Source organism: Acanthochromis polyacanthus, chromosome 4 (assembly GCF_021347895.1).
Source record: "Acanthochromis polyacanthus isolate Apoly-LR-REF ecotype Palm Island chromosome 4, KAUST_Apoly_ChrSc, whole genome shotgun sequence".
Lineage (NCBI taxonomy): Eukaryota > Metazoa > Chordata > Actinopteri > Pomacentridae > Acanthochromis > Acanthochromis polyacanthus.
Window position 1 is genome coordinate 28,431,737 of NC_067116.1, and position 122,848 is coordinate 28,554,584.

At 39.2% G+C, this 122,848-nt stretch overlaps 3 protein-coding genes across 5 annotated transcripts; 2 read left to right on the forward strand and 1 right to left on the reverse strand.

Moving 5' to 3' along the window:
• Positions 1-4,027: 4,027 nt before the first annotated feature.
• Positions 4,028-29,991, forward strand: podn (podocan). 3 transcript variants are annotated; one of them, XM_022217696.2, is made up of 12 exons: positions 4,029-6,895; positions 7,402-7,465; positions 11,694-11,987; positions 12,091-12,184; positions 14,224-14,288; positions 17,155-17,264; positions 17,352-17,508; positions 17,682-17,797; positions 19,588-19,801; positions 20,000-20,443; positions 21,123-21,271; positions 23,416-29,991. In XM_022217696.2, exons 3-12 carry the CDS (start codon positions 11,712-11,714, stop codon positions 23,570-23,572), a joined length of 1,782 nt encoding a protein of 593 aa, XP_022073388.1. In that variant the 5' UTR covers positions 4,029-6,895; positions 7,402-7,465; positions 11,694-11,711; the 3' UTR covers positions 23,573-29,991. The 3 variants fall into 3 exon arrangements, with proteins under 3 accessions (XP_051802949.1, XP_022073388.1, XP_022073315.1); XM_022217623.2 differs by having other exon boundaries at positions 4,029-6,597; XM_051946989.1 differs by lacking the exon at positions 7,402-7,465 and having other exon boundaries at positions 4,028-6,597.
• Positions 29,992-30,129: 138 nt separating this feature from the next.
• Positions 30,130-80,578, reverse strand: slc1a7b (solute carrier family 1 member 7b). The gene is made up of 11 exons (XM_051947662.1): positions 80,438-80,578; positions 58,090-58,166; positions 49,417-49,632; positions 43,869-43,911; positions 43,527-43,758; positions 43,297-43,396; positions 41,235-41,468; positions 40,165-40,359; positions 33,723-33,857; positions 33,527-33,626; positions 30,130-32,489 (listed from the first exon to the last, which is right to left on the reverse strand). The coding sequence occupies exons 1-11, from the start codon at positions 80,576-80,578 to the stop codon at positions 32,229-32,231; spliced, it is 1,734 nt and encodes a 577-aa protein (XP_051803622.1). The 3' UTR covers positions 30,130-32,228.
• A 21,387-nt stretch (positions 80,579-101,965) lies between these two features.
• On the forward strand, positions 101,966-115,732 carry LOC110967676 (protein shisa-like-2A). The gene is made up of 3 exons (XM_022217392.2): positions 101,966-102,335; positions 108,858-108,994; positions 114,421-115,732. Exons 1-3 carry the CDS (start codon positions 102,154-102,156, stop codon positions 114,606-114,608), a joined length of 507 nt encoding a protein of 168 aa, XP_022073084.1. The 5' UTR covers positions 101,966-102,153; the 3' UTR covers positions 114,609-115,732.
• The last annotated feature ends 7,116 nt before the right edge of the window (positions 115,733-122,848 follow it).

Below are 122,848 nucleotides of genomic sequence, written 5' to 3' on the forward strand. Positions count from 1 at the left end.
TTTATTCAGTGTAAAAGAACACACATTAAAGTCTCCTGTGCAGTTCAGGGGTCCCGTTTGAGGTTGTTTGCATGGCTCTCTGTTCAGAGGCGACAGCACTTGGCTCGGCTTTTGCTCCCCTTTTTGGAGAAACACTGCAGCGACCTGGTTCCAGACTGCCACGCTGTAGTTTTTCCTTTGTACACGGAGGAGTATGGCTAAAAGACAAATCTGTTAAGTAGCTCTGACCCAGATTCCACTGCAGCTTTGGCTTGGCTCTTGTAGTTTTCTGGGTCTTACTATGTAGTCACACTGGGGTTATTTCATTGGTCAGTAGTGGCTGCTGTTAGTGTATGGGATTTCATCAGTGTAATGTGTTTTGATTTTGCAGTGGAACATCCGAATTTGATGAGAAATGCTGGAATTATTGGCATCGAAACTGTTACTCTAAACAAAACTAGAATGTTTTTTCCCGTGCAGTCATAATCACTGGGGAAAAAGTTAAACTTTAAGGGGAATTTCAGCAGTTTTACAAATCCTGGAGAGCACTTCTCTGCCTGCAACAACAATTTAATGTTTGTCCTGGGTTCTTTTCATGTACATATCTCCTCGTATTCTTCCCATCGGAGATAGAAGTGAAAGAGTCAAGGCAACAAGTTTTTAATTCAGTGAGACATCTTTGCTTCAGGCCTATTGTTTTTTTAAGTTGCATCTGTTTAACATGATGTGTGGTGCAGCTGCTTCATCTGTCTAGTGTTTTGTTACAGCGTACTGCTGTGTTTTGTATTCTGTCAGATGAGTAGAACAGTGTTCATCATTACTTACGGTATGTGTTTGCTCATAATTCAATTTATATTGTGGCAGAATGTGATGAGAATATACATAGCATGCATTTTTTATTTGTGATTTAACCAGCATGTTGTGAACTTTGAAAGAAATGTGACATACAACACAATCTTATACACATAAGTAATATCTGCACACATTTGTCAGTCCTGTTCCCGACATGGTTTGTATATTCCAGTTTCGTGTCACGACTCTTTAATGCATCAGGTCCAGAAAAGTCTTCTGCAGTAGTTAAATTGTGGATGCATCTTTCTTCAAAGCTTCTCTCTCCTTGAGATACATTTTTAGACTTGTGACATCCTTCATGATGGTGAGCTAAGATCAATTTTTTGATCTCTTCAAGACAAGGAGGCTCAAAGTAGAGAAATGAAATGAGCCTCGGGATTGTAATCATAGAATCCAGCACTATTAGAGCATGAGTCATACAGGGACACAAAGTTTGGATCAATTTGGACCACAATTTTTAAGAATCGTGGTTGATCTTACTTTGTAGATGTGCAATACTAAATCAGTAGGATTCCAAAGTAGCATTTAATTTGCTGTATCACTCATATTAAGACCCTAAATAATCATCATGTCCCTGCTTGTTCTGCTGTCACTATGACCCTGACCTGAATAAAATGTTTATTACTTTAATAGAATGCAGTACAGCAGAGCACTGATTCAGTTTTTATACAAACCATTGCTTTCCTGAGAAATAATTACCTGCCGCATGATGTACTCTGTTACATGTTTCGCTCAATAAGATGTTCCTCTGGCCTGAGCTCCTGACAAAGTGCAGACTGCTCATGTTTCCAAAAATCCAAGGAAAGGTTTGGAGCAAGTAAAAGAGGAGTTAGACAAAAAGCAGAAAAAAACAGAATCTCCCATATTACAATATATTAAATAGCTGTCAGACTCTCTAGGCACTTTCTGCTCCTGTCACATTTTTGCTCATTTTTCAATGCAAAAAAATACCCCCAAAATTTAATCAACATGTGTGACATTTTTTCAGGTGCCCAAATATACAGATTTGCATCACTACCAACCACATACTTGTGCTGAGGAGGACAGAATTTTTTTTTGGTATTTTTGTAGAATTTATTTAAAACAAGCTGTTTATTTTAGGCATATTTTTTGTTTGAGATGAACAGCGTGAAATAATTCGTGATATGCATCGGCTTAGAGTTGCTTGTGTTTTCTAATAGAACAGTACATTGCAGATGAGTTGTTCAGAAACCATTGAAAAGTTGAATATCTAATAGTTGTTTCTATTTTTACAGTGTCTGGCTCAGATAGTGGTGTGCCTTTTTATTTAAAAAAAAAAAATAAGGACAGCATACCTTTAAAACCTTCTGTAGTGGTTGGGGTTTAGAAAGATATCCACAGTGACTAAAAACAGCTTTTTATTGTTCAAACACAGTGTTTTCCCAAACTGTCAAATGAATGTTGCCCTTTGAGGAATTGTGCTCAGTGGAAAAGAAAATCTTCAAATAAAAGATGAAACGGTTTGATTTATAAGAATGCATATGGGACCTCCGCTGTGTGCAAAAAGAGCAAACAGTATCTCAGCTGTAATTCATATACACAACATTATCATGCTGAGTGTGTTTGTCTGAATGTCTGTGCTTCAGCAAAGCAGGAGCAACAGTGTAGGTACAATTTATGTTTATTTCTTTGTAAAAAAAATAAAATAGAGATCAGAGGTCCAAAGTTTCTCCACTGATCTGTGTAATAGCTCACATGGTCCCTGCTGCTCTGTGCAGTGTCCTGGAGGATGACAGGAAACAGAAGAGCCTGTTATAAAATGAATCTGTTGGAAGGGTCATTGTTTTGAGAAAGTCGTCTGAACATGTTCCACTGAAACAGTGGAAACTTTTTAAAAACATGTAGCATCGACGGGAGCCCCTCTGACGGGAAAACAGCCGGCCAAATAATATGATGAGTAATAACGAGAGTATGCACCGGAGTCTGTTTTCTCCAGTTTCAAGAGGAAATTAAGGCTATGAAACACAGGTCTGTTTCTTTTTCTCAGCCTGAAAACATCAGCTCAGGAGGCATGTGATGAGGAAGTGAGTCTCCCAAAACCACATCAGGCTTACTATGACCACAAGAGACCCAGTGTCTTCCATCCCAGTCCAAGCATTCATCACACTCTTCATCCTGTCTGCAGTTGGTGTCTGCAAAATAACACAAATAGCTTCGGCGAGGACATTTATCTCAAAATATTTTTTATGTATAAAAACGCCACATGCGCTTGTTAAAAGTATTTCTATGATGCTAAATGTAAGAATCAGTGGCGAAGGAACCGATTATGTAGATTTCCCTGAAGTAAATCACCCTTATATATGAGATTAAAGTTTCTATTATATCAGTTTGTAGAAGAATTTTGAAAAGCATTTCATCTTCATCTGCAAAAATAATTCCCTTTAGTAGATTACACAGCCTTGAAATGTCCTTGAATTGATGTCAGTTGTTAAATACCAGCTGCTTTCTAGGAAATTACTGGAAGATTTTCCAGAGAAGGAAGATTAGAAAATGGTAAATGGTTGTATTTATATAGTGCTTTTATCCAAAGCGCTTTACATGATACGTCACATTCACACACTGATGGCGGAAGCTGCCATGCAAGGCGCTAACCACGACTCACCAGGAGCAATTAGGGTTTTGTTGTCTTGCTCAGGGACACCTCGACATGAGCTCGATGGGCCGAGGATCGAACTGGCAACCTTCCAGTTACAAGACGGCCACTCTACCCACTGAGCCTGGTTGAAAACCAGACGTGCTGCTGTGTTCTGGATCACCTGCAGAGGTTTGACTGTGCATGTGGGGAGGCCTGCCAGTAAGGAGTAGTCGATGCATGATATTACAAGAACCTGTACCAGGAGTTGTGCTGCGTGTCCAGACAGGAATGGTCTGCTCTTCCTGGTGTTATACAGGGCTAATTAACATGACAAGGCAACAGAGGCCGCATGAGCCTTGAAGGTTAGTTGGTCATCGATCATGAAACCCAAGTTTGTGGCAGACTTTGTGGATTTGAGTTGGGTTGTTTCAAGTTGGATGTTGATTTCTTGTTGTGTAGACCAGCAGCAGCATGTTACAACCCTGTAAAATCACAACTTGTTGATACTCATGAATATATATATATATATATATGTATATACAGTATATATACACACTCAACAAAAATATAAACGCAACACTTTTGTTTTTGCCCCCATTTTTTATGAGATGAACTCAAAGATCTAAAACTTTTTCCACATACACAATATCACCATTTCTCTCAAATATTGTTCACAAATCTGTCTAAATCTGTGATAGTGAGCACTTCTCCTTTGCTGAGATAATCCATCCCACCTCACAGGTGTGCCATATCAAGATGCTGATTAGACACCATGATTAGTGCACAGGTGTGTCTTAGACTTCCCACAATAAAAGGCCACTCTGAAATATACAGTTTTGTCACACAGCACAATGCCACAGATGTGGCAAGATTTGTGGGAGCGTACAATTGACATGCTGACAGCAGGAATGTCAACCAGAGCTGTTGCTCGTGTATTGAATGTTCATTTCTCTACCATAAGCCGTCTCCAAAGGCGTTTCACAGAATTTTGCAGTACATCCAACTAGCCTCACAACCGCAGACCACGTGTAACCACACCAGCCCAGGACCTCCACATCCAGCATGTTCACCTCCAAGATGGTCTGAGACCAGCCACTCAGACAGCTGCTGAAACAATGGGTTTGCATAACCAAAGAATTTCTGCACAAACTGTCAGAAACCGTCTCAGGGAAGCTCATCTGCATGCTCGTCGTCCTCATCGGGGTCTTGAGCTGACTCCAGTTCGTGGTCGTAACCGACTTGAGTGGGCAAATGCCCACATTCGATGGCGTCTGGCATGTTGGAGAGGTGTTCTCTTCACGGATGAATCCCGGTTTACACTGTTCAAGGCAGATGGCAGACAGCGTGTGTGGCATCGTGTGGGTGAGCGGTTTTCTGATGCCAATGTTGTGGATGGAGTGGCCCATGGTGACGGTGGGGTTATGGTATGCCCATACCATAGGCGTCTGTTATGGACGAAGAACACAGGTGCATTTTATTGATGGCATTTTGAATGCACAGAGATACCGTGATGAGATCCTGAGGCCCATTGTTGTGCCATACATCCTAGAACATCACCTCATGTTGCAGCAGGATAATGCACGGCTCCATGTTGCAAGGATCTGTACACAATTCTTGGAAGCTGAAAACGTCCCAGTTCTTGCATGGCCAGCATACTCACCGGACATGTCACGTCAAAATACAAGAGACATGCAGTTTAAGTGTCAGAAAAATGTATTGTCTGTTTGCTGTAGTACCTAGTTGCATTGCCATCTGGAGCCTCTTAATGTTTAATGAAATGGAGTTACAGGTGTGTTTGGGAAGAGTCCGTAAACGTGTCCTCCTTGTTGTCCAACAGTTAAACAGTTGTACTGATAAATTCTGCAGCATGAAATTGTAAATGAGTGTCTGATGGCTGTTTGGTTTAGCTAGCTGCCAAACTTTCAAGCAAATATTAAACTAGGACTAAATGCTAACACAGATTTGAGTGTCTATCAGCAGAGACAGTCATTGACCAGGTCACTTTTATGGTGCCAGCGTCATTCAGCTGCATTTCTAGTGAGTCTCTTACACTGTAGATGGACTCCAAATCCACTGTCTTGATTGCAGCCAATGACCAGAGTGCTTGTTCCGCTCTCTGAGACTACAGGAATTGGAGAATTGGTTCATATGCCACTATGCCAAGCTCACTGAGTCTGCAGAACAGAAGAAGTTGAAGAGACAGCCAACAACCATCACCTTTTGCAGTCCAAAATGGATGAAGATTCTGACATCGAGGACTGATAGTGACTGGTCAGCCTGCAAGCGCAGAAACACAACACGGGAGAGACTGGGGCTAATTGATAAGCAGTGACTAAACTGTAACCTACAACAAGACAAGTCAGTTGGGAAGTTGAATCTGTTGAATTTTTTTTGTTTTTTCAACCAGAAGCAGATGATTTCAAACAAGGTGTAAAAAAAAAAATAAAACTAACAGATTTTTGTATTGATGAATCATCCCCAACAGTCTTCTAAATTTAGGTTGAGTGAATTGTGCTAATGTACCATGGTGGTAGCAGATGTTTACAGATTTGTCCCTAATGGGAGGTGAGAAAAAAAATGCAATGCAGAAACTCTCGGGACATTAGATCATATCCTGTCGCCCCATTTTTGGCAGGTTACTCTTCCACTTTTTAATTTATTATTGGACGCCTCATCTGTCTGCCCACCAAATGAAAGTTATCCCAGAACAGATTGCTGTTTCACAGTCAGGCTTTTGGAGTGACTTCTTTGAGATGTTTGGCATCTCTTTTGTGACTGTGTTTGAGCATCCTATCTGCTTAAAGTGATCGAAAATTTAAGTGCATCCAAGTATTTCTTTTCTTGAATCAAGAGTATAATTATAATCTCTCACAACTGTACTGCATTAAACTAGAATGCTATGCTACCTTTAGGAGAGAAAAGACAATACTTAGGGGAAAAAATGAGAAAAAAGGAAAGTACTTGTGTTTTTGGCTCCCAGCCAGGTCAGAGCCGTCTCTCCTACTCACTCCCTTCCTTTTCTCTTCACTTTCCCTCTCCCACTCCCACTTCTCTCTCACATCTGGAGGGTATCTGGTGTGGCTGTGTGACTCCTCGCCTGCTATGGGACAGCCTGTGTTTGGACTGGATGTCAGACTTCAGTGTGTTTCAGCTAACGTTGGTCGGAAGGGGTAAAGTAGAGCAGGAGACCACAACGCTACTTTTGCAGACTTTACTGCTGCATGTTTTATGGGTGGCTGTTGCATTATATGGAGCTTAGACTGAGCATTAAGTGTCAGCATCATTCATCCGTGCATGGCAGCTCTGGCATGTGTGTTTCGGGTAATCCAGACCTTGACGGTGCAGTAAAGTCACCTCGCAAACCCTCGTCAGCAGAGAACGAGCAGGAAAACAAGCAGATTACCTTTAAAATGCACAGCACCTTTGCTTATAAAGACTGTTCTGACTTCAAGCCTCGAAAACTTTAAGGTACTATTGAAGTGCTGTTGACTTCGTAATGGCTGTACACTCCTCTCTGACCCCTGGATGCTCTGATTTTTTTATCCTGGCCAGGGTCAGTTTTGTACAATGAGTGCATTTGCTGTGGTTGTGTGCATGCTGCACTGTGGGTTTTCTGTGTGCGCATGTTCGCCTCAGTTGCTCTGGTAATTGTTGTGGTGTAACGGGCTAAAGATGCTTATTTGAATGATGGCTTTTAGATGTTTGCCTTGAGTGCTGCCTTGAGTGAAGAGTATTTCTGTCAACATCGGTGGAGACGACTAGAGGGCTTTTTCCTGGCTTCAAGCGTCACATAAACTGTGCTGACCTTGTCACTTAATTTAAAATGCCTGCTCCCATATTGTTCTATTTAACCTATACTTGAATGTTTCTTTTTGTCAAATTGTTGATTTTTGCTATTGCTTGTGTGTGAGATGATTGGAAGGAGAAAAGATAAAGCTGTCATGGATGATGTTTGTGTTCTTTTTTCAAATTAGCCCTTGCACTTGGTGAGGACTGAAGTTTCGGACACAGAGCCGGCTGTCTTTTGTTATTGTCCTGGTGCGTAAAAAATGTTATACATATTTTTTAGACAGAATGCTACAGTTTTATTTTGTATACACCAGTTAGAAACACTGCCAGTGTTAGTGAATTGATATGATTTTAAATGAAGTGATGCAGTTCCTGTTAAAGCTGTAGATGTTGTTGTTGTAAGCAGATGCATGCTTTAACCCTCAAATGCATATACTGGGACCATACAGCACACTGCGTGATTCATTTAGCTCCTCATTATTCCTCAAACTAATTACCTTTACCCATCTGAATCCTAAAATTCTGCCTGGACATTTGAAATGTACGTTCTCTTTAAAAAAAAAAAGAAAAAAGAAAAAAAGCTAAATGACATCATTTATCAGAGACAGAGACTGTCAGAACAGTTTCTCAGATTTTCAATTTTCCAACAGTTATTGACCAAATCATGTATGACGTGCAAGTCTGAAAATATATAAATAAAAAAATTTAAAAATGTGTTGCCGATACTAAGCGCAACCAACAAGTATTAGTAACACCTGTGGACTTACTTTTTCAATTTTTGTAAAATGAGTAATCAAAGAAATGAACTTTGTAATGATATATGAAATTACTTTTTATGCCGCACAAAAGACATTGTTGAGCTCAGAATGTGACACAAGCTTTTAAAAAAGGACAAAGAAATTGCTCTTTAGATTCACATGTGCTGTGCAGTGGTGTCAAAAAATGCTAAAACACATAGTTTTCAAATGTGTTTATTTAAGAAGCATATTTGCTTTCGAACCAAGATACGTAATAACTGAGGTTTTTTTGATAAACAAGAGGGGAGTGTTGTAATTTCCAGTTAAACTTGATTGCAGTGTTATCTCACTTTTCCAGTGCCTGAGTCCAGACACAATGATGCAATGATAGTGTGTCTGTTTGGTTCATTGTCTCAGTAACATGATGGAGCTGCAGCTGGTTTACAGCTGATATTGGAGGGTTTGGATGATGCTGAGGAGTTTGCTTTTAAGTCATTTGTAAATCAGATTATTTAAAGCAGAACCAGAGCATGGCAATGACAAAATCATACGAGGTCAGAATGGTGCAGCACTTACTTAATTTCAATCAGAGTCACCGGGAAAATTAAGACTGAAGAAGGAATCTCAGACGATCACCGCAGCTTGACCCTGCTCATGTAAAAAGTAGATTTCCAGGAAAAAAATCCAACTTGGGAAGCCAGGAAATCTTACAAACTCTCCTGGAAAAGGTTACCAATCAGCTGCTGTGGCCACAACTGGGGGAAAAAGTTATGTAACAAAAAAATTAGGTCACCTGGCAAGTTGTCTTTGATGGAGGTCTCTGAAGCACTTAACAAAATGACTGCTCTATACCGCTAATTCGTGTTTACTCATGAAAATAAACATTTGAAATGATCAATGTAAAAATCTGCCTTATATAATTGGGACATGTAATAGCATGAATGGATTCTACTCTCCATAAAACCTCAACCACACATTTATCATAATGCCCCTCAAAACTGTCCACCATTACATTTTCTTTGGTTAGTAAATGCCCACATCTTTCAAATTCAGCATCCCTGGTTTGTAATGCAGAGCTTTTGGTTAACATTTGCAGTCTCTAAGTCCAAACTCCGGTATCCGACTGTTTCACTGGGCAAGTCTGAAGCTTTTGACGGTGAAATAGACGTGTCATAATAATTCATCTGATAGCTGTGAAGACATTTCACTCAAAACCACAAAGTCAGCAGGATTTATCCTCTGTGGGACATAAATGTCACTACAAAAATTTCTAGAAAATCATTCAACAGTTGTTGAAATATTTCGATGTGGATTAATTTGGAAGACTGGCAGATCTGCTAACATAGCGGAACATGAAATGGCTAGTGGTGCACCTTTGCTTTGAATGCAACATACATATTCCAGAAATCTTTTTGAAAATAGAAAATCCCTCTAAGCTGCTTAATTTATCAAACTGTGCACACAGATGTCTGATTTTCCACCGTTTTATCCCTGACAGACTCTTTATCCCTCAGACCCGCAGAAGACAATACACAGCTGTTTTGACAGACTAAATACTGCTCCTCCTGACTCATAATTGGATTTTGATGTCTAAAATCCGTGCTGTGTCTCTTTAAAGTAACCGTAACTTCTCAAAGCAGGAATTGTTTTCTCACCCTCAGGTCCTTCACGTAGACTCAGTCACTACACTGCAAATCCTCTTGCTTCTTCTCTACTGTGAAACAGTTTCCAGATTGAGGTAACCTCGCCCCCATAGGTGTTGAGCACAGGAAATATACAATAAAAAGCAATATATTCAGCCCCGCTTTCTAAAGTGCTTTTCTGCTGCTCACAAAACCACTATTGTCTCAAACTTCGCGCTGCTGTTTTGAAGCAAAGCTTTCAAATGTTTAGTTTTAAAACATCTCCAGTGAGCAGGGAGGAAGCGTTAGGATTTTGCAGTGCTATTGCAAAACCAGGGAGTGCGTTTTTAATGGCAGCCACAGAGCTTTATCTTTCATGGTGTTGCTGGTTTACTGACCTCAGTTAGACCCCGAAAGAATCTCTCAAAAATGTGACTGTCACTTTCAAAAAGTCAAGCTTGTTTCTGCTGGTTCCCCTCTGTGCGGAGACTGCAAACTCAGTCAAATACTATAAATGATTAATTTTCCTCCATTAAATTATAATGACCATTTCATTTAAGTTTCAGTTTTATAAATGGTATGTCTTTGTATAATACAGCATAGTATGAAATGTAAACAGAGGTGTACATATAAAAGAGTACAACTGCAGAATGAAGCAGAATTTTCCAACAGGATAAAAATAAAGAATTCTTATTAAAGTCAGTAGTGCAACTCCAAAAGAAATGCAAGTTTCTACTAAACTCCTTCATAAAGTGAAAAAACTTGATCTGCATATTAAAGTGCAGCATGAACACGATGGATACTGTAGACTAGAGGCACAGGACAGTGAGAGCAACTCATGTAATTTTCCTTAATTTTATCCTAGCATCTTTGGCATTTCTGAAAATACAGCTGAATTCACAGCACACACCACCATCTTTAACATCTGTACATGCTGAGGTCATAAAATCGTGATTTTAGTGGTGCAGAGCAGCAGATTGGGAAACCTGCAGTGTTAACAACTGTTTCAGTCAATATTTCATATTCATTCTGTTGTCTGACAACAGAAACAGAATTTATTTTAAATGAGAACAGCTGCATTTGGAACTTGGGCATATTAAAATACAGTTCATGTGAGCACAGAGAGCAGGAGAGAAGCAAACAGATGTACAGTGCCTCAGTCTATGTGTTTTCTGTACAGGTGTTCGTACTTTGCGCTGTACTGTTGTTCTCTGCCACTGTTAACTCTACACAGTATGCAAGTCATCTTTTTGTTCTGTGATCATATGAATCAGTAATATTGCCAGACTTTCAAAGCCTTGGGTCTTAGGAAACTTTTACATTCAACCAAACAGGACTCTGCTGCCACTGCCATTATCTAAGACTGTAGCAATGCAGCTGACAAAGGACTGGAGACAAAAACAATTGAAGCCATGATGCAACAATTGCACAATTTTGTCTGAAGAAAAATGTTGTTATAACACATTCGATTTTTAAAAACCCAAAAAACACACCTTAATGTTGATGCATTTGCAGCATCACCATCATCAGTGATTCTGACTAATCACAGCAGTTCTATCATCCACTATGTAGAAGCCAAGATACTTCCACAAACTGCTTCTGTGATGATTCAGTGTTATGATTACCAGACAGATTGCACGGCTTTTCTCAGCAGTGTCCCACTTTCATTGATGAGCTTGGTTTACTGACCAACAGGGCAGCTGCTGTGACCTCTTTGGAGAAAGCCAAAACTGCAGATTAAATTACATTTGAGGTCACAGCAACGGGGTTAAGGTGCCACATGGTTTTATTTCAGACAACACAGATAACTGAAAATTAAAAAAAGCCTCTGTTTTGATTATTCTCCACAGTTTGCGCATGATTAGCAGACTTAGAAGTGTCACTGTGACACAGAAGCAGCCTCTCTTCACACTATAAATGTGGACTAGCGCACAACATGATGTCGTTTCCATTCCAAGCCTCTGTCATCCAATATAATACTTACACCCACTGGATTAGGAAGATTTCAGAATAGCCAAAGGGTAGCAGATTGTAACTTTTACCATGTCCTGTTTCCAGGAACAAAATACTCGGTGGCTTTATATCTCTAACTTTGCCTTCCATGTGTTTGTGTAACAGGAGAGCTCAGCAGTGGACATGGCTTTTCCCAAGCATTCCATCCTGCAGGCCCTGAGTGTGCTGCTCTTGGCCTGGGTGCTGGTGCGTTGCCAGGCCCTTGTCCAACCAGAGGAAGAGGAGGAGGAAGAGCCCACAAAGGAGGTCGACGTCGCAACAGTGGTGACGAAATCTGAGCCGATCAAATGTCCGGCAGATTGCAGCTGTGCAGCAGAGGGGGCAATCGACTGCGCAGGGGTGGACCTCACGGAGTTCCCCGCTGATCTGTCTGATAAAACCCGCCAGCTCTCTCTACAGGTCTGTCACGCAACTTGCATAAACAGCAGGACGCATTCAAATGTTCTCAGGAATTTGGTGCCAGATTTGTGTTTACTGTCTTCGCTCTGTCCCCTGGTGCTAGAACAACAAGATTGAGGAGATAACCATGGAGCACATTTCTCATCTGCATCAGCTCGAAACTTTTAACCTTCAGAACAACTGGCTCACCACAGATGGTAAACACTGTAACACAATCTGAACACCAAGCAGGAACTCAGTGTGTACAGAGGGAGCAGACTGCAGGCATGTTTGCAAGGTTGTTTTCTGAGAGACTTTCTAAGAGGACCTTGAGATTCTGTTTGTACAAAGTACCAAGTCAATTTTGAACAATTCATGTTTTATCATATCTTTAGGCTGTTCAGTGTGTGTGTGTGTGTGTGTGTGTGTGTGTGTGTGTGTGTGTCAATGTTGACAAGTTATTGGAGCAAAAATCTCTTCAAAATAGAGCCAACTGTAGCGGATAAAATGTGTTTGTTTTACTAGCTGTCTGCTGTTGCCCTGTTCAACTTTTCCTATAACAGCTGATGTTTGCTCCCAGACTAGTTGTGTCCAAAAAAAACTGATGGCAATTTACCGCAACATCCAAATCAATTTTCATTTGATGAGAAAGTGTTGTTTTGCTGTGGATTCAGCTGTACAAAGTTATTTAAAAAAAAAAGCTCAGTGTTTTAAATGGACTCAGTAAAAGGCTGGGTTTGTAAAAAATTACAATTTTTCCTCTTAGAAGTGAAAACTTGCAGCAATAAAACACCCCGCTGATTGGTTGAATATTCTCAGTATCTTTGCTGCTACAGCCTTACTTGGCCTTGTACGATCAGTAGGGAGTCATTCCATGTTTCTAAGCGCCTCAGTTCAACCGATTTATATGACACATAACAGAAACATGTTCCCCAGCTCTGCATTCACTTTATATGTCACAGGCTGTTGTGGGAACTTGTCCAAAGGTTGTTCTTGCTTGTCAACACTAAGTAGAGTTTGTTCCAATAAAAAATAAATCTATCTAAAATCGTAAAACTTGAAGTAGTTCAAATTGTACCCAAACACAACAGAAGGGTTGACGTGGGAAAATGGAATATTTTTTTAACCAGTAGTCCACCATGTTAACAAACAATTAACCATTGAAATGAATAAAACGCAGTGGTTGTTTTTTTCCATATTTGGATGTAACTGTTTTTAACCACTGAAAAGTTCACCACAAAATTGACTTGGTTACACTGGGAATTTGAAGAACAGATACACCAGGTAACTGAAGTTTAAATTAAATAGCAAAAATAGTGGCTTCATTTAAAATTGTTATTCAATTTTTGACCCAAAACCAATGGTACAAAACACAACAAACAAGCTGCAGTCTTCTGCAGTAAATGACCATTAAATGATTAATCTCTGCACAGCGGTTTGATATCAAATAATCCTCATTGCTGATGAACATGACATCTTCTTCACTGTAGTTAAAGTTAGTACAGCTGTTAGAAACAGCTGTGCAGCTGGAACAGATGTCCACAAATACTGTTGCAGCAACTTTGTCAGTCAGAAAAGTTCAAACACATCCTTACTTTCGTTAGAGTTTTGTTGGGATGCTTTAATCTTGCTGGTCTTGCACGTTCACACCATTAGCAGCGATAGCTGCTCTGTGTGAGAGACGCACAGTTCTTGGCCTGCATTAGCATTTGAAAATCCTAGCATAGTGTTAGCATTAGCATCAGGTAGCATGGTAAGCTGCTGCATAGTTCATCAGCACAATTGCCACAGTTAGCACTTAGACAGCTGGGAGGTGCACTTGTTTCATGGACCCTTATGGTGGTCAGCAAACACACCTGTAACTCCATCTTATTAAACAGTGAGGCTCAATGCTACCTCTTGTGTTTGTATTATGAGTAAGATAGAAATCGCAGCCTCCAGCTACCTATGACACTTTCAGTGCGATTAAAAAAGTACCATCACAGTTTCAGAATAGTGCTATCGACTTGATAGGGAAGTATCAAGTCTTGTGACCTCCCTAGAAGTAGTCCAGTAGTGTCAAGGTGTTTCAAACAGTTGTAGTAACATCTACGTCAGTGTACTGGGTTTTTTTTGTTTTTATTTTTATGAATTTCATTGTGTTCTGAGCTCCACAAAAATGAGACCGATTCTGATCATTTGTGCCCGATCAGAATTACATATGCAATCTTTTTGACTTGTGTGACTGTATCGAGTTACAATTCTGCTTTTTTTTCAGGCCTTGAAGATGAAGGGTTTGAAATGCTCGAACAACTGGCTTATTTATACCTGGCAAATAACAAGGTGAGTTAACAAAGACTTCTAAATGTTTGTCTCATTGCTTACCTCAAATCTGCTCACATGATTCAATGGCAAGTTTGAATTTTGTGTCTGTCTCTCTAACGAGTTTCTCTGCATTGTATTTTTACTGACTGCCATCAGCTGGCAGAGAGAGGTGGCAGTCTCCTCTCGTACAGTCTGTGTGAGCTTATGCTTGTAATCACTTCCAGTATGGCTGTGCCAGCTGGTCAGAGCTAAAATGTTACTGACCCTTTTGGAAACAGAGAGCGAGAGAGAAAGGATAGACAGATTTGTTTGTGCCTTCACAGGGATGAATAGGCAAACAGGATACAGAAAGAATAGAGGATTTTTAAGTGCTCGCTAAGCCTCAAAGACACCCATGCTGCTTTAATCCATAAAGCATGTTATAAAGGAGAGAGCTCTAAATGAACATCTAATCTCGGCTATGCTTCTCTTATTGATGTGTTCTCTGCTGTTTGGTACAATGTAGCGCTGTAGTTTTCAGGGAGGATGACTAAAGTGGGTAAAACATTGCTTTCTTGAAGAGGTGCACAGCTTCATATACAACACCTCAACGCTGGCAGCATGTCAGGTGGGCAGTAAGTCAGTCAATTTACTAAGTACTCTGCTAAAGGGGGAAAAATGAGGTCTTTACATGGCTATTCCCATTTTATTCTACTTCATCCTTCCACTGTACTATACTTCAGAGGGAAATGTTCGACTTTTTTTTCTGATAGCTTTAGTTACTTTTAAAATGAAGATTTGGCACAATAGATTATATAACCGGCTTTTAAACCACATCACATTGTTAAAGATTAAACCAGTGGCATCCAGTCTTTTTGGCCTTCTTACAAAAAGCAGTGTGTGGTCGGCCTAACATCTCCGATCTCCAAAAGTTGTAAACCAAATAGTGTTTTGTTTTTTTTTTTTTTTCCGTCTAAACTTCTCACATGGTTTCGTTTCAATAAATGTTCCAGTGATTCAATACCTCAGCAAAAAAGAGACAAACAAAAGAACTCAAAGCAGATTTGTGGATGTTACTTTTCTCTTTGGTCTCTCTCTTTTATCTGCTGTCCCTTTATATAAAAATGTAAGTAAAGTGTTTCAAACTTGTAGCAGCTACAACAGTAACATGCTGCTGACACACTGAGGCACCACGAATAATAATCTAATAATATTCCAGTTATATCATAAATCCTCTCTGCTGTACAATTAGTACAGTCGCTGGAGATCAAATGTAAAAAGTCCTATGTTGTTAGTATCTAAGGATCTAGTCAGATGATAAATTAACTTTCAACCCCATGCACCTCAGTAGTTTCTAGCTGTTTTTGGCTCCTTACTGATTGTGGGCTTGTTTTTCAATGCAAAGTTCCGCACCTCCATGGAAAATAGAAAAGTTTAAGTTCTTTTGTTGTTCATTTTGAAAAAATGGGGGAAAAAAACAAACGTAATCAACATGTACAACATTTTTCCAATTGTCCACGTGTCACCATTCCTGGTAAAAATAGCACTCTTTTACTATTCCAATACTAACAACATAGTTTCCGACTTACGTGTTTGATTTGCTTCCATACTTGTCTCTTATCTGCTCTGTATAAACACAGCCTCCACTTCAGCCCAGTCCAGCCAAAAGGTCACTGAATATTTCTTACATGACTGTTTGTTTTGGTTGCACCTGGTGTCACTAATATCTTAACACTGGTCTGATTTTTATTTGTTTGTATTGTTTTTGTTTTACATAGTCTGGTAAACACAAATTATTTATTTTTGGCAAAATGGTACATTTAGAAAAGTATAAAAGTTGTATTAAAGGAAATATGAGTTCAAAAACCATTGCAAAGTTAAAAATCTGTTGTTTTCCTTGTTTTTTGCAGCTTCTGAATAAATAAATGGTGTCAGTTTGTTGATTTTTTTTAAAAAGATAACATGCTTTTCAAATGTGCTTGTGGGCCAAAAGGTTAAAACTCACATGAGGAACTGACTAAGAAACCTAGAAATAAATTAGGCCTCTTTGAAATCAATAGTGCCTCTCCTTTAGCAGTTTGCAGATTATACAGCACCATTTTTCTAAGGGTATGACTATGCAGGTGTAATCTACATACATACTACTGCTCATACTCTCCAACCACTCGATGGATTTTAAGTACTTTGGATATATTTCAGGTGACAGTTTGAGGACTCATTATTGTGCAACATTAGTTAAAGTAACAACACTGTAGTTTTAATTTACAAAGCTATCCTAAACGAGCTACCACAGTATCTATTAGCACATTTAAAATTTTAAGACACAGCTTAAGTCACCTCTTCAATATTCCATTTATGAATCCGGACATGGGAAGAACTGCTTTCAACATTAAAACGGTTTACACTTCTGTTGATTCATATAATTAATGCCTCTGTTTTTCTGTCTCCTTTGTCTTTTTGTAATGTACATGTTGAATGGTGATTTAATCTTCTTTTTTTTACACACATATAATAATTTTCATTATGTCTTTTTAGGACATTTTAAGTGAGAGTTTTGTTCTAATTAGTTTTCCTTTTTCAAATAAGAAGTGCCAATTAGGCAATGAATCAATAAATTAGTCGAGGTGAAAATCAGACCACACCAGTGTTTTTCCTTACACTTTACATTTTTTATATTTTGCGGCAAATAACTCTGCATCTTTACTTAAGCAGGATTTTTCATCCAGGACTTTGACTTGTAGTTGACTCTTTTAACATTGCTGTGTTGTACTATTACTAAATCAGTGAGCAGTTTTTGTCATTCCTTTTCAAATATGTCTCTAAAAAAATCACATTCACTACTTCAATGAAATCTGATTTTTCTGATTATATTATTCTGTCATGCTTTTTTTCCTTGTGCCTGCAGCTCACATATGCACCAAAGGTTCTGCCACCCTCTTTGGTTAGTGCTGATTTTGCTGCTAACCAGCTCACAAGGATCTATCCATACACATTTGGTCATAAACCAAAACTGAGGTACAAATGTATTTGCTTGTGTAAATCTATCCTCCCTGCTTCCTGGAGTTTATCCACTAACACGTGTCCTGTGGTCATGGCTTACAGATCTGTGTATCTCCACAACAACAAGCTGACGGATGCAGGGCTTCCTGATAGTATGTTCAACGCTTCTAACAACTTGGAGATCCTCACCATGTCCAGCAACTTCCTGCGGGTCGTCCCCAAGAACCTGCCGTCCACTCTTTACCGCCTTCACCTGAAGGTCTCATACCTGCAGCACCTCCTAATATTTACAGAGTAGATGTTCTGTTAACACACTGCGACAACGTTCTGCTTAAGTTTGCATTTAGATGTTAGGTGGATGTCATACCTTTGCTTATTCTTTTCGGGAATGTGGTGACTTTGACAACATAAGGACTGTCTATGTTGTTACAGAACAACAAACTTGAGAAAATCCCAGCAGGGGCATTTGACAACTTGTCCAACCTCAGAGAGCTGTATCTGCAAAACAACCTCCTCAGCAATGAGGGGATGGACAACGAGACTTTCAGGTAGACAAAAATATCACAAATTCCAGTATTTTTAACATCTTGATGCCGTTTCTAAGTGGGGATTGAAATGTTTTACATCAAGGCACTACATATTGTTTTTTTGTCTGACAGGATATTTCTAGTTACTTGGGAGCTTTTATGTTTCTCTTGTTTCAAGTGAGTTTTTGTAACAGATTTTGTAACTGGTTCTGAGTAAATTAATGCCTAAAAATAGAATTTCCAGAGTTATAGAGCTGTTTTATCAGGTATGGAACACTTTTGCAGCAGTCAGAATTGATTATTGCAAGCATTGTATCCTTGCCAACGCTTTACATATTAGGAACAGATATTGACCAATTGGAATTCACTGTTATCAGTCTTTTATCACAACACAACAATAGAGAACATGGATAAAATTCGGACTGACTTGTAAAGCTGGAAGGTCATCTGGTTAAGAGGGGATAAAGAAATGGCACTAGTAAGCAATTTCCCATTTTCAAGGCTTCTATTTTACACCTCCAGGTTTTTAGGACATACATAACCCAATAAAAATGGATTTTCATCCAATTGGACCTTTAGTAAATAAGCAGGGCTTTTGTTGTGTTATTATAAGGAAGTATACACCACTCTTACATTTGTCATCTTAACATTGGTCCGATATTTTTATTTTCACAGTTTTTGCATCCCTTTTGTTTCCTATAATATGCAGATATTGCTACTGATTCCTCACTAAGAAAAGTAAAGATGTGTGTTGAGCAGACCTGTCAGAGAAGTTCCAGGCTTGGACTATTAACTATGGACATTAATTAAAATGTTATACATGTTCTTTCATACTGAGTTGTTCTATGTTGGTCCCGCTGTGTTTACACTTCAGCTGCTCAGGTCCTATTTTATTCACCTTCGTGTTAGAGTGGTAAAGCTGTGACACCATGAGTGCAGTGAATTGCACAGCTGATGACAATCCATGTTCACACTGTTTAGTGTGTCCAGAATGATGCTCTGTTTGTCCTGCAAAGTAAAGACTGTTCGCACTTCTTTAAGGAATGTTCCTGAGCAGTGCTAAGCCCAAAATGCACTGCAAAATTGTGACAGAGGAGTTGTTTTTGAGGAACATTTGCATCCAGGGAGGTGAGCAAGGCCACTTCACCGAAAGAGTCAAGCAAGTCTGTCTTGTTGCACGATGCAAATTTTCGACAAAACCATCCATTTTTAGTGTTTAGTTTGCTATTCTGAGGCTGTTGTTGTTTACCATAGTTAAAGGGATTTTGAAAATGGTTACATGCAGATAAGGGAGAAGAATACAGTGTGAAATAAGTGGCAGACATGTTAGATTTATACCAAAAAGTGACATTATGTGAGTAAAACAAGCTAGCTGTCTGCACACAGCACTAGCTCTGTAAATGGGAAACAAACAAAGTAACTTGGAGTGATTTACACAACACTACTGTGCATGTTATACTTATACAAATGTCTTTGTTTATAGTCTGGCTGTACTAGTTGTAAGATATCCGAGGGTTCCCTGAGACTAAATATTTTTCACTTGTTCATAAATTGCTGCCATCTGAAATGTTCTTGTTCTGTTGGCAGATAATTGTATTGTCTGTATAATTTCCCCATTAAATTGCTTTTACCAATTTTTTGAGAGCCTATTGAAGATTAAAAACAGAAAACCTTAGTTGTTCGTACATTTATGTGTTTCCCAAATATGCACATGCCAAAAACTGCAAAGGCTTTGTGAAATCTTGGGTTAAGCAATCACACAGCACGGGAATCAACTGATTTGATAAATTCTTCCCCTTCTCTTTCTGCAGCCAGCTGAGCAGTCTTGAGTGTCTGGACTTGTCAAATAACAACCTGAGCGTTGTTCCTAAGGGTCTGCCTCGCAATCTTGTGCTGCTACACCTGGAGAAGAACTCCATCCAAAGCATCCCCGGAGATGCTCTGACTTCTGTCAGAAACCTTGAATACCTTCTCCTCCACAATAACAAGCTTCGTTCCCGTTCTATCCACCCGGCTGCCTTCCAGGTGACGATTTTTGTTTTTCATTTCATATCCATTTTATAAGAAACCTTTCTTGTATGAAAACATGAACATTTTATTTTAGTGATGGTGAATTATAAGGACAGACTGGAACAAATGATGTGATCAGCTGCCAGTCAGTGTATCTAATTCAGTGCATGATAGTGGACCACATTCTGAACTTTTAATTTGCATTCTCACCAGGGCCTGAAGAAGCTGCACACACTGCACATGTACAACAATTTACTAGAGCGTGTTCCTAGGGGCTTGCCGCGACGAGCCAAGACGCTAATGCTGCTCCACAACTCGATTTCTGAAATTGGCCGCAACGACTTGGCCTTGCTGTACACCCTGACAGAGCTCAACCTCAGCTACAACAAGCTGACAAGCCCCAAGATGCACCGCGAGGCCTTCAGGAAGCTGCGTGTGCTGGAAACCCTGGACCTGTCAGGAAACGGCCTTTACACGTTACCACTGGGTCTTCCTCGCAGTCTGCAAGTGCTTGAGATCAAAAACAACCAACTCAACTCCTTACCAGATGGTGCGCTGACTGGCATGGAGAAGCTACGGAAGTTGATCCTGAGTGATAACCAGCTGAAACTGAACTCCATCTACCAGGGAGCCTGGATGGAGCTCGGTGCTCTCACAGTAAGTGGGTGGCAGAGACACAAATCAGATGTTTTGTAGCTGTGGTCTGCTGCATGAACAACCTAGATGTTCCGCGTAAACCATGTGAGATTTGGTTTTAGATTATTTTAGAGTCCAGCATGTTTCAGATAGATGCAGTTAAAAGGACAAACTCAGGACAGAGCTCACAGTTTTTAAGCTAATGGAAGGGGTTGAGGTAATTATGTTTTAAAATGGGTCAGCAAACTTGCATACACAATACACAATTGCCAAGAGGTCTGTCAGTCCTTGTGCATTTTTCCTGCATTTTCACCATAGACTACATAGAAGAGATGGAAATTGTGGTGCTAGAGTTACCCACTAGGTTTTGAATTACCATTTTAAACTCTCCAGTTTGGCATTTGGTCGATGTGGTCTTGGTTTTTTTAAAAACTGATGTAACAAGTGAATGGTGAAGCTGATAATACAGCGTGACCTGCAATCACAACACCATGTTGTACTCAAAAACACATTAAATTAGCAAATGAGACCATTAAAAAAATAAGAAAATGTTTACTGAGGTACCAATCATGGCCAACAGACAAAATCTAGAATTTCAAAGCATTTATTCAGTTCTTGCAGTGAAAAGGGATGCTGTTTGTATATACCAGTGAAAATGTTCCAATAGGCTCATTATTTATCATGTATTTTGCAATTCTAGACGCTCGACCTGTCTGGCAACCAGCTGTCACACATCCCCTCTGACCTGCCAGAGTCTCTGGAGTACCTTTACCTGCAAAGTAACCGCATCTCCAGTGTTCCTGCTTCAGCTTTTGAAGGCACTCCAAACATCAAAGGCATCTTCCTCCGGTAGGAGACCCACCCTCTTAACCAGGAGAACGTAGTTATTAGAGTCAGTCTTTTAGTCGTAGTTTTCTTGTCGTTATTGTTAACACTCATAAAACTCACCACTTGATTGACCCTCCGCAATTCACAGAGGCAGTTTTACTTCAACCTGAGTGACACACGGAGGGAAAGCATAGGAAAGGTGTTTATAGGCTACACTTCTTCTTTTTCACATTTATCGATCGTCAACCACAAAGTCCACGAAGCTGGAATTTAGGGACAATAACGGGGAATAGATTTAAATAAGTCTGCAACTTGTATTTAGACACTACGTTTCAAGAAACAGTCTGACATCCGAAACATTTGTCAGTGTTGTTGTTGGATGTGTGCAGTTTATTCATGACAGAATCCCTTTTGCCAATCATGTGGCTGCAGTGCAACATATAATCAGTAATAATCAGCAGATGCACATCAGGAGATTCAGATAATGCTCACATTGAACATCAAAAGGGAGAAAAGTGCAGGATAACGCACCAGAACTTTAGAGCATGGCTGTTAGTTTAGTGCCCTTCTGAGCCACCAGTTTTCCATTCAGTAGAGCACCTTTGGGATGTGGCAAATCGGGAGATTAGCAGCAGCCTAAATGTGCAGCCGACAAATCTGCAGAAATTATGCCTGGAGTAGAATCTCCACAACATTTTGGAAATGTCAAGACCTGAGGATGTTTTGAAAGAAAAGAGGGCTCTGCTTGGTTTTTGTATGGCATTCCTACTGAAGTCATTGCTGAAGTAGAAGTTAACTGAAATGGCTCTTTCATTAACTCACATCTTTTTATTAACTGGTGTCTCAAAGGTTTTCATCATCAAGAATGCAAGAGGGAATGTTGTACTTTAATTTCACCTCATTGTTCTGTATAAAAGTTAAAAAAAACATATCAACATTTAACTGTGGGACATTGTTGTTACTTTTAATCCAGCAGCAGACTCACAGAGCTAAACTGATGTCTAACACGATCAGACCAGAATGGCATGACAGCTGATGGCATGTTATGTATTTGACCGCAAGTTTAGAAATCTCTGAGGAAACAGTCAACAGCTACTGTCTAAAATGTCTGCACATTGGGGGAACTCGGAGGTCAAAATCATCTACCGTATAATGTGTAGAAATGAACTTTGTGGTTTTATGATTGATATGTGCAAGTCTATTTCTTTGATAGATGCAGATACTTCATACATAAATTCACTGTTGGCTTTAAAATTAACTGTCAGCTTACTTTTAATTTGTCAAACTTCCCTTTTAGTCGTTCAAAAGATTCAGGTTTCATTGAATGTTTTACAGAAACATACTTTGTTCTCTGGTCTGTTACTAATCAGCAACATTTCCTATGCGTTGGACATTCTGTCTGAGCTTCATTTTGCAGAGTACTGCAGCCTGCTATCTAATCTCTCCATCTCCTCTATCTTGTGTGCATTCAACAAATTTTCCTCTTTGTTTTATTCCACATAGTGCAGGCTTATACCCACAAGCCCTGGAGCTGGTTTCGGACATGCGCTTCCAAGGCTTTTGTTCTGTTTGGTTTTCACGCTGACTTCAACCTTGCCGCTCTGTGGCTCGTGTTTACGGGCCTTGACCCCTTCCAGGCTGTTGTTCTCGTCGTGTTTTGCACATCAGCTGCTGCCACATTTCTTTTTTTTTTTTTTTCTTCTCCACCAAAATCCCCCTACAGCTGGGAGCCTTTGGCCTGAGCCAATTTAGAGCCGCTGGAATGCTTGCGTCAGTGGGGGAAGTGGAAGGAGGATTTGTGCATGTGTGTGTGTGTGTGTGTGTCTGTGTGTGTGTCTTTGTGTGTACTCGTTACTAATTGCATGTGAATTGTATTTCCCCTAGTTGTTAAAGTTCAGGGACAACATATGCAAGTGTTTAAACTGATAGATACGAGTAGATGCAGTTGATTTCAAGTATTTTTGGAAGTGATTTGATGTAAAATCAAACAACACCTGTGAGTGGAGTGGTACATGATCCGCAGATGGGTCCCGCTGTATGATCCCTGAGCCTACAGAAGCTTCTGCATGATGGATTTTTGCTTTTAACCTCTGAAAGCCTTGTCATCAGAGGTTAGCTGAGGAAAATACACCTTGAAAATGTGTCTCTGTTTTTTTTCTTCAAAGGTTTAACCGTCTGTCTGTGGACTCCGTGGACGAGAGCTCTTTTGCACACCTGTCCAACTTACAAGTGCTGGACATCGGCACAGGAAACACCGACCTCCCCTTTAAAAGAGAGGTGACGGATGGCGATGAGATGATGGAAGAGGAGGAGGAAACATAAGAAACGCTCAATTCAACTGACATTGGACTGCGTTGTGTTGATGACCGAAAGGACTTTGAAATTGGAATGAACCTGTGAATGCCATTTCCCAGGTCCATTTTTGTGACGTGCTGAGTGGCAGAGTCACGTATTTCTGGTGCAGGATACCGGATGAAGTTGCTTTAGTTTCCATTTGTTGGGCTGGTTAGAAATGCATATCTTTATATCTCAGCATTATTATTTGTCTTTGACGATGCCGTGAAACACCGATCATTTAATTGTGTATGTTTACTCTAAAAAATCGTTCAGAAAAATCAATGTGAAATTTCCCATGTAAATGTTTCTGAATCGACATCAAGCATGTAAGCACCCTCTGTTACCTGCTTTCATTTTCTAAGTGGCTACCTTGACATTTAAAAAGTGATTTTACTGGTGATACTGTGAAGCAATTTAAAATAAGCAGTGTGAGGAACAAGACAAAACCACAGTTGTTGATCCCAGCAAGAAGCTGCGTTTCAGTGCTTGTGTCTTTGAACATATCACTTGTTTTGTATATACTGAGTTATTTTCTATTTTAGCAGATCCAATCTAGTACCATCAACAATCTGGAATGTTACATTTTCTATTGAAAAGGTACATAGAGAGTGCAGACCTCCATACAAAACACACAAAATCAAGCCTCTATCATTTATATAGGACATTTAAAGCAGCTGACATTGAGGCAAAAGAAACAAGAAAAGCACTCAGCGCAGTACTCTGCCAAGGCTGTTCACTCCCCCATATGGTATTGTCAGAAATGCAGCATATTTTTTGTAGAATTGCAGCATTTGTTTATGAGTTATTGATGATCAGAAACCACGGCAACAAGGAATGTGGCCATTTAATATACACTGCTCAAAAAAATTAAAGGAACACCTTTTAATCTAAGTATTGAAACATGTGGGATACTGATCTGGTCAAGTAAGTAACTGAGGGGCTTTTTAGTCAGTTTCAGCTGCTTTGGTGTTCATAAAATTAACAACAGATGCTAGAGGGGTAACAATGAGACAACCTGCAAAACAGGAATGAGTTTACAGGTGAAGGCCACTGACATTTTTTTCCTTCCTAATATTTTCTGACTGTTTTTCACTAGTTTTGCATTTGGCTAGGGTAAATGTCACTTCTGGTAGCATGAGGCGATACCTGGACCCTACAGAGGTTCCACAGACAGTCCAACTCCTCCAGGATGGCACATCAATGCGTGCCATTTCCAGAAGGTTTTCTGTGTCTCCCAGCACATTCTCAAGAGCATGGAGGAGATTCCAGGAGACAGGCAGTTAGTCTGGGAGAGCTTGACAGGGCTGTCGAAGGTCCTCAACCGATCAGCAGGACAGTTATCTGCTCCTTTGTTCAAGGAGGAACAGGATGAGCACTGCTATAGCTCTTCAAAATGACCTCCAGCAGACCATTGGTGTGAATGTCTATCAGACAGAGATGTAATGAGAGTGGTCTGAGGGCCCAGCGTCCTCTAGTACCCGCTGTGCTCGCTGACTGGCACCGTGGAGCTCGGCTGGCATTTGCCATAGAACACAGGAATTTGCAAGTCCACCACTGGTGCCCTGTGCTTTTCACAGATGAGAGCAGGTTCACCCTGAGTGCATGTGGCAGGCATGAAAGGGTCTGGAGAAGCCGTGGAGAACGTTATGCTGCCTGTAACATTGTTCAGCATGACCGGTTTGGTGGTGGGTCAGTGATGGTGTGGGGAGACATATCCATGGAGGGACGCACAGACCTCTACAGGCTGGACAACGGCATTCTGACTGCCGTTAGGTATCAGGATGAAATCCTTTGACCCATTGTCAGACCCTACATTGGTGCAGTGGTCCTGGATTCCTTCTGGTGCACGACAATGCCCAGTCTTATGTGGTAATAGAACTCATGCGGTTCCTGGAGGATGAAGGAACTGATACCATTAGCTGGCCCCCATGCTCACCTGACCTGAATCCAATAGAACACCTTTGGAACATTATGTTTTGTTCCATCCGACACCGTCAGGTTGCTCCTCAGATTGTCCAGGAGCTCAGCGATGCCCTGGTCCAGTTCTGGGAGGAGATACCCCAGGACACCATCCATCATCTCATTCGGAGCTTGTCCCGGCATCGTCAGTCATGCATACAAGCACATGGAGGCCATACAAACTACTGAGTACCGTTTTGAGTTGCTGCCAAGGAATTTCAGAAAGATGGACTAGCCTGCCACATCAGTTTTTCCCTTTGATTTTGGGGTGTCTTGAATTTAGCCCTCCTGGGGGGTTGATAATTTTCATTCCCATCAAACAATGTGGCACTTTTCATTCCTAACACATTATCCAGTATACACACGTGGAGAAAATTGTTGGTACCCCTCAGTTAAAGAAGGAAAAACCCACAATTCTCACTGAAATCACTTGAAACTCACAAAAGTAACAATAAATAAAAATTTTATTGAAAATTAAATAATCAAAAACAGCCATTACTTTTGAATTGTTGATTAACATAATTATTAAAAAAAACAAACTAATGAAACAGGCCTGGACAAAAATGATGGTACCTCTATAAAAGATTGAAAACTATTTGACCAGAGTGACATGATTAACTCAGGTGTGTCATTTAATTGACATCACAGGTGTTTCCAAACTCATAATCAGTCAGTCTGCCTATTTAAAGGGAGACAAGTAGTCACCCTGCTGTTTGGTGAAAAGGTGTGTACCACACTGAACATGGACAACAGAAAGCGAAGGAGAGAATTGTCCCAGGACATCCGAAAAAAAATGATAGACAAACATCTTAAAGGTAAAGGCTATAAGACCATCTCTAAACAGCTTGAAGTTCCTGTGACAACAGTGGCTCATATTATTCAGAAGTTCAAGACCCACGGGACAGTAGCCAACCTCCCTGGACGTGGCCGCAAGAGGAAAATTGATGACAAATTGAAGAGACGGATCGTTCGAATTGTATCCAAAGAGCCCAGAGCAACCTCCAAAGAAATTAAAGGTGAACTCCAAGGCCAAGGTACATCAGTGTCAGATCGCACCATTCGTCGTTGTTTGAGCCAAAGTGGACTTCATGGGAGACGACCAAGGAGGACACCACTGCTGAAAAAAACTCATAAAAAAGCCAGACTGGAATTTGCAAAAATGCATGTTGACAAGCCACAAAGCTTCTGGGAGAATGTCCTTTGGACAGATGAGACCAAACTGGAGCTTTTTGGTAAGGCACATCAACTCTATGTTCATAGACTCAAAAACCAAGCATACGAAGAAAAGAACACTGTCCCTACGGTGAAACATGGAGGAGGCTCAGTAATGTTTTGGGGCTGCTTTGCTGCATCTGGCACAGGGTGTCTTGAAAGTGTGCAAGGTACGATGAAATCTGAAGACTATCAAGGCATTCTGGAGAGAAATGTGCTGCCTAGTGTCAGAAAGCTTGGTCTCAGTCGCAGGTCATGGGTCTTCCAACAGGACAACGATCCAAAACACACAGCCAAAAACACCCAAGAATGGCTGAGAGAAAAGCGTTGGACTATTCTAAAGTGGCCTTCTATGAGCCCAGATCTGAATCCCATTGAACACATGTGGAAGGAGCTGAAACATGCCATTTGGAGAAGACACCCATCAAACCTGTGACAACTGGAGCTGTTTGCTCATGAGGAGTGGGCCAAAATACCTGTTGACAGCTGCAGCACGCTCATTGACAAATACAGAAATCGTTTAATTGCAGTGATTGCCTCAAAAGGTTGTGCAACAAAATATTAAGTTATGGGTACCATCATTTTTGTCCAGCCCTATTTCATTAGTTTGTTTTTTTAAATAATTATGTTAATCAACAATTCAAAAGTGATGGCTGATTTTGATGATTTAATTTTCAATAAATTTTTATTTATTGTTACTTTTGTGAGTTTCAAGTGATTTCAGTGAGAATTGTGGGTTTTTCCTTCTTTAACTGAGGGGTACCAACAATTTTGTCCACGTGTGTATATCAATGCTAATATCCAGTTTGTTTTTTTCCCCGTATTGAAATATGATGTATTTTCAAAGTGTTCCTTTAATTTTTTTGAGCAGTGTAGATGTACCCACAAACAACATGACCTTGTGCTGAGCACAGGAGTGTGTCATGCATGCATATGTTATGTACAGATACCAAATCACGTGACCTAAATATGTAGCGGTCGGCCGGAACTGATGGGACTCTGAAGCAACCCTACAATTTAATCAATTGCTCTTTGTATAATGTTGGATGGATCGTCACATAACTCCACTGAATTCCTTGGCGGAGTAATAAGATTACATACAATTACAATAACATTTCAAATTTACCCAACCACCTTAAATATTAAGGTTAAGAGACTACAAAACTCTATATTACATAAATTTATCTGACTAATTAAATTATTATAATCAATAACTGACAACTGACAATATTGTATAATTTATCAAACTGAATAATTTAATAGTTATACATGGACAACCCAAGGAATCCAGAGATTCTGTTTGAGCAAGGACTTGGTTAAAATTGGGACAAAATCCGAAAAATTTCTGGACAAACTTCGTCATCCAGATCCATACTGAACTTCATGGCCTCTTCCTTTGCCAGGCTCCACGTCTCCCCCAAGTATCATGAAAGTCGACTGAGTAGCTTTTGCTTAAGAAAGAAAAAACAACGAACGCTAACGAAAACATAAATTCCTTGGTGAAGGCAATTACATATAAAAAAGAATATAAAAAAGAATAACAAAAAGCAAAACCTTGGAAAAGCTTTCAAGATCCAATCCCTGAAGTCCTCATTATACCAAGCACAATGTGGGGCCTTTAAGTATATATAGAAACTGAATTTGGAACTGTGTTTTTATTGCTACAGGCAAAGTCTACTTATCCCATGTAGAATACAAATGAAAGGTGTCCTGTGGAGTTTTCAGTCAGTCAAACGTTTTGTTTATGTTCTATTTTAGTAACCAAAGCACATCTTTGAAGCCGAAATAATGTGTTGAATGCGTTTCCTTCCTTCCGTCCTTCTAAAACATTTGCCAAGGCAGTGTTAAGGCATTTCAAATTCAGTACTGTTCCAGGTTCATTCACTACTAGTCTTATTTGTTCCTACTTTTACTGGTTGGATTATAGTCGACTATTAATCAAAGGTCAAAACCCCCACAGAGAACCTTTAATTATGCATACACATATTAGACGTGATACAAATTGTTCATTTAATCAACAACTGATATTGAATTCCAACAAACACTCCAAAACTGACATAGTAGTTGTTCTTACCTCTATTATCCAGAGCGTGTTTGTTGCCCCCATTGATCAATTCATGCATCATTTTGATTGGACGTCTTAGACTTGCTACTTCACCAGAATAAAACCAACTGAAACCACAGATTGCATGTAAAAGATGGACGTAGCCTCCGAGTCTGAAACCTGAAGCCAAAGCACAAGGGCCTCAAACCTGCATTGTTTCTGGTGGCCAGCAGGGGGCGACTCCTCTGGTTGCAAAAGGAAATCTGATCGTACTGACGTCTACAAGAAAATAGCCACGTTTTAAATACATTTTTTACACTTTACAAATTCCCTCAATTTTGCAAAAATGTTTTACTTATTTAAGGGTTTTTTGAAAAAATATTTTATGCACTTGATTGGGCATGTAAATACCTTTTTCGAGTACACTCTGGCATAGCAAACATTTAACTCACTTAAGTGATAAGTTCTTACCACGGCATTCATTGTCTTCATCATTGATAGCATGAAACATGGCTGATATCAGCTAATATGAAAAAGTGTCTACAAATTCATCGATTTAGAACTACTCCCGAAGACGTCTCTTCATTTTTCTCTGACAGATGGCCAAAGATTTTTTTGGTTGTTATCAAATTTATTTTCTCATTTGCTAGCTTCAAGTCACCTTCAATACAACATTGTTTATGGTTGCATTTGGAGTTAATAAAAATATAAAGCAGGGTATGTGTTAGGGCGGAGCTGTACAGTATTTTTAAAAAAACTTAACAATATCTTTTAAACTATAGTCCACAAACCAATGTGTGAAGTTACCGTGGCTACATCCATCTTTTTATATAGTCTGTGGTCAAAACTAAAAATGTCAAAAATGCAACCTTGGCCCTTAATTCTCTATACTTTTAGTGTGTGGATGAACATGTATATCAGTACTTCTCTGTAATTATTTCATTATGTGCTTGGGCATGTAATATTCCATAGACAAAAACATCAGCATATATGAAGCTTCAGTCCAAGCTGCTCCTACAGTCTACTCTTACTGTCTAAATAGAGATCTATTATTTTTATATTGACACTGAAAATGCTCCTATAACACTCACTGTTGCTATGAGTACGGTGCCGGTTTCATATACGTCAGTATCGTATTTTCACATACAGTATGCAGCCATTGAACACAGCAATAAATTATTTGAAAAGGCTTAAGAAGTCTGTGTATTTTCTAATTAAGCAGTGTTTCTGCAGGTTCTCCTACACAGTGTCACTAATCAATTCTCATTCGCCTCCTATATGCAGCTTCTGCACGTGACATATAATAAAAAAACAACAAAAAAACAGATATAAAAAAATAAAACATGTCTCAGAATGTTTTCTTCCTGTGAGACAAATACTGTGTGTTGAGAACTGCACTGAAATCTCTGGCAGTTGCTTTGCAAGGTGGTGACAACACCGTGAAATGACAAAATACAAAACCTAGTATTTGACAGAGTAAAAAGCAACTTTATGTGACAAGAGTAAAAAGTACTTTTGAGAAATCTAACCATTTATATTTGAAGGATAGGTTCAGATTTGTTTAAGTCTGTCTTTTAAAAAAACTCCTGATCTGCTCAGACCAGCCATTAAGTTGTCATTTTCTACTGTGGTAAAACTTTAGAGGTGTGTTCAGATGGCGCAAATTTTAGACGTGTTATAATTTATGAAGTCCATGAAAAGACGTGAGTTGGTGCAATTATATGCAGAATTTTTGGTGAGTGGTGCGAACGACATGAGGACATTTCAGAATAAGTTGATATGCTGGTTTGAAATTGACCAAATAGTTTGAAAAAATCCCAGAGCCAGCATTTGATGTACCAGAGACATAAAATATTGTGTTCTGAGAAAAATTTAATTGCATCAAATGTCATTCATGCCTGTTTCAATTAACGATGTTGAACCATATAAACCAAGCTGTATGGTGTCTTCAGACGGTTGTGGTGTAGGTTATGTTACAGACGGTTGGAACTGTTTAAAAAAAAACCTCAACAAGAAATAAGTAAAACCAGTTGCCTTGTTCTCATGTGACATGAAACTGTAGAGAAGTATTCAGGAGTTGTTTTCAACAGGGCAAGATGTAATTATTCTTTCATGTCGGCTATTATCAGCCAAGATTCATGCTCTCTGGACACGAAGACAACTAGAGGTGCAGAAACAACTGATCAGCCATGTAAAGGTAAATGTTTGGTTTGTCAAAGCATGTTCAGAAAGGTATTTCCATCTTCTATGAAGCATTAACTCTTTAATGAAAAAGCCAGAAACTGCCTCAAGTGACTGTAAACTTTAAGTTTTTCCAATTTTGCTGTTTCCATCAACCTTTTCTAATCAAATACTTGAAAATGCACATAATGTTACAGAAATATGGCCATTGACCAGTTAGTAATTCAGAAATAAGGAATACAACCAGCCAAATCAGACTGATAAGTGTATAATCAGCTTTCACTAAACTCGATTATCATCCTCCATTGGTTGGAGTTTGGCCACAGTCATTGAGATCCATTATAGACAGGAGGAAGAAATGAACCGATCCTTGAACTAAATTGCTTCAGTGCATCAGTGTATTAAGACTACATCAATAAATGCAGTGGAAATGCAAAAACTGTAAAGTAACCTCATGTTTTATGGATGTGGAAAAGTTAAGATCTCCTGTTTGATGTGGACTCAACTAACAAACACTTGAATTAAACTGCCAGTGGTTGTTTTTAGGCTCATGTGCCAGAAAGCTTAATTAAATCAAGTGCTCCTGTGACTGTTCAAATACATGAAACCATTCAAATCTCTGTTTTTCCCACGTCAAACATGACCACGGGGAAGGTGAAGTTTCTGATCTTTTGTTTCGCTGCTTCTTCCCCGTCATCACCGTTAGCCTAGCACCACCAGCGTTGTTAAGGCAAAATTAAACAGTTAGGGCATTTCACTTTGCCTCCTGATCTCTCAGCTCATCCAATCCTGTCTTGTCTCTTGCGACACAAGCACGTGGCTGCTTGCAGTACAGAAGTATAAAACATAATAAACACTTGTCATAATAACGTGTTGCACACTGACAAAAAAAACGTAGAAATCATATAAAATGTAGATATCAAATAAAAATCAGTTAATTGATAGCTAGTGCTCGCATCTATGTTCAGAGTCTTCAATGTGAGCTCATCCTGCAAGTCCAGAACAAGGGTCAGCTTTACGATTGAAATCATGAAACCGCTGTCACTGTTCAGTCTTGTTTTGCTGCTGCTAATCAACTGCTTTGAACTCAGATGCTCCTCGCAGTTTTCAGAACGCTTCATCACAGAAACGTTCCGACTACAACAAGCTGAGAGACGAAGACGAGCTTCTCCAAACTGCACAGGTGTCCTTTGTCCCCGTCATCATCACAACTACACAGACAATCCACCAAACTCCATGAAGAGGCTATACGTTGGTCTCAAGGCCATTCATGTCAATGGTGCAGTGTTCTTTGCTCTTCTTTAGGTGCCTCGGAGGAACCGGAGGCTTCTTTCTGTCTGAAAGTGGCCGAACGCCTTCCTCCAGCTGCATGAGTCGGGCGACGTCGGGAGGGACGAGCTCGTGTTTGACCCCTGAGGACGGAGGCCGGTAGTTGCCGTTCTTGTTGTGGCAGTTCATCAGAGGTGGGGTGCTCATTGCCGTTTTGGTCTCACAGATCAAAGGCACCTATGAGCAGACAAGACATTAAAGGCATTAGAGGAGATTTAATTTCCTACGACTTTGAATGTAGCATGCGCATGCGCACATACAACCTCTTCCTCAGCCCCCTCTAACCTCCCCCCTCTTAACATTTACGAAGAAACGCCCCCCTCCAGAAACTTGCGTAGGACTCGTGAAGTTGCCTACAGCCGCAGTATAATACAATAATACATTTTACCTGTCCAGAAGGAATTTAGCAACCAAGGCATCTGTCTTTAGGTCCATTTGTTGCTTGAGCTGATGCCATTGCCCAAATGACTCGCCAATAATCACTTTTGTGTTTGCATTCTCACGATCCAGTTGTCTTTTATTTTCCTCTGACCTCAAAAAATGCCTTTCTTTTACGGCTGGGTCCCCCTGGATCTTTATCTGCCATTATGTAAAAAAAGATGAGCAAAACAAGTTGCCAGCTAACTACGAAGCTATACCAAAGCAACACATACACAAAACACGTAAGTCCAAGGCGTACGTAATCTACGTAACTAGGCCTGAGCCGGAAGATTTTTGATTGACAGGAAAGGGAGCAAACCAAACGCCTTGGTCCGAGCGCGTTGATTGGCTGATGTTTTTCAGGTCCTGCCATGTCCACAGTTATTTTTTTTTAATTTTTTATTCTTTTAGAAACCATACATACAAGTCCACTAAAGGTCAGTATATTCATTTTATGTGAATCAGACAAATTAAACAACAAAAACATCCTCCATAATGCCTTTAAGAGATTTAAAAAACAGATTCAGGGGCCAATACTTTATATTTTTATGCTGCTTTCCCATCACTACATGTGCTTACATATTGTTTGGTAAACATTTCCACCTTTTTCTAAAGGTCTACACTTATGGAGTGTCTAGAAAGAGCTCTGACATTATAAGAAACAAGCAGCATGTGGTTTTCAGCCTCAGGAGGTATTGACAGCACACTGGGGGATTTATCAGCTCGATCATTGCTAAGTTTTTACATCTTGATTTGTCGACACTTTTGAGACTGAATCCATAATCGTAACTCACCCCATCGCCTTCTTTGATGAAGTCCTTCCTGCAGATGTGTGCCATGATGCCTGTCGCCAAAGCATCCCCCATTACGTTCACCATGGTGCGGAACCTGTCTCTGTAGCACAGGAGGACATTTGAGGGTGGATTTTTAGACAAATGAAGCTGAATTTCTGCTCTTCTATGATTAGTTTGGATCTTTGAGAACACTTACAAAGCCCAGTCTACTGCAATGATGAGAGTGATGTCATCAGTCGGCAATCCAACGGATGTTAGTACTATTACCATGGTGACCAGTCCGGCCTGCGGTATCCCTGCTGCACCGATGCTGGCTGCGGTGGCTGTGATGCTGGTTGATAAACAAATACAAGATTTAATAATTTAATAACAACAGGAGAGGAAAATGAGCCTGACCAATGCAGTGGTGGTGTCGTTTTAACCCCGCTATGGGCTTTTGTTTTAAGAACAAGTTAGTTTCAGTCTCACAGAAGTCACCACTTCTGCAGTTCTCTCCTATGTTGTTGCTGCTCTCCAGCCTTTCATCTTTCTGTCAGTACTGTGCTTTAGTTTTAATGCTGCAGGCAATGATTTTCTATACTTAAATCCGCTACGTAAGCTCTCAAAATGTCAGACTTTGCTAGTGTCAAAAAACAACTCTCTGGCAGACAGCATTTCACCCCAAAAGAACCAACCTCACATGTAACCAAGGGACCACCAACAGACAAATAGAATTAATGAAAAAAAAGAACGAAAACAGCAGCGGTGCAAAGTTTTAACTAAAGTTGAGTCTTCTCGTCTCCCTGACATGAACCAAGATGAGAGAAATTATTGAAAGAAATATTTAAAAATCACCATAATGTTAACCAATTAATAATGAAGGTGGCTACCTTGGAAGTAATATAAATGAATGCGCTTTTTTATAATTCATTTTTATATATTATGTTATACTGATGCTGAGTTTGCATGCCAGTAGTAATTGTGAAAATAAAATCTGTGTTTCTACACTGAAGGAAAGTTTGAGCATTTAATTCTAATAAAGTACAAGAAATCATAATAGAGTAAAAATCTGTTTGCTCCATAGGTTTACAGATGTCCATAATTTAAAGGTGGTCTTTGGGGAGAATGATGTTTGAGGCTGCAGCAGAATTTTTTTTCTGCAGCAAGACTGAGGCCAGCTCCTTAAAAGAGCCCATATTTTGCTTTTTGTGTTTCTCCTTTTCCTTCAGTGTGTTTTATACCTGCTTATAGTGTCTTTTCAAGATATGTAACTTAGCATGACAGCATACTAGCAGACAGACACGCTCTGAAACAAAAACCAGCTTCTTTTCAGTCCACCATTAAGTCCTTGCGAGAGCCACTTCAACTATGGGTATAATACTCAGAGCTCTAAAGTATGTGTGTAGAGTATGGGCTATGAATACATTTCTAGTCAAACCAAAACAATACAAAGTCTGAAAAACATTGCAGCTGTTTAATAATATGATTCTGGGAGTGCCTGATAGATACTTGAATGACCAAGCCATACCTATAAAAATGACATTCACTGCTTCACTGTAAGTGCACCAGGTTGGCCCATTTTTTTTCTTCATTTGTAATGAGCTTGTGTGGAATAGGGATCGATTTTCTGTGCATGTACTGAAGAGTTCTTCCAAGGTGAATAGAAAGCAGTCAGTTGTGCTACTGTTTGCATCCGCAGAGGAGAAAAAAACAGGTCCTATAAAATTTGTTCCATTGTCTGTCCTAAGTGGAACGTTGTCCATCGATGAAAAGAAACTGAGAAATCCATATTATGCAGACTAATTAGTGAAGTGACATTAAATTAGGTACTTGTGCCTATTAAAACATTTCTCCTCTTATTGCTTCTAAGCACTGAATCATGGTTAAGATCATCTGATTTGAGTGAATGTCTCATATGTATAAATGAAGTGAATGTACTTGTATAAAAACACCTGCATCTGGAAGGTCCAGTCACTGATGAATCAGTTCTCCTAGCTATAATCACAACGCAAATACAAAAGAACACTCTAAGCACTCCAAGCACTGCAAGCAATTCGGTGAAAAGGCTGAAGTCAGGGGACGGATACAAGAAAATGTCCATGCCCCTGAATATCTCTTGAAGCAGAGATAAATCCATTATTAAGAAATGGAAGGAATATGGCACATGCGTAAGTCTGCCTGGAGCAGGCCGTCCTTAAAGATCAGAAAGAGACTAGTGAGTGAGACCGCCAAGACCTATATGACTCATGCTTCAAGATGGAAGAAACTGCACATACATCAGCTGTGGCCCAGGCTCTTCGCCATTCAAAGCTTTATGGGAGGAAGTGGCAAAGAGAATGCCACTGATGAAAAAAGCTCTTATTAAATCTCCACCAGAGTTCACCCGATGACGTGAGACTCAAGTCAACTGGAAGAAGATTCTCTTGTTCTGACAAGACAAAAAATGCCCTTTTGGCTGTCAAACTAGACCTTTTTTTTTTGCAGACGGCTAAAAGCGCACATCATCACAGGCACACCATCCCCAACCAGAAGCTTGATGGTGGCAACATCATGACGTGGGGAGGATTCTCAGGAGCAGACCCTACAAGGCTTGTAAATCCTGGAGGACAACCTCATGCAACCTGCAAGAGATCTGCGACTTTGGCAGAAGATTTGTTTTCCAGCAAGATAATATAGCAAACCTTACAGCCAAAGCTGCACAGACATGGTTTAAAGACAGCAAGGAGGATGTTCAGGAGTGGCCTAGTCAGAGCCCAGATCTCAATCTAAAATGAGAATTTGTGGCAGGACTCACTAAAATTGCAGTTTCCAGATGTGCAAGGCTGATGTAGATAAATCCATACATGCTCAACGCTTAAATTACAGCCAAAGGTACATCTGCTAAACACTGATTAGAAGGGGGTGAATACTCAGTCACTAATTTTATGCATTTTATATTCATAAATAATTGGCATTACTTTGTAGAAATCTATTTTTACTTTACATGAAAGTGCCCTTTTTGTAAATTCTTGCCAAAAAAAAAGCCAAATTAAATTGATAATATGCAATGGAAAACTTCAAAAATGAATGCTTTTTCATAAGCACAGTAGATGAGAAATGCCCACCATTTTTAATAAGGACTGTTTAATTTGTCTACAAACTAAAAGTTCTCATATCATCAGAATAATTTGAAAGATGTTAATAAACATAGTAGCTGTAAGTGGGAAGTAATTAAAATGGATCCACATATTGGCCTGGCAGTACATCAGGTGTGATGGATTCCTAATGAATCTCAAACACAATTTAAACCTGCTTTTTTCTCGATGTTGTCACTGACTTTATTGAGCTGCCCTGTGGGTTGTTTCGATGAACTCCTGCTTCAAATGTTGATCATGGTGTGTTGAACAGGCACACATTAGATTGAATTAATGAAGTATCTTCTTACTTTAATTTGTTCTTGGGACGGAATCTAAAGGTGAGGCTTGTCCCTGAGGCTCGCTCACAATCGAATAAACTAGTGATGTCTCCATGGCAACTGTCCAGCTTCGTACTGAGAAGCATCCTGTGTGTTGTGAAATGAGCAAACTGCCCGTTGGTCCATCTGATCTCTGGTGCAGATCCAGAGGTTGAGGATGGGATGATCCAGCACTCATCACAGAGGGAGGGTGAGCTGTGGTTTGGGGTTAGAGATCCAGTGGTGGTGTGACTGGGATATGGTGCATTATCGAGGCCTCATGGCTCTTTTCAGAGAGAGATTAGCAGATATTTTCAATCTATAGTTACTATATTGCATTATATAGAAAAACACACAGTGGCAAAACCAAGATTGACAAATGCTGAAGAAAGCAGTGTGTGTCAGCAGCAATATTCCAGTCAATAAGAACACAGTTTAAAAAGGTCTTATTACATAACAGAACATACTGAATATGAGACGATAGTTTTTCTGGAAATGGGGTTTGGAAAAGTGGTCTTTTATTTGAGGTCTAACATCGACTCTTTTTAATGGCATTTTCGCTTGTTCAGCTGAACCAAATGGAAAAGTTTATAACTGAAGAATGAGGCTAAAATGCATGTGAAAGGCTTCATTTGAAAGTAACATCTTGTATTTTCTGAAAATGTGCTTCTTTCGTGTGCTGATAAAACAGTCAAATACGCATCAATTTACACGTGACTCAAGAAGTAGTTTTTGTTCTCATCTTGAAGATTGTAACTCATAATTAAACAACACAACAACGTGTTTAATGCCCTTCAAGCCTAGCTGTATGGGAACTGGGGACTTTTTAGTTTGTGCTGTCACTGGTGTTCCTGAACCTCTCAAAAGTGGTTCTAAATGGTTGAACTGTTTATACTCACCCTTGTGACGCTGGATAACAATAAAACATTTTGATGACAACAACACCCTTTTACAATCATTCAGATATTGTTTAGCTAGACTTTCCTTGTTGCTGGTTACACTGCTGGCGTACAGCTGCATGAAGCGAGAGACTTAGCCCTGTACACATTGGATACGTTCCAATATCCATACTACCATGACATAAACCGTGCCAGAAAAAGACATAGTACATCGAAGCATGCAAGGCAGCATGTTTTTCTGACCATTTTGACCCACAGACATCTGCACAGTCACATCACTGCGTCTCACACTAGTATAAATCAACTTGAGTGGTGGATATATAAGAGAGGTCCAATAGTATACATGCTGTATGGAGCAGTACATCCTTTGTAAGGAAGTTGTAGTGTACACTTTATGTAAAAAGAAAAAATATGTGATTTTGAGCGCAGTCACTGAAACAGCGTGCGTCAAATGCAGCCAAACTGCTCATTTTTTGCTCCTGCTGGAAAGGAAGAATGACTGGCTACAGCTCTGATCTATCCATTGTCTACAATTTGTGTAAGCTATGTTTGTTTTATGCTATTTTCAGGTTTCACTTCTATGCTAGAAATGGCTTTAGTGATGAGTATAACAGTCATCATGGGCGTCCTATATCCAGGCCAACACAGTATTTTAGAAAAGATTTCCAAATGTTATGTTTTCATAAGCACTTCTTTTATATGCTCTTATATGCTCTTTCTCTTTAGTATTTATGCCGATATCAGACTCCATCAGAGTTTGTACTAGTGTAGCATTGTCGAGCTCTTCCTTGAAGTACTAAAACATTAACAAGTTTTTATTTCTTGTCAGTGTTACTAGAAACAATCAATAAAAAATATATCCTGTACTTGATGAGAGGCCTTTGTTCACTACCAGATTCAGTCTTTGGTTTGGTCTGAAATGTTTTTTAGCTCCAGTACAGTGATGAAAATCATTTCAAACAGTGCTTTAAGAGACACATTAATGTCTTCTATATGCAGAGATTTGAATAATGGGTTAACAATTTAGCCAAACCATAATTTCAAAAAATAAAATAAAACCAAACAAATAAAATCTGAAAAAATTACACCATTTGTCAGAGCCAGAAACTGTAAAAACAGATAATTTATCTGCAATTTGCTGTTCTGTTGCTAAATACACTAAGCTTAATGTTGGGGTATTTCTATAAAACTATTCAATTCTTCCTATTCTGTAACAAAAACAAACAAACAATAAAAGCTTTGTGAAACCTGGACCCCATTAATGACTCAGTTGCAATCAACAGCCATATTACAAACTTTCTGAGATTTTTTGGCTGAACTGCCTGCTGTGTTTCTACAGAGCGGATAGGAGACAAGTATGGAAAAAAATTGAAAATGTATTAATGCCTGTGGGCTCTATTGCGTTACGTGCTGATTCCATTTTTTTTTTTTCATTTTTTGTAAAATAAATAATCAAAGAAATGGTACTTTTGTGTTTTCTTTTTTTGTGGTTTATGGCAGCATAACTTTATATTGCAGTGAAAATGAGCCCATAGTGAGTAAAAATGTGATGAGACCAGAAAAACTGCTTTGGAGTGAGAGTGTTAAAAAAAGAGATTCAAACTCATGAGGATTTTGTTGGATTGGATTTCTTGATGAATCACAGGACCTTCTTAGTAACTTTCGCCTCTGCTGCACCTGATTAAAGCTCTGATACTGTGAAATTTTTAAAATATAATAAAATGTGTTTCACTGATACTCATTTAGGGCTGCACAGTAATATAGTGGTTAGGACTTTCGCCTTGCAGCAAGAAGATCCCTGGTTCAAATCCCAGGGTGGGCCTGGGATCTTTCTGCATGGAGTTTGCATGTTCTCCCTGTGCATGCGTGGGTTTTCTCCGGGTACTCCGGCTTCCTCCCACAGTCCAAAAATATGCTGAGGTTAATTGATCACTCTAAATTGCCCGTAGGTGTGAGTGTGAGTGTGAGTGTGATTGATTGTCTGTATATGTAGCCCTGCGACAGACTGGTGACCTGTCCAGGGTGTCCCCTGCCTTCGCCCAAGTCAGCTGAGATAGGCTCCAGCATCCCCCGCGACTCTAGTGAGGATAAAGCGGTGTATAGAGAATGGATAGATGGATGGATGATACTCATTTAATGATGAAAAATGAACTGTTAAATCTAAACAACTTCAGATCCACCATGATGCCTCAACTATCCCGTAATGTGTTGGTGCTATTCAGTGTAAAGGATTCCTCATTGTTGATATCAGTGCTTTAAAATGATGATATCTTAACCATGGTAATGAGCTTAAAAAGCACAGATGGCAAACAGCGCGGCCCACTGACCTGATGGTAATGATCTGGCCAAAGTCCAGTTCATAATTATTAACTTGTGCGATGAAAATCGCTGCCACAGCCTCATAGAGAGCGGTGCCGTCCATGTTGATGGTGGCGCCCACTGGTAGTACGAAGCGGATGATGCGGCGGTCGATGTGGTTGTTCTCTAGAAGGCACTTGAAGGTTATAGGCAAAGTGGCAGAGCTGAGGAAGACAGAACAGTTACATAACCATCTCCTAATTTCTCCCAGGCATGCATATAAACAAGTGGAATCTGTTTATGATTTGTTGTAGTGAAAGAAACTGCTGAACAAGAACAAACGGTAATAATGTTTTACAAGATATTCAGCATGCAGCAGATGTTTTTTACTGACCTGAGCAAACACATGCATTATTGATGAAGAGAATCACTGTAGCAGCCACTAAATTTCACATTGTAAGACAGTGATTGGCAGCAATGTTACATCACAATCTGTCTTTTACAGTTACAAGAACAGGGAAAATGTAAATTTTAACAGACCATGCCTTTGTTTTTGTGTGTTTTAATCCGTTTATGCATAGCTGAGGAGCATTTTCCAAAGCACACTGCTGTGTTTTCAGTTTATCACTGTTCCTCCTTCCAGGCAACAACTTGTTTTCATTCATTTCCATGTGGGCTCACAATGAAACCAGTCACAAATCTACCACAGTAAACACAACGTCTGCTAATGTAGCGGGGCTGAAAGTATGCAAAACACTGACATGGTCATTTGCACTCCAAGTACAGTCTATTCATAAAATACTACACTATCTATGTGCTTGCACACATGTACACTGAGTGAAAGAGGTGCCTGTCTAAACAAACCTTCCTTTACATTCCCATCTCTTCCCACACACACCAGATGTTTTCTGATCTCTCAACATCCCTTTGAGGCTTTTCATGGTAATATTCCAACAAAAGGAAAGCACAGAATCTGTGGGTAGGACTCAGGGATGCCTAACTGTGATCCACAAATGAGGAACTCATTGATCTGTTCTCTTTATAACACTAGAATGTAGACAAAAGTAGTAACAGTTCACTCTTTAGTAACTTTCTTTACCTGGAGGATGTTGCCAGGGCGATGAGGAGGGCTTGCAGGATTCCCCGGATGTAAACGATGGGGCTCTTTCTGGTGATTAAGAAGTACATGGCAGGCAGGATGAACAAGCCGTGCAACACCAGACCAAAGACCACGGTGACGGCGTAGAAACCGAGCTTCTTCCCCATGGCAGAGGGGTCGCTCATCTCCAGAATCTTACCGGCCACCAGGAAAACAATGCCGAATGGAAAGTACCTGGCAAGATGAGGACAGTCAGAGCTCAGAGTCAGCCAAAGTGCCTGTCAAACAAATTCACTGTGAGATGTACATGCTAGAGCTGCAAAAGAATCACAGACTCTACCTTTTAAAAGTAGAGCAATTTATTCTTGAAATATTCATTCAATTCTGTGTTGATACAGTGTCTTAGAAGTAAAACTACATATGACCTACACACAGTTATCTGATAGTAGTAACGCATTGTATGTAACTGTCGGGAGAATTTAAAGGAAACGTACTAAGTGTAGGACAAAAAAAGATCTGTGCAGTATTGTCAGAGGTTGGCAGCTCAGGCGGTGTTACACATGACTATAAACAGAGCAGAAAAAGTAGAGGAAAAAAATGTAGGTAAGTTTTCGAGAACTATTTTCAGTCAGGAAAGTAGTAATTATTCTTTAATGTCAGTTGATATCGACCATAATTCATGCTAAGATCAAGACAATAGCAGAGGCAGAAACAGCTGATCAGTCATGTAAGATTTTTATGTCAGAGTTTATTCAGAAAAAGTGTTTCATTCACTCCTTTTCAAAATAGTTACCTAAAAGATAAAGTGAGCATGAAAACTGTTTTTCCAAAATGCGGAAAGTTTTTTTAATTTCGACATTTCCATTAACTTTTTTGAATGTGATACTTAATAATGTGAGTAAAAACACATTACGGGTGACCTAGTACTAGCTGTTGCATTAACCCCGGTTCAGTTCCATCTCTTGCTGACTTACTTCATGTCTCTGTCTGTCTACTTCCATCTTTTCTGTCTGCCTTCCACTGTCTCTATCAAAAAAGGCGAACAACCCCCTCAAAAACATTACAGAAACATGGCGAATTGAGGCATGTAAGGGCAGAGTGGAACAGCAATTTGCTGGAATTTAATTGTGGAAAGAACATATATATGCCCACAACACAGAAGAACAAGAGCTGAAAGGGTAATGGAGTTAGTGAGTGGGTAAATAAGACATTTTAAAAAGCATTTTTAAAAACCTCTTCTGTTTTTCTGTGTTAGGGGAACACAACTTGTGTCTGCAGACTCAGATATTGTATATATATGATTATTCTAACTTTAAACTGCAATTTTTTAATGCTATTTTTTGCAAACTGCATAAAAGTTATAGCCTAGCCGCGCTAGACAACCCACGGCAACTAATTTAATTCTCTGCCAGGGTGGGTCTAGTTACCCTCCATAAGGCTCGAGGCTGGATTCTCCTAAAACTGGCCGGACCAATCACCATGAAGTGTAGAGTCAGAAGGCGGGCGTAACTAAGTGACGACAGAGGCGTGACGATTCTGACAGAAACAACCGGCGCACAATAAACGGTTATCTTTCGACTCGGCTTTGGCCACAGCCCTTAAAGATTTGAAGCTAAAATTCAACTTGAAAGATAAACAAAGGACGGCACTTAAGTGTTTCATTGAGAAGAAAGACGTATTTGGATTTATGCCGACGGGATATGGCAAATCCTTAATATACCAGTTGGCTCCACTGGTTGGGAAGCTAATGGGACTTAGCCACAATCCGCCGGTGCTCTCGGAACTATGTCAGCTTATTCGTTGCGTTGATTGGTTGTGTACCTACCCAATTGCTGCAGAGGGATTTGATAGACAACCTTTTAGCCCGCCTCCCTCCCTGCCGAGCTTCCCTAGACCCTTGTGCCGTCAGAAACATGGGGCTAGCATGGCTAGGCTATAAAAGTTACTGAATTCTTAAGTAATTTTATATATAATCAATAATGACATTGAGGCAGCGAGTTGCGTATGTGTTTATAATCCTCTACAGCATCCTCAAGTAAGAAAGTGTGAAAAAAATGATTACCATATAACAATGGCAACAATTCTTAGGACAGCCTCATTCAGACTCTGGCAGAAGTTGACCAAGGCACTGCCATTTGACCCCATCCTTCCCAACATGATACCTGTGAAAACAAATGGCTTCAACATGATTGAGTTTAATCATGAAAGCAGTTTAATATACAATATGAAATTCAACATTTGAAATCAAAAGGTGCTGATATGAATTAATAGCATAATAAAGCCTATTTGTACCCATAGTGGCTGAGAAAATAACAATCCCAAGGACGTTCATTCCATCGCTTGTTCCTTCTCGAGTCCGTATGAACACATCTGGAGGTGGCGTCAGGTCAAGAGCAAAGTTCTGGATATCAGTTCCATTATCGTCCTGGATGCCGTAAATGAGCGCTCTCCGTGTGGAGGACTCTGATTGGGCCTGACTCAGCGTTGGCTTGGGTTTTACAATGATTTCGCTGTTTGTTCGATACTGTTGCCAGGGAATAGAAAGAGAAGCACATTGAGATCGATCATTTAAATTCTGTAACTAAACAAACTCCTTGTCATTTTAACTACAGTTTGTGATATCAAACATCTCACCTGCTGAAATGTGGCCTGCACCAGATTATCTGGGAACATGTTGCTGCAAGGCAAAGATGCACACTTATTAACACACAGTCTGTTTGTCTTTAGTAGGCTGAAGTATAAGACAACAAGCCAACAGTTTCATGTTATATATCCTGAACAAAAACACAAACACAACATATAATGCCTTATGATATTCTAGTTATCTTTCTACATCGGGGAAAAGCATTTTTGTCACAACCCTTGGCATCTCTACCGCAGATTGGACATCTTTAAACAACCAAGTATGACTACTCCGGAAACCATCACTGGCGGATGGAAAATGTGATCAGAGACAAGAAATCTTTGACACGTAGAGGTAATGAGGTCATTGACACTCTCGGACAGGATCACATCCATCTAGAGCATCACATATTCTGGAGACATGAGGATGCTTGTTGTCTTGTTAAATTGTGAAGTGATGGTAGATAACCTGCCTGTGACAATTTTATCTCGATATTTTTGGTCATTGCCATGGCCATTGAGGAGATATTATGTGCTTTTGCCCATGACACATCCCTGCCCATACTGTCACTCTAGCACCTTCTTGGGCTGCTCTCTGAAGAATAATGACATCCGTGTAGAGTTCCTGTCGATAATACTGAAAGCAGCATCTTCCATCTGCCCTGTACAACTGAAAATAAGATTTGTGAATTAAAAAGGACTGGCTTCCATCTTAGCTAGTGTCTGATGAACTTGAGCGGTTGCCTACTGGAGCCAATCAGGATGCTGCTCTGTCAATAGATCAAAGCCTTGGTGCTGCTGATCTGATCTCAAACTACCTTCCATCAGATGATTCCTCACTGTTCAAGCAGATATTTTCTCATCAGCAGTCTCTGTAGCTTATTGCAAACCATTTTGCAGATGGTCAAGTTGGACGTATCCTGATCTCTGGTGGTGACACATGGTCTGCAGTCATGTGGGAGATAGTTTGTTGTACTATGCTGTCTGAAACTGTTTTTTTTTTAATACTACAAATAATGAAGTTGTGGAAATTGCCTGGTAATGGACATGGATGACATGCCAGCATCCATACACGCCAAAATCCTGCTCTGGTCTTTCTCTTGCCATCTGTGTGACTGTCTCATTTGAATAAAGCTGCACAATAAGTTGGCCTTTTGTAGTGACTGGTCACATAGTTGTCTTGTCGCACTATCTGAATATTGTCCTTTGGAGTGACACCAAACAATGAGCGTGGATTAATTCAATGTTCAAGAATCTGTCACCTATTGAATAATTCAAAAACTTGCTGTGCACAATTGGCTAAATTTAACCCTTTGCAAACCAGGACAATGGAAACAAGTTTTAATTTTTTTCTCTAAGACAGAAACGAAGATCATTTGCATCCTTTGTTTCTATACTTCTCTTGGTAAAAACGTCTCAACTCCAGTTGAACTCCTGTCAGTTTACTGTGTTTATATCTGTATGCTGGGATTTGTCTCCTATATTTATCTTCTATCAGATGCTGAGAATTCATCTGTTTTAGAGATTCATGTTTTATAAAGTGAGTCATAGTTAGCAGGTTCCAATGATAACATTTCAGTGATTTGGACTAGTAAACACATGCAGAGCAGAAGACTGCAATAGAACAGTGAAAGCATATCCAAAAAAGGAGGTGGCAGGAGGTAATTATTCACGTTTATGCTAAAACAAACAATAAAAACAAGTCCATCATATTCTGACGGTAGCGTGAAAACTCCCCTCCTCTGATACGCTCCACTGATGTGTACTTTCCCGTCTAAACAAACAAATTCATGCTTTAAAAAATTATTCCTTGCTGGTTTGCTTCACTGCAGCTGCTAAAGTTGTGCAACACAGAAATAGGAGCATAGCTTCACATCATGTCCATAGTTATTTGGAATAATCCGTTGTTGCATTTTCAGTGAAAATTGGTTTATTTTACTGTGACCGAAACCTCACCCTAACCTTATCCACATGACGGTCTTTGGCCAACCTAAACTTTCATCCCACGCAATGATGGGGTTGCTTTCCAAAATGTCCTTTTAAACACAGACTTGTGCTCGCTTTTCATCAGAAGCCATGCTGTGTGGAGAGAGACTGGATGCGCCCAATTTGATAGGTCAGATCAGGTTCGACAATAGAGGCCAGTTTGTCTCTACTCTCTTCTGCACAGATTACAAACTAAAAAAGTAGCTACTCATAGAGATATGATGACTCAAACTGACACATGATGTGACATATGGATTACTCATTGTAACACGATGACTCATTCTCCCTGATGAGGATTAAATCTTAGTTCTAGACTAAAAACTTAAGTGGAGATCTTTGCTGAATTTTTCTTTAGCCAACGACAAGACTTAATCCATGTCTGAATTTAACCTAAAGGTCCCATGTGGTGACTTTCCCTTTTTAATTTTTATATTTTAAAAAATATAAATACTCTTAAGAATATACAGACTCTGACTGCCGCCATTCCTCTAGCCCCTCTCATCCAGATTGCATTCCAGCTTTTCAAGTCACTCAGAATTGTATCCAGTTTCTGAGTATTAACCAAGGAACCAGTAGTCAATGAGCTATAAAACTGCATAATTAATGAGCTCAACAACTGTTCTGCTTTTGGCTGCAAGAGTGAACACCAGAGTCTTCGTGTACTCCGGGCAACTGAGGAGGTGAAGACCCAGTGGATTACTTTTTTATTTGATGGCAATGTCACCACAACAATAGGAAAATCCTGAGTGTAGCACATTTCTAATGTGGCTAACATTACCTCTACCTATATAGATACCCAGAACAGTGTTCAGTGCAAATTGTAATCTTTAGTATAGTTTAACCAAACAAGAATCCCTTTTCCAAATGTAACCAAATAATTTTTTGTCTAAACTTAAGATCCATATTGTGCCCCTTTCCAGGAAAATATTAAACATCTCACATGTTCCCTGTCTTTCACTTTTCAGCTCAAAATACTGAAAGAGTGGCTCTTTTCAATTTGACTGCATGATTATTGATTTAAAAGGCCAAATTCAGGCTTCCAGTTCAACTGTTTCACCTTCTGATTCATGTTTGATTTGACATGTTGCTGTTTGAGCTTATAGTGACTTCACTCTTAGACCACCTGCTGATGGATTCAGTCTGGACGGGACTCAAACTCAAAGAGTTGGAATGGATGACCAAAGGCACAGTGACCTTCCACATCTCTGCTTACATTTCTGTTGATGAGAAACTGAGGAATATCTCCTATTAAAAAAGATTAAATGTTTTCAGCGTACAATGAAGTCATCCTAGTGAACGGGAACTGAAGAGCTTAATAAGACGACAAATGTTTTTAATCCCATCTCAGGAATTGTGACAAATCCAAACAGTCTGAAAAGTAGGGTGCAGTGAGGATAATGTCTGCTATACAAAGGTGCTATCACTCACTCACTTATTGGGTTTTTGTCCCATTAATCAAAATCAGAATCAGCTTTAATGGTCAAGTACGTGCACAACATACAAGGAATTTGGGTTTGGCTGCTTGTGTCACCTTACATAATGCCTATACATATTATCTTTGAAAGCAAGATCACTCGAGCCCAATAAAACCAACCTTACAAAAGGGCCATTCATTTAGCAGTAAGTGTGGATAAAACATGTTCTCATGTTCAGAAAAATATAGTCAGCTAATTATGCATCTCATGTTACAGCTGCTCCACTGTTTGGTCCAACTTTTTAAAACAATTATCCAAGTATCCATGCACACCATGCACCATGCACAAACCAGAAAACGATCATGATGACTCGTTTCCACATTGACTCTAACAAAGCTTTGTGTAAGTGCTGAACAGTAGGAACATTGTGTCGCTCACATACTAATGGATTTGTCTCTGTGTCTGGAACATACAATATCAATGGCAATGAAATAATAGAAAAGCATACAAAACATTGTTTTGCACAACACTGAGACATACCACTGCTGTTTTATTTTTCCCCTACACTGACAGCTGTTGTTGGTATTTCTTTCCTTCTTTTCTTTAACAGCATACCGCAAATGTAAGAATGATTTCATTGCCACAGAAGCAAATCATACTGAATATTTTGGGAAAATTTATTTTTGAGTAATAAACAACCAAAATATTGCATGTTGATAATCTATTTCCAACACCATTACCATGTTTATGCTGTGTGGAGGAAGCTTCAGCTGCTGCTTCAGTCCCAGTTCAACAGCTCGGATATCATGGAACTGGTTTGACTCATACTAGGTCCAAAATATTACAAGCAGCCCAATTGTGCAACAAGGACTGAATTGAACACATGAAAGTAAGTTTACCAGTCAGCATAAGCATTATTGAATGTCTGAATACAGCTCATGCTTGCAGACCACAGGCTTTCTGGTAGGATCCTGCTCCAGCCCCCTGCCCTTCTTCCTCATTTTCCTCCTTCCTCCCTTGGTTCCTGGTCTGTTTCTGTTTTGAGCTGTCTGTCACCTCTCCCTCGTGTCCCTCTCTCTCTCCTTGCCACTCGCCCTCCTGCTCTCCCTGCACTCTACCTGCTGATTACTGCAGTGAGTGCCAGCTGCAGTAATAAGCAGAACTCAACTCACCTGTTCTCCCACTCATCCCCATCTCCTAGCATTCACTCCTTGCCGGATCATCAACCTACATGCCTTAATAGACTCATACCTTCACGTAGATTCTGTTCCCTAAATGGACTCTGCTTCTCCCCTCCTGGATTTCCTCACCTCTGTTTGTTGTCTGGATTTCTGCCAGTCCTGTATCTGTCTCCTGCAATAGTTACCTTTCCAATCTCCTGTCATTTTATGGATTTCCCCAGCCTGTTTTCTCCCATCTTGCGAGTACCCCCACTTAGCTTGGTTTTGTTAATCGGTTTAGTTTTGTAAGACTTCCGTTTTTGTATTTTTGTGTTTGCAGAGTTTTGACTTGTTTGGTTAGTTCTTCTCCCTGGTCTAGTGCTTCATTTATTTATTGGTTAGTTATTCTGTAATATAAAATCATCTCCTATAATCACCTGTCTGTCAGTTTCCCTGTGCCTGTGCCTGGGTTCTCCTCCCACTCCCCGTAACACTTTCTTTTTTTTCATCAGGAAACAGACCCAAAAGCCAGAAAACTTTTTCCAAGTGAGTGATCCAAAAGAAAAGTCCAGAAAAACAGAACTACAGAAATAAAGAATAATACATGCTATTTGATTTTTCTTTGTTCCCTATATACATGTAAAACAATCATTGTATCTCATTCTTAGGAAGCCCTCAGGCTATAATTCACCTTCGAAACCTCACAGCACAAATCCACCTGGAATACAGATGTAATCTAGCTCAATGCAACCATCCTGTTCATTCCCTGCTGATCGTCCTGTTCCTGATGTGAATGAATCACGTCACCTAACGTCTGTCCCACAGTTCCTAATTAGTGGAACAGAGACACATGACGTGTCCGATGCAGATGCTCTTGTGTCTGTAAAGAGGTCTGCAGAAAGAACAGCATGTTTCCTGCCTATTATTACCAAATGAGTGACATTTGATATAATCACAAACAAGTTCTTTATGATATTCAAATAAATGTTCTCATCTTACCGGATCAGGTCCAGCAGAGCATCAGCAGAACTCATGATGGGCTTGCCGCTGTCCTCAGAGCCTTCTTTCTGTGCTGCACCTCCTGGGTGGATGATGGAGACCATGATGATCCCAACGATCACAGCCACAAAGGTGGTCCACAGGTAATAAGACACTGTGATCAGACCGAGCCTACTAGAACACTTGGCATCAAGGGCTGCCAGTCCCGACATCAAACTGGAAGAACAAAGTTACACTGACAGTTAGTACTTTGAAAGTTTGTTGTCAAACTGTGTTAAAGTCAACATGTTGGCCTTTGCAGCATGGAGCTCCCTGTACCAGAGGCCTGTACTGTGATGCAAGTTTGACATAGCCAGACTTTATTCATGAAAGATGGATTAACAAAACCTAAAACCCCCATAAAGAGACAATGGATGTCAGACAGTGGTTATCTGCTTTATTTGTTGACTGTGGTTTCTTTCTCACGCTCTACATACATTCTTTTAAAAAGCTACATTTGTCATATCATTTAGCTGTCTTTTGCTCAAACTGTACCGTCGACATGATGCCCAATTCAGTCAGAGGGACAGGTTGGTAATGGAGCGTTGTAAAGAGTTTAAAAACGTATTACAGTGTAAAAGCACTGCTACTTTAAATGATGCAAGAGATAAATGGCAGAAAACTGTTAATCGTGAAGGTTATTATATTTATTTTACCACTCTGACTCTCAGTGCAGTTATTAGTGCAGTGGAGCGCTTAAAGTTTAAACTCCACACATTTAAACATGATACACAGTAAAGGATACGTGGAAATTTTGTTCATGACAAAAGGCAAAGTGAAATTGTTGCTTTTGCTCGACTTTTCCTTGATTAAATACTGGTAATATTTTAAATGTCTAAACTGTGTTCTATTAGTTTCAACACCAGCTGTGTAAAATGGACTTTGCATCAAATTTGGACCGAACAAAAAATCATATTTTACATAGGTGTAGGTTCCTATAGCATTAAAATTAAGCTCAACACATTTGCAGCTACAATATATTACTCAAATGACTATCACTCAGAGACAACACGGTCACCAAAAGAATTAGTGAAAACAAGTGCACTCCTTCCAGCTGATGTCAATCAAACTGTAAACAGAACCTCCTCCAGCGTAGCTTAGCTGTGCAGCATCACTTAGCATAGAAATCTAGCAGGCTGAATGAAAGAAAGCCACCTTTACTACGCCAAAAATTCTGTTTGTTTGGTGTTAAAAGCCAACATGGTTACTGAATGAAGTTCATTCTCTGAATAGGCCACCTGGTGGTACTATGACTAAATTAGATGGAAAATTGTTGGGATGTCTGTATTTCTACAGAGTGTATCCAAATGCTGAAGGACTGCATCTGCACTTCCTGGCTATCTGGTGCCGACTCTACCCTTCCTGCCTGAGAGTCTGTATCTTCAGCCGTGTTTCCTGCATTAGGTCCTTCTTTTGCTATTTTTGTCTCTGAAGACCTTTCAGATGTGCTGGCTCTATGTAGACATGAAGCACAGCAACAACAATTGTGTCTTTTAATCAAAAGCACAATCCTCATTAGTGGATCAATGGTACCAAAATGACACAATACTTTAGAATTTCTTATTCATTTTTGTGGAACCAACCAATTTTAAATTTCTACTGGCTTTTTAAGGATTTGTTTTGCATTATGGCTGTGACTGTACTAAAAGAAACTGCACTTGACGACTTAAGAGTGATTTTTTTTTTCTAAATGCAATATTTCACAAATGCTTGGGGTGTCCGAAAGCTTGTATGTCTACCACTGTACTTTAAACACATCATTTGCATTTGATTTAAACATTTAACAGGATATAATTCTGCCCTTTTCTATTGCATTTATCAAGAGTGCACCAGTCACTAGAGAACTACTTTCTCATGATTGAGTGTACTCTGTAAAGTAGCTGTAAAGGAATCAGAGGCATTATTGTCATATGCAGCAGTAACAAGTAATCAGTGCAATGGCATCTTCAATTCATGTCTCTATGAACTAGTGTGATTAATGTATTAAAAGAACTCATTACTCACATCACTCAAATAGACTCAGGGATATCTATCGAACACGAACAGTACAAAATGGTACATGCAGAAAAACAGTGAAACAAAAGCATGGATCATATTTATGGTGCAAAGGGTTAAGATGGGAAAAATATACCATAGTGTTTGATTAAATCCTGTGATCTGTGATGCTGTGCAGGGAAGAGGTGACGGTGAAGTGACTTGGAAGTATTATGAGCTGGGGGAAGAAACTGTCCTTGAATTTTGAAGTTTTACACCTTGGAATTCTGAAACATGAAGCGGTGATGCTGTAGGATCTTTGACAGAATAGTACGTTGTTTTTTATTGCATTTATCAGGGGTGCACTAGTCACTGCTGAACTCCATTCACATTATTTCCTGTATTCTCTAGTGGCTCTGGAAGCGTCCATAGAACCAGATCTATATTTGGACTGCTTCTCTGCTGTAAATCTCTCATATCTTCTCACGTTGATAGTTCTTCTAAATCAGCAACATGTGTGTTAGACACCAACCAAATGTCTGTCATACTATTCAGGGACATCTTTCCTTGAGTTTACACTCCAGTTTTAGACATCATAAACCTCTCTTGATAAACAGACAATGTACTGCAAGTTGTTGTAAGCCATTTATGAGGCTATCTCCATAGAAATGGTTCATCTAAAGAGTTTCAGTCATTGTTTAGAAAGAATCATAATATAGAAAAAGCACTGGTGAAATTTACCAACGAGCTTCTAACACCCTCAGACAGTGGACTAGTTTCTGTGCTTGTTCTGCTGGATCTCAGTGCTGCATTTGATACAGTTGATCGCAACATTTTATTATAGACGGCAACCTGAATATATCTTTTGGATTAAAGGGACTACACTAAACTGGACTATTGTTTGTGTATCAGACAGCTTGAGCTTGAACTAAATTTTCTAGGGTGTCAGCTCTTGGATAGACAAGTTTGAAATCAACAGCACTTAAAAATTATTTTCTTCACTGTGACATCACTTATTTCAACTAATTTGAATCCTGTCTCATAGGCACATGCAACCTTTTTTTTCTTAAATACCTGGGTAGCTCTTTTAATAGTAAAGAGAAGAGTAGATTGTAGATATCTGTCTGGATAAGACAAATTTCACATGTCAGACAGTTGTAAGCTTTGGTAGTCTATCTGGAACTCCTCATTCTAATTTTATTAATTTGATGGTGTCATTAAGTTAGGGGTGGACTTAGTTTATTCATGTAACTAGTAATTTTTTTTGAAGTCATTTTAGTTACGGAAATAACAAAATTGAATATATACACACACACACACACACACACACACACACACACACACACACACACACACACACACACACACACACACACACACACACACACAATCTCTTAATTCTTTTGTACTGTAGTGTCACCACAATCCTTGCAGAAAATATTTTCTGACAGAGCAGTACTGAACACGGTAGTAGTGTGCATGCATTCGCTGATTCAATTGCAGCTACTAAATTTTGTGCTGTCTCACTCATTCTGTCACTTCCTGCAGCAACAATTGTGAATACACCTCCAAAAAACAAGATGTCACCAGTGAATCAATGTCATCATTTTTCATTCCATATTATTCCAAGTTTCATTAAATATATTCCAACAATTTCCACACATGCACACACTATATACAAGCATAGATGAACAGCATTTAAGCTGGCAGCACATCAGGGTCAGTGGTGTTAGTTGGATTTGTCCTGTGAACGTAAAGATCAATTCTTAATCTCCTGCTGCTTTCATTCAAGGACACAATGACAACACACACACACACACACACACACACACACACACACACACACACACACACACACACACACACACACACACACACACACACACACACACAGCTAAAGGCAGATTAAGCCAAATATCAAATCAGACTGTAAACAATATGATTAATAACACCAACAACACAGAGGAATCAGACAAACTTTTTTTTTTAAAATTCATGTTAATTTTTAAAATTGAAGATACCACTTATAGATGTCAGTTTTTAATTGATGAATATTTCCTAGTGCAGATTGATCTATTTTGTGTTTCTACTTCTTTTCTCAAAGAACATAACCTTTAAATCCCAAAGCACACAAAATGATTACTAATAACAGGCAGATGCTGGTGGTTATTCCAGCATAAAGGAATAACTGTTCTGTGGTTGGTTGGGCAGCCAAGCATCTCCAGCTTTCAGTGCAAAATGTCAGATGTCAAATTCGAGGTCAAACCTTTAACAAAGACGCTTTTCTGCTAATTAAAAAATTATGCTTGATATGTTTGAAATGGAGGTAGGACCTTAAAACTACCTGATCTTTTACAGCTGCATTAAGGCAACTGAGGAAACTACAAGAGACTCCTTCAGCAGTCCAAGGTTCACTTGGAATGCTAACTTGACATATTTTGACCATTTTTCCCAAATAGCCATTTAGAGCTCATATTGTCTGATATGTACGTCACATGGTTTTGTCATTTAAATGGGTTTACAGCGTTTTTAAACCGTACAAAATCAGATGGTGCTGCTTTGAACTAAATCTGTAACCTGTTAGTGTGACAGAAACAGTGGTGTGACGTTGTGAACAGAATGTCCACATCAAAACGTGTCCTGAACAGAAACAAACTTGAAGCAAACTTTTTTTAAAAAAAAGAAGGAAAAAAGGATGAAAATTAGCCTTGTTTCAGCTGACTGCTGGGAGTAAATAAATTAGGCTATCTTGTGAAGAAAGGTGTCACATTACACAGGGCTGTAATAAACAAAGTAGAAGAAGACCGAGACAAACCCAGTAGTTAGCTAAAATAAACACTGATGTAAAAGAACAGATACCATTTTGGCAATTTTTGTTGTTGTTGTTGCTTTTTCCATTCTTTTAAAGCATGCTTTATGTCACCTGCTATCTGCCATTTTTCATGCTGTCGGTTAATGAAGACAATGAAAGCAGCAGAATCAGAAGATTAATTGCGTGAGTTAAATGGTTGCTATGTTAAAACTGATTTTAAAAGTTGTTTCCACCTCATATGAAGCACATTAACTCGTTTTTTTTTCCTTATGTCTTTGTTCATTTCGACTGATAAAGACACAGTAGTGTTTATGTTGGTCTGTGTAGTGAGCCCCCCTTTTTTGTAATCTCAAAATTTGCTGTCTGAGTGCCTTTCGCAGTGAAGGTCCCCTCATCATTGAGGTTATAGAAAAGGAAAACATCAAACTCCAGTGTTCCACCCTGACCTACTCTGTGTGGATTTTTTGGCTTTATAACAATGTCACCTGACTTCCTGATTTGCACCCGTCATAAGTACTCCACCAAGGAGACGGAGCCTGAATGAGTTATGTGACGATTGGCGCTTGTCTGTCTGTCTCTCTGTTAGCAACATTACTCAAAAATGGACCATCGGATTTGGATGAAATTTTCAGGGAAGGTCAGAAATATCACATGGAACAACTGATCAGATTTTGGCAGTGATGTGGCTTGTAGTCTGGGTCCATGGATTTGTTAAAGATTGTGGTATCATTGCGAGATAGGGGCACAGCATCACTGTAACTATGACAAGTGAACAGTGTCAGCTGGTTGTTGACAATCACATGATTGCGATCCTACTACAAATCAACTGCTGCAGACTAATTGATTTCATCTGTCAGAAATGAGACAACTGAGCAGCCTTGGCGGAGTACTGCACTCAATGTTTTTCTTGTTACTTCAGTCAACAGAGGGATGCTGTTACATCAACATACATGTTTTGGGGCATTTGATCAAACTTCTAACGCTGTGTCACATGACTGCTTAACAGTAAAACGTCAGCGGCAATTTTGGTGTTTACCAAATAAACTATGAGAGTTGCTTTTAATGGGAGGACAATCTTAGCATTAGGGACATTCAGTACATGAGAATGTTGGTGAGAAATGGGTACCACTGAGATTTTGAGTAGTTTGCCATTGAAAGTACATGATATCATTCACATAGTTCCTTCTGTATTGATTGCATTTTCATGTGGCATGTAGTGTTCTATGAATGGGCCACAAGGACCACCAGCATGGACAGGGTTAATGGTGGTGCGGTGTTATCGTTCATGGTGTGAATGTAATAAATAGTGACACTGTGATACTCAGTAACTGATGCAATTCAGTATAAACAGAAAGAGCAGAGAGTTGTAGATAATACAACAGAATTAACCTGAACTGCTCCGTTCAACTTTTTCTTTACGTAAGTGCAAATTAACTTGTTAAACTACTTCATTAGAGTCGTTGCTCAAAGTATCTGTTTCTATATTCAATAAAGAAGCTTTTGCAGTGTGCTCTAGTTTTCACTTCAGTGACGTTTTCAAATACAAGCAAAATGTCTCTCATTCAAACAAGACAAAGCAACAGCAGGTCAATGGTGAAGCTTTCTATTACCGGTTACATAATAAATGAACAAAAACAGAATGTAAGCAGTAATTTGAATGAGCGAGATTCATTTTGACATTGGTCTAATTCGTAGTTGACACTAATGAAAATGAACAACCATTTGAATAGCAGCAACATGACAAACTTCAGCACAATGTATTCACTGGACTAAGATAACTCTCATGACCACCAATACCTCCTTCCTTCATCATAGTTTTTTTTTTTTTTAATTAGCGCCCAACTCAACAACTTTAATAGGCTTAAATTTTGCTGATATATTCTAAAATCATTCAGCAGCCTTGAATCTGTAGTGCTGGAAATACACCCCAGACCGAACCACAGAGGGGTCTATAACAATTTTTTTTATTTATTTTTTTTTGGGGAGACATGACAGATAAAGTTTTAGATGTTTGATGTAAAACATCTTGCATCAGCCGTTGCAGGTTGGGTTGTGGCAGTTCACTAATAGACATTTTTACAGACTGGCTCTAGAAACAGATTGGGTTGATGCATGGAGGGGGATAAAAGCTGTGCTAACTGCTCTGCTGATAAAAGAAAAGCTTTTTCTGCAAAGTCTGAGATGTGCTGGTTCAAGAGTTGGAGAATGTACATGTCTCTGTTGGTGAGAGGCAATCCTAACCACAACAAATAGAACTCTGGCTTTAACTTACTGTCCTGAAGCTGGTGCTTCACCTCAGCAAGATAAGCTGGAAGAAATGACCTAGAGCTGGACTGAATGCTCGGCTCTCCATGCAGTCAATAAAAGCTGTTACATAAGAAATGTCATCTTTTGTGGTAGATATTTGGCTTCCTGTGACCTCTGCAGCATTAACAAAGGCTGAACACACAGCTCTACGTAGACTTGTAAATACGCACACGATTTTTGGCTCTCCACTTCCAAAATTAATCTCACACTTTGGAACTCAACCAACACTGTGGTTTTGAGTGAAAGATCTTCTGAATGAGCTGCTGTGAATGCTAATGTTAGATGAAGTGCCAGACAAAAATCAAATGACTCAAATGCAGTTCCATTAAAAAAAAACAACAAAAAAAACCATATTGGCATCAGGAGCCTACTTTCATAAATACTTGAGAGAAGCCGCAGAGAGCTGTGAATTGAGATACATGGTCAGCTCTGTGTCGAGACACAGTAACCAGAAACTGGAGCTGGCATTAAAGGTTACAAGTTCACAATTATATGGTGTTATAGCAGTCGTTTTGTTGTCGTTATTACTGTCTTCACACTGCAGCAGCTTATCTTCTCTGCTGCTCGTCATATTTTGCCATTGAATTGTATGAACAAGGACTAAGGAATCAGCATTTACTCATTTGAATAATGAGTCTGACTATGCTACAAAATTATTAGTGAGCCAGATCTGAAGCCTGTTTTTGCAATGGAAACATGGATCAGAGTATTTTATGGAAGCAAATCAGACTCATCAGATTTTGAATTTTAAAAGCTGTTGCATGTCTACCTTTGAATTCTGTTGCAATCAAGTTATGCATGTGAATTTTTTTAATGTCTGAATTCAACCCATCCAAATTTTAATGCCTAATTTTTACTTGTTGTTTTTCAACGCTTGCAATTTCAGAGTCAGAATTTCAGGTGTCAAAATTCAAAGCATGAAAATTAGTGATTGGTGGTCAAATTTGGTGTTGAATATTCACCGTCCAAAAATTTGCCTCAGAAAATGTGTTGTTCGCATTCTGAGACTTAGACATAAATAATTAGTCCTGGCCTAAATCAAACCCAAACACCCAGCCAATCAAGTTACGCTCCTGTGGTCATGTGATGCAACAACCTGTTGAAATTTGAGCACCTTCAGTCTTTTTTGCTTTGAATTTTTTCACCGACAATTTTGACACTGAAATTATGAGCATTGGAAAACAAAAGCAAACATTAATTCTTAAAATTTTGACAAGAAATTGTCAGACTGTACATAATTTCGATGCAACACAATTCAAAGTTAGAAATTCAACAGCTTTTAAAATTCAAAATCTGATGAGGCTCATTTGCTTCTATAGTATTTAGAAGTTGTAGCAATCATAATATCATTGCAGTATTTTTTCTAAGCACTTCTAGTTAAATTGGATTACCATGAAGGCTTCACACTGCAGTGAACCCCAGAAACTAACTACTGTTTCTAGTCTCACCGTCACAGAATGCATCACTGTAATTTTCTAATGTGATAAGTTAATAAGGGAACTGAGTCGAGCTGTGAGGGTTGTAGTGAGCTGTGAGAGCACCTGGATACGACGAGAGGGAGGATGAGCATCTTCAGCATCCTCATCAGCAGCTCCCCAGGAAACTGAAAGTACTTTACCTCCTGTGAAGAAGAGAGAAAAGGAAAATGAATGGTCGCAGGTAATCTGAGGAAGCGCAACTTTTGAAAAGTGACTTGATGAACACGAGCCTGCAGATCACTGTAATAATAACCACAAGTCAATGGACAGAAGATCTTGCTCTGGACTTTTTTCTTTCATCTCTTTGCTTGTGAGGTTGTAACTATAGGTTGCTATAAGTCACAGGCAGCCTTTTGGAAACATTCAAAGGAGTCCAATGTGATTTTTTTTTTTTCTGTGAGGGTTGATGCAACCATCTGCATAGTGGATCTACATGTACCTGCTGTTGTATGAATAGAAGCGTGCTTTAATAGTCTGCATGTGCACATACAGATGAAGAAAGCATAAATAGGCTTTGAAGTCTTGATTTTGTTGTGATAAGATTCACAAAGAGCGCTGCAGATCCCCTCGGACCTGAAATTGTTGCTATTAGGGCCAATTCTTGCTTTTGCCTTGTGCAGACCAATGCAACTCTGGAAGTGAACAGCATGTGGTTCTGTTTATATTACAATAGGTTCACATCAATCTGCTGCAAACATCTACATTGTTTCACCTCTGCAAGATAAGCTGGAAGAAAAGACCAAGAGCTTGACTGAATGCTCAGTTCTCGATGCAGTCAATAAAAGCTGTTACACGAATAATGTCATCCTTTGTGGAAAATATCTGGCTTCCAGTGACCTCTGCAGCATTCACAAAGGCTGAACACACAGCTATACATTGACTTGTAAACACACACATGCTTTTTGCCTCTCCACTTCCAAAATTAATCTTGCGCTCTTGAACTCAACCAACACTGAAGTGAGTAGATGATCTTCCGAATGAGCAGCTGGACTCTGTTGCAGGGTTACATTGGGGGCTCCAAGGCTGTAATTTTGTACTTTTCACAGAATATATTAGATGTTTACAGACTGGGCTGTGGCACTGCCTCAATGCGATTATTCCTGAGGTGCGACAAGCACAGTGGGCAGACGTAGCGCAGGATATCTGGACAATTTAGAATTTCTTGAAGGCCACTTTTCACAGAAGCATGTAAAAATCAAAGCTCCTCCAAAGTCTGCCACTGACTATTTTAGCTAATCTATATCCTTTCAGGACCAACTTTTTTATTTGAATGTGTGTAGTCAGTGCACATCTTCCATGAATATGTATGTGTTTTTGTTTTTGTTTTTGCAGTGCAGACAGTCCACAAAGTAAAAAGAATTTAGACTGCACGTGGATGTCTGTAGAGGAGTCCATGCAAATCCCTGCAAACTTTAGTGGATGATGAGGTTTCTATCTCCCTTACAGACGCATACATGGAAAACATTAATTGGCCTGTATACTGCTTTCCTACTCTGTGGGAGTCCACTTGGAGGACTCTGTTAAAGTGTACCTTTGAGCAGGAATATGAGGAATATGTAGATACAACTGACTGCAAAAGTTGTTTAATGGAAATAACTGCGCGTCTGTGGTTGTCTGCAGCTTTCCGTGTGCATGGGAGTATAATCAATCCTTCAGTGATCTAATGGTGCTTTTACGTGTACATCTGCATTCATTGACACTTAGACATTGAGATTTTAGAGACATAGCTAGACCTGACATCTGGCCAGTGAGATTCAGAGGTGGCTGTGGTTTGATCAAAGCTGAACAAAAACGCACATTTGTCAAGAAACTATAACTTGAGCCTCTTAAACTGTCCCTCTAAAGAAAACCTTTTCATCTAGGTTGTCCCCACATGCGTTTGCATTCGAGTTTTTTTGTCATTCTTGTTAATTCCTCCAAGCATTTATATGAACTACTGCATGTTATCTTTGTGCCCTCTCTCCATCTGCCTTTCTGCAGGTATATTTGGCTCTGGAGCTGCTCTGTATAGATCTATTTGTCACATTAATCATGACAGGATCTGTTCTCCCCTCTTACCCTCATCCCAACAGGTGAGGGCAGATGGCTGCCCTCCGTGGGCCAGATTTTTCCAGAGGTCCATTCCATTTAAAGTGGAGTTCCTCCTCTTCACTCTCACTCACAGAGAAATTTTAGATTTGTTGGCTAATCTGTGTAAATAGTCAAGTAATTTGTATTATATATGCTATTGTAGGGACTTAACCGTAACATCTAAATTTGTAATCCAAATTTTTAATGCCAGTCGTATTTCTGTATTGGAAAGCACTTGGCTTTGGACTTGACGTTCATTCTGGGACTTGACTCCCAGTTTGTTTTATGGCAAGAAATCTCTTCAATGTGACTTTAAGATTCATATCAAACGATGGAGCAAGTCTCGGGTGTGAAAACTAGACTTCATTGTGTATTCTAGTCACAGCCCTCCACTACTCAACAGGTAATGTGCAGCGCCACAGACCTGTGTCTGTGAAAGCAGTATTTTTTGGTGACTGACAATTTGCATCACTCGCTCCAGGAGTTAGAAGAAAATACAAGAGAGTCAGAAGGTTGCAGCAAAACACAGATTTGGGTTTAATTTGACCAGAGCAGCCAGAAGACAGAGAGCTTTGGTGACACTTTGGCAAATGTGTGCAGCTCTCACAGGGTTTTTGTTTTTGTCTCAGGGTCCACCCGGTTTAACTCTGGCCTCTGTCCAGAGCAGCTGGACAGCCGGACAGCTGTTCTCTATCAACTGTGCTGTTTCCATCCCCTGCATCCAGATCTCATATCTCCGCCCTGTCAAAATGAACTTGGCAGTGAATCAGGAATGGGGAAAAAAAGCCTCTTTCTTCCTGAGTCATCTCTGTGCTCATTGTGTGGTTAAAGAGATCTGTAACAGGAGTCAGTGTCTGATAATCCTGGACTTTAGAGTGTATTTGTCCTCCTTGCACCAAGATAGGATTAGTTTACATTGAATACTGAATGTGTCACAGAAAAAGCTTTCACATGTTTTAGCATTCTTCCATTAGGTTTGTAATATAGTGTGTGGGCTCATTTCATGTTCTGCTGATGAAGTCAGAGATGTAGGTGTTCGAATAAAGGCGCAAAAAGGTCACAGTCTTTCATTTATTCATTTATTGGCTTTGGCCACGTGATTCTGTGAGATTTTTAAAAATGTAAATGGCTTTCAGATAGCCTCATTCTTTGAGAGTGAGCTTTAAATGCGAGCTACAGGTGGGCACTGATACATTTAGTTTAATGGCGTAATGGACACTCAAAAGCTCTATGCCAGAGGTTAAGTGATTGAACATGTGTTGTGCAGTGATTACTAATTGCCATCAGCTGTCATAACCATGATTACTTTTTCATGATGCCACCTGAATCTGAATTCAAGATGACTGGAAAACAGTTTTCAAAATTTTCATACAAACCACACAGTAATAGATACCTTTTAATTATTATAAAGCTCCAATCAACTCTATTCTTTCACATTCTCCTTGCACAGACAAACCACGATTAAATTGTATTGTATCTGTGTATCTGCTAGTTGTGTATTTGGACAACTACTGCAAGTTAAGACATGAAATTAGGCCAATCAAGAAGACTCCCTTCACGCTTTGTTTTGAAGGTGTTCTTTCCAATCAGATTTTGCCACAACCTACGTTTAATTTTAAAACTGTTCCCTCTCCTGCTACTGTCACTGCTCTTCTCATTTTAGTGTCAGATCAGTTCAACCTCTCTCCACTTTGTTCACTTTAAGTTTTCATCAAAACCAGCATTCTTCCACTGAGTTTAACCTTCTTTGCATTATATCATTTAGTCCTTCTCTACCCCCAGGCATGTCTAGACACCTTTCGATGAATATTTCTTATTTCATGAAAAATACAGTACACACAGCTCTCCACGTCAGACAGAAATGGAGCCAAAGTCAGACAATTTCTTTCAAGAGCCACTGCACTGCTTTCACAGCAACTCAAAGCAAACAGTTGACTCACTCTGTGATGACCTTATACTGGCAGTATTTGCTCAAAGTTCAGACGCAATATCACTGAAAATTGGTGGTGAAAAGACGACAATTCTTAAAGTTTTTGTACACATAAATGGTATGCAGCTTACACCAAAATTGAGTTATTCTCTCGCTCAGGGAGCAGTGCGTCTTTCAATCCCAGACATTTTTTTTTGTTACTTTTCAAGACAATTAAAGAGACCAAAGTTAAAAGAGAGCATGTCGGACAGAAAGCGAGGAGAGATTGCTGCAGCATTGTACAGTATGGGCAGTGTGTTTTGTGACCGTAAAGCATGCAAGTAGTAGACCCCAAGAGTACACCTATAATTAAAGTGTGTGGCATCTTGCTAATTACGCATTCAGAAAAAAAACAGTTGTGGATCCTCCACATGATTCGAACTAAATCATTTCACTGTGAAGAAAGTCATCTACAAGTGAAGGAGACTTCATACAACACACACAGAAATTAGTTCAGGAATTGCCACTCCACAAAATTCAGCCCAACAGCAGAATTTTTAAGGCAAAATGAGTGGCCAAGAACCCCAAAATTTCATCTCAACATCTGAAAGGTAATAGTGTCAAAGTGCTACGTCTACATTCAAAAATAGATGGAAGAAATTTGACTTGGCATGAAGTCCTTACTGACCAAAAGAAGTTTTTAGAAAAATCATGATAAGTTACAACAGTCCAGCTGAGCAGAAACAAATACATAGATGATTTTTTGAGTTGTGGCAAAAACAAACATTTAAGGACATCAGTTTGGGCTTGGGAAATGCTGATTGAGATTTTTCACTATTTTCAGATATTTTATAAACCAAACAACTAATCCATTAAAAAAAGATATGAACTGACACTGAAAATAATCACCCTAGACACACATCATTTGCTACATGAGTTCTGCCACTTGGAAAAAACAAACAAACATATAAGCATCTACTATAATAAACTTCATTAAAATAACCTCCATACAATCACATCTTTTAAGGACAGTGAGTGTCAGGTCAATATAATACACATTTCTACTATTATCATGTAAAGTGTTGTTCATTTTATGTTGTAACGCGTTTCCATTGTTCCTGACATCCCAATGATGAGCTGAAACACACTGGTTTATTCATGCATTAATGAATCATATTTGTATTTGAAATCAAACAACAATAAGGACATCCATCAACAAGCAACTGAAATGAGTTTTGTGTTGATTGGAAATGATTAGAATCAGCATTTCTGATGACCAGGGACAGCTGGTATAAATGGGCTAACAGGGCTAAGCCCTCCCAAGCAAACACAAAAAAAAGATGAGAAAATTATTTTTTAAAATAACTTACAACAGATTGTTTTAAGAGACTGGGATCACATCGGCCGTCGATGTGAGCTTCTTTTCAAATAAGGTAGGCCCATGTTGACCTGTTAAAGGACTGTGACACCTTGTTTTTGCTGAGGTCATCTGTTGTACTGAAGGCGTGTTTTGCACTACATGTTGTCAAACAGTTGTAACCAGGTTATCTGTGGGCAGTCGTTGCAGTTGGAACACGTTTTGTAGTGGTGTGTGTGTGTGTGTGTGAGTGAGAGAGAGTGTTGTAGTGTAGAGCACTAAAAAAGTATAGTGTATCTGTAATTGATGTAACTGTGTGTATCATAGGTGATGTTGCTTTTTCAGCTGTGTTAACCATTTAATCGGTATGATGCATTTGTTAGCCCACCCAACAAATTTCACCACCAGCCGCCACTGATCAAATAGTTTTTCTTGTTAGTTTTTTTTTTTTTTTAAAAACTCATTCATGGTACTTATGTACATGTTAATTATATTCCTGTCTTGTCACAGGTTGCATGTTGAGCTTATCTGTACAGACCTCTGGACTGTCAAAGCCTCTAACAGTCACCCATCCACCCTTCCAATGTAAGTAACCTTCTTATGTTTGTTTCATCTGTGGAGCTGCTGATTAGCTCAGAATGCTTGTTTGCCTCGTTGCTCTCCCTTGCATTGTTTTTCTTTGTGTGTAATTTTACATGAGGTAAATATTTATGTTAACATAGCCATTTGTCACACGTTCATGGAGTGTGCAGTGAAATGCAAAGTGACTTATCCATAAGACTGCACAAAAACAGCAAGGCATATTGTAAAAAAGAAAGAAAAAACAAATCATAATGCTATCAATAATAAAGAGGGTAGAGATTGTGATGTTGAAGTGCAGTGTACACTGTGCAAGAGCTGCAGTCATGTGTGTGGGTGTTTACATTATGCATGAGAGCGTTGGTGTGTGTGCATAAATCTGTGTGTTGTATACATATTTACATTAATCCTGTGTGCTGTAGCTGACATGAGGTGGTAGGAACTTCAAAGCAAACACAGAAAAAACCCCCCGATGTGTTGCTAGAAATAACCACCTTGGTATTTAAATAATTTCAGGCTTCTGAACTTCAAAACCCACTTGTGTTGTGCATTTTTGAAGACATTTTGATCTTTTTTAAAATCGATTTACCAGAGCTAGAAACTAAAAAAAAAAGAGAAAAAAAGACAGGATATTCAGCTTTCTTTAAGTTTTGTCATGAAAAACCACCAAATCTAAGCTAAAAAGAAAACCCTGTCTTATCTCTGGCTGTGGAAATTCACAGATTTGATCAAAACCACTGAATTCTGCACATCTGCAAAACTTAATTGGCCTGACGTTGGTGATCTGCTCTAACCAAACTAAATCTTCAATGTATTTGATCTGAAGAATTCAGAGAAAACAACTGAAGGCTAAAACAAGGACAAAGCTTCCCTGGTATGTAATTAACATTAACGTAAATAGGAGTTGACAATTTGTTTTATTTTAGAGAGAAGTCATTCATCTTATGAATTCTTCCCTTTATTTTTTTCCTCTGTTAATAAATTACTTTTTTCTTAAAACCAGCTGGAGATGAAGCTTTTTTTGCTTTGCATCCTCCATTTGTCATGTTATTATAGTTGCCTTCCATCTTATAGAAGCTGAAGTTGTAAAACTGATCTGCATAATTCACTCCTGCTGAGGTCAGATGAGTACGAGGCCGCTACCATATGTGACGGTGTAAACCAGCAGTACAGTATCTACCTGCTGGTGTGCACGTTGTTTCAACAAGCCGATTGAAGTGTAAGGTGAGGGACGTCAGGGGGAGATGGGAGGACGGTGGACGGAGGGGCTGCAGGGCGAGGCGGCTGCATAATGACAGCTAAAGAGCTTTTCTGTTAAGCATTAAGCAGCGAGAGCTTAGTTTGGTGTGTAAGAGCAGGATCAGCACTTGCATACCGGAAGCAGAGGAGATCTATTGCTGCTCTGCTCTCCTTGCACTCATGCATTAAGGGTCAGTTTCTATATGTCTGCATGTGTGCGTACAGTGTGTGACGTGGGGCAAGTGCAGCTGTTTTCAAAGCACCAGTCAATTGGGTAGTGGTTTACAGAGCACGACAAGCAGCACTATTCCAGAAAATATACTCCGTTGAGTACTCTAAAGCAGTGATTCCCAGTAGAGCTGCTGCAGTTTGTGATCAATGCATCAACATCAATTATTTATTTTTTATTTGACACATATTTAATACAACAGAAGTTTTATTTTCAGCATCGCTATGGAGTTGCTGCATCATGACAGTGGTAGGTTTTGCCCGCACTCATTGATCAGCTGTAGTTTTAGACCACAGCGACGGCAAAGTTCGACTCAGATCAGTGTAAAAGTTTAACAAAAGCCTGAGGCTAGACATAAAGGCAATGCAATATTTAGCTTTCTACAATATATATATATATATAGTCAGTTTGTCTGTTCTACATCTGCTACCCTGCCATCCTCACCCCAACCATTCCCTTACTGTAAGGCGATGCAAGTTTCAGGGACAACCAGCATTGTGATTGTGTTCCAACGAAGCCTACACTCTGTGTGATCGTATTTTGACAATAGTTTCTTGTGAAGCATTTGTGGAAGTCTATGGGGACTGTACAGCATCAGACGGCAGTATGATATTATATTGATATGGACCACGGTGGATTTTTATGTCTATTTTAAATCATTGTCCTGTTGTAGAAGTCAACTTCTATTCATTTATCCATCCATCCATTATCTATACACTGCTTGATCTTCATTACAGTTGTGGGGGCTGGAGTCTATCCCAGCTGACTTAGGATGAAAGCAAGGGACACTCTGGACAGGTCACCAGTCTATCACAGGGCTACAAATACAGACAAATAATCACATTCACACCTACAGACAATTTAGAATTACCAATTACCCTAAGCATGTTTTTGGACCGTGGGAGGAAGCCGGAGTGCCTGTGAAAACCCACATATGCACAGAGAGAACACACAGAAAGAGGCCAGGACACGAACTGATCTTCTAGCTGCAGGAAAACGGTGCTATCCACCAAGCTACTGTGCAGCCCAGCTTCTATTCAGTTTTAATTGATTGATTGCATGACATTCGCATCCAGAATCGACTGATATTTAGTGGAATTCATTCCCTCCATCCAACATCCCAGAACAGAACATTTTCATCTTCTTGCTTAGTTCCTTCATATTTACTCCAATTCATACTATAAATGCCAAAGTGTTTTCTTCATTTGACCTTGTCATGAAAACGACCGCTTTATTCAACGTGTATGTGCCTCTACAGACGACAGAAAAGTTAAGAAACTAGCATTTACTGTGGAGCTACTCTTTTTAAAAGGAGCTATAGTATACTTTGCTTTCTGACACTGTGTAGTTTCACTGTGAAATGTTATTGAGTTTCCCTCTGACAATATTCTTGCTGGGTGTCCTTGCTGGGCTTGTTTTCGTCCACAGCTATCCTTTTTTATACCTCCAAACACACCTTTGGTGGTTGTATCCAAAGAACTCCATTTTCATTTTATCAGTTCACAGCAGTCGTTTCCAAAGCCACTCAGGTTTACCCGGATGTCACTTTGCAGACTTCTGATAACTCTCCCATGTTGAGAATGTTTGAGCTTCAGTGGAAAGGTGCATCAGCACTCCCACTTCAGATAAAAACCTTCCTGCAGCTTCTTGGGAGTCATGGAGGTGTTTTGCTTTGCTTTCCCGCTCAGCAGATGTGCATCTTTATCTGAATGTTTTCTCAGTCTTACAGATTTTGTTTTGACTTTCACAGTTCCTCCAGACAGCTGTTTCTTAATGAAGTTTCAAACAGTGAAAATGTGAGTTGGAAGTATTTTTGAACATGTTTATATCTTCTTCCAGCTTTACATACATCTTTATGTAATCAATTTTGCAGTTATTGCAGCTATTTGAGCAGATTGAAAGGAGAATGGAGTAAACAGAAGCCAAATGAAGTAAATCAAATGCAACTTTATATATCATTTCTTGCTGGGGCTGCTTTTGTTTGAACTCTGTCCAACACCATAGTACAGCCTCCAACTGACGAAGAAAGATTATTGATCAAATTGTAAACACTTTTAATGTCACACAAAGATAAGATGAGCATGAACTAGTTGAACAGTAAAATATCAGTACAACCAATGAACTGATTCAAACCAAGTAAATACTGCAATTCTCTCTCTGCTCTGATACCTCAGACAACTGACACATGTGTAGCAGTGCTAAAGCTAAAACATTTATGATAAAAATGTTGAATTTCAGTCTAAATTAATAATTATTGATCATTTAATGGCCTGTTATTAAAATATGACTGACAGAAAAAATGATTTAATTTAAATTGAACCAATTTGGACTAATTATTAAGCTGTACAAGTAAGAGTTTTTGCATTTTAACAGTGAGAAACACACACAAATTAATCGGTATACACAGATAAATGAAAGTAGCATCGATACTGAAATAATTTCACCTAGAAACACATTAAATATAGAAAGCACACACCAATATCAAGTCCACCAGCCTTTGAAGTAGGCCACCAGGAGTGTCATGAAGCTTTTGAGTGTCTTTAAAACATTTTAGATTGTTTTTGTCATTCATTCCTGTTTCCCTTTTCTGTGTCTGTGTATGTCATGCCCATTTTCAGTTGCTTCCTGCTTTATTTTGAAATTGCCTTTCCCTGTGTATCACTTATGTTTTTAACTTCTGTTCTTTTCTCTCTTTTCCCTCCCCTTTGATTGACCTGATTAGTTTCAAGTGTATCTCCCCAATCAGTTTGGAGTGTTTAACTATTCTTCTCTCTTCATTCATCCCATTTGATTCTTTTACCTCCTGTTTGGTCACATCATGTTCTTCTCCAAGATTCTCTTTGTCAAGTCCTGGTTTATACATTTGTTGTTTTTTTTTATTTAATCCTGTTGTTTCCTTGGTATTGTCTGGATTTTGTACTTTTGCATTTTGCCTTTGAGATTTTATACATCTTAAGGTTTATACATGGATTTTCCAGCTGCATTTTGTTTGCTCCTCAGCTGCCTTCAGTTGTTTATATTAAAGCTATTTCTTTTTTTGTTACCACAACCTTAGGTCCTTTTCCGAACACTTGCTTGACAGGGCAGGTCTGCGGGTATGAAGGAGTCAACCAGAGGCCGAGGTGGCCGTGGAAGACGACAGCCATACTGAGTGTGACAGAGGGCAAACAGGCTCCTTTACTGAGGTGTGATAGGCTGCTTATGATTCAAAGAGGGAACACGCTTGGGGTTTGTTCATGCAGCTGAACTTTGCCAGTTCATTTTGTGCTTTCATGGTGGTTTGAATCTTACACATTTAAGTCAGATTATTGAACATTTTCTTGAACTACTCTGACTGAAGAAGTGTCCCACCCATACTGGTTAAGTGTCAAACATGTCACTGTCTTTTAATTGCCTGGGCCTGGTGTGGCTTATTAATGCTGCACATTTGTGGGGAATTGACAGATACGGTGATGCAGCACATCAGAAGTAACTGGTGTTTTAACACTGAAGCTGGACCATGAAGAAGTTCTCATTTGGCAGCGTTGACTCTTTCATCTCCTCTTTCGCAAGAAGGAGAGAAGATATGAGAGACCAGAGTGAGGGAAGCAAAGGGACAGATTTAATGCAACCATGATCAGAAATGCAATGAAAAGAGATATATTCATGGCTCCTCAGACATCCTGCCTCGCTGCTCAGTCCTAGCTCCTGAGAGCAGAAAGATCTCCTGAATGACCTTCAAGGTGGAGGACCGCATCAATTACAGGATGAAGCGAGGGCTGATCATGAAAGCTAACTGGGACATACCCATTGCGTATCAGAAGCGTCAAGGCTAACATAACTGCATATAGATTTTTCCCTTCAGGACTAATTTAGATTCAAAGCAGCACACTTTTGTGTTGGTCGTCAAAACAGGGCTTTGTGCCTTACACATGTGGACAAAATTGTTGGTACCCCTCAGTTAAAGAAGGAAAAACCCACAATTCTCACTGAAATCACTTGAAACTCACAAAAGTAACAATAAATAAAAATTTATTGAAAATTAAATAATCAAAAACAGCCATTACTTTTGAATTGTTGATTAACATAATTATTTAAAAAAACAAACTAATGAAACAGGCCTGGACAAAAATGATGGTACCTCTATAAAAGATTGAAAACTATTTGACCAGAGTGACATGATTAACTCAGGTGTGTCATTTAATTGACATCACAGGTGTTTCCAAACTCATAATCAGTCAGTCTGCCTATTTAAAGGGAGACAAGCAGTCACCCTGCTGTTTGGTGAAAAGGTGTGTACCACACTGAACATGGACAACAGAAAGCGAAGGAGAGAATTGTCCCAGGACATCCGAAAAAAAATGATAGACAAACATCTTAAAGGTAAAGGCTATAAGACCATCTCTAAACAGCTTGAAGTTCCTGTGACAACAGTGGCTCATATTATTCAGAAGTTCAAGACCCACGGGACAGTAGCCAACCTCCCTGGACGTGGCCGCAAGAGGAAAATTGATGACAAATTGAAGAGACGGATCGTTGGAATTGTATCCAAAGAGCCCAGAGCAACCTCCAAAGAAATTAAAGGTGAACTCCAAGGCCAAGGTACATCAGTGTCAGATCGCACCATTCGTCGTTGTTTGAGCCAAAGTGGACTTCATGGGAGACGACCAAGGAGGACACCACTGCTGAAAAAAACTCATCAAAAAGCGAGACTGGAATTTGCAAAAATGCATGTTGACAAGCCACAAAGCTTCTGGGAGAATGTCCTTTGGACAGATGAGACCAAACTGGAGCTTTTTGGTAAGGCACATCAACTCTATGTTCATAGACTCAAAAACCAAGCATACGAAGAAAAGAACACTGTCCCTACGGTGAAACATGGAGGAGGCTCAGTAATGTTTTGGGGCTGCTTTGCTGCATCTGGCACAGGGTGTCTTGAAAGTGTGCAAGGTACGATGAAATCTGAAGACTATCAAGGCATTCTGGAGAGAAATGTGCTGCCTAGTGTCAGAAAGCTTGGTCTCAGTCGCAGGTCATGGGTCTTCCAACAGGACAACGATCCAAAACACACAGCCAAAAACACCCAAGAATGGCTGAGAGAAAAGCGTTGGACTATTCTAAAGTGGCCTTCTATGAGCCCAGATCGGAATCCCATTGAACATATGTGGAAGGAGCTGAAACATGCCATTTGGAGAAGACACCCATCAAACCTGAAACAACTGGAGCTGTTTGCTCATGAGGAGTGGGCCAAAATACCTGTTGACAGCTGCAGAACGCTCATTGACAAATACAGAAATCGTTTAATTGCAGTGATTGCCTCAAAAGGTTGTGCAACAAAATATTAAGTTATGGGTACCATCATTTTTGTCCAGCCCTATTTCATTAGTTTGTTTTTTTAAATAATTATGTTAATCAACAATTCAAAAGTGATGGCTGATTTTGATTATTTAATTTTCAATAAATTTTTATTTATGGTTACTTTTGTGAGTTTCAAGTGATTTCAGTGAGAATTGTGGGTTTTTCCTTCTTTAACTGAGGGGTACCAACAATTTTGTCCACGTGTGTAAGTAATGCCAACCTACTCCTGCATCTTAGAGTTTTTAATTGTTATGGAAAATCTAAAGCCTACCAATGTGTTGCATAATTCATATCTCATATATTTTTTTATTTAATAAGAATAATAATTGAACTCAACTTGACATTTTTACCATGGAAAACAAAAACACGTAACAAAAAAAAAGTATTCCACTGTAAACAGAAAAAAAACATTTTGGTGGTATTTTGGTTAAAAAATAAAAACACTCTCCAACAGCATTAGTGCATATGTGGAGCTGCAGCCGAGGTTGTGTTAATTTGAGCCCGTCTCTCATGTCCACATGAGTGTTTCAGACCAAACAAACCCATTCTGGTTGCTGGAGGACAAAATTGAAGTAATTTTCCATAAAAACATTTCACATCTTGTAGTTTGGGATCTCTCCATGTTCACATTTGTTTTCCAGCGCTGTAGTACACTGCAAATAAGGTATAAATGTGAATGTTATAAAAAATGCATTCACAGGCTTATCTATAACACTATATATACCTGAATAACGTTTTCTCGAAAATACTCCTGATAATGCCTGTAGGATTATTAAACATTTATAGAGAGTTTTTCTGACACACAGAAGGTATGAAGTCTTAAAGATTTGGGTGCTGAATTGCCTAAAATAAACAGAGTTTTGGTAAGTATTACACATAATTTCAGCACTGTAATGCACAATCAAGGAAGTACAATGTGAAGAATGACAATTTCACTTAATGCGAAAACAAAACCAGACAAGTCAAACAAAAGACAAACAAAAACAGAAAAGTCGGAACATTATTTAGTTCTATTTAAATACTTTGCTACGCTAAATTTTTTTGTTTGTTTTAAGGAGCAGGAGAGAAGCACTGAAAAGGAAGCTCTAGTGGTGAAAAGAAATGCAACATCTGTTTATATAAATGTTTTAGAAGCAAACATGTGAAGTGTTTCAAATCTCACTCTGGCCTGGTGATGGAGACTTTCAAGTGTCTCTGATTAGTGCCTGAATGTGATCGAGTTGTTGCAGGTGGAAATTTCAGAAAATGTCCTAAAGGACTTAAGAGGTTTAGCCACATTAAGGACTAAAAGGAAGGACATTTTGGTTTAGTGTGGCAATGACTCGCAAAAGCTACTTTCTAAGTTACACCTGTGAAATCTAATGCAATCCAATACGGACACTAAAAGCACAGATTACTGCTATGGACACTTTAAACAGAGACTATTTCAATTTGATTTCAGCTGCAGTACATCTCAGGGGTGTGTGTGTGTATTAAATGATGCTTTTTTTTCTTATTGGATTCATAGAAAAACGCCCTCTCATTTTGTATGTACAGCTAAATGACAATAAAGGTTTATTTGATATGATTTTGACTTTACAACAGCTCTACTGCTGAATTTTCTACATTTTCAGCTTCTGTTGCTCAAAAGTTAATGAATCTACTTTGTTTATTAAGGTCATAGTGAGTGGTGGTGTAATGGATTGCCTCCATATATGCTGATAGGCATGGAAAATGTCAGTCTTTGGTTTTATTTTCTTTTGAAAATTACCTTTCCTCTTATTAAAGACGCTTGAAGCTAAATTATGACACTCATCAGACCTAGGTCCTATTGCCACATTGACAGATGTTAAGTTCACTTTGTCTTTATTGTTTCTTTTCAGTTTGGAGGTTTGTTTATGTCTTGGCACTGAGGCCAAAGGTCATATTTTGTGCAGGCATCTAAACCCCCAAACCAATCAGTGAATCTCAAAGCCATGTTATCTTTGGGAAATCGCTGAGCTAATACCATTTTTCAGAATGAGAAAACAAACAAAAAAAATGGAAAGAACTGTCAGAGTTTTAACTTTGCATTGATCCTTGAACTTGTCACGAATGACTTTGGGTTTTGTGGAAAAAACAAGTTTAAGCTTCTTTTTTTTAATTTCATCAAAAGTCATGTTATTCTAAATTACAATATACTTTGAAATTAGCCAAAGCCTGTACTAGTGAATGTACTTTAGTACAAAACCACAGTTAACCATCAGAGTAATCTCAATAAGGACAATATCAGCACAAACTAGATATCCTAAAACATTGTAAAGACAGAATGTATGGCAGCTGATCACCTGTAATCTGACTGTCATTTTGTTCTCTTACAGCTAAATCAAACATGCAGAAATCACCATTCTATCAGAATCGGCAGCAGCACTAATAACTGTTATTACTGCTGTTATCAGTCACTCTCAAATGGAGCTAATGTCCTTCTCGCTGCTTTCACAAGTCATTTACATGATGTGGTCAAAACATTCCGTTTATGGTGAATGGAGCACATCAGGATCACACATGTGCAACATGTGGCAGCAAATAAACATCATTACTCAGGAGATTGCATCAGCATTTAACACTGGGACCTGAGTTAAACATGTTTTGTGATCACTGATGGGTGCATATGTGTGATTTCTCCTTGAAACTCAAAGTGAAACGGAGAGCAAATAACATTCTGTCTCATTCAGCAGTTGTAGTGTTCCAAGATTCATGCAGAGGATCATGAGAGGTGGATCTGTGGCTACCGCTGAGAGAAGAAACGGCAGTTTTCACAGTGAAAGAGTCACAGTTTCCTAGACCAGAAAAGGTGCATTAGGTGAGGAGCACCAGGATTAATCTAATTTTCACCAACATTCTTGTGGTTGTGCGCCGTGAATTCATCTCCCAGGGTTGGACTGTCAAGGCAGAGCTCTACTGTAAATGTCCTGAGGCGTTTGAGGAAGACTATTCAGCCCAAATGATCTGAACTGTGGTTTGAGGGCATGTGAGTGGTCTCAATAGGGTGAGCACCTTCACCAAAATGAAAGTCAAGTTGCAGGATTGTCGTTTAGACACATTTTTGGTGGGGAGTTGAGCTTATCTTAGCTGGTAGTTTGATAATTTTACAGAATAGGACTTGAGTGCAGCAGCACTGGGAGCACTGTATTGCAATACAAAGAGACTATGTTGATGGGGACATCGACCAAATTAAAATATAGTTTTGGATATTCATCGGCAGTGTCTTAATTTTTTGAGTGCAGCTCATATGAAGTAATGTCTACATGCCTGCATGGCTCTTTCATACATGCATGAAAAAGTAGTTGAGAAAATACATGTATATTTCCTCAGAGTGGCATTAGTAGTTTATTTTTCACGTTCTTTCTTGCTCTAACTGGACAAATTAGCAGCTGTCATTCTACACACAATCTTTATGCTGTAATCAAGATTTACATCACTGGCTGAGTCATGTTTCTACTTTGTGTTCTTAAAATGTGTTGGCTCATTTAAGTCTGAATCTCCTCAGTTTTTAATTAGTTTTTGTTTTCTTCGGCCTAATCCTTTATCATTTTGCCACAGCACAGTCCAATTTCTCCCCAAAGTGGAGTCTTATCTCACCTCAGTAAAGCGCCCCCCCCCCCCCCCCCCCACACACACACACACACACACACACAGATTACACACACTTCCCCTATCGACCCTCCACCACAGAGGGATCTGGGTGTCTACAAACTGTCTGAAAACACAAAGGTCTGTGCCTCCTCTGTACCTCATGATGACTCACACTGACAAGCTCTTGTATTTGATGTACACTTAGAGAAAGCATTTGCTTGATTGGATTGTAATCCCCTATTGTGAGAGTAAAGGAGCCACAGGCTATTTTTAGGTCTATTTGACAATATAACAGAGGTTTAGTCGGAGGGCTAACGAGAAAGAAAAGACTGCATTTTGTTTATGGAGCACCTCCACAAAGCTACTCGCTGGCTACGTTCAGCGACGTACTGGAGCTGCCACATGGAGCAGTGTCAGTGTATTTATTGTAAGCTGTGTTTTTTTTATTGTGCATCCTTCAGGAATTACTCATCCTTTCTTTAGAATCCACACACTATCATCCACACACATACCCCTCTGTGTAAGGCAACAGTAACTTCAGCTTCTGTTTTTCTATTTATTTGGATGAATGGACATGGTGATAATGCTGCAGCTTGAAATGTTTTGCTGGTACGTCAGTGATGGAGTGAATACAGTAGCGATTATGTCATGACGGGTTATTTTTTGAGATTTTGTTTGCTTTTATTTATCAAATTTCCAACTTGTACCATTGCAAACAGAAAATGGATGGCTTCATGTTGTTGCTTTGGTGCTTCATCCATCTGTTAAAGTGGCAGCTTTCGGTCAGTCAGGTTTTCCAATCATGTGAATCCCTAGCCTAGCCGCACTAGACAACCCATGGCAACGTATTTAATTCTCTGCCAGGGTGGGTATAGTTACCCTCCATAAGGCTCGAGGTTGGATGCTCCTAAAACTGGCCGATGAATCACCATGAAGTGTAGAGTCAGAAGGCGGGCGTAACTAAGTGACGACAGAGGCATGACGATTCTGACAGAAACAACCAGAAACAACGAGCCCAGCCACGTTAGACAACCCAAGGCAACAAATTTAATTCTCTCCCAGGGTCGACAACAAAAACGACAACAGTCGTTGAGCTCCATTTGCACCGACTCTGAATAATTTTTCTGTTAACGTGTCTGTAATATACTTGAGCTTCACCCATTGACTGTATAAATAAGGCTTCACCGAACTACCGCATCCTCTGATTTCCAGCCTATTTGTTGCGCTGATTGGTTGTATACCCACCCAATTGCTGCAGAGTGATTTGAAAGACAACCTTTTAGCCCGCCTCCCTCCCTGTCGAGAGTTCCTAGACCCTTGTGTCTTCAGACCCTGGGTCTAGCGTGGCTAGGCTAGTGAATCCCAACTTCATTCAGACAAACCCACCACAATAACAGAGAATGGACGGCACACTGACATATGATGCATGAGGTCAGAATTTCTTTCAATAACACGGTGGACAAACTTGAGTATGTTTCAGGAGAATATTTTCTTTCTTTTCAACGAGCCATTCTTAAATGCAGGAACTGCCCCAGTAGAATTTCTTTCTGGGAGATAAAGTAAAGTACCAACAGCTGTAGTAGTTATTTCTTAGCAGTTCTAAAAAACTACAATGTGAAACTATTCAATCTCATTGTCTTCTTTTGGAAATTGTCATTTTGTACCATAAATTTCACAAAGTAGCAAACCTTCCATTTTCCATTCATTACATTTCTTACATTTTCGTCGAACTGGAGTTACACCCCGTGCCTGTTATTCATTGACGATGATTTTCAAAATCCTTGCATCCTACAGCGCAATGTAAACAGAAATGCTGAAAAGGGATTACAGAGCTGTTCCTGTAAATGCTTGTGCCATTTCATGCCTGACCTGAGTACCTTCAGTGGAAAGCTGCCTATAGCTGTTCAGAGCTTTCTCCAAAACAATACATGGGATTAGGTTGCCGGTTTTACAGCGTCACTTTCCAGACTGTTGTGTGGCCCAATTTATATAATGATGTCAGTAATCTTGTGCATGCTTATCCTTTCATGCCTTAGCTCTGCGCATAAAGTGATGCTAGTACTAGGTCTGATTTAGTACGACGATTGTTGCAACTTTTCTGGAAAATTGACCAGGGAGCTCATTCAGACGTGAGACTGACGCAATCTGTTGCCGTCATTTTTTAACACTGAAATAGTTTTCTCTGATCTCGTGTTTATACTTCAGATAATTTATTGTTTTTCCTAGCTTCCATTCTATGTAGCTTTAAATGATACATTCACATATTTTCCAAACAAGCACACGAGTGTCTGCTAGGATTCACATGATGGGAATTTTGACATCTCCTCAAGGGTCGCCTTGGATCTCTCTGTGGACGTCTGTGTTCAGCCTAAAATTTGTGTCGCTCCACTACAAGGGCAGTAGTGAGCATCAGTGTAGTATGTAGATGATGATCTACTGCTCATGTGTGGAGCATATTTCTTCAAGGAACAGGAAAGTACTAGCAGGGATCAATCTTGAAGTGTCAGTTTCTAAAATCTCAGTTTTATTCTCTTTGGCAGTTCTCATGACAAAAACTGTAAAAATAGTGTGTTTAACTTCATTTCAGAGTTGTCAGTGTGACTTGAGCAAAAACTGCGGTTGCTGCACATGAAAGCAAAACAGGAATAATATCTTCTGAGACGAGGGAGGAACGGCACACTGCTTCGCACAGATGAGGTACAGAGTGACCCTGATGCATTAGGTTTGCTTTCCCTCTCTGGCAGAAAAATAAGCACTGTGAGTGGCTTGTCATTTTGTGTTTGTAATACTGTAAATACAAGGACTTTGGTTTTTGAAAATGAAAATATAAACGTTCATCTATGCAATCTCAGTCGACCAACGTTGGCAGATGGTACAGATACATGGATATCGACGTGCATTGTCTGATGTGAGAACTTTTTAAAAATTGTGTAACATAATGCAGAAACAGTTACTTGGGATAATTTAGAAATGTTATCACATGGTTTGTCCAGCGCAATGGCTCCAACTTGCCATTAATTTTTCATTACTATATAGTATATACATTATATATAATACATATGCATGGTTCCAACTGTGAAGCATGGAGGAGGAGGTGTGATGGTGTGGGGGTGCTTTGCTGGTGACGCTGTTTGGGATTTATTCAAAACTGAAGGCACACTGAACCAACATGGCTACCACAGCACCCTGCAGAGACATGCCATCCCATCCTGTTTGTGTTTAGTTGGACCATCATTTATTTCTCGGCAGCACAATGACCCCAAACACACCTCCAGGCTGTGTAAGGGCTATTTGACCAAGATGGAGAGTAATGGAGTGCTGCGTCAGATGACCTGGCCTCCACAGTCACCTGACCCTAAACCCAGTAAAGATGGTTTGGGATGGGATGGACGGCAGAGTAAAGGCAAAAGGGCCAACAAATGCTCAGCATCTCTGGGAACTCCTTCAAGACTGTTGGAAAATTATTTCAGGTGACTACCTCATGAAGTTTAGTGAGAGAATGCCAAGAATCAAATCAAAGGGTGGCTATTTTGAAGAATCTAAAACGTAAAACATGTCTTGACTAGCTTCACAGTTTTTCATTTATTGCATAATTCCATACGTATTCATTCATAGTTTTGATGCCTTCAGTGAGAATCTACTATGTAAATAGTCATGTAAATAAAGAACCATTAAATGAGGCGTTTCCAAAGTTTTGACTGAAAGTTTTTATATGAAGAATATCATCCAATACATTGATAAAATAATTTTTTACTCCCCAAAACTCTGTCTGCACCAAAAATCCAATGTGTGATTGGATTCTATCTGAGAGGCTCCTTCTTAGGCTTCCAGTTGAAGTGATTAGAATAAAGTCCACACTTTACTCTCCTAACTCAGGATGTCTCAGCCTAGCGTTAATTTATAATTAATTTTGGATTGTACATTTTGCCCCAAGTCATTCACACTGGAAATCTCTCTGTAATATTGTGGAATCTTCAGATTTGTATATGAAGTGCCCTGAGATGTTGTGTATTGTTACAGTATATACAAGGTTGAACTGAAAGTGCAACAGCAAGGCATCATTTATGTACATGTTGGGTGTGGTTTCAAGACAGATTTGCAAAATTGTGAACAAATCCTTTAAAGTTGGAAAAACTATCTTGTCCCTCACTGTGTGACATTATGATACAGTACTCAGTATCCACGTGTTTACACTGAGTGGGACCTTCTAACTGAAAAAAAAATCATGTTTTCATGTGTGGACATTATGGAAATACTCTACCAGTGTCATGCTTTATTTTAGACACATTATTTCAGCGGTCAGACACAGACTTATTATTTGGTATTTTTTTGCAACTTCTCCAGTAGAATTTCTAGTAACGTTTATTTGCATTCTACTGATCAGTTGGTTGCTGCTTTTCAGGGTTAGTTAGTTCATAGACAGTTGAGACAGTGGCTTTGAGTTTATTTCATTTTTGCAACATAATGTACACTTTTACTGATGTCAGAAATACATTATGTTGCTTTTTCTTGCAAGTATAAGTTAAATGCACGGAAAAACATCAAAGTAAAGATAAATGACCCCTGTGACTGGTCTGTTATGACATTTTTAGACTCAAACTGATGCATGAATGTTTAAAGCCACCTTTTACCTTTTAAAATTAAAGCTCTGCGTGAAAATTCTTGATAAATTATTTTGTCTGCCATAATTAGATAATTCATACAAAAACATCAGTGTGTCATCGGTCATCCTTTTTTGGTCCCTCTGCCTGATGCATTATTATTATTTTCAACCATTAGATTAATAATAGTGAATCATCAGTGTGTCAGCAGCATGTTACTGTTGTAGCAGCTGCAGGTGGAGCCGCTTCAACTACCTTATGTTCAGTTTTACATACAGAGCCTCCAGATAAATCAGAGGACTCATCACCTGAATACTGGAAGAGGAAGGAAGGAGAAACAAAGCTAGAAATTAGCTTTTAGTTATTTCCCCTTTTTTGTATTTGGGATGTGGGGGGAGCTCTTATCAACTCATATAGACCGATGTGACCCTGGCCACACTCTGCTTTTTATAAGAAGCCAGAAAGGTTGAAAACCACTGGTTTAATCTTAAATGTAGTGGAATAGAAGGTCAAATATTTCCCTTAGAAATGCAGTTAAGTGGAAGGATAAAGTAGCACATAATTAAAATACTCCAGTCAAGTACGAGTTCTTCAAAATTGCACTGAATTACAGCACTTGAGTAAATGTGTTTTTTTTTTTTTTTTGCTTTCTAGCGCTGCACAAGATTCATCTTAGGGGTCATAGGATGATTAATGGGTAGGAAGGAAGAAACTCTGTTCTGCAGCATAAATTTACATTTAGTTTCTCTCTAATATTTATTTATCTCTTTATTTATGTGGGGAATATTTCCATGTTTGGCCTTCAAATTGTTAATTAGATGTAACCATGTGAGACATTTGCAGGGATTACTGTTGCTCTGGTAGAACTGCCTGGAAACCCAGACATCTACAACGGGACAAGAGGTCCCAACAAGCACACCAGCTGCTCCCAAAAATGTGCATTTTTCTTACATTTTAATCTGAAAAGCAGATTAAAAAGCAGATTGCTTTGAGATTGGGAATAGTATATGTGGAATTCTAAAACGTGCAAATAATGACCAAAAACCAACCGTGCAACAACGGTGTGAGGCCAAGCAGCTGTGTGAAGTCACAGCAGCAACACAGCAGGGTAGGAGGACCACTGACTATGTTTGCATGAGTGCAAGTATCCTTTTAATGTTTTGCATCTATTTGTGGTTTCTAGACATGCTGCAGATCTGGATACTGTGGCTCCTTATCCAGGTTTGTAAACCTTATGTTTGCTTTCGTTGGTACTGAAAAAAATGATGGAAAATAACAGGAATTCAAAACCCAACTGTACATGAATGATCAAAAGTATATAGGGTTCTGAGTAACAGTTTTTTTTCATCTTGCATGGAAACACTATATCATGAAAACCAGGATACTGACGCTCATGTAAGCTCAGTCAGTGTGATGCTGTGTAGGTGTTAGAAGCTCAGATACAGGATTCTCTCTGCATGACGTCACTCTGGGTCGAGGGGAGGAGACAGACTGACCTGCTCTGTGAGCCGCCGTGTCCTCAGGAAGAAGCCCAAAAGACACCCAATGACCACAGCCAGCACCGACATGATGAGGAGCCCATTCTGCTTGCAGACATTCTTCACCCTCACCCACACTGCGTCCAGAGCCACGGCCATCGTGAGTCACCTGTCCTGCCTCCTCCTCCTCAGCAACCCATAAACCCAAAGTCTTAAAATCCAGGTGTGAGGACGAAAGCAAAAATGAAAAACAAAGTGAAGAAAAAAGCTCCAGGACAGGACAGGAAGCAATGTGAAATATCCCGTCCTCGGCTAAAGCACCTTTGGGCTCAGCATCCCGCTCATCCTAACGCTGCGGCAATCTGCACTAATGCTAAGAGGATCCTCTCACTTTCCAGGCATCCCCTCCCACCCTGCTCCACCCATCATCAGTGCTGACCCACCGGCAGGGGGAGGGAACAGCTGGCAACCATGTCCCAGGGAGTTAACATCACCAATCCTGTTAGAGCGCTACTGTATTAAACAGGTCTGAAGCTGGATTAAAGATCCATGAACAATTTGACAAAGGTTAACCTCACAGGCCTTCTGAGCCTGTGAGAAAACAGAGGAAGGCTTGAGGTTTCTAGTACAGAGCGGTTCAGGAACTGTTCGTAGATTAATCAGCAAAGAATGGTTCTCAATCAGTGCAGCAGCATGACCTCGAATACATCAGAATACTGGTTAAAGCACATCCATGTATGAAGATTACATCAGCAGTTCTCCACCTATAGTGTCCACCATCATTTTAAAAACTCAGTTTTGTCTCTAAGCCTCAAAATGCACCAGCAGGTGAGATATTTTTAAAAAAAATCACCAATATTAAGCCATTTATTAGCCAGAAACTATAAAGACAAAGAATCATTGAATTTACAATCTTCCAGTGGCATTTGAGCTATCCGTCTGTTATGTGAAATTTTACATAGAAAATTAACCTAATATAAGCTAAAAATTGTAATATTTGAACAACATCACTTCATTTGACATGTCTCGCTTAAAAAATTGCCAAAAATCAACAGTTTGCACCAGATTCTAAATAAAGAAGCAATAACTTCTGTCACAACTTAGGAGACAATTTAGGTGACTCTGCTGCAATCAAAAGTCACATGATGAAAATTCTGTGTGCACTTGGAAGACGTTTGTACATGTTGATTCAAGGTTTTTTCAATTTTTGTGAAATAAAGAAATTCTTCTCAAATGTTCTTTCTTCATGATTTGTGGCATTGTATCTCTTATGCTTCTCTGAAGACATTTCTGCGTTCTCCCTCCTTCTAATTATGGTTGTGCTGTTTCCATAGAGGTGCAAGACTTTATATTACATTGAGAAATGATCCAGCAGTGAATGAAAATTTAACAGGAGCAAAAAGCGTCCAGACACTGGTCAGAGGTTTAAATATGTATAGATCTAACTCTACAGAAGGGTCAACAGTCAACAAGCGTCATTACAATCTGACACTGGAAACACACTGTGACCCAACCCTCTTTCTGTCCGGTTGCTCACAGCTTCTGTCTGCACCACTCAATTATCATTCTTTATAAATGAGGCAGTGTTTGCTCATTCTGACTGCTTCGTGCTCACCTGCTTTCAGGTTTCTTTGTTCAGATTGTGTTCATTTAAATGTTATGAGTATCAGGAACTATCTGTGTCGTGACTGCTCAGATTATTCCACAGCATCAAGTGAAGAGAGTCACCTCCAGACACAAATAAATGCCATTCTGAAACTAATGAATAAAACAGACCTTGCTGGATGATTATCTCAGCTATAATTACCATCTGGGCCACTATTATTATATGCAGTTACCATATTATATCATTAGAGCAGTCCAGGCTCTTGATCATAATATCGGTGTTGTTTTCATTCCTGTCAGCCAGTCTAACCTGAGATGCCACGTCAATGTGGTTTATTTCGTAAAGGACGACGGAAGCAGCTCAAACTCATCCTCTGGTCTCTAATTGGTGCTTGAAGACAAACATTTCTCTCCTTTTCATTTACTCTAATCCTGAGGAGGACGTCTGTGAGTCACTGCTTTAATGAGAACTCATTTGAGGTGATGAAGAACAAAGAGAAAACTACTTTATGCAAATACCCCATGAAAATCCAACCTCATTGACACTCTTCACTCTGCATGAGATTATGAATAAAGGAAATGAATCTTTAAAAAATACTCAGACAGATTTTTGAAAGGCTGTTAAAGACGATGTTGGACAAATAGGTCTACAGAGGTGCAAAATGTCACCAGAGACCTGGAGAAAATCCACACATTCACAGGGAGAACATACAAACTCCATGCAGAAAGATCCCAGTAAAGCGGGGATGCAAACCGGGGATCTTCTAGCTGCAAGGCAAAAGTGCTAAAAACTGCAGCCCAATTAGAATGCAGTATGAGTTTAAAAATATCCCAAACAGGTAAGGGATCAAATCCACTAATGCATACTCGATAGAACAGACATGAGGCCGGTTTTTGTGCCACATTCATCAGATTTGACAAACATTTCAAATCCATTATTGTCATCCTCAACCAGCTGCTGCTAAAGGTCACCTATTAGGTGCTGCAGATAGAACTGTGGAGGCAGAGCACTGAGAAAATCAATGGATACAAGAACTACAAAGCACTGCAATATAAACCTCCACATTCACAAACAGACTCGGGTCCAATTTTAGCCGTAGGATGGATAATTATTGCCTCAAGCAGAAGGAAATGGCAACACATAATCTGCACTGTTTATATTGTTCAGAAGTGAAAGCAATTAATTAAATGAACATAAGTCTAGCATTTTTAACGAAGCACTTCCAAAGAGAGGAAGAAAGATTCTGCCTCCATTTGAATACTCTGATTCCCGCTATAGAACATGTTTAACCTGTGTTTATGCAGAAAGTGCTGCAGCTTTGTGAAACAGTAGACAGAGGAAGGGTCACCTGCAAAGTGGCGTGTGTGAGGGCTTTATGGTTAAGATGGATTTCATTCAGTAATGTATGAGAAAAGCAGGGGGATTAGTATGAATGCATTTAACTGGACTTTGGCATATATATACAGTAGCTGTCAGTGTTCTGGAGTTCTGGTTTGTCGCATGAGATCAATAACAGTCATGTGCTGACACAGCTCTTGTCCGCTGCAGATGTTAGTCTGTGGACAAAATATGTTGTTGAGGAGTTTTGGTTAAGTTATAAACAGTCGTTCATATAGAGAATAATAATATCTGTTCTGCAAGTGCAACCTCTTGCATGTTAATCAGCTTCTAACAGCAGTCAACCAGTGTACAATGACATTTATTTTTATAAAGATTTGACCGGAAACGTATCATTTGTTTGGAACTGGTTTGACATTTTACATGCTTGCTGTCACTGTTTGGTCGGTGCTGCTGCTGCTGTGGATGGCTTTTGTGCTCAGACTTTGAATAAAAGTTGTTTTTTTCTGCCACTCCATACTTAAACTGTGTGCATTTTTTCTTATTATTAAAAATATGAAAGAAGAAAACACTGCTTCTTTCTTCAGCACAGTAAACACAGATATATGTGATATGTCCTTGCAGAATCAAAGAGGTTTAAGTGCAAGGGTGTATGAAATAATGAAACTTAATTGCTTTGTCAGTGATGTTAATCTCTTTGATGTAAAGGAAAGAACATACAGTGCTGTAAAAAAGTATTGTCTGATGGCTTCTATTTTTTGCATATTTCTCACACTTAAATGTTTCAGATCGTTCAACTAATACTTATATTTGTTGAACATTAGACAACCCACAAAACACTAAATGAATGAATTGAGGATTCAGTGAAAACCTGTATCAGCCCTGTGTAAAAGTAATTTCCCCCCTAAAACTAATAACTGGTTTGTCCTTTGGCAGCAACAACTGCAGTTAAATGCTTGTTAGTTTGTGATCAATCTTTTACATCGCCATGTAGGGAAACTGGCCCACTCTTTTCTGCAGAATAGTTTAAATTGAGCCGCATTGGATTTTTTTTTTTAGCAGGACTTGCCCTCTTAAGGTCTTGCCACAACATCTCAATTGGATTCAAGTCCACACTTTGACTTAAAAGCCTGAATTTTGTTCTTTATGAGCCATTAAGATGTGGACTTGCTTGTGTGTTTTGGGTCATTGTCATGCAGCATAACATATTTGTGTTTGAGCTTTAGGTCATGAACTAATAGATGGAAATACTCCAGGAGGATTTTCTGATAGAGAGCAGAATTCATGGCTCCAGCAATTATGATAAGCTGTCCAGGTCCAGTGAAAGCAAAACAGCCCCAAACCATCACACTACCACCGTGTCACTGTTGATATGATGTTTTTCCTTGTAAAATGCAGTATTATTAGCTTTATGCCAGATGTAACAGGACCTATGTCTTCCAAAAGCTTCTACATTTGACTCAGGATCTTATCCCAAAAAATCATGGGGCTCATCTAGAACCAGTGAGGTTTGCAGATCTTTTAATATAAATCTGGGTTCTTTTGTGACCTCCTGGATGAAATGTTGATGTGCTCTTGGAGAAATTTTGGCCGGCCACTGCTGGAAGGTTCACACTACTTCACATTGCCAGACAAGTTCTAGTTAGAACGCCCCAATTTTTCCATTTTAAAAAAAAATTGAAATTCAAGTAGTTCAAGGCCAGTGAATCCCTTGAAATGGTACAAAGTTAAGTGGTGAACTGCCAGAGGTTAAAAAAGGTAAGGTTACCCAAAACTGAGAAATAATTTTGTATATTTCTGAAATAGTATATTTCAGAATTATACACAAAGGCCTTTTTCACTGAACCAAAAATGGAATAACAAGTTCTGCAGCTATGGAGGTTGATAAAGCCTTGAAAGTTGTTACTACCAATTCCTACAGGTGTCCCAACTTTTCTTGATTACTTACACCCCCCTCTGTCTGCATTAAGGAAGTGTTGGAACACACTATCACACCATAACAATAAGAATAACACTATAACAGTAGAAGAGAGACAGACCATCATAACACTTAAAAATGTAGGTCTTTCCTACAGAGAAATTACGAAGAAAGTCAAGGTGTCAGTGAGTACAGTTTTCTTCACCATCTAAAGGCACTCAGAAACTGGGGAAACTCTGACAGGAAGAAGTCTGGAAGACCCAAAGCTACAACAGAATCAGAATACAAGTTTCCGAGAGTCAACAGCTTGCATGATAAGCAGCTCACAGGACAACAGCTTCAAGCACAGCTTAATAGTGGTCGTAGTAAGAAGTCTCAGTTTCAACTGTAAGGAGAAGACTTGGAGTTGCAGGTTTGACAGGTTGAATTGCAGCAAGGAAGTCATTGCTAAGATCTCAGAATATGAAAAAGAGGCTTGCCTGGGCCATGAAACACCGGCAATGTTCAAATCCTCTGGACTTTTATGTAATACTTTAATTACATTTTGCTCCAAAACAATTGTTTGTAGGTTTTGGTGGGACATCATCATTTTCCTAATTTTCTGTTTGTGGAAAAAGGCCCAAATATAGTAAAGAGGAAAATATTTATTTTGCAAAATATTAGTATCATTTTGGACAAAATTTAAAACACTTCCACTGTATAAAGTGTGCTATATGAATAGATCTTAAATTATTTTGATGCTTTTCATCTTTAGACATGTTGCTTGGTCTATGTTTGAAACCTGGACAGGAAAATCTGCCTTTTGTTGTAGAGCTAAGCGAGGCTAACTGAGTCCCATCTCCATTTAACACACACATATAAAAGAATTCTATCAATGCTCCCATTTGTCCTCGCAAAACAAACACACATATTTCAGAAAATGTCAAACTTTTCCTTTACCTGTTTCTAAAAATGTCCACCTGCTGACCTCAGTGTAGCCTCATTTCTGGGTCATCTGTCTAATGGGGAGCTTACAGCTTTCATTCTAATTTTGAAGACATAGTCCAGTTCAGTGCTGAACTGTTTTGTCTACGGCAGAGATTTGACTTAATTTATTTATTTCACCCAGAAAGGAGTTTTAATCTTTTGTTTGTCCAAAGATCGAGTGATTCGGGTCACTTTGTCCTTCACAGTCTGTCTTCGTGATGGAACCGTATGTGCCGCACTCACAATCTCTCTGCCAATTAATCATCATTTGCTTGTGAAAAAGGTGTTTTGCAGTTGTGATGATGCTGTGTCTTTTTCTGGCTACTGGTCATGTGCAAAGTTAGCATGCAGCTGGAACACACCCTCCCCTCTCTTTTGCACGGAGGAATCATGAATGACGCCAAGTGCTTTGGCGTGCCGTCACTGTGTGCCAGAGCAGAGCTGCATATGTGTGAGTAAAGTATGTGCTCGTGCTGGGATCACATGTTTTGCCAGACTCCATGGTCACTAATCCTTCTCTTTTGCCAATATTTCCACTCTATCTGGTTTCATCAGGCAGGGATTACACAGGATTAGACAACCTACCAGAAGCTGACATGCATTCATTCATTAAAAACCCAAATGCAGTTGCTGACACGCCTCCAATTCAGCCAGAACGCACCAATTACAGCCAAACCAGCCACATTGAAAGCTCACACGTTAGAGTGGCTTTGAGAAATTCCTGTAAAACGATTTATGTGAAGGGTAGCTGTTTTGACAAGATTGTTGTCCTTTATTCTCTGTGATTACGTAACATAAGAGCACAGAGTCCTGATTTCATTGGGATGGGAGTAGTGATGAGGTTGTAGTTTAGCAACCTAAGGCTGAACAGAACCTTGGAGCAGTAGGCAATCAAATCTGCAGTGTTTTTCTCCTCCTTCCCCTTGCAAGAAGTTGAGAAAAGCACAACTTTTCAAAAAGATTTTTTATGCAGCTGTACTGACACAAAGCGCAATTTAATATACGATAAAAGTAATGTTTTGTTCAGACTAACATTACACAGGTCACCCAACTGGATCAGGACAGTGATCAGTGTTCTGACTTTGTAAGTTTTTTTAGCTATTAATGAAAGTACATATCTTTTTTTTGTTTAATATATGTATATAAGGGCAGACTGAATACAATCTGCAGTCAGCCGGGTTTTTGTCTTTTCTTTCATAAAGCCAGGCTCCCATTGTGCTCGGCTAAGGCTCATTAAGCATCTGCTTGGGACAGATGTCATTTCAAGTAAGCTGCACACCACATGACTGACAGGTCTCTCTTTCAATCAGGCATCTACGCAAAACCTACTAACAGCAGGGCCTGAGTTTGATTTATCTGTAACATCTCTTTTCTACCTGAAATAAATGTTATGTTAATTGCATTCTGAATTACATGTCCGGTGTTCTCATGTGAGAAAGAAGCAATAGAAAGACTGACCAAAATGTCAAAATCATTTATATCTTTCAGTTGTGCATGTTAGATTCTGGCACGGCATTGTGTTTGATTTCCAGTTATAAAATAATATTTAATAGTCTATTAGGATCTGCTATTTGGTTTATAACATTAGTTGAAGTTCAGTATAATAGTTACTCATTGTGGTATATTCTTTATCTAAAGCGGTTTCTATTACAGCAAATTTTAGGTGTCCAATTGGGATATAACTGTTTCTTTAACACAAAAAAGGATAGTTTTTGTGACTTTAGTTGGACTTTAAACAATTAAAAGTGGTAACCAGCTCAGTTTCTTTTAGGATTTATTGCACCATAATCTGTCAAAATATTGCAAAACAAACAAACAAACAAAAAAACCTTACTCATTCCTGTGTAGGAAATTCTATGATTTCAAAAGAAGATGAGGAGGCAAACACAGAGACACTCTGGGGACTCAGATGGCTTAGGTTGAGAATAAGGTTTACTGGCATACAACAAAGCAGCACATTCATGTCAGCATTGCCAGCATCAATTCTGAGGATATATATTGGGTTGGGAGGAATTTAAATTACAACCTAACATGGGGACAACTTATCTGCTCAGGCACGTCAGACCAAACAATATCTATTCTTGACCAAGTCAGGGAGTCCTAAAATCTGTTTTTCCTACAGCAGTTCTCTCTCTCATGTATCTTGTTTTGCAGCATCTGCCTTTCTCAGAGTCACATTAGAGGCAGAGAAGGCCTGAGCATGCTCACAGGTTCACAGTAGGATTATTTGAGGTGATCTAAAGGATCTACAGGATGATTTAGGTGACTGCTGTTCACAGATGCAACCTGCATGATAATCTGGGATGAGGAGAGGAAATATCCTAACAAGGGGAAAGAGAGTATTTTTCCCTCACAGTTCCAGCTCCTATAAGGCTCAGCTACTGATTTGTCAAGAAATGTAATATTAGTCCTCTACTTGTTTGTCTTAACAGCACAGAGTGACGGAGAGAATGCAAAGTGAAACCACCAAAAAAACATTCAGTAACTTTTTTGTCTATAGTGGCACAGTGTCCCCGTGAAGATAACCGCTATGCACTTAACTTGTGTATGTAAGAACACTCTATCCTCGACTGCACTGTGCAAGCAGTGAAACATGTGGCTCAATGCCACATCCACTCAGGTGGAAAGAATTCAGTGAAACAGAATAACAGTGATCCGCCTCCACATCTTTACAATGTCTCTGACTGCATTTAGCTGCAGGAATGTGCACACGCAGATACACACAATAGATTTTTACACTATTTTATATGCTGCTGTGACAAAGTACTATCAAACAAAACTTTGTTGTATAAGAATTTGCAATGACAATAAAGAATCTATGTGTCTAGATATATCACAAATCATGCACTTAGCTCTATTTGGTTCTATGTCTATCATGAATGTCACAAATACTAATTTATTTTAATGGCCAATGACAAAAGCTATATCTTCATAATATTATCAATACGTCAAACTGCTACTGACCGTGAGGGAGCTTAATTAGAATGAAAGCTGAATCATAGCTGCTGTTGTTGCCTTTTGATTTGATTTTGAATTTGAACCTGTATGCTAACTCAGACTAGTCGGAAAGTTCAAGGTGTTTTATTGCAGAATAGCAGAGACCTGATGATGAGAATTCAAGCCATGGAGGAAGTGTGGCTGAAGGGATGACAGAGTCATGAGCAGTCAAGGAAATGGAGAGCTGTAGAGAGCAGAGACGCTTGGCTGCTTGTCGACAGATGCACAAGGAAACACAACACTGAGCAACAGACTGGGAGGTTTGAGCACATCACATGTGTTTAGGTCAAAGACTGTCAGAAAGTTAAAAATCAAAAGATCGTGTTTTTTTCTGACTCTCGTAAATAGTAGTATTTTGCCACATTTTAAAAAGATAATCTTCAACTCACTTGCGGGGTTAGTGGTGCAGAGGTTAAGGTGAAATCCATGTGTGTACAGATATTTTTCAAAAGAAGTTGTTTCTCCTTTGTTCTCAATATAATCTTTATATATAAGCAAGGAATGCAACTGAAGTGCTGTCAGAAGCGAAGCTAACAGGCAGTTGCAGTTAGTTATCAACAATGGTACATCAAAAAAGGAGGGAATTGTATGTTTGGATTCATTCTCACACCTCAGTTGTTCTATGGATGAGTGACTGCACATTTATGTGCCAGGAGAACAAGTGTTCAGATTGATCAGTCAATCAGGAAAAAAGTTAGTGGTTAATTCCACATTTGAGGCAGCCAAGTCATAAACGACAAAACGTCATTTTACTCTTAAGTGTTGTTTCTCAAAGGGAAGCCTCACATGCAGTATTGATGTGTTGCACTATCAGGGAAAGGTTGAGTGTAATCCACAGAAAATTCACACAGTTCAGACTGGTGAAAAACCTGAATTGTGTCTCCTTGTGAGCTGAAGTGTGAATCACAGGACAAGGACGGGCAGAAACAGTAATTGCTCTGTCTTTAGGCTACATCCCTCTGCTGTGTCAGGCTATTTTTATTTTCCAGTTTTTTTATTGTTAACAGATCCCACAACAAAAGAAAGAAAAAAAATCAAATCGCATCCAGCTGTGGAAAGCAAAGAAATATAAAGATCTTCCAGATTGTAGAGCAAATAATCCACATTTAGTGCTACTTTGTAACCACAAGACCGGAGGTTTCTCTGTGCCCAGCTGAAGCTAGCTGCTGCTAATGCACATCAGGTATTGAAGGTAAAAAGTCTTGTCTATCAATAGTCTGTATGTGAGACTTTTAGAGGACATCAATTCACTAGCTAGGACCACACCTTTGATTTAAAGCATTGAAGCGTCAATGTTTAAAGAATGCAAACGAGCGTTAGGTTGGCGATGACTGAGTTGAGTTGATGCGGTGTGGGGAAAAACTTAGTTGGGGATCAGCACCGGCTCCTGGGCCGACAACACCTTAGGAAAAGGAGAAAACGGGAAGAGGAGGCAGAAGTAAAAGGAGAGTGGGTAGAGCACAAGAAATGAGAACAAACAAGTGGGAAAGGCAGAGTGGTATGTATAGACTTATGACAGGAAGGGGAGTGACTGAGGTGTGGTCCTGCTCTTGAGGATTTTATCTCCATACTGATACTGATCGCCTGCATGTGTTTAGGGGAGATCTGTAAATTTTAACTACAGAAAACAGCTTGGGTTCAGTTCTCCACCTCTTAACAGCTGAGTTCCTGGATGCACAGTCAGTCATGCTGCAAGTAAATTCTAAACCACGGTCAATATTATGCATTGCACTTTGAAAAGAATGTAACCAAAGCTTGGCTTTTATTGTCAGAGCATCTCCAAGAAACGTGTCCTTTGCTGTGACAGGTGTGAGACAGAGCAGCCACCTTCCCTGCAGCATTTTAGCACCAAACAGTCAATAACTTTAAACATCACTTATAATATAGCTAAAGAAGAGCTTCCTTCCACTAACTTTAAGTTACACATCATCCAAAGAAACAGAACAAAGTACTAATCTGCAGTGTTACCAGTATTTATGGAAACTGGTAAAACCTTAAAATGTATCGTTCTGTCAGGATTCTGCCCCAACTGCTGCCTTTTTGTTCCTTTTCCCATTATTTCCTCCTGTGTTGTCTTGTTTCTCTGGCTCCCCCTGTCTGCTGCACCCGGTCCTCTGATTACTGTCAGCTGATGCAATCAGTGCAATTCCATTCACCTGGTCCTCCCCTCTGCTATTTAAGCCCTGCCTTTGCCTCAGTTCTTCACTGGCTCATTATAGGACACTCACCTTGCTTCAGACTCTGCTCCCTGCTTTCCCTACTGGATTACCTCAGTTCTATGGACTTCTTCGCTTCTCTCCCCTTTTTGGATTTACCCTGTTGGACTCAGTTGTTTGTTTAGGACTCCAGTTTGCTCTCGCCTCAGTCTTTAGATTCCCCATGTGTAAGTACCTTTTGTAGCTCTGTCGTTTGTCACTGTTTAGTTTTGTTGTTGCCACTTCAGTCCCGTTTTCAGTTTGTAGTTACTTTAATTAATAAACCCTTTTATTATTATTATTATTATTATACCCGGCTGCCTGTTTGTTTGTGCCTGCGCTTGGGTTCTCCACCTCACATTCCTGACACGTTCAGTGCCAACAGGCGTGGCCAAAACATCCTGGATGCAGGTAAATGATAAAGTTAGGTACATTAATGCAACCAATGTAGAGACTTAGTCTGGACTCATCTCTGCAGGTCATTAAAAGCAGCCTGTGATAGAACAAACATATGTCAAAATGGAGGAAATATCTCATTTTTTCAAAGATTTGTCTCAGCTGCAGATTGTTCTACGAAAGTCAGTGTTTTAGGCAGCAGGATGAGGGATTACACAGTTCTTGTTTGTAGGGTCAGTTCATTGTTGCTTTTTGTTCTTTTAATGGGACAAATTACAAAAAACATCAAAACCCACCATCTTGTGCTTTATGAATCACCAAGATCCAATGTAGAATTTTATTCAGCGACATATGGTACACAGCCTTCATATAAACACAATACAGTTGTACAAAGGTTCAAGAGCAACAACGCAGATAGTAACACTCCATCACTATTCAACCTTTCACTGTCACTCCTCTGTAAAAAAAATTCTTGCCTTGAATGATGATAACTATGTTTTTGTGTGAAATGAAGTTCTGTTTTGAAGATGAGAAAAAAAAAAAAAAAATCCTGCAGCCCTGCACTGTTTGAACTGCAGTGCTATGAAGTCAGATAATGATCCCTACAGAAACGAGTTGCAGGAGAAGAAAGACGCATCGAAGAAGTACATCGTCTACAAATGATCATGAATGAAACATGTTCTAAGCCTGCATGTTGTGAAAAGCATCAGCTTTTACATCCCAATGACACTGAAGCTATTGTTATCAGAAGGGATTTCTTTAATGCAGCATAATCTGCCCTCTGATGGTCTCGGCACACTGAGGGTGAAACTTTGCACTTTAGGTATGGTGCCCCCATCAGGATAAGCGGCGTTACTGCTTAAACATCATCATCACCACAGTTCAGTGATTTGACCTGTGGGTTTTTTCACAGGTGAACTTATATAATCAATAGCACAAATCCTGTATTCAAAGTTTTACTCTAGTTAAAGTGCAGGAATTTCCGTAAAATGATTTCTTGTGTGGAAAAGCTGCAGAAACTGAAAACTGTATTTTTTTTAAAAAGAAAGATACATTTGTATATACAGCAGTATCCGCCTCTCTTCACATAAATCATTTCTTTCACTTTGTTGCTGAGGCCAGTGAAGAAAGGTCAAAAGAGTGTATGACACTTGCTGATGAACACAGATGCTGCAAAAAAGCCGAGTCACTTATGAGGTGTAAAAGCATTCATTTCATTCTCTACCTTTTCAAGCCTTCCAAGTCCTGTTACCAAGAAGCATCTCCACATTACGATGCTTCCACCAGAATACTTCCCAGTGGGGATGGTGTGTTTGTGAACATAACATCTAGTCTGATGGCTAAAAAGCTCAATTTTGGTCTCATCAGAACTAAAGAATCTTCTTCCAGTTGACTTCAGAGTTTCTCATGTGCCTTCTGGCAAATTCAACAGTACACTTTTCTTTGCCTTAAAGTTGTAACTGGTTAGGAATCGGGGCAACAATTGCTGTAGGAACAGTTTCTCCCATCTCATCCACTGAAGCATGCAGCGCCCTCAGAGGTGTCCTTTTTAGCAGCTTAGAACTGTTCTTGCATCTGCCCTTTCAAGCTTTCTAACAGTCTTTTCAGAGAGTTGTTTGAATAGTTCTTTTTTTCTTGTTGGGGTAGTTGTTATACAATCACATAATTTCCAGTTTATATCTTTTATTAATTGGCCTTCCTTTGGAGAAACCTGTTCTCACTTTGCCTTGACATCTTTAGCGTAAAATCCTGTCAAAAAAGGTAAATTGCTTTATACTGGATATGATTTTAAACTGAAAAGGAACAAAAAGTGGAAAACTTCCAAGGAGATGAATACTTTTTGCAGGCACTGTGTTTTAGATATCAGTCAAAGCTTATCAGAGCTCAGCCAGAAAAAAACAGGACTTTTTGTCACAGGTTCGCTATGTTAGGCTGTGTGCTTCTTTTTTCTAGTTCTTTGCTGTTATTTTCTTGTCTCCTTTCTAATGTCTTCATATCTTGTTCACAATCTTTTTCCACCTGTGTGATCACCAGTCCTGCTCTTGTTAGTTCCCCTGTGTCCAGTCACTTCCCTTGTATATTTAAGCTGCATCCCAAATCACACACTTTCTTCTTTTTACTTTACGTACGTCCGTTCTGTTTGATGCAGTATGCATACAATTGGGACATTTTACTTTGTCTTAAAGTTGCTTTAAACTTTGTCGCAGTCTGTAACGGGAAATGTCATCTGTGTGCACTCTCAGCTTGTTTATACCCATGGAGGGCACATGTGTGATGAAACTGCACAGGGTATTGTGAGTCAGAATGTGCAGAAAAGGAGGCTGGATTACCCACTGCAAAACCTGACCAGACATAGTAGGACATCAGGGTATCTATAACATACTCCACTCAACTTGCTGTCTTGAAGCATACCAAGTTTAATGGCATAACTTTATCATGCTGCACAAAAGATGTTTTTGAATTCTCTCTACTTCTTGCCAGGGCAGTGCAGGACTTCATATTGCAGCAAAAAATGTTGAGCGGATCTGAGGCAATTTAAAATATGAAACATTTTGGTTTGTTTAACAGAATTTTGTTTACTTCATAATGTAAATACAACAATTTGTGTTTTGTCATACTGTCCTTGTACACTGCAGAAAATGGTGAAAAGAAACCCTCTGAATGAGTCAGTAGGTCAGAACTCTTCCTTTCTTTCAGCTTGGTGAAAAAAAAACAGATTAAAGCAATTGAGCTGAATAATTGAGCGTGTTTGCTTTCTTTCTGAATCGCTGAGTAAATGTTTGTTTTTAGATGGAATCAAAGCTGAGCACACTGAGCTGAGCTTACATTGCTATTGTGTAAGATTAAAGTGTCTGTGGCCCCACACGGGTGAATAATCACTGACACTGCAACTGAAAGTGCTCCACCTGGCATATTCTCAAAATCAGGGAAAGTGTCTAGGAAGGCTTCATAAATAGGAATATGAAGTTGACATTCACCAACCAGGAGAGGCAATAACAGTAGATAAGCTGCCATATTTCCTCTGCCTTCTCCGAAAACTCCTTTATTATAGGGCTCACCTGAGAGGAAGGCTCAGAGCAGTGTGTGAGCCTGGTTGTCAGTGCTCAACGATGAATCTGCAGCACTCCTGGCTGAGAAAAAAATCCCCGGCTGCCTCTTATGTCTCCATTCAGAGTGAAAAGGTGGAGAGAATACAGTTCTATATGCACCTGACTTTGATCTCTACTGAGGATGTGCAGTGGAAGTGCAGACTTTTTGATTGTATAGGTTCTAATGCATTAAGGCCTTGATACTGTGACAGGACACACAGATGAGAACACATCTGCTGATGGAAGGACACTTTCAAATAACTAATTTCTCTCTTTATTATTAGAATTATAATGTGCACCAGTCAGGCTTAGCATTATGACCACTAACAGATGAAGCAAATAACACTGATTATCTCTTCAGCAGCAAAAGGGGGACCAAGCCATTATTAAGAGGATGGTCATAATGTTATGCCTGATCAGTGTAAATAGAAAGCAAACTATAATGAATCAATAGTAAAACACTGACAGTTAGGCAGAAAACTGGCTACATTGATGCATGACACTGAAGTCAAAGTGAGAGCACTTGTTACATTTCATGTTGAATAAATACCTGATTTAGTCAGAGCTCAGACGAGACGACCCAAGAGCACATAAACAAATAGACAAATGTTCATTGATATCAAAAATGTTTCTCACAAGGTTGCAAAAAACAGAAAGACAGACAAAGCAGAGAGAGCGAGTAGCTGTGGGATGTGATGAAAATTTGGAAGTGTGTGTGTTACGACCACAAGTAATTGTGTGTCATCTTGTTCATTGGATGGATTCCTTCTTGGCCTTTCTATGGGGAGATAACATGTGTAGCCTCAGCTGTGGCTAGGGACAACAAAAATGTGGCAAAATGAGACACAAAACAACATAAAGCTGTATCTCTGTATCACCTCAGTTTGTGATGGACACCTGAGGAAGTTCTTGGACCTTATGGCTCAGTTCTGATCCTGACATGTTGGAAATTGTGGGATCTTCTATGTACAGTTGTGTTTGTTTTCCATTCAGTTTAGCTCAGGTTTACACTCAGTTGTTAATACATCTCAAGGGCAATAACAGCAAACAGGAAAAAAAACAAACCCTAATGCAGTTTGGACTTTGTCAACAGAAGAGTGATTAAATGTAGATTAAGGGGTGGAAAAAGCCCATTTTAATTCATTAAAACTCAAGTCACAGCACAGTATTGAGTGTAAATGTGAAGAGATTTGATGAAGTAACAATGTTGAGTTTTCATAGTTTCTCATTTATTTGGCAACAGACTATAGTAATTATATATTTGTATAGATGTTTTTGTTCATAATTATGTGTGAAAGTTTTTGCCTCCTACACGATGACCTAGAATCCATTCATGCCTCTACTCACAGCATCTGAAATGCATGTTACCTTCTTTGCTTTAAGGATTTCACTTTGCAAAGTCTGAGAAATTGTTTTTTTTGTCAATTCTATTTGTCAGATGCGAAGCTCAATTAATATTTAATATGTGAATACAGTCGGTGACTGTGATGCAGGGTTCTTTTTGTGTCTCATTCTCAAAGCGATGTCATATTAACAGCATGAAATGCTTCATGGGAATGCACATAGCTCAGAATAAATAGCTAGATTAAAGCTTTTGTTGCTAGTACAAATACTGGAAACTGTGAGAAATAAAGCTGATTGAATTTTGCAGTGAAAAGGTTGTAATAATGGATAGGTAACAGTGATTTCTCGGTCATGAAAACTTTAACAAATGGTCTAATGTCATGTAAAGTTTTTGCTCTAGCAGGGACTACCTGGACTCTTCCTGTGCCTTTGAAGGTCCCATATGGTGAAAATGATTTGAAGGTATAAAGTAACAGCTGTGATGATTCTTTCCTCACGAACAAATTGCATTACTGCATCCAAGCTACAGTACGTAGGTGGTCACAAGCCTCAATTTGCACGTCTAGTAGAGCCCTGTCTGTCTGAAATGTAGTGTTGAGAGAGTACCAAGACTTCAAAAGCTCCAAAAGATGGTGAAAACTTGTATTCTCTGCCACCACAAGTGACTGCTTATCCATCGCAATGAGCTCAATTGTCCTCTGTAATGTGAGTGAACTCACTGTGTTTAATTGTGTGTTTATTTTTTAGGTGTCAAATCAAACCGGGTTTAACACAGCCTTTTTACTACATTACAGACAGTACAAGGGGCAGTTACATAGCCTTCATTTTCCAATTTAAAGTATTTCCACAGTGTAGAAAGTGTGCATCTTCCTGCCAAAAAGCACTGCTCTCCTTCCACACACCATTCTCGTTGGTGACAGTAATGCACCGTTAAGCTGATTTACCAACTGTCAATCCAACCAAAAGAAGAAGTATTGCACTCTATTTTTCTGACACGTGACAGCAGACGCAACCACTGGATCAGATGTAGGTTCGTGCTCAATAAAGCTAATACCAGTAAGTTAAGAAATGATCCCGATCATTAAGACTGAAATGAGACATCTGTACTCTCAGCATCTGAGAAACTTAAGACCTAGTTGATTACTAGATGGCAGTGTCACCACAACAATAGCAAAATCCTTAGTGTTTGTTTAATGGTGCTAATGTCATTAGCACCATTGATCGCATGCCCACAGGTCAGAGGTCTAACATTCGGAGATGATAGAAACTTTAAAATAAATTTAAAACCAGTAAACAAGGATTGGGTGAGTTTTTATGTCACTTGTTGTTGTGCTTTGGTGCATCTATTAACTTCTCTCCTGCTCTCACGTATATTGCATTTAATGCAGCTAAATTCCCCGTAAAGATGTTCTCAACTACATACTTTTCTGTTGCTATTCTCAATATAGCAAGAATAAAATAGTGACTGAAATGCAGTCCATTGAGACTGCATGTTAACCAGCAGTAGCTACAGAGCTATTTTCAAACTGTGACTCTGCATTGTTGCACTATTAGTTTTATAATCACAATATTCATCCATCCATTTTCTAGATTATCGAGTCTATCCCAGCTGACAAAGAGTGAAGACAAGGTTCACCCTGGATGTCGACAGTCTATCACAGAGTCACAATGATTCTAACCACCGACATTTAATGAAGTCATCAAACACATGAGGTAAAAACAACAGCTGTACTGTGAATTTAGTGATATTTCTATGTAAAATGATCAACCCAGAGAGAAAGTTAAAATTGACAGAAAGTCCTGGTCTCACATACTACTCGTGTCTGTATTAGTTGCCATGTGCTCAACTGTTTTGCTCCATGCTGTCAATCACAGATGCAGAGAAAGTCTTCTTCCTTCAGGGGATGTGGACAGCAGCAGCTCAACTGTATTTAAAGCTACAGACACTGAAACAGCCCATTTAGAAGCATGTTACACAAAAAAATAAAACATATTCGTGACATATAAAATAAGGGGCATTCTGGGGACATGAGACTTTCACTAATTTGCTTTAAAATGGCTCAGTATAGGATCTTTCAAACAAGACATATGTATGCAGGGAGATGCCTCCACAACCACCTAGACTGCTAACTACTTACAAATGAAAAATTGGTTTGACAGCCGACCTGTCCAGGGTGTCCCCTGCCTTCGCCCGAGTCAGCTGAGATAGGCTCCAGCACCCCCCGCGACCCTAGTGAGGATAAAGTGGTGTATAGAGAATGGATGGATGGATGATGTCTGTGTATGTTCTCATTCATCCAGGTCATGGTTATCCAAAGTAGTTTAATTCAATCCACTGGACTTTAAGAAAGTTCCTTGAAGACGTTTCACCTCTCATCCAAGAGGCTTCTTCAGTTGCAACACCAACCACCACCAGAACTGAAGAAGCCTCTTGGATGAGAGGTGAAACATCTTCAAGGAACTTTCTTAAAGTCCAGTGGATTGAATTAAACTACTATGGATGGATGGATGGATGGATGGATGGATTGATGGTTTGACAGCAGTCCTGTATGTCTGAACAGGAACACTGCAGAAGACCATCATTTCTGTACAAGCCTGTCCTGCCATCTGCAGAAGGTTTCAGATGACTCTTCTGCAGTTGGTTGCTGTGATGTACAGAGATCTGGTGGACCTCTTTGTGGCAGTGAGTGGGAGTTCTCTGCTGTTCTCACCAGATAATTGTTCTGCAGTTTCTAACAGGAGTGATAATGCTAACTGTCAAACCACAATGACGTATAGCTGCTCTGCTGGTTAATCTGCGCTTATTATTCAGTTTCTATGCAAATCAGTGTCAGAGACTGACACAGTGGAAACTCTCAAGGCCTTTCTTTCCTGGTTTCCATCCACAATAGAGACATCGCATATTGTATTCCTTCCAAGAGACTGTCTAAAGTGTCACCTGAGTTACACCTTACGTGTAATTGCAAAAGAAGGAGACATGTCGCTGCAACATGATGGGATAGAAACTGGCCTGGTTCCATTTTGTAGTGGTGTCTACAGAAACAGATGAGTATCACCTTTTTTTTAGCAGTTTTATGTCCAGTAGGAAGCAAATGATTTCTTTCCCATATTGCCAGCAGTCATTTCATTTGTGTTAAACAGTCAAATCTGTCTCAGACTGTGAAAAATAATTAAAGAAATATGCCACACAAAAAAGATTCCACTGCTTAGACTCTGTGTATCATTCTTTGTTCAAGTGAGTGTCCTGTACACATCACTGTGAGCTTCATGAAACTTTTTTGGCCTTCATTAAATGTAGGCCACTGATATTTTTTTTAGACACAAAGCAACTCTTCCTGTTTTTGTAGCTTCTTATCAAAGAAATGATTCTCACTCATCTGTATGGCTGCTCAGCAGGGAGCTCAGGATTTGCTCTGAACCTGGCAGAACAGCCTTGCACAATATGTTACGCCCTGCTCAGAGAATAACCTTCAAAACACACAACTGCCTAATGATTTTGTCTCCCTGAGAACTGATCAAAGGATGTGTAACTGAAGAGTTCAATTGCTGTTCCTAAGTTGAGTTTTGTTCAGTGTTTCTTTAGTCCCTTTTTCATTTTAATGGGCTTTACTTTGATCCCATGACTGCTGTTGTCATGTTCAGTTGTATAATTTGTTTTAATTTAATATTGTTGTGCGTTCTTGACCAGGTCTTGCTCAAAAGGAGAGTTTAACCTCAAGGGTTGTCCTTGTTAAAGTGTCAAAAACCCATTATTTTATAAAACTATTGCACACAGAAAACATGAAGACGTTGACAAGTCCAGAAAAGGGACTTTAAGAATCACAATTTGCCTGTTTCAGTACTGAGCAGCTGTATTCACATTTGAAATTCCACAGATCCCAGACAGTGAGATTCACCCGATAAAAAAACTCATCTGAGACAAGCCAGACCTGCACAGAATTGATCACAGACAACAGCCGTGCAGTGCATTTCAGTTAATTTCTGTCCAACTTGATCTGACACCACGATGATGTAGACAGCGATAACATCATGAGATCAAAGCAGCTGCAGTTTTAAAGCCTGGTGGAATGACCCAGTAATCTGTCCTCTCAGGTTTTCTTTTTCCATCACAGTTTCAGGTCCAATAGCTTCGAATGCATCATTAACTCCAGGTTGACTGTAACTCCATTTCTATGGGTATATAGGAAATAGAACACTGCAACTTTTTTATGTTAGTGTATATAATGAATTTTACATTGAAGATGACGACGTAAGGTAAGAAAAATGGCGCCTGAGCCACTGTGTAAGGTATTGACCCTGGATCAGGTGAAGTCTTGGAAGAGGTTTCACAGGGGCAGTTCTTGTGGTTGGAACACAAGCAAAGGTTCATTTCCTGCAGTGGAAAATGGCCTAATAAGACTTAGAGCAATTTGGAACTGTCAGAGAGACTGGATATGTTGAAATTACACATCAAACTGCACACAATGTGTAGTCTATTGTATATTACTATTAGTCTATTAGCAATCTTTAGATGTTTAACAACATAGAAATGTCTGGTAAGAGACGTGAAAGCTTCATTGTCCAGATGTTTGAGTGCCGACAGTCACAATAGCTGGCAGAGCAGTAATGAAAGCATATTATCTGGCATTTCCCTGTTGTGTTTGATTTATTGTTTTCAATCTGTTCATGTAGTTTAAGAGAGACAGGCTGCTGAACTAATTTATATTCAAACTGATGCTGAATAATTTCCTGTAGAGACAGCAGGCTGCGGGAAACTACCCATCTTGACTTTCAACACCTCCTCCTCCTCCAGCTGCTGCCACCTGCTGAATTCAATTTGACCATAGAATATATAATTTACTATACAGTCTATGATTTTAATTGTATTGAGAATGTATTTCTCAAAAAGTTCGTGCTTTACATAATAAATTAATGACAGATATAAACCAATGCCATTTTCATTTTATATCTGCACTATATGGTGACAAACGGTTGGACCTCAAAGACTGAAACACTTGTAAAGAAGTAAAGTCGTGTTGGAAAATAATCTTTATATGTCAGTGGTATGTGGATGCATTCTATAGTTTGAAACAAAGAGAGCCATCTGATAAAAAAAAAAAAACAACAACTTCCAAACTATTAGGCAGAGTTGTGCGTAAAAATGAGTTGGTACAAGATTGTCACAACCGCGAACACTAAGTCAATTAAAAAGTATGTTAATGTATTTTTTTCTGATCCCACCCCTTGTCCAGGTGCTCCACAGGTAAGTCACGTGGCTGAGAATACATAAACACCGGAAAGCTGTTGCTTCTGTGTTTGGATCAGCAATCAGTGCGCTCTGAAGGCTGCAGAATCACGAGTTCACATCTTTACCCTCCACATGGAACACCTGTGGACTGATGTGGGGATAGAACAAAGAAGTTATGTGTGCTCGCTGCCAAAAAAAAAAAAAAAAAACGAGCATAGGTGCGCGGCGATGATCATGGCGCTCTTGTATGAAAGTCGTGGTGCAAAAGGATTTACAAGAATCTTTAAAATCGTTCAATCTACCTCTTGAACAGGTGTTTCCACAACCAGAATGAGACAATGTACAATTCTCAGCTCCTCCTGTGAATTACTCTGTGAGGATAAAACATAAGCATGGGTATTTTTTCTTCATATCTATACAGGTATTTGGCGTTGATTGGAGATTGATATCATTAAGTCACCTTTAAACGAACAGAGTGTAATCATATGACTAGAGAGAGGGGAGAGGGAGCAGGGGGGAGTGCGGAGCTGCTCCTGGATCTCTTTCTGCTTCGCGGTGACTAGAAGTCGCAGCTGCGGGAAATGGACGGAAGGAGAGCGGCTTCTAACTCGCACCGCAACGCGTCTGGCTGTCCGTGACCGGATAGTTTGCGGCTGATATGAGCTCGGACTGCGAAAGTTACTACACCAAAGAAAACGTGCTCGTGGAGGGATTCACGTGTCCGAAAGCGGACAGTGACACCACGGCACTTTTCTGCTGCGGGTTCAGCGACTTGAAGTACTGCTGCGATGACCCCAACAGCTTCTTCCCCTACGAGTATGGATACATGTGGTGGTTGAGGTAAGAGCAGGACAGCTGTTATATCCGCACATCAGTCCACGGGTGTTGCATGTGGAGGGTGTGAGCTAGTGATTCTGAAGCGTGACCGTCAAATCTTGTCTAGCTGTATTGCTGATCCAAACACAGAAGCATCAGCTTTAGTAACTCATAATCCAGTGTTTGTGTATTCACATCCAACCTGTTGATGGCATTTTGCAGCTTGAGCCTGTTTGCGTTTCATCTCAGTAATTGGCTGTCACCCTGAAGAGCCTAAGCACTAATTAGGCAGAAGTTTAGATCCACAAAATACCAACGACCTTTAATGATACTCACAGAGCAGCAGGGGAGTTCAGGAGGAATTTTGATGCTACTTTGCTATGTATGAACAACAAACCTGTTGTGCTGCAACTGAAAATGTAGAAATTATGGAGGTTGTGCCACAAAGAAATAATGAGAATTCAGTATTGAGCTTCCACCTGCAGGGACCAGGCTGCAGGAACCGGGCATGCACAGATCCAACTTTTTTGATGATAAAATCAATATAGAGACATATCACCATTACTAAATGAATGCAGTTTAAAGAGAAAATTAGAATTTATGACAGCATTGACGTTCTAAAACTATAGATTTTGTTTTTACTCACTCTTTCTGCTTTAGAAGGTCAGTGTGGGCACTCAGACTGATCTGGTGTGACTGTTACCTGAAGCAGTTCTGGCTGTAAATATTAGTTTGGCTAAATTTATGCCATGGCCTGAGGCACCTCAGTGGGAGATGTTCTCCAAGGCTGCTCCTGCTACTTAAGAATGAATTCCCCCACATTTATTGACAGAAAAATGAACAGGGTTTGTCATAACTATCTCAGATGTCTGTCAAACGAGTGGAGTTAAATTGGTAGTGTTTACAGCACTAAAAACTGCATTTGAAAATTATACAGCAACATCATTTTGCAGGAACTGAGTAACTTTATTTGTTCTTATCATGAAAAGATTTACGTTACGTCCCTAAACTTTGGCAAACAAAACATCACTAGAAGTCAGTGTTGCAGTTTTTAAAGTTTGTGTAAACTGAATTTTTGCATTATCGCGCAGAAAATGCATTTCATGTCCAAAATCCCATTTTAATGTTTAACAGTTTTACAAAAAAGTTTAAGTGTGTGCAACACTTCGAGACACTGCATTGTGTAATTACTGACATATTTGTTGTTTTTTTTAAAGCTACAGTGCAGAATGTTTGACTGTCCTTCTGGCAACGAGAGTAATTACACAAACACTGTTGATTATTGATGTAATCCTCCTGGTCAAACTGTTTCTTTTTTAGACCACAGTCCTACCTCTGAAGTTTTTCTTTTAGCTGTAGCATTGCAAATTTTCATTTTGCCCCTCTTTGATTTTTCTGCCATAGACATACACGTCTTTTCCACACAGCACTGACAGCGTGTTGTAAAGTAAAAGGCAAAGTAACTCACATGCATCATGCAACTTCTTTTGCTGCTTGATGTAAACAGAAAACTCGCTCATTTTTCAGAATCCATGACTAATCTATGAGAGAAATGCGTGACAGAATATCATTTACTCCCGCTTCAATGGAGATTTTTGATATTTTCATTAAATCAGTGACCATAGGGAAACTTTAATCTTTGTGTATGCAAAAGTACACCATGTTTTCATCTGATTGCTGCGTCTCATAATGCAAGACATGCAATGTCCTGCCAACTCATCTGTATCTGAGTTTTGGTCCGGTGAAATTAGCTGCATGTGGGAAGCATGTCTTTGATCATTTTGCATCATAATACACTTGTAATACTCAAAACGATTCACACCCTTGCTAATTTTTGTGACTTTATTTTTAATTTCTGATGAAATTAATGCATTTTGTCAAATTTGTTTGAGTTACATGTGACCAAAAAGTAAAAGAATGACAACATACACGATTCAAGAAACTCTCCCATTTCATGGGTATTTTATTCATCGATTCCCAAAAAATGCCATATTCAAAATTCTTCTTACCGTAGTCCATTGTCTTTCTTTAATAGTCAATAGCATCGCCTATGTCATTGTCTTTGAACCATTTCTTCACTACCTTGGCGGTGTGCTTCGGATCATTGTCCTGCTGCTATGTCCAGTTGTGGCTGAGCTGGAGTTTCTCAGTAGATTCCTTCTCGTTTTCATCAAGGATCCTGATGTCATCCTCTGTTCTCATGATTCCTTAGAGTTTGACAAGATTCCCTGTCTCACTGGAAGAGAAGCATTCCCATAGCATTATTTTTCTACCACCATGCTTGATTGTGGGCACAGTGTTCTTGTATGCATCTCCTTCTTTCTTCCAGACATATTTAGCATCCATATGGCCAAATATCTCCAGCTTCATCTCACCAGTCCACAGGATGGTTGATGGTTGTTGCTGACCTCTCTGCATATTTTTCTGGCAAATTTGGGGAACACCTTATGCTTCCTGCCACACCCGCTGAGGTTTTTAACAGTGCTGAACCTCTTGTGCTTGTTGCTCTGGACGGTTGCTGCAGCATCATCATACTGCTTTGAAATGGCCTTGTAACCCGTCCCTTCACTGTGAGCACAAACAAGATGTTGACATAGGTCCTCACTGAGCTCCTTTGTCTTAGGTATGATGACCAGAAATTGAGAACGATAAAAATACTTTTCCTCTATTACACTCTTCTGGAAAGATGCTCTGTTGTTGTTTTTTTTGTCATTGTTTACTATTTGGTCAACAAAAAAGGCATTGATTCCAGTGAAACATCTTAAAATAGTTATTGGACAAAGATGAACACATTTGGAATATTTTTGTTGAAATTTTGTCAGGGGTATGAATCATTCTGAACATGAGCAAATAATCACTTTTGTCCATATCTATTATTATGCAAATGGGGTTTAGCCAACTCATGTGGATTTGTGCATAGCAACAAGCAGACAAAAGATACACAGGAAGTACCAACATAATAGCTTTTGCAAATGAAGAATCTAAAAAAGTGTTGTTTGGTGAGGTAGCCTATGAATAATTTTGAGAACGACTGTATGTCATATATAATCAGAACACTTCTAAAACGTGGTGCCTCAGTCCTGTAGTGCTTTACTGTTCTCAGTTCACATAGGAGGCATTTAAACCATGAATACAGAGTACTTTAGATGCATTCATTTCACACAACACAGTACACTAAAAACAGACTGCTGTAAAGACCACCTGTGAGCCTTTGAAAGAGCGGTAATTATCATGTGCTTATGTCATCCCAATAAGGAAATAATTATTTCTTGACATATTCAGGCTTTCATGTTATGTTTTTACTTGATATGCACTCTAAATGCTTATATTGTCCTCTCACAGACGGGTAACCAACTAATCATTCATATATCGGCTGTGCATGTAAAAACAGACGGTTTTATCATATCTCCTTGTCTGCACACTGTTTGTTCTTCCAACAGCTAGAAGTGGGTCCATGCAAAGGAGGAAATACTACTTCCTCTGAATTATTCATACTGATATGTGTAATTGTTAATTTCATATCGAAGTTTTTAAGAATGTTATGGGGGAGTGCAGACTTTCTTTGAACCTACTGAGCTTTTAAAGCTTATTGCTCTGATATGCGTGCATCCCAAGACACAGTTCAGGTTTCAGAATATTACCATTCCTTTGATCTGTCAGTTTTTCTGCATTTGCAGAGTAATAAACTGAAGTAAATTACCTCCAAAGTGAAGCTGTTTTTCTTTTTTTTTTAATTTTGTGGAACAACTGTTTTGTTTTTTTGAGGCTAGGAAAAAAAGTGTCTCTAATCTCTAGAATCAAATTATGTTACCAACAAATAGTAGTTCATTTAGTACAAAATGTAGTGTAATGCAGTGAGTGCTAACGTGGGTTATCTTTGCAGCCATGTGCAAAGATTACCACAACTTTTTAAAGATGAAATGACAATATATTTAAATTGGAAAAGCACAGAGTCACTGTAATGATTGTTAATCCATGAAGGTCTAACACAGAGTGTACGTAAAGATAGATGTCACATCACTACTCATGCACATTGTACAAAAGTGAAGCCAGAATATCTCAGGTGGGTCCTTTTAGTGTCACTGACAGCAAGAGTCAGAGCAACTAATTATGAATTAACCCTCTGAAACCCAAGCACTTCAATTTTTTTTTTTTCACTCCAAGGAGTGCAAATTATTTATGCAATTTTTTTCAGTTTTATTTTCCTTCTTTTTTTTACAAAATCTGGTTAGTGCCAATACTTTTTAAAAAATGAGATGTGTAGAATAAAGTGATTTGGATGAAATATGACAGTTTTAAGCAGAGAGTTGTTTAGGTTGTGGCAATGGAACAACACATCATGTGATTAGTTAAAGGATTGTTAGAAATCGGACAATTCTTCTGTTTTAAAATTTTGTAACTGTAATACTGTAATTTTGGCTATTTATTTATTTTTAAGATAAGATGTTAGGGTTCAGAGGGTTAAAGTCAAAACTCAACGTTAATTTTGTGAGAAAAAAAACTTCCACATCCACCAGGTCTTTCAGAATAGTAATCAGTACGATTTACCACAGCACAACTTGATTTGAAACAGACAGTAGTTGAAGAAAGGGACAGTCCTTCAATGTTCTCTGTACAATTCTTGAACAGCAGCTGGCAGCTCCCTCTCTGCCACTAAATTCAGAGCAACTGTCAATCATGACGATAGCTTGAGCATAAAAAAACAAACAATGAAAAGGAAATTTATCAGAAAAATTGATATGGAAAAATACCCAATATGACTTCAAACATTTTTTTGCAAAAAATTTATTTGTGGTTTGACACAGTTTTGAATCTGGCTCATATCCCATCTGCTAACCTTAGATTCTAAGATGTACAGGACAAATTTATGGCTTTCACTGCCATCAGGAGCCGATCGAGAGATTTGAACTTCTGGGGAGCTGTCATGTTGACCATCTTTGGATGCAGTGGGTGGTCTTAGAATTTAGCTAACAGTAATGTATAACCAGCTTAAACAGTTCACTAAAATGTATAAACAATTAGCTAGAAATTAACTGATAAGCTGTTTTTCAGTTAAAGGTCATGAAAACACAGCAAAAAGTAATCACTTAATAAATAATTTTATTTAAATGATTAAATCGTTAGCTAAAAATGATAGAGAAGACTAATTGATAAATTGTTTGAATAGCTAATGCTAGCTGAAAGCATTAGTCGAAACAGTTAGCTAATTTGTTTATTTTTTTAAGAAAGGTCAATATAAATAGCTAAATTAATGGCTGGAAGTAATGGGGAAAACAACAAGTTAGGCTCCTGTGTTGGCGTGTTAACCAGACTGTTGCTGGCACTGGATTATATATGATATTATTGTATGTGTATTAATAACATGAGATCAATATTGTGGCAAACCATCCTGTGGGTAAAGGTGAATTGTCTGAAGTGCTAAGCTGAAAAATCCAGGTTTTGCCTCAAAATACCAGCAATAGCTGACCTCAACAATGACTGTTTAGTGGTTTTAAGAATATTGTTGTCAGTGTTGACTTTTATATAGAGAGCAGTGTCGACCATCAGCTTAAAATTAAAATAATTAATTGTAAAATGATGGCTCACGACAGGCCTGTAGCTTGACAAGAGATATTTGAGGCTCTCATGTACGTATGCACATGCTGCTTGTTTTCTGACAAATATCAATTACACAGATGTAGCTATTTTTAGAATCTAATAAGCTCATTCTTTTTCTCCACTACTGGTCTATTATAGTAGGTAGAATTACACAATGAGTCACAGAGTTCCTCGATGGGATTCATGAAAAAAAATGAGAAAAGAAACCTATCCATAAAAAGAAGAGTAGGCCACAGATCATGACTTGAAGCACCCGACACTGTGAGCACCTAGAGAATAAAAATATATCCAAGAAGAGAAAAATGGATTTTTAAAAAGAATGGTGTGACGTTTCAGTCCATCAGTGTGACATTATGAAGCATAATGTCAGCAGAAATTTCCACCTAACTGAAATGTAAACCATAGCAGGGAAGCTTTACAGAGCTCATATTGTACCTTTTTGTGTTTTCTTTACTTCAGTGTGTTGAAAAGCTGCTTTTTGGTGCATTTAAAAGATCTTCAGATGTATAAAGCCCAAAGTCCACGTCAAAGTGTATTACTCTTCCACAGAAAATTCATTAAAAAAAACACATTAGCATATCCCCGCCTACTTTGGCCACACCTTCAATCAAAGAATGAATAGCTGCCTCACAGTCGACCATTATTTTGTCACAAAAGTTGCGTTTATTGGTTCTTATTTTGAAACTGTGCTGATTGTACTGATCTTCTGCTATTGGGTTGAAAATGTGTGTGAAGCATTGTAGAGTTTGTAGCTTCATTGCAGCAACATCCACACTTAAAGCAATGTCTACTGTCATGGATGCGACTCTATGCTCTATTAGAATTAGCTTTATTGTGAATTTGGCTGTTCCTTGTTGGTCTCAATAAACTCGTCTTCACTGCATATGTTACATGATTGTGGACGGATCTGGATGTAATTCTGTTGTGTCCTTGTTTTCTGTCCTCTAGTCTCGGAGCCCTTGTGGGTCTCTCTGTTGCAGCTGTGGTTCTTCTCGCCTTCATCATCACTCTGTGTGTCCTCTGCTATCTGTTCATCACCACCAAACCCAGAGGTCTGGACAATGGACTGCCTCTCCGAGCACCAGGTACTGACTGCAGCTCTGTCTCTGTGCTCACACAGTGATACAATCACTTCTTTAGGAAATGTCCTCAGACAACAAGTAATGGTGAACGCAAGCATACTTAAAGAGCTTGTTATTTTCTCATATTAACTGCTAATAACATCATCTTCAGTTGCTTTCTGTTTGTCTTTTTTATGCTCGTCTTGTTTATAATGACCATAAATGAACTCCCAAATGTGCACAAAGCAACTACAATTGATTAGAAGGGACATATTGTAAGCACAAAACAAGACTTCACTGTCAAAGCCTAGTTGTATTTGTTCAAATTCACTGTTTTGCAGCCTCTCTTATTATCCAAAAAACGCTTAAATAGAGAAGCAAGAAAGTGTATATTTTACCCTTTACCCACAGAAAGTGTGGCTGTACTCCACAGTTTATTCTTTAGAACATATAATGTAACACAAACTCTGATTTAGGCCTGTTTCTTGTTTCTAAGTTGAACAAAAAGAGTCTAAATTAACTGGGACTGGGTCATATCTGTCATCAACCCTTTGAACTCCAAAACCCACAGGCAAGTTTGAAAGGCATGTTTTAACCAAATCTAAGCTTAAAATGTCAATATTTCATCAAAATCACTTTACATGTCTCATTTAAAATGTGAGAAAATAAATCATCTGCACCAGTTTTTATCATGGGACTGTCACAGTTAAAAAAAAATTCAGGGACTGTTTGGCTGTGTTTGCACAGAGCAGAGAAGAGAGAAATATGGAAGCAATTAAGATAGGTTGACAGGAAAATAAAACATTTCTTTAATAAAAAATAAATACATTGTTTAAAAAAAAAAAACAGTGTACAGAGGAGCAAGTTGTCAGTAAACCTCTGGAACATACATTCAGCACGGTGAAAGAGAAGTGCAGAGCAGTCTGAAAAATGCCAAGTTTGTTGAAATTCTGTTTGTGAATGTAAAATACCTGTAGTACGCAGAACCACCATTCTTCCTCCTGGTATTTATAACACCTGTGGGTGCTTGGAAAATGTTCTACCTGTTGAATGCATTTATTTTCTTAAAATAAATAATTAAAGAAATTCAAGTTTTATTTGTCCTCTTTCATGATTTATGACGTCGTTATGCTGCACAAAATATATTTCTGAGTTCTCTCTACCTCTAGTCATGGTTGGGCTATTTTCCATAGAAATGCTGGACTTTTATATGGCCGTAAATAAAGATGCCCACCGTGAGTTAAAGAAAAGATGTCGGAAAAGTTTTTATGTAATGCCAGAAACCGATTGGAGTTCAGAAGGTTAAAATAGATTTAACCCTGCTGTGATTCGTTTGCATCAGATTTGTTAGTTTCACTTTTTAGAACAGGTTCACTGACATTATTGCTGCCTGCTGAAACATATTAATCACTGCAGTAATTATCCAATAGAAATCTTTCAACTATTTGCTTAGTTAAATCCAAGTGGCGACCTTGTTTTTGGACAGGCAGTGTGTGTGAGCACTGACTCGAGCTGCAGCTGCTACTCCATGCATATGCATTGTACTGCTGTTTGCCTAATTTAACTTCTGCTCAGGACTGTGTGGATGCGTCTCCCTCACCCTACTGTGGGATTTGTTCCAACCGTTAGACCAAAACTCTGCTGACAGGTGGTTTGGACATTGTTTAAATCCCAACTTTCATTTGACTGCAGGTCTAATCGGGCAGAAGAATTGACAACACTGGTGAGGCTTTGCAGACATTTGAATACCAATTATATCACAGGTGCTGCCCTCTGCACTTATGTTACGCAGGAGGCATTTCAGTTTTCCATCTCACATGGTTCTGACAGAGCAGAGTTATTGTATTTTCATCAGTACAGCTGTCGACACAAGCATTTAACACGATCAAACATGCATAAATCTGTTTTTACAAATTTTACAGAAAAGAGTCTTTAGAAGTTGCCAAGAATAGTCAGATTTGAAAGTTTTCTTCAGTATCATGGTAATTCAATTAGAGTTGTCTGTACACCCATGATAAACAAGGGTTGCTAGCTGGTACTTCAGCTGTTTTTATTTGCACAAATGGCTAAAAATGTAGCTGTGAAAGAATAGCTGTGCCTACGTCTAACTGACATTACTGCAGTCCATAAACCTAAAGTAAGTTTTAAAGAAATGTTCTTCATTGTGGTCCTCAGCATGAAATTGTGATATTTCATTAAAATCACTTTATTCTATGTTTCATTTTTTAAAAAAAATGCCAAAAACAAACCATTTGAAGCAGATCCTTGGTGCAACAGAGAAACCATGGGGGACTCTGCCATGACTATTACAGTCATAAAAAACCTCCAGGAACTTTTTTATCTTAACTGCAAGCTGTGTTTACACAGAGCAGGAGACAAGTTTGGAAAAACTGAGATGAAAAGCGTATATGCTCACAGGGTAAAGCACTGCTGAGGGCTTTATCTCTACTGAATGTTGTGCTTGTTCCCAAACAGGCCTTTCTTTTTGTGTTATGTTTCCATCAAAAATATTATTAGTTTTTCACACAACAGTTGGATTTGATACTGAGTTGACCATATGCAGGAAAAGGATGAGATGTTCCGATGTCATAGATGATATTTCTGAAAATATGTCACCACATCCACATGTCTGTACAGGTCAGCGAGGGTCCATGTGATGTGATGTAAATCTAGTTATCTGCCTACATCCATGAGAGTCCATACAGACCCCTCTACAGATGTCTGCTTGCAGTCAGAAATGTGTGATCATGTGGACTGTCTCCACAGCAAGCACACAGACTGTGTATGCTACAGGAAAAAAAATGGTGCTGAAACAAAAGCTACTTCAGAGTGGTGGCTGTGTGAGGAGATACTCCATTATTCTGTCCTTTAGAACTCATAATCTAGAGTTGTAATAGAAGTAGCTACTTCAGGACTGAGGAGGTGTTTTGATTTGTACATGTCTTCCATCAGTGGTGTCCAAACACAGTGGAAAGTTTGAAATTCTCCAGAACTCTTGGAGAAATTGTGGAGTGGTGCAATCTACAATTCCAACCCGGTCTCACGGGGATTCGTGAAACTGTCACGTAAGTTTTAGTTTCGGTTTCGTGCGCACCAACACGATTTCGTCATGTTTTTCGTGCCGCTCACCACGAAATGTTTTTCGCTGTGGTAATCACATCTGAAAGTGGTTTATACCGGCGGATTCATGACGATCTAAGCTGTCCATCGGCGTATACTGCTTGTGTGATTGCGTTTGCGGCCGCCGGACATTCTTGAAATTCCTATGCAAATTGGTAAGTGTACCACCGGCTTATGGTTAGGTTATGGTTAGGATTATGATTAGGGTTATGTTTAGGGACGATGTCATGCAAAATATAGCGTTGGATTCGCCGCGGTTTTACATTAAAAATATAATACACACATTCTTTTGAAATACGTTCTGAGTGGCACGAAAAGTCCGCCGTTTAAAATACATTGGTGTGCATTTCGTGGTGAGCGGCACGAAAAACATGACGAAATCGTGTTGGTGCACACGAAACCGAAACAAAAATTTACGTGACAGTTTCACGAATCCTCGTGAGATCGGGCTGACAATTCAGTCTGTAACAAGCAGATCCTGTAAAAAGTGCAAAGTCACAGTGTTTTTGAAAACATCCCCGGAAGGCCAGTATTTTTTTTTCTATCCAGTGTGGGACATAACACAACATACTAGACCGACATGTACCCTACAGTATTTATCTTTTAGTATGAATGGAACTGTGTGTGCCTCTGTCGTCTGTATTCAAGGTCCACATTGGTCAGTGCAAAAGAGAGGGGATACCGTTAACTGAGGTTTCTAATCTAACCTGTTGATTATGGACATGCCCACTTCACATCAATTCTACAAATAAATGAAGTGGTGACTTATCAGGCTGAATCTGCTAACTTATGGTAGGTTTTGGTTTCCATGTTGAATCTGTAATCTTTGCATCCACTTTGGTGATTTTATTAGCAGTATCACAACCAGTGAGGCTACTGCACTTAAACCCTTTACCTCAAGTGCAAAATGTATGAGCATTCCTTACTGAAATATGGATAGAAAGAGAAAACCCAAAGTCGACGGTGCCAAACAAAGAACAAGACTTTTCCTGTTGGTGCTGCAATGTGTGCTTGGATATAATAGATTTCTCCAAGCAGCCTGCAGGTGATGATGAGGATGAGACAGAAAAAGCAAAGAGGAGCAAGTAGCGACAGAAGCTTCTTTGTCATACTTACATCCTGAGCAATAATGAAATGAAAAATGTGTTTTTCATAACTGAACTTTCAATGCAGATTCAAATACTTCCAAGGTTTGACTCTCAAAAATGGGTAAATGTGTGAAATATAAATGTAAATTAGACCATTTTCTGCTGGATTACTCACCTATTCTTTTTCACATTATAGTATATAAGCCATTAATTATCTGATAGTCAACCCAGCAATAAAAATGATTTGTTAAATCCTGAAACATGTGAACATGACTCTGAACAAAGTGGAGCAGGAACCAGCACTGAGCCAGTTAGAGGTGCACTGTTGAATGTTATTGTGTGCTTGTAAAGTAAATTAGAGCACAATAAATTATTCATTTGATCCCTTTTTTCCAAGGTATTTTACAATTCTACAATTCTACAATTTCATTTAGCAGGCGGTTTTATTTTTTGTTGCATTACAATAAAGAGAATCAGTGGTAAGTGTGTTACAGTATTTTAAATAATTCTGATTATAAAAGCAGTTATTGGATTAAATTAGGAGTCAACTGATCATTACATTTAAATAAATGTTTGCTTTCTGTGTGCACAAACATCAGCAGATGAACTTTGGAAAATTGGTTTCATTTTACTTTAAACTGATTGAGTGTTTGACTGGTTTGCTGATACACATGTAGTGTCAGTTTTAATTTGTAAAGACAAATTCCCAAACTGCTTTGCCAATCCGCCTCAGTTTCTTACCCTTTGAGCTATTTTTGAAATGTCAGCTGCAAAAAGCAGCCAAAATCTGCCAGTCATGAGTTCTGCAACTATTACACCAACCTGAACAACCCCTGAGCTCTTTGAATAACAGACAATTGGGGAGATTTTGAAACATAATAGTCTCCTTGCCCGCTTCTCTTAGGCCACCGTGACATTTGGGATAATTGAAACTGATATCTCTGTCTGTCAGATTCTAAATTAAAGACTGAACAGCTTCTTAACAGTGAGTCACCAGCACTTGTGCAACAGAAATCAAGCACTTCCATTAGTACCAGTACCAGGCTGTCTGCCACACAGTGTAATACAACCTTCTCAAAACAGCAACAGATAACATTTTAATTACAGATAGTGCTCGGGTCTGATCAGGGACTCCAGGGTGGAAAGGGTTAAGTGCAGCAAACAGCAACTTTAAAAACATTTTGGTGGTGTTTTGTCTGTCCGTTTCTTGACATGTTTCTGGGGAAATGTTCTGTCTTCCAGGTTCGTCGTCGGGTCCACAGGAACCGGGGCCAAGTCACAGCAGCGCCCCCACTGGTCCTCAAGGCCTCAGGAAACACTTCCTGAGAGGCAAGCTAGACTGTGACAACCAGCCTCCGGATCCCGACCGGCTTTTCCAGCGCTGTTTCATGGCTACCGTTACATCGATCAACGTCGAGGGTCCTACATAGACCGACCGACTGTTTGTCCTTTTGATCAGCTACTGTAGCAGAAGATGCAAATGTGACTTTAGTTTAGTGTAACGTTTTGCCTTTATCATCTTGAGTTTGACTTAAATTATTTGTTATATGTGTTTGTGTGATGTATTTGTTGCAAAGCAAAACAACACAGAAGTGCTTTTGCTTCTTACAATCAACAAAGTCTAATTGAAAATTACTATTTTGTTGCTGTCCGCTGCATCGCTAAAACCAAACGGCATCACAGGCAGCTTCAAGCCAAAAACAAACAAATCTAGACTGCACAACTATGGGCTTTCTTTCAACAGTTAAATATTTGTATGTGATAAATCCTTTGGGTAGGGAATTTGCAACATGTTTGCTGACGTGTTGAATGCAGATCATTTGAAATAAAAGGATTTAATCAGATGCTATTACAAAATGTATTAGTTCCTGTTTCTCTAGAAAATTCCCCAACACCCAGAGGTTATTTTTAATGCATTTCATGTTTCCTATTCAACAAAGATGTGGACATGAGCTGAGAGGCCAAGTAATTTTGACCAAAAAATGCTAAGTAAAATGCTTGAACCTCTGGGGGCCACTGAGTTTCCTCACAGGCTGTGTATTGGATTTATTTGTGCCTATTCTTCTCATTCAACCTGCAGCCTCTGCTTGTACAGAGAGGATAAACTCTGTATAGAGGAGGAGAACAGTGGGCTCAAACTGAAATAAAATTGACCTAATGTATCTTTCTGCTACTCTGTTATTACCTTTAAAGCAATTTTACACAAGGACATCAGTTCACTCACATAAGCTGTCGATACACTCCCCTCCAAAAGTACTGGAACAGTGAGACCAACTCCTTTATTTTTGCTGTAAACAAAACATTTGGGGTTGACATCAAATGATGTAGCCACCAGAGGCTTTAACAGTGAGACTAGAGATCAACATTTAAGCTTTTATTTCCAGGTATTTACATCTGGATCTGATGCACAACTTTGAAGATGGCACATTTTGAAAAAGCTCCCCCATTTTTCATGTGAGCAAAAGTATTGAAATGTGACTGACGGGTTTGTTTTGTTGCCCTGGTTTGTCCTATTATGTTGATTACACGAACAATAAATAGCACTCAACGTCTACGTTCAGTTTCAGATGTGGCTTTGTCTGTGCAGACTGCATCTATAGTTAGACATATAACTAACATGAAAACCAAAGAGCTGTCTATGGGTGAAAAACAAGATATTGTGAAGCTGAAGAAGATGGCAAGATCAATCAGAGCCATTGCACGAACATTGGCCATAGCCAGTACAACCATTTGAAATGTCCTGAAGAAGAAAGAAACCACCGGTGGACTAAGTACCAGATGTCGAACGGGTAGACCAAGGAAAACAGCAGCAGTTGACGACAGAAACATTGTGAGAGCTGTAAAAAAAAAATAAAATAAAAAAATAAAAAAACAGAACCTAAAATAACTGTTAACATCAGCAACAATCTCCAGAGGGCAGGAATGAAGGCATCACAATCTACTGTTCACAGAAGACTTGATGAACGAACGTACAAAGACTACACCAGAAGATCAAACCATTCATTAGCAAGAAGAATAGGAAGGCCAGGCTGAAATTTGCTAAAAAGTACAGAGATGAGCTTCAACCATTCTGGGACGAAGTTTTATGAACTCATGGGACATAAATAAACCTTTACTAAAGTGATGGAAAGGTTAAAGTTTGGAGAAAGAAAGGCATTTTAAGTGGTTGTAATGTAATTACACATATACTGAGTTAGAGATTAAACCATAGACCGTATGTGGTTTTGACAGATATTGTTTTGCAGATATCTGTAGGTATGTCAGAGATTACACCATGTCAGAGACAGAAGCAGTCTGCCTTGTAAACATGCTGTGACGATGCAACTGTAACTGTACATGGAGCAGTTTTACCGCCACATCAGATCAGCCTGAGGCCAAAGTTGTCATAAATTTCAACTGTAAGTCTAATGAGCAAAGCTCTCTTTTTCTACAAACTACTCTTCTTATTTGGCAGAATTTTCTAACAATTGAATCACCACAACAACCGCCACAACTTCTGCTAACACTGTTTAAATGTTTAGCTGGACCAATATCCAGTGAGAAACTTCACATTAGCAGTGTAGCATCATCCACAACAGTTCAGACTAGCCATAATGTTGTTTGCGGTATCTGGTAATTATTTTGAACTGAGTTACAGACATATGTGCCCTTTTGACTTGTCAGAATAATCTTCAACATATCTGGAATAAAAATTCTGACTGGTCAGTGTAACTATGACTGGTGTAGTTTTAGTTATTTAATGTTAACCCATAAGAACCCACGGTGACACCAGTGTAACAAGCATTTTGAGTGTCCCAGTCTCTTCCTATTAAAGCTTTATGTCTGACCTTAACTCATTAAATTCTTTAAGGAAAAATGGGTCTGTGTTTCTTATGGGTTAAAATAGCTTGCCATTTACAGCTCTTATAAAGATTTTACATACACTCGTAAAGACCATGTATATCATGGCAGTCTTGAGTTTCCAATGACATCTAAAACTCTTCATTTTCTATAATGGAATCATTGGTACACCTGTGTTTATCACAAAAGACAATCATGCATTTGAATTCTTTCATAGTTTTATTATAGGTCTTCTGGAAATATGAGAAAATATACCAGGTCTAAAATATATACATATTGCAAATTGAATTATCATTTTTGGTTGTGTAGAAAGTCGTGTTAAACACATTTTCATGATATCATGGCCTCTTAATAAACTCAAGACTGCTCATATATTCTTTATAAGTGTATGTAACGTTTTGTTCACAACTGTACTTGTCATAAAACTTCATAGTAGAAAAACTTGTAGATGCTATCAGAGTTATCTAAGAGTTGATTCATGAATTTAAAATTTGAACAGAAGCTTTTTCATACGGCGGAGGCCTAATACTTGCTTCTCCTTCCTCATGTCCTCTCTCAGTGGCAGGGCGTTCTGCTCTGCAGGGAACAAAATAATGTAATTTGTCCAATATTATTTACTTCTTTGTTCTCTCTTTTTTTTTCAGAAGGGATGACACTGTGTGTTTGTCTGTCTATGCTGAAAAAGCTCAGTAACTATAAGATGGGGGTTGTACAGTGGCTCAGTTTTTGGCACTTTCGTCTCGCAGCAAGATGATCCCCAGTTCGAGTCCAAGCCTGGACCTGGGATCTTTCTGCATGGAGTTTGCATGTTCTCCCTATTCATGCGTGGGTTTTCTCCGGGTACTCTGGCTTCCCCCCACATTCCAAAAACATGCTGACATTAACTGATGATTCTAAGTTGTCCGTAGATGTGAGTGTGAGTGTTTGACTCTGTATGTAGCCCTGTGATAGACTGGTGACCTGCCCAGGGTCTCCTGGCATCTCTCTAAGTCAGCTGGGATAGACTCCAGCCCCCCCGCGACCCTAGTGAGGATCGAGCAGTGTATAGATAATGGATGTACTATAAGATGGATTGTGTTAAAACTTTTCTGGTCATTCATGGTCCTCAGAGGATGATGCCCACTAACTTTAGTGATTTGCTGACTTCTTCAGCACCTCCATGAAGTTGAAATGTGTGATTTGTAAAATGGCTCTAGAACTATTGGATGGATTGTAATGGAGTTTGTGGCACTAATGAAACACTGTCCACTATACGAGCCTGTGGGCTGTTTTTTGGTGGTTCAAACCTTTGTTTCACGGCCATTTTCAGAAAGAAAATGGGCCTACTCCACAGTATGTTCTTCTATGTGGCCCTTTAAAACTGCTGTGTAGCTCTTTTTGCTGACTGGTTAAACATGAAGAGGACAAATTGCATAATTTCTTCTTCCCTCTTGATGTCCTTGTCTAGAAGCAGTCTTCTCCTTTGAATCACTGCCAGCAACAGCATAACATTCATTATGCACACTTACATAAGAAATGTCCAATATTCTTTATCCTTTGTCCAAGCCATTGATCACTGTTACAACAGCATCATCTAATGTACGGCACATATGCGGGTTGGGCCTCCAAACCCACTAGAAAAGTATAATAATAACAACAACAATGCATCTGTGGTGTAAGACAGTACAATTGAGGCTTTACAAAAATTGAAGGGAACGTGGACGTTCATGTAGAAGCTCATGTACAGTTTCTGAGGACAGATTTTAGTCACTCTGACCCAAGCTCACCCTCCTGGATAAGAGAAGTACAACACTTGCTTTATCTGTTTGTTACAGCAAATAGTGAGTACTTTAAGGAACCTCAAATATGAAGAAATATTTTGTTAACACATTTTTCTCTCCACATAGCATTTTCAAAAATCTGATGTCTGCAGTTCTTTGTTTGGTTCTACAATCAAAAAAAATAGTTCAGATAAAGAAAAAGCCCTTGAATGAGCAGCTGTGACCAAACTTTTTACTGGTACAATATTTAAAGATAACATCCAGTGTTTCTTTTTTGTTCTATATGTTTTCAAGCAGTGTGCAGCAGCTCAGATTGAGATTTCTCTGTCACAGCTATCCTTCACTTACACTGTGCCAGAAGGGGGGAAAAAAATCCAAATTTAAATTTCACATTTATTTAAATAAATAAATCAACAAGATGACAAACATAAAGTTGTATAAAATGCAAATGTGCAGCTCCTTTCAGCATTATATTACATATTCAGAATAGCATCAAAGTTCTGTTTTATCAATGTGCTCTATCTGGTTCAGTATATTTTAAGAACATTATTACTGAACCATTTCTCCTAGTCATCTTCAGCTGCAGCAGGACAAGAAAGGGTGGAATATAAATTCAATCAGTTCATCTAATTTCTGAAACAGCTGAGACAGAGGAACCTATGAGTCCAACTGCTCAAGAAAATGAAAGAGTCTCCTCCAAGGAAATGATATAACGTGAATGTTTCAGAGGGACCTGACCTGAACACACTGCCCTTCAAATCTACAGCCAGAAGCAGATGGTTTGGCTTTTTATAACTTTTATGCAACAATGACGGAAGTAAAGTGAAATATGAAATTTTGCTTTTGCTAAAAAAGAAAATTGGATAAGGTTTGGAGATTGAAAAGGAGACTGTTAGGACACTCAGGATAGATGAGTGATTTTTTTCAACATCTTTTGCATCAGCAGCAGAAACATAACGGACCAGTCTGGGTTAGTTTGTAGCAACCTAAGGCCTGTTCCATAAAATGAGTTAATCAAATTAACCAGGCTTATTTCAGAAACTTTATTTTTTTGGTTGCATAAAGAAAATTCAATATAGTTCAAGCAGTTACTCTGGAAAGTGAAGCTGATTTAAACTAACCTGCTCCAGATCAGGCTAACTGTCAGATAAGACTGAGTTGTTTCTTAACCAGGGTTCCTGTAACACTGAGCTGACAGGAAAGTCAAGATTATAGCGCTACTCTCTGATATTCATTTTATAAACTTATCCAGCATCAGTCCAGAAATCAAAGATCACACAGAATCAACTTTAATAAATTGCGAGGTATTGTGTGAGTGGTGCATGCAGAGGTTGTTGGGCTCTTTTCTTGAGCAGCAGAATAGTAACAGGACGTAAACAATGCCAAGGCAGAAGCGTACGGAACATTTTCCTTCAGCTTGTTGGTGCCAAAGTACAGCTAAAACAAGGTCAGTGATGTTACACTTAGGTGCATACACAGAGCACTCAAACGCCCACCCTTGCCTCTGCAGGATGCAAACAACATTAGATGTTTTTTAGTGTCTTGCATCAGTGGAACATCTGACTTTAGTGCTCTGCCTGCATTAGAGATGATAGAGAAAACGGAGAATCGTCTGTTTGACCTCAGAGAGAAGATGTATCCATGAGGGTAATGGGTTTGGGCGATCTTATTTTAGCTTTTCAAAAATAAAAGCACATTTTTCATGGCTTTTTGAGAGTGTTCCTTGTGTTGGGACTTGCATGTGTGTGTTTATATAAATATACAAATATATGCTTGTATAAATAATATAATTTGCAGGCTATTTCTCAAATTTATTCACATTTGAAAGACACAGTAAAAGAAAAAAGACAAAAAAATGTCAAATTACGATTAACTTTTTGTTTTGTTTTACAGTTTATGACTGTTACAATTTACACTTTACAACAATTTATATACTTTCTTGATTCTTCACAAATTCTTTCATCTTTCTGTTGGACAACAGAGTAACAGCTCTGACATTTACCTCTGTGTATCACTCTTTCAACAGCATTTGAAAATAACTAGTGAAGTTTATTGACTACTTCTATATAAAAATCTTCTTTTTCTTATGGCAGTAAATAGAATTAAGTACACAAAGCCCCGGCATAATAAAGGATCTCCAAAAGCTAGACGTGAAAAGTGTTTTTGATCCACAGTTTTGAAGTGCCACATTGTAAATACAATTATCTGTCTGTACTGTCACAATGGAGAACACAAAATAATTTACTATCAAAGATAATTGCACAGATGCTGAGCACTTCAGTTGAAGTTTGCACTAATGATGTAGTTAAAGTCAAATTGAGCCACCAAAGAAGAGAATCAAAACAGAGACTGAAGAAGAAAACAGAAAACAGGTACCTCTTTAAAAAGAAATTGTTTTCATATGGTCATAACCAGACTGTGCCTTTAGGTTCCTAAAGTTTCATTTTCCTACTTCTAGGCAGCAGCAGTTGGTAGCATAGTCTTTTGCTATGTAGATGCTATGAAAATAGCTTTTCAGTGTAGGTATGACAGTAAGATGATTTTTGACCGTTTATACTTGGGATATTGTAAAGACTTCAAAAAACTAATCCAGAGAACAGTTGTATAGTCTGACTCCCTAGACTTTAAGTCTGCCATTTCCCCCATGCATTTCATATGGGTTTTCCCTCTGCTTGTCATGTTTAAAAATTGTCTTCACTGCAAAAAACAACAACAACCTCCAAACAACAATTCATACACTTGAAATTGCAAATGTTGCTAAAGATGTGGATTGTGCAATAAAGCAGACCTGCTGTGAAAATATTTTAATAACAGCACTCCCCTGCCTCCATGAAAATGTTCCAGCAAAAGCAATTTCCTGTCACTATTTTGCAGGTGTTCTGTCACTGCATCCTTTGTTTAGCTTTGCTAAACAACTGAGATTAGTTTAAAGAAGTAAAAACAAGACAGAATGATTTTTACACTATGGCAGAATGATAATGAGGTGCAGCCAGACCATTCTGATGCTCTGACAAAGAGAGCTAACATTCGTTGAGTACCATAACCCCAGATCTATGTGTAGAGATGTAGCTTGAGCACAAGTATCTCTGTTTATTGATTCCATCTGTTTTCTTCTACTCATCCAGAGTCAGGTCACGACAGCAGCAGGTTAAGCAAGGCATTCTAGACATCTCTCTCCCAGGCAACTATTATAAGCTCCTCCTAAGGCACCTCCAGGCATTCCTGGGTCTGGTGAGATATGCATCTTTACATATAATTACTATGTCTACCCAGGAGTCAGGTGGTTTTTGATGCCTCCAAAACACCCCGGAGACATCTGAACCACCTTAACCTTTCTACACGAAGGAACTGCGACTCTCCTCCCAGCTCTCTCCATGAGTTTGAGCTCCTTGCTTTATCATTAGGGCTGTGCCCAGCCGTCTATTTCATTCTTCTGGTCACCACCTAGAGCTTGTGACCATAGGTGAAGGTTGGAACATAGTAAATCAAGAACTCCTGAGAAATCTGAGTAACATTCCCAAATGGTAATTTAGGCCCAACAAGACCCTGTCTAAATTTATTCTGAAAGAGCCTTAACTGCAGGTTGAGTGGTCACCAGGAAGCAAAAGCTGCAGGTATAGAGTCTGTAGTGTCTGACATGAGATATATGTTTTCTCTACAATAGTTCCGGGATGTTTTCGTAAGATTTGGGAATCTGTATGCAGGAGAGGCGCTTCACAAATGATGATGCAAATGATGCAACTGTTGCACCTATTGTAGTGTAATATTTTTTGGGTACGATGTGCTAAAAGTAAAAGATGATATCATTATGGAAAATGCTATTAGACTGAAGACCAGAGTTAAAAAAAAAAAAGAGGAGAAAATACATCATGATGGATATCCTAATAATGACTGATGTTTGATGGTATGATGTGTCTGTTGAGGACACATACACGCACAGCTGGAAGGTCACAAAGTATAACCTACAACTTTGACATGAAGATAAATGTTTTGTATAAAATTACATGTGGCATACTCAAAACACACTGGTGTAAATTTATGGTATTATAACTTTTACAATATATTAGAAA

What these genes read in the sequence shown, in the direction of transcription:
- podn (XM_051946989.1), top strand. Translation starts at nt 11,712, where the DNA reads ATGGCTTTTCCCAAGCATTCCATCCTGCAGGCCCTGAGTGTGCTGCTC. An exon ending in CCCGCCAGCTCTCTCTACAG is followed by an intron (nt 11,988 to 12,090) that starts GTCTGTCACGCA and finishes CCCTGGTGCTAG; the next exon opens with AACAACAAGATTGAGGAGAT. An exon ending in TTTACCGCCTTCACCTGAAG is followed by an intron (nt 17,509 to 17,681) that starts GTCTCATACCTG and finishes ATGTTGTTACAG; the next exon opens with AACAACAAACTTGAGAAAAT.
- slc1a7b (XM_051947662.1), bottom strand. Translation starts at nt 80,578, where the DNA reads ATGGCCGTGGCTCTGGACGCAGTGTGGGTGAGGGTGAAGAATGTCTGC. An exon ending in GCTCTGCTGGACCTGATCCG is followed by an intron (nt 43,912 to 49,416) that starts GTAAGATGAGAA and finishes TTTGCCTTGCAG; the next exon opens with CAACATGTTCCCAGATAATC. An exon ending in ATTGCAGTAGACTGGGCTTT is followed by an intron (nt 33,627 to 33,722) that starts GTAAGTGTTCTC and finishes CCTGTGCTACAG; the next exon opens with AGACAGGTTCCGCACCATGG.
- LOC110967676 (XM_022217392.2), top strand. Translation starts at nt 102,154, where the DNA reads ATGAGCTCGGACTGCGAAAGTTACTACACCAAAGAAAACGTGCTCGTG. An exon ending in GGATACATGTGGTGGTTGAG is followed by an intron (nt 102,336 to 108,857) that starts GTAAGAGCAGGA and finishes TCTGTCCTCTAG; the next exon opens with TCTCGGAGCCCTTGTGGGTC. An exon ending in ACTGCCTCTCCGAGCACCAG is followed by an intron (nt 108,995 to 114,420) that starts GTACTGACTGCA and finishes TCTGTCTTCCAG; the next exon opens with GTTCGTCGTCGGGTCCACAG.